We start from the raw sequence: 140636 nt of genomic DNA, 5'->3' as shown, positions 1-140636 counted from the left end.
GACCCAAACCACCTTTCAGACTCCCCACATCATTTGCCATGGCAGCTGGTCTGCTGCTTCTAATCAGACTTGTGGACATTCAACGAGCACCTACTATGTGCTAGGCACTCTTTTAAGCACCATGTCCTCATCACAGCACTTGTAGATTTCCCTACTGTCCCCACTTTACAGGCGGGGGAAATTTCACCCCCACACTCTGGCCACATTTCTAGAACACAGAACTGCTCCTCTCTTCCCTCCCCTGGCTCCACAGGGAGGGGGACAGCCTTCTTAGCAGAGCACTCAACGCCCTTTATGTTCAGAGCATTTCTAACTTCAAAACCCAGCACTCCACCCACAGACCACAAACTACTTACAGATTCCCGACCTGACATGCTATTTCTTCCCTCTGCGCTGTCTGTATTCATGCCGTTCCCACTGCCTGGAGAGCCAGGCCAGCTGGCCAGCGCACTGTGGGCCCTGAAGCCGTCCATGGCAGTGTACTGTGGACCTCGGGGCTCGCTCTCTTCTCTGACCGTCAAGCTCTGCGTCTCTCCATCAGTGGTTCCCGGAGGAGGGCTGGGTTCTCACCACACTAAAATCACTTCTCTTTAAAAAAAAAAAAAAAAAATATATATATATATATATATATATATATATATATATATATATATATATATATACACCCCACATTCAAATGTAATGGGCCAGGAGAGGCGTCTGGGTCTTTTTGTTTTTAAAGAAGCTCCCAGACGATTCTGAAATGAGGCAGATGGTGTTTATTTACCCGGGTTTACATCCCTCATTTTGCAATTAATTAATCATACCCTGCCTAGGTTTCATGTGCATGATTGCTACTTAATGCTTACCTTTATTCACTTGCATTCGTTTATATAACTAATGTTTATTAAGGGGCTATTATGTGCCAGGCATTCATCTAGGTGTTGGGGTGAACAAAGGTGGTACAGTCCCTGTTCAGAATAATGCCTCTCCCAAGATGTCCATGTCCTAATCCCCAAAATTTGTGAACATATTACTTTACATGGCAAAAGAGATTTCGTGATGTGATTAAGTCAAGAATTTTTAAAAATATATATTTTATTGATTTTCACAGAGAGGAAAGGAGAGGAATAGAGAGTTAGAAACATTAATGAGAGAGAAACATCAATCAGTTGTCTCTTGCACACCCCCCACTGGGGATGTGCCTGTAACCAAGGCACATGCCCTTGACCGGAATCGAACCCTGGACCTTTCAGTCTGCAGGCCAACGCTCTATCCACTGAGCCAAACCGGTCCCGGCAGATTATCCAGATTCTTAATCACCAGGGTCTTTATTAGGGAAAAGAGGGAAGGAGTAGAGTCAGGGAGAGAGAAGATGTGACAACAGAAGCAGAGTTCAAAGGCATGCTTTGAAAATGCAGGAAGAGGGCATTGAGTCAAGGAATGTAGTTAGCTATGGACTCTGGAGAGGGCAAGGAAGCAGATTTTCTCCTTGAGCCTTCAGGAAGGCAGTCCTGTCACCCCTTTCATATTAGCCCAGGAAGACCCATATTGGGGTCTATAGAACCAGATTATAAAGGTATGCTATTTTAAGCCATTAAATTCGTGGTAATTTGTGGGGGGAAAAGAAATGAATACAGAAATACTGGCTACTTATTCTGTGCTGGTATGTGATGGGCCACCCCAAATTGATTCTAAATGCCCTGAGGGCTCTGTGTTAGGTCGGGCTTTCCCTTTCATCTGATTCCCAGGGTGGAGGTGAAGTTTGGTAGGGATGGGGTGCGGGGAGTCTTGTGGAGATGAAAGGAAACGGGAGCTGTTAGAAGGTGATGGTGGCAGGGATTCCGTCTGAAGAAAGTCTGGGAGGGAACCGGGCAGGGCGGAAGGAATCCTATTCACGGTGTACTTTTATGTTTCTTAATTTATGTTTTCATTTTTTTAACGAGACATTCAAATCTCAAATTTTAAAGGAGAATGTGCTGCCGAAACCGGTTTGGCTCAGTGGATAGAGCATTGGCCTGCAGACTAAAAGGTCTCAGGTTTGATGCCAATCAAGGGCATGTACCTTGGTTGCGGGCACTTGCCCAGTAGGGAGTGTGCAGGAGGGGGGTGATTGATGTTTCTCTCTCATTGATGTTTCTAGCTCTCTATCCCTCTCCCTTCCTCTCTGTAAAAAATCAATAAAATAGCCGAAACCGGTTTGGCTCAGTGGTAGAGCGTCGGTCTGCGGACTGAAAGGTCCTGGGTTCGATTCCGGTCAAGGGCATGTACCTTGGTTGCGGGCACATCCCCGGAAGGGTGTGTGCAAGAGGCAGCTGGTCGATGTTTCTCATCGATGTTTCTAGCTCTCTCCCTCCCTTCCTCTATGTAAAAAAATCAATAAAATATATATATTTTTAAAAATAAAAGAGAATGTGCCTCCTATCCAGAGATTAAACGTTGAAAGCAGCCACTCACCGCAGCTGGCATCTGTAAACATGTATTGTTGACCCCACCAATGCCCAGGTACCCTGACACGGTGGGTCTGAGCACAAACCCGGGATCTGCCCTTTGAACAGGTCACCCCCTGACACCAGAAAGCCCAACCCCCTCAGGACCTCAGGTGCCAGCTCTGCTGGCCCGCGGCGCCGGCGGCCTCCGGCCAGAGAGGGCGCTGTGCGGGCGGCGGCGCGGGGCGGGGCGGGGCGGAGGCGCGGAGGGGGCGGAGCTGGGGCGGCAGCGGCTGGGGCTCCGCTCCCGACCCTGCACCTGTGACTCCCGCAGGCTGAGCTCGCCCTCGCGCGCCGCCCGCCGCCCGCCGCCCGCCGCCCGCCGCCCATGGCCCCGTCTCGCAGGCAGCTCGGCCTCCGCGCCGCCTACGCCGGCCTCAGCTCCGTGGCCGGCTTCTCCATCTTCATCGTGTGGACGGTGGTGTACAGCCAGCCGTGGACGGCGGCCATGGGGGGACTCGCAGGTACCCCGGGGCTCAGGGGGCATGGGTCCGGGTGGTGGGGCGAGGGGGGCCGTTCTGCTCCCGGGGCTCCTCGCGGGTGGCACCTCCCTGGGGAGCAAATGAGGGGTGTACCCCAAACACCCTTTAGCAGCGCAGGCCTCTCCCGGCCCGAGCGTTCTCCGAGCCCCGGCGCTACCCGGGTGCCCACGTCCTGCCCGCCGGGCGCCGCCGCTGGGCGAGCGCGCTGCCCCTCCGCCCGCCCGCCGCCCCGGACAGCCCCCGCCCTGCGCCCCGCTTCGCTCCCACCGCTTCACTGGGCGATCCCTGGGCTAAGTGTGAAGATCCCCCAAACACCTGTTCTGGGGGGTCCCCGCTCCCGAAGCGCCTCTTCCTTGGGGGCTGGGTGAGCGCAGAGAGGGGTGAGCGGAAAGGAGGCCTGGGGGTTCCCGGGGACCCCACCCAGGGCATCCCTTGGTGGAGACCTGGAAGAGCACCCTGGGGAGGTGAGGGTGCCACCCTGGTGCTGAGACCCCTCCACCCATGTCTGCTCCCCCGCCCTGGCCGCCTCTTAGTGGCCCCGGGAGGGAAACGGAGTCAAGGACTGAGCGCTGTGCACCTCTGGGTGGGAGCGCTGTGCACCTCTGGCCATGCCGTGAGCCTCTCTGTGCTGTAAAATTGGTGTGAAAATGAAACATTTTTTTTTTTCCCATGTGCCAGACACTGTTAAGCAATCTGCTTCCATTGTCTGGTTGAATCCTTACGTTAGTCCGGTGAAGTAGGGATTATTACTGTGCCTGCTTAAACTGAGGCTCAGAGTAAATACATAGCTCGCCTGGGGTTACACTGCTACATGAAATAGCACGTGTGGGAAAAGACCTTTGGGGGAGGGGGGGAATGCATGTAAGGATAGTGCTTTTACATATGATGTACTTATTCCATTACTAAAATCCTCTGCCCAAAGAGACCTTAATGGTCTAAGGCAGTGGTCGGCAAACTCATTCGTCAACAGAGTCAGATATCAACAGTACAACGATTGAGATTTATTTTGAGAGCCAATTTTTTAAAACACTTCTTCTAAGGCCACTTCTTCAAGATAGACTCGCCCAGGCCGTGGTATTTTGTGGAAGAGCCACACTCAAGGGGCCAAAGAGCCGCATGTGGCTCAAGAGCCGCAGTTTGCCGACCAAGTGCCTAAGGACAGATAACTAGATTTGCTCATTGCTCCTGAGCTTACGGAGAGCCATCCCTGGGTGGGAAAGGAGCGGGAGGTAAAAGTTCTGCCTTATAAGAGCACCTACACAGCCACGGCCTACGCAGTGCCACCCAGAGCCCGGGGGGTCAGTCACCAAGGGAGGGTGGTGGGCTGCTCTCCTGCCTGCCTGGGTGCCCCCCACCACCACCTGTGGCTTTCTGTTCTCCCTGTGGGCCGCCAGACTGCCTCTGTTCACCTCTCTGCAGACCCCTGACTCCTCCCTCCACCCGGAACCCTCACCATCTACCCTGTTTCTCCTGGTTCTCCTCTCAGCCCTCTGCTTTCCCCTCAGAAAGGTGGTTGTACTGATAAGCCCCGAGATGGTGGCGGGCTGGGGTGAGGAGGGAGGGCCACCCCTGGGATCAGAGCTGGGTGTGTTGGCGTCTGGGCTGCGGCAGTGAGCCCAGGCTGTGTGACCTTGGGCCCGTCCATGCCTCCTGGGCCTCAGTTTCCTCATCTGTAAGCAGTGGGAGGAGATGCCAGTGAAGGAGATCATCTCAGACACCCCTACCTGCTCCACCCCCTCCCCATCTTTCCTCCCAACCCCCACCCAGCTTTTCAGGCCCGAAACGTTACAATCTGGGTCCTCTCTCATTCGTCTCACAGCTGCCTGTTGGAAGGCCGTGGGAATTATGCTCCAGGGAATTTGGGGGCTTCCCTCTGACCCCAACCCTGCCCTCTCTCACTCCCTGCAGGCTTCCCTCTGAGGCAGGCCAGCTGTGGAGCTGGGCGCCAGGGCAGTGATCAGCGGGAGCGGGTCCTGGTGCCTCCCTGACAGTCTGGCCTTGGATAACCAGGAGGTGGCCATGGAAGGGCCATCGCCGCCTGGCGGTGGTGTGGTGGGGCGAAGGGGGGCTTGCCTGGCCAGGCCTGCCCACGTGCCCGCTCCACCCCGAATGGGTCCTGAGAGTCTGTAGCCAGTCAGACTTCTTCCTCTTTTGGGGGTGATGCATCAGCGAATTTACTGACTTGTAAGCACCCCACTTCTGACTTGGCATTTTCTAGCTCAGAAACTGCCGAGTCACCGGAGGGCAGCCCTAGTGTGAGATGTACTAGGGTGCCAGGCAGGGGCCAGTGGGGTGCTGGTTTCTGGGACGGGGTGAGCCTGGGGCCCCTGGGGCCAGTGGGAAGAGCGTTCAGGGGTGGAGACCGCGCTCTCCCATCCTGGGGGTGCCGGGGACGAAGCTTGGAGGAAAGGCGGCTGCAGAAGGAAGTTTTGGGTGGGAAACGGGAAACACGCGCACCCTTTCTCTCCATCCTGCAGATGAGGAAAGGGGGAAAGAATAGAAAAGTCACCCAGGAGTCCAAACGGCTCTGTGTTCTTCCCACGGGAGCTGTGAGTGAGTGAGAGGAGCCCTGGGCCTTGCTTTTCCCTGAGAGCATCAGGGCCTCTGTTCCTGGAAGCAGGTCGGGCGGAGTGAGGGGTGAGACCTGGCGTGGACATGCGTGTGGGTGGGCCCGGGGACCTGTCCGTTCTGCCTGGACTGTGCAGACCAGGCTCCCGGAGCCCACAGTGTCCCAGGGAAGGGAGCGGGGCTGAGGGACAGCTGCCTCCTGGCCTTAGGGGCCTGTGGGGGCTCCTGCGCCTTCACCTGTGGGTGGAGTGGGGGAGAGAGGTCCTTCCACAGAAAGTGGGGAGCGCTGGGGCAGGCGAGACCGAGCCTGCTTCCAGACGTGGCTTGTGTTTCTCTGGAGGTGAGCCCTGTGTGCAAGGGAAGTGAGAGGTGGGGAAGGCTGTGCCTGCTAATTAACAGACACCCAAGATAGCCATCTGCCTTTCCCTCGGGCCCAGCCCTTTGTGGCATGCGGGCATATGTGGGGGTGGGAGTTTTGGGGGCACCAGTGGACTAAGAGATGACATTCCCATAGGCCCGTATTTCAGCATTAGAAATTGCTGAGTCACAGAGGCATTGCTCTGACCTTTTTTTTTTTTGCCCCCTCCTGAGCTAGCTTCCAGAATCTTTGAGTGGCAGAGGATCTTAGGGCTCAGCCACCCCAGCCACTCCATGGCAGATTAAGGAGACAGAGGGCAACGGGGCTAGCCCAGACCGGTGCTGTTCTGACTGTTCCTCAAACACGCTCGGTGACAATGAGCCTCCTTCCTGGGCCCTTTAAGAAGCCATTGGCTCTCCACATGAGCACTCAGGATGCGCATGAGAAGGCCGGGAAAGACTCCGGGAAGGGGGGCTGGCACACAACCCAGATCGAGTAAGATGCGAGCCGAGCGGAAGCCGTGGGGTTGCTGTTCTGTCCACCTCTGGCCTGCTCCCACTTCCTGCCTCGGCCAGAGAGATGCTTGTTCGGGCTCATCCTGATCTCAGAGGTGGAAGGACCCATGTGCCCGGCCCCCCACTCCTCCTGGAAGGTTGGGGTGGGCCGGGGCAGAGCTGGGGGAGCGGGGGTGAACCAGGGTAGGAGGGGAAGCTGCAGGGTCGGCAGGGCTGCACCTCACTGGAGTGGAGCTGGAGTCTCCCAAGCTTCCGTGCTGGCGGGACCTTTGGGCGTAACCCTCCTTAGATGTGGGACGCGAAGGCTCTGAGAGATCCTGAGGGAATGGCAGGGAGTGTGGCCCCGGGCTTCCTGGCTGGCAGCCTCAGGGTTTTCGTCCCTTGCCAGGCTGCCTGAATTGTGACAACTACTGGGCTGGTGACCAGAGCATAGCTCTGTGGTGATGCTCCCCTCTGCCTTTTGTTTCCCCTCACTTAACAAACATGTTTATGAAATATTTTGGGCAACTGAAAAAGGGTAGATAGTTTAACAAACACTCCTAACACCAGCCAGCCAGCCCAAGAATTAAGATATCGTAGATTCTGTCAAAGCACTCTTCCCACCCCCACCTCCTTATCCACTTCCTTTTCTTCTCTTTCTTGCTACAGATAACCAACCCCTTCCCCCAGCCAGATGCCCCTCCTTCCTGTGCCTGTGCCCACAGGTCTCCTGACTCCCGGGACCCCCGGCCTGTGTGCCACCCCTGCCAGGCTTGCAGCTGGCTCTGCCTCTTTCCTCAGTCCTTGCAGGGACCCTGCAGGCCTGCTCGGGACCCTTGCCAATGGAATTGATATTTGTTCCATTCTGTAGCCTGAGCGGCAGGCACGGCCTGGCACAGAGGGCACTCGTTGTATTGGCTGAGCAGCAGCTGTCATTGTAGGGGACATGCCCAGCCTGGCCCAGAGGGTGGGCCCAGGAAAGGCTGAGGGCATCAGGCCTGCTCTTCGCAGCAAACATGAGGAGTGACAGGGAGGACGGCCATGAGCAAGGTCTTGGAAGCCCTGCGGGCTGGGAGGAGGACCACCAGGTGCGAGGACTGCTTCCCACACCTGTGGCCCTCAGGCCAGGCCCCCTTCCACTCCGGAATAGTGAGATCCCAGGAAAACGTTGTTTATGTGGATTATATCTCTGTGTATCCTATTAGAAATTAAAACTGGTAACATTTTTGAGCATTTAAAATATTAAAAAATAACATTGCATTAACACAAGTAATATTAGTGTGTGTGAGGAAAACAGTCATGTTTTCCAAAACAAAACAAAACAAAAAAAGTTAGGGCGAATGGTATGGTTTTATCTTTTTTTCTCTCTCGACTGTGTGACTGAATAGAAGACAGATTCCCTTATCTACTCTTGCAATCTGGCCCTGGTGGTATCACAGGCCCTCGAAGCCTCCAGAAACCCCACTCCAGAGTCACGAGACTGCAAAGACCAACATTATCTTTGTATTTCAGCATTTCCTAACCCAGAAATAGGTCTTGGCCTAGGGGTCCCAAAGGTCCCTGGAGGCCCCGGGGTCACTGGCTGGAGGCTGGGAGGAGAGGCCGATGGCGGAGCCTGTCCCACTGACCCCGTCTGTCCCGCAGGTGTGCTGGCCCTGTGGGTGCTGGTGACGCACGTCATGTACCTGCAGGATTACTGGAGGACCTGGCTCAAGGGGCTGCGTGGCTTCTTCTTGGTGGGCGTCCTCTTCTCCGCCGTCTCCGTCGCCACCTTCTGCAGCTCCCTCGTCCTGGCCATCACCCGGCACCAGAGTGAGGGCCGGTGCTGGGGGCGGAGGTTTGGGGAGGCGGCATGGGGTGCTTCCATCCAAGGGACGGCAGATCACTTAAAATCCCGTGTCTGTTTTCTCACCGTTAGAGAGGGTTGAATGAGCGAACCCATCCCCTGGGGTGGGAAGGGCTCCGTGAAGTGCGTGGGAAGTGCCGAGCTCAAAGCACACTGCTGGCTAATTGCAGTACCATGTAGTAGGATGGGAGCGCCCCCTGGTGGCTGCAACCAGCAAGAAGCCACAGGCCCTTGTTCCTGACCTTAGGGAATCTGATGTTCAGACAGGTTCAAGGGTGTGGGACGTGGCCGAGGGTGAAAGTGACAAAAGCAGATGATGCCACACACCTGTGAGCGGCCAGCCCTGACCTTCCCTCACCCCACTGCCCGCAAACCCTGGCGGCTGGTCCAGCCTCCATTGGAGGTTGGAGAGGGTGGCCCCAGCCCTGTGGGATGGGGCTGGGAAAGAGGGCAAGGCTCTCTAGCGTAAGGTGACCAGATGTCCCGCTTTGGGCGGGACAGTCCTGATTTTTGGCGAGAAAACACCGCGGGACAAATGGTTAAAAATCGGGACTGTCCCGCCGAAAGCGGGACGTCTGGTCACCTTGCTCTAGAGTCACAGCCGGGCTCCTCTCCCTTGCAGGCCTCAAAGACCCCAACAGCTACTACCTGTCCTGCGTTTGGAGCTTCATTGCCTTCAAGTGGGCCTTCCTGCTCAGCCTCTACGCCCACCGCTACCGGGCTGACTTTGCCGACATCAGCATCCTCAGCGATTTCTGAGATCTCTGCAACCCTGGGGTCCTCAGGACCTGGACTCAGCTTCTGAGACATCAGGTGGGACTGTCCCACCCCTGGGGCACCCCGGCGGAAAACACACAGCAGAAAGACGTCGGTCTCCCAAGACGCCATCCTGTCCCCGTTGGGGGAAACCTGGGGGTGGTGGGAGGGGTCCGTTCTGTTGCTTCTCATTAGCCTGGCTGGAGGGAAACTTTCCAAATAGATCTATTTTCTTAGCACGCAGGGAGGAATCCTTGTAAGGGCCAAGGCACCAGTTGAGGGGCACAGAGGCTCTGACCCTTGCCTGGGGGCAGATGATGTGGTCCCTGCTGCCCCAGGAACTTTCCCTCAGACCAGGGTCGGAACCTGGGAAGGGGAGGTCAAGTGAGGGGTCTCTAAACCCCAGCATCCCGTCCTGTTGTTCCCCCAAGGTCTCGGGCAGAGAATCCAGTGTCCCTGTTCCACCCAGAGGCGACCTCCCGAGTGTGCTGGTCAGTCATCTCCTTCACCACCCAAGCCCTCCCTCGTACACGCATCACACACCTCAGAGCAGGGCCCCTGAATGAGGCCAGACTAAGGATCTTGGGGAAGGTGCTCCTGCCCCCAGAAGGGCTTGAGTAGGGGGCAGCATGGAGCAGGCCAGAGCACCCCAGATCTGTGCCTACACACCTGCAGCCCTGCATTTCCCCTCGGCCCTCTCACACCTGCCCCTGGTTCCACCCGGCTCACCCCCTGCTATGAGATGCCCCCCTAACTCCTGCCCCTCACCTAGAGCTTGGATCTTTTTTTAAAATCTCCTTTTTGAAGAATAAAGCTGCTCTCTGCCCACACACTGGCCCAAGGGCCCCCTGACGCGGGAGGGAAGAGGCTGCTGGGATGTGTGTCTTTTTACGTTAGGTTGCCATTTTGCACGGTCTAACCCTTTCCCACCTCAGCTCTTGCCTTACCTGTGTTACTGTCACTTTAGCAGAAATACAGCGACTGTTTGTATCCGACAGCCTCTGGTTGTTTCTTGGGGGGATGTGAGGGCAGCGGGCGGGAGGGCTGGTGGCGCTGGGTCTCTAGTTACCTTGTAATGCCATTTCCTTGGCGCACCGTGTGCCCTGGCGGGCAGGGGAGGGGCTGGTGTCTCAGGGGCTGGAGACCCTTCCCCCTGACCCCCCTTGGCATGAGGGAACCCACCGGGCTGACTTCCCTCCTCTGACTCTTAGCACACCCTGGCCAGCGTGAGGATGCCCATGGACACAGCCTCAGCCAGGACGGATGGGACTTAGTGTCTGTCACCCAAGAGGCAGGACAGATGGGAAGGGGACAGAGCCACTCGCCTTCCTACTCTCCCGGGCTGTGAGGGCTTGGGGCCAGGTCTGAGGTAATGAGGCTCCACTCCCGCTGGACAAGCCCGGCCCCCTCAGAGCCACAGAGACAGGCGCTGGCAGCCCTGGCACCGTCACCTTGGCATGCGCCGAGCTTGTCCGGGCCTGTGGGCCTTGCCGGTGCTCTCTCTGAGGCTCAGTATATGCTTAAGAAGTCACGGTGCGTCAGAGCAGGAGCCATGAACAGGGCCTATTTCTGGAGCTTTTGACTGGTAAACAGAGGCCCCTGGAGGTGACATGACACACCCGACCTCCCAGCTGGGACTGGAACCAGGCACGTCTGATTCACAGCTCTTTGGGATGGCTTAGTGAGCAGGTTCTGAACAGCTATATTACCCGCCCCCCCCTCACCCCACAGTGGGCCCTCTGTCTGTGGACTCCGCCTAAAGCTGCCCCCTCCTATGACCCCAGGCGGGGCAGGCGGGGGGCAGCTAGTATGTTCAGAGTGGATTCTTTCTGCAGGGCAGCTCCACGAGGGGCAAGGCGCCGGAGGGGGGCTGGTCCCTTCTCCCCAGCGAACAGATGCACCCTGAGCTGTGTGCCCACTGCCCACCCACCCCTGTCCTGTGCACCTTTAAAGCAAATAAAACATTTATTGTTCAGATTTTTTTTCCATTTTTTTTCCCTCTTTTTTACAAAAACATGCATACATACACAGGGTATGGTGGTCCTAGGGAAGACATGTACGCACACACACACACTCGCACGCACACACACTCGCGCACACACACACCCCGTCCTTCTTGGCCCCAGAAGCCTTGACTTTGCCAGTCTGCCTCCCCTCCCCCGTGTCTTGCATCTACTCTCCCACCCTCTTCCCCCTCAGCCAAGCTAGTCCTACGTGGGGCAGGAGTCAGCTGGGGTGGGAGAGACCCCAGAACGAGGACCCTCCTGGAGGGGGCAGTGACCGAAGGATCCCTGGGGGTCACCCCGTGCTTCTGAGGGGAGATGAGGGTTTGGCACCATTGGATCAGGAAGCACAGAACTCCAAGAGCACCCATCTCCTCCACCAGGGCGCTGAGAAGGCCGGCCCCAGAGGAGCCTGCCGGTGACCGCTCCGGAGGGAGCTTTGTCTCACTGCCCGGTGGTGGCGTGGGGCACTGGGGTGGCTTCCATAGTCATTTGAGTAAACAGGCAAGAGGAAGGACTCCCCCTGCCCTCGGGGGTATGGGACCCCTTGGCTCCTCCTGTCCGTCTCCCTCCCCCCACTCCAGCCCTCAGAGCCCAGGAAGGGCTGCCCCGGCTGAGGCCAAGTTCACATTTCTGTGTGGAGCCTGGGGCTGTGTGCAAAGTCCAGGGTCTACAGCGCCAAGAATAGTGGTTATGGGTGGGCCTGACTGAGCCAGTCCTCCATGCAGTCCTGAGGGATGGGGGCCCAGCAGGGCCTGGACCCCACATGGGCAGACTCTGTGTTTCAGAGAGCTCTCCGTGGGGTTGGCCGGCTGCCCTGCCTGCCTCCTCAGGGTCCTCTTTGGTCCCTATCCTAGACCCGGGGGCCTTTTCAGTCTCCGTGGAGTGACCGCCAAGGGACTGTTCTCTGGCCACAGCTACCTGCCCAGAGGACCTCTGGAGACCCCAGGAGCAGGGGCTGTTGCCAGAGGTCAGAAGAGAACCAGGTCAGAAGGGCAGGGTGGGCCAGCGAGCCATTCCAAAGCCTCAGAGATTCATAGGTTCCTCCTCCTCCACCAGCTGCTCCGAGGGCCTGGGGGAGGAGAAGCATGGGGTTATGGGGGCCAGGGGCTGCAGAAAGGGCCTCAGCCCGGCTTCCCCAGAAGACCAAGGAGGCTGGGCTGGCATCCGGGATCCTCGGGTTGGAAGGGCTCAGGGGGTGGAGAGGCTGTCGGCCGGGGGTCGGGATTACCTCTCTTCAGCCAGGATGCCAACGGAGAGGGATGCCAGGGCAGTCACTGCCTCCACTTCCTCTGCGTCGGCTCCTGGCACCCTGGGCACCCAGGACTCCGGACAGGAGGCCAGGCGCTGCATGCAGCCCCAGTATTTACCTGCGACAAGAAGCTTCGTCAGGGAGGGTTGGGGAAAACCAGTCCTCCTGCCTGCCTCCCCACACAGCCCAGGCCTGTACTGAGACCGAAAATCTCGGGCCCGGGTCCAAGAGTAGCGGCTGTGTCCTCAATCCGGGGTCAGTTCTCTCACCTGCCTCTGCCCTCAAGGCACAACCTTCCTCGACTGGACCCCCACAGCCCTGACGTGGGGAGCAGAGCAGATTCAGCGTGGCTACGAGGGGGCCTCCTCACAGGTGCCCCAGCCATTCTCCCCGCGTTGGCGGAAAGGTCGCCTCTAGCCTGTTCCCGTAGGTGCAGGGTTCCTGAGAGCATCAGCCCCAAGCCATGGTCAGCCCAGGACACGGGAAAGGAGCAGATGGCCAGTCCAGCCATGGTCAGCCCAGGACCCCGCACAGGGAGAGCTGACTGTCACCGCGGGGTGGCCATCGGCTCGCCGCTCCCCCGCCCCGGGCTCCCCCGTGGACAGGCCCACCCTGCCTGCTGTGAGAGAGGTCGGGTCCAGTGAACACGCCCAGAGCCTGGCCCAGAGCGAGGGCTCTGGACAAAGTGCCAGCGACGTCTTTGTGTTACCTGCATGCCTTACTGAGCCCGGATGCAAGGACACATAACTTATTTCTTTTTGTCTCCCTCGCATAGATCATGGGTTTTTACACAAAATGCTCCCTAGACACTGAGCTGAAATGGAGATTATCTTAAGACCCAGCCCCCCAAACGGGCAGAGCTTCTGAGGCCCTGTGGCCGGGACTGAGGGGGACTGAGGGTTGTGGTGGGAACCAGCACTGTTAGCAACAAGCCTGAGTGTAGCTGTTCACTGGCCCTGGCCTGGGGCTGTGCCTGGAGGAGGCAGCCACTGTCGGGAGGTCCCTGCGGGGTCCAAGGGGAGGCTCTGAGGGTACCCACACGTGGGGTGCTGCCCCACCATGCGGCTAAGGTAACTTATAGGAAGCCCATTCCTGACCAGCCCCCAGGTTCCTGGCAGTGGAAGCCCTGGTGACTGAGAACAGCCCCCCTCAGTCCTCCCAAGTCTGGGGCCGGTGGGTGTCCTCTCCACACTCACTGTGCACCCGGATCACAGCTTCCAGAGATCGGATGGCGTTGAGGTTGGGTTTCTGTTTCCAGCCTTTTTCTGCGAGGGGATCGACCTACGGAAGAAAATAGTACATCAACCACCAGTCTTGGGGACTCATAGCCCAGGTCCCCCCACGCCAAGGGCCCTGGCTTTCTGGTTTCTGGGCACAGACGCATGTGCCTCTGGCTCTGCCTAGGGCAGGAGGTTCTGGCTCCGAACCTCACCTGGGGAAGAGGCACCCACCCTGCCCCCCTTATTCCAGGCCCGGCCATCCCGCCCTATCTGTGAGCCCTCACGGACGCACCCCCTCTGTCCGCTCTTCGGGGCAGTCCTGCGAGTGCCAGGCTCTGCTCCCACAGAGGCTGGATGGGGGCGAGCAGCTCACCTTATTGCCCAGGAGAGCAGCCACACAGGCCTCGGAGGCGTCACAGATGGCTGTGAGGTCGTGGCCACCCTCCAAGGCCAGCACCACTGCACCTCCGGCCAAGCTCATCAGCTGCTGCGTCATGTACCCAAAACCTAGGTATTGGAGGAAAGGGGAGGAAAGGGAGTGAGAGGGGTGGAAGAGAGGCGGACGCTTTCCACCTATTATGTCCCTGCTTGCTTCTTCCCTTACAAATAACTAGAGGCCCAGTGCACGACTTTCGTGTACTAGGGGGGAGGGGAGGGGCCCCTCAGCCTACACTGCACTGGCAGACATCCACCACCGCCTCTGTGCTCACCAGCTGTGAGCCCAGCTTCTGGCTGACCAGCGCTCCCCTATGGAGGCGCACTGACCGCCAGAGGGCAGCTCCTGCATGGAGCATCTGACCCCTGGTGGTTAGTGTGCGCCATAGCAATTGGTCGATCTGCAGTTCAGTAGATTTGCATATTAGGGCTTTATTACACAGGATGATGCAGATGCAACAATCTCTACCCTCCCAAGCGCTTTCACACGGAGTCCCCTGTAAAACCCATGAGTATGCCTCACTCGGGGCTCAGAGAAGTTAAGGTCCGTGCACAAGGGTTCACAGCTAGTAAAAGGCAGGGCTAGGACTTGATCTGGGGCATTGACGCCAGCGACATCCTTTTCACTGAGCCTCACCATCTTTTCTTCCTGTCCTGCAGGCCCCGTGGCCCAGCAGGCTAACCGGGCTCCCTTAATTCTGAGACCACTGCTCCCCTATCCTCCCTCAGGAGAAGCTGCAAGCCCAGCCTGGGATGACACACTTGGAGGGGGGGAGTCTATGGCTGAGCTTTCTGTGTCCCCAGGGTGTGACTTAGTTAAGCTTTCCGTGGTGAATGGAGCTGGCCGTGAGAAAGGGCCCTGGCTATGCTGGGCTAGGAGAACCCAGGGAATCCCAGGGCCAGCCGCCACCCCCCAGTCCTCACACTCATGGTCCCGGCCGGACACAGCCACCCTCCCCTCCCAGCCCCGCCCTCACTCCCCTGGGCTGGGCCCTCCTTACATTTTGCGGAAACATGGTAGCCACCCAGGGGGGCCGGGTGACCCTCGGCAGCATCAAACCCAGCCGACACCAAGACCAGGTCCGGAGAGAACTCGCGGGCGATGGGCATCACGACTATCCTGTGAGGGTGCGAGGAGGAGGGCTCACCACACGGCAGCCTTGCCGGGCGGAGGCCGAGGGCCCCCGTGGTGCCAGCTCTCCAGCACCATTCCTGGGGGGCAGCCTGCTATTAGGACTCCAAGATACCCCATCTCCCAGGAGGATTAATGGATCCCTCTGCCTGCCTTTTGTTTTTTTAATCCTCACCCGGGGATATTTTTTCCATTGACTCTTAGTGAGTGGGAGGCAGAGGGAGAAAGAAACATCAACACGAGAGACACATTAATTGGTTGCCTCCCATTCCCCCCCGCTTGAGCCCTGACAGGGGCCAAGGTCAAACCTGCCACTGAGTGATGTGCCCTTGACCAAGAATTGAACCTACAACCCTTTGGTCAGTGGGCCAACACTCTAACCACTGAGCCAAACCGGCCAGGGCCCCTCTGACTTCTCAGACCTTAGCTTCTGCACAGGAACGTGCCATTACCCTGACACAGCCTAAGGGCACAGCCACCAAGCATGCTTAACTGGTACAAGGCAGGAAGGAGCCAAGATGGGGTACCAGAGGGGATGAAAGAGTATGTGTGTGTGTGTGTGTGTGTGTATAGAGCGCAGTGGTCAGAGCTACAAAAAAGGTACAGGTCACTGAGCCTCAGGGACTAGAAATACTCAGTACTTAGTTGCCACCACACCTTGCCATTCACCACCCAAGAGCTGACTAGGATGCCTAGACTCTGAGATCCTGGGCTACCAGATGTACTTTCTCCTCAGCCCTGCCAACCCCACAGCTGCCTCCCTGCATCCCTGGCCCACCTCTAGGGTCCATTGTGGTGTCTTCCAAAGCCCTGGGCTACGGGCAGGGCTTCTACAGAATGCGCTCTGATGGGAAATGTCTCAGGAAAGTATTTGGAGACCTATTTCCAGATTCCCTTTTCCCAGACGGAGTGGTGGAGCCCAGGAAGAACTATATAAGGGCTCTCGCACAGGACTCAAAGCTGCTCTTCTAGTATGGCTTTTCCTAAGCAAATCCCCAATACGGACACCGCCTGCTTTCCCTCTTTCTCTGCGGTTTAAGTTTCTCACCTTCTGCACAAAGCCCACCTCCTCCAGGCAGCTTTCTTGGACTGAATGCTCTGCTCACTCCACCTGCCTGGCTCCCAGCACTCAGCTCAACACTGGCTCTTGGTAACAAATGGCTTTACAAAGTGCCCTTGGACTGTTTCATTCCATTTCCTGTCTTCGCATTGGAGCTGGAGGCTACTAGAGGCCAGTATAACTGTGCCGTTGCTTTTGTTTGCCTCGGTTCTGGGGCTGGCTTACAACGTCTGGTAACTGAATGAGGACAGGCTGACAAACCAACTGCCTGCCTCCAGCCGGGGGCTGCTGGGATGAAGGGCAGGAACGGGTGGCCCCGGTGCGCCAGGCCTCGGAGCACTCACCTGAAGGCAGCCAGGTATTCAGGATCCCCCATCGGGGGGTCCAGGCCTCCGGCCCAGGCCACGTTAACGTTGAAGCCCTCGCCGCTGCCGGCTCCCACCTGGAAATCAGGACGCAAGAGAGACGTGAGGAGAGCAGCGTCCCGGGAGAGGAATCCCAGGATGTCAGCTCTGCAAGACCAGCTCATGTAGTACCCTCTTCACTTTCAGATGGAGAAATAGGACCAGAGAGGACACAAGCTATCCAGGACCACACAGCTGGTTGGGACAGAGGCAGAGTAAGGGTCACGGGAGAGAGTCAATGGGGCTGGAAGAGGCAGACCCGACACGTGGTTACCTCCTCCACAGCCCCGCTGCCCGGGAAGAAGTTGCCGCCGTCATGGCGATGCAGGGAGATGTAGAGCACACTGGGGTCCTCGTAGAAGGTGTGCTGGGTGCCATTGCCGTGATGAATGTCCTGTGGGAGATGGGCAGTGGATTAGGGAAGGTATGAAAGCGGAGAGATGGAGAGCGGAGCAGGTCGGAAGGGTTTGGGGGTTAGTGACCGGTTTGAGGGTCAGGACCCCTAGACAGGGGGTGAGGAAACTGGAGACCCTAGAGCCAAAGTGTTGAGTAATACATCCATGGGCCCCCTCTGAGCCTCAGTCTCTCCGTGTGTGCAGAGATGTGTGTATAACACGCTGAGTGGGGGTGGCTATCATATGAGAGCCTGAGGGGAGGAAGCAGGCCTGACCATGAGAGTGTGTGGGAGTGGATTAGCGGAGGAGAGGGCAGAGTCCAGAATGATACATCAGGAAATCTCACTGCTGTGTCGTGTCCAAGGTCATGGAAAGATGCGGGTGATGAGAAACAAACTCAAGTACCCAGGGGCAGGCACGTGAGGCCCATCGCCATCCATCCCAGGGAAAGCAGTGGCTCTGCGGTCGGTAATTCACGGCCACGCATGGGTGCATGTGTGGAAAGCTCCACTGTCCTCAGCTTCTGTACAGGCATGTCCCATGCACAGGTGTCAACGAGGAGCGGGGCAGCTTATACTTAGATGCACGTACGCAACTGGTTTTGAATCTGGCTCAGGACAGACTGGGTTCGTGGCTGTATGCAAGTTACTGAACCTCACTGTGCTCACTTCCTTTTGTCTGAAAACCTGTTTACAGTCAGGAGTGACTACGTCACATGTGTAATCCATCAGTGTTTGGATGCCATCAGTGGAATGTTAACGTTACCTGCTGTCACTATGACTGTCACTGCCTATAGGGGAGATGCAGAAATCAGAGCTGCAGAAAGAAGCCAACAGAGGCCAAAAGACAGCACTCAAGTGACTCCTTCCTCCCAGTGTGGGCGTCTGTTATGGCTAAAGGCCTTCCCAGACACCGCCTTCTCCCATTTATACAAGGGGGAAACTGAGGCTCGGGAGGCCAATGCCGAGCGAGGACATGGAGCCACGTTTCCTGACGCCGGGCTCAGGACGCTCTCTAGGGGGCTCTGGGTCTGAGCGGCCAGCACATACCCAGTCCACAATGAGGATCCGGCCGGCCTTGCCCTGTTGTTGCAGCTGCCGGCACGCGATGGCCACGGAGTTGAAGAAGCAGAAGCCACTGGGAGGAGGAAAGGGCAGTCCTGACAGGCCATCCTTCCTGCGCCTCCACCTGTCCGGCCTCCCCTCTCCCCCTGCTCCCGGCCTGGTCCAGCCCCCAAAGGCTCTCCCCGCCTCAGCCTTCCCCAGACCTTACATGGCTGTGGAGCGGTCCGCATGGTGTCCTGGGGGCCGGACCACGGCAAAACCATTCTGGAAATGGAAAGAATGCTTATCAGCCGCAGGGCCAGCCCTCTGACCCCATCGCCATAAACATGCCCCAGCCCCAGTGCCTCCGGGGCCAGGATGGGTCTGAAGGGCCCCGTTCTCAGCCCCAGGCTTGGCATCCTCTGCTTCCAGGCTGGATGTGAACAGAGAACACCCCCACCCCCCACCCCGGTGTGTGTCCTGGCTGTTCGCACTTCGCAATAACAGCTGTTAGTTGGGCCAGAACTACGTGCCTGGCACTGTGCTAAGCCCTTTATAAACACTGGATTTCACCCTCATAACATCTCCATGAGATAAGCATTATTATTAGCTCCAGCTTGCAGACAGGAGAAATCTGACGTTTAGGTGGGTTAAGCAATGTGTGCAGAGTTGCCTGGTTGTAAACGGTGGAGCCAGAATTCTAAACCCAATTCTGTGCCCTTAACTGCAAAGACCCACCAACGGGCTTTGACACTGAGGACACCGTGACCACCTTGAGCTGGGCTCCTAAACCGTGTGTGTGTGTGTGTGTGTGTGTGTGTGTGTGTGTGTGTGGAGAACCTCAGGACAAGCCCCTGTAAGGTGACCAGCCCAGGTACCAACCCAGTCTATAAAACTTCAGCATTGCAGGGGTGTGTTTGTTGGGTGGCAGGGGTGGCGGGGGTTGGGGAAGAGAGAGAGAGAGAGCCCCGCCGGTGTGGCTCAGTGGTTGAGCATCAACCTATAAATCAGGAGGTCATGGAGCACATGCCTGGTTGCAGGCGCGATCCCCAGTAGGGGGCATGCCGGAGGCAGTCGATTGATGTTTCATTGGTGTTTCTATATCTCTATCCCTCTCCCGTCCTTTCTCCAAAACTCAATTAACAAAAAACTTCAACACTGCAAAGAAACAATCTGCCAATGCACGGAGGTCCAGAGATGCCTGCATCTCGCCTACAGGCACACGTTGGGTCTATGTTAAATGATCCTGTGTGATCAGGGCCTGTGTCTCCTGGAGACCAAAGGTTCAGGGTCACAGTGGTGGACTCTCCACCAAGAAACATGAACCTACGGTTCAAATCTCATTTTGGTCCCCAGAGCTCTTGATTCCCCTTCCAAAACCCCGTGGTGCTATCCGAGAGAAATGAGATGCTGGGGCTCACTCTGGGTCTGGCCCCCGTGCCGCCCCGTTCTGCTACCTCCTTCCGTGGCGTGCCCACCTTCTGCCCTGCTGTCCTACCTTCAGCTCGCGGGAAGCCACTTTGAAGGCCAGATCGGTGACGCTGCCGGCGGCCCAGCGGGCTGCGTTGGAGGAGTGCAGCTCGTTCCAGATGGTGTCAGTGTCCACCTGCGGGGGCCAGAGTCAGGGCCCGCATCATCCCAGGCTTTCCACAGGAGCCGGGGCCCATGGGTGGTGCCCACCCCGTGGCCAGGACCCCAGGGGCAGGGAGCTGGGCAGACAGTGCTGCCTCCCCAGTGCCCCACCGCCCAAAGGCAAGGCCTCCGGTACCCCCGGTCCCCGCGGGACGTCTCCTTCCCCGCTTCAGTCCACATCACCAGCCCGTATCTGGCCAGCGCTCCGCTGGCGCCATGGCGCCTGCCTCCCCGCCAGAGGAGGGGGCATGGCGTTACCTGGGCGGGACTTGGGGTTTGGGCCTGGAGGGGGTTTTGAGCCCCAGCCGGCTCTGCTCAGGCCCTGCGGGACGTCGGAGCTCGAGGGGCCGTCTGCACCTCTGTCTTCCACTCGGGGCCCCTAGCCCAGGCTGGGAGGCCCCCCAAACCCAGTCCCTGGGCCTCAAGGCTAGGGAGGGGCCGGGCGGCATGATGGGGAGATGGGGAGGGCGAGGCGGACCAAGAGAGGCGAGGAAGGCAGAGAGAGTCTCAAGAGGCTGGAGGAAGAGAAAGAGAGACAGAGAGAGGAGAGGGAGAGGAGGGAGGAGAAAACAGAAGCAAAAACAGTTGGAAAAATCAGAAAGTGGCAAGAAATGGAAGTTGTGAATAGGGCGCTGACTGGCTCCCCACAGTCCCCCCTTTAGCTACAGCTCCCCTTTCCCTCCGGAACTGGGCCTCCATCCCCATCCTGCCTCCACACCTGGCCGGGCAACCACCGCAGGGACCTTTCAGGCAAGGCGGGCACTGCTAGGGAGGCAGGAGGACCCCACGCAGGCTGAGGAGGGAGCGGGGAGCGTGGGGAGTGGGAGGGACGTGCCTGAGTCCCCAAGGACACTGGAGGCACCCACAGCCCCAGCCCAGGCAGCCCAGTCTCTGCCTGGGGGCTCCCTCGGTGAATGGCCAGTCCCGACCCCTGGGGTCATATGAAGGGAGATGAACTCGGCCCTGCTCTCTGAGCCTCCCTCGACATTTACTAAGCGCCTTCTCGGTGTGAGGCACAGGCTCCACACTTAGGAGATACTGGTGGGCTGGCTGAGGACAGATCTGCCCATTAGGCGCTGCTAGCCAGCAGAGGGGCATTATGGGACAGTTCCCTGGCCCATCGGGTCTGGCAGAACCACAAGAACAAGCAGGCAGGGCGGGGCCCGGGGGAGTGGAAAGGAGCCTGAGAGCCCGTGGCGATGCCTGCTCGAGAACCCCGGGCACACTTACCCCAACCCCGCCACAGGGCAGCATCACAAATATCCGCTGTGCCAGGAGCCCTGCGGAGAGAGGCCGGGTGTGGGAGCCGAAGCCTCGCAGCTCTGGCCTGGCCAGGACACGGAGGCCCCGGATCGAGGGCCGGGGTGGGTGCATGGGCGAGGGGATGGGCAGCAGAGGGGCCAGGGGAGGTGAGGGGATGCCACGGATGCCGGGGGACAGGCTGGCGGAGCTGGGACAGGAGAGATTTGGGATGGGTAGGCGAGAGGAGCCGGCGAAGGGACGAGGGTCCCAGATACCGCCCGGCCCTACCTGCCAGCTTCCCGTTGTCCAGTTTGAGGCGGCTGAGCGGGTTGGTGCCGTAGAGGTGCACGTGCCGCTCCGAGTGCACCGACTGCAGCTCCTCCAGGGAGGCCTTCCGGCCTCGGAGACACTGAGGGCGGACCACGGAGCTCCTGAGGCCCCCCCCTGCCAGCACCACCACCCGCCTGCTCCTTCATCTCCCGCTGGCTCTAGGCCCTCGGCCCGGTCCCTCCCATTACTCTGACCTCCCCGATCCCACAGCCCCCACCCACCTCCTCACCTCGCACTGGCCTCGGAGGCCCCGCTCCTGCAGCCGGGACCAGATGCTCTGGATGCGGCCCGCGTGCTCCGGGTGCCTGCTGTTGTCGCCACAGGAGCACTGGTGCTTCAGCATGACCGAGTCATACACCAGCCCTGCGGGGGGAGGGGGGGGGAGTGTCAGAGTCAGAGCCCCAGGGAGTCCACAGTGCCCCCACCACCACATGGAACCACGCTTGGCACCCACACCCCACACCCCATCCTATACTTTGGTCCTTCCCACGAATTCACACCACCGGCTGCTCATCCAGGCAGCCTCACCTCCTCACATGCACACCATACAGCCCCACCTTCCTGACACACGGATCCTGCTCACATGGCCACTACCTTTCCACGACATCAAGAACTCAGACCCCAACAAAGGGAGGCCCGACGCTGGGGTCTCACACTGGATGTATTGAATCAAACAGGAGGAGTCAGAGGAGAAAGAATCCCACAGGAACTCCAAAACTGGGAGCTGGGAGGCCCCGAGTGACACGGGGCCATGTGACAAGACAGGTGCCGTTTGGGGAGGGTCTTGACCAGTGGACACCTAGGAAGGCCCCGTGCGCTACCAGTGGACGGTCCCTTTCAGCAAGTCTAGGGCGTCAGGGTCTTCAGAATTCTCACACCACTGGACCCAGCGATGCCACTCCCTGAGACTGCCACTTGGAGAACAGTCCCAGGGATGAATGAAGGTTTAGGCACAAGGAAACTCAAATGAGGAGCTTGAGTAACCATCTAACTGCCCAACCAGTACGAAATCTATGTAATAAAAGCCTAAGCAACCTTGGGGTGGAAAGACCAGAACCACCAGTCGCTATGATGTGCACTGACCACCAGGAGGCAGCGGATCAATGCAGGAGCTGCCCTCTGGTGGTCAGTGCACTCCCACAGCGGGGAGTACTGCTCAGCCAGAAGCCAGGCTCATGGCTGGCCAGCATAGTAGCACTAAGGAGCAGAGAGCCCAGAGATAAGGAGCAGTGAGCGGGCGGGAGGTTAAGGAGCCAGGGGTCCCGGACTGAAAGGGCGCAGGCCAGGCTGAGGGACGCCCGTGCCCTGGGCCTCTAGTCTTTAAATAAAGTACTATGCCGGAACACTATAAAAACCTCATTTCTGAAGATGAGTTATATCACAGTGTTTGTAATATGTTAACTGAGTAAAGGGGGGTACTGTGGTACATGTTGTGTGTTTACAGATGGCCAGGACAAAGAACAGAGCCGTGGTTAAGAGTGGATACCTCTGGGTGGTGGGATACTGATTGGCGATTTTTATGCTTTTTCTGCATTTTTCAAAACTTCTACAATGCTTTTTTTTAAAAAAAAAAAAAATAAAGTATTTTTTATTGATTTCAGAGAAGAAGAGAAAGGAAGAGAGAGATAGAAACATCAATGATGAGAGAGAACCATGGATTGGCTGCCTCCTGCACGCCCCCCACTGGGGACCAAGCCTGCAACCCAAGCATGCGCCCTGATCAGGAATCAAAATGTGAAAATGTGACCTCCTGGTTCATAGGTCGATGCTCAACCACTGAGCCCCACGCTGAGCAGGCAAAGCTTCTAAAATGCTTTTGAGCTCTTTCTCCAAGCAGAGCGAAAACGTTAGATGACGTTTTTGAAAGGCCTGAGCTAGCTGTCAGGAGCTCCCGACAATGCTTAGCCCCGCCTGCCAGCCTGCTATCTGACCACAAGCGTGTCACCTTAGATTTCCCGAGCCTGGTCTTCTCGTGTGTAAAACGAGAACCGCCGCCTGTCCCCCTGCTTCACAGATGCTGTGCGGGCCTCACGAGACCCAGAGAGTGCGCTGTGGCCTCGTCCTGAGCGGTACTGCGACGCAGACACGGACCCGTGCCCAAGCCGCTGTGTGTCCCCAGCCCTTCCTTCCGCCTGCTCTAACCCAGGGCTGACCTGTGGTGAAGGGCAGGGTCCTGGCGGGGGCCTCGGAGCTGGGCAGGACGCGGGCCTGGCTGGGGGGCTCCGGCGTTGGCAGTGAGGCCGGTGCAGCCGGGGAGGACTGCGTCCTGGACAGGAGCCGGTGGCCGCCCTGGGCCGGGGAGAGCAGCACGGAGTCCCCGGTGCCGACCCGTGGCAGCCGTCCGGCCAGGCGCTGATGCTCCCACAGGAACACCTGTGGGACACGGGGGCCTCAGTCTCCCGGTTCTCAGGATCCCGGCTTCCGAAACCTCCGAACAGGCCCCTTTTCCGGCGTGATTCCAGGGGTGGTGTCTCTAGTCTTGCCTCCCAGCCAGGCTCCGGCCTTTGACTCTAAGCTCCCTACTCCCACTAGGCCCCAAAGGTCTGCACCTCAGGCTGACCAGCCCACTCCCCCGAGCTCCCTGGGCCCTCGGGACTCCAAAGCCAGAACCCAGACGAGGGATCGCAGGGACAAGGACCGTGCACCTGCCCGAGGACACCGGGACCTGCGTGAGGCACCGTTACCACAACCGATGGCCCCACTCAGAGCTGTTCCCTGCACTGATATCCCATCTCCCTGCCTCCCATCTATGCCAGGCCCCCACGCTGACTGCACCGCTGAGGGGCACTCGGGCACGGCCGTACCTGCTGGTGCTGCTGGAGAACAGGGCCTCTGGCTTCCTGCTGCCCCGAGCTCGACCCCTTGCAGGCCAGGCTGTCATCCCCCGGGGGCCCCACTCCCCCGCCGCCGTCCGCCTCCAGGTCCTCGGCCGAGGGTATCTGCCGTAGGCGGGGCTTCTCGCTCGGCTTGGCTGACCTCTGGGGAGGGAAGGCGCCCGCTGAGAAGCCATGCTGGAGGGCGGAGGGCGGGGTGGGACGTGGCGGGCGAGGTGGCCATTTACTTGGCTGGGACGCCACTGGCCCAGTGGCTCTCGGCCCTCCAGATCCCGGCCCTTCCAAATCCTCCCTTCTTCCTTCTCGCAGCCCCGTGGGCCCAGGGCAGCAACCCCTTCCACCTCCCCGTCCCAGTCCCCCTCACCTTGATCAGCTGGACGTGAGGGCTGAGCCGCTCCAGGCGGGGCTGCAGGGGGCCCAGTGACGGGGGGGCGGTGGCGCTTGGGGGCAAAGGCTCTGAGCGGGTCCGGCTCAGCGGCCAGTGGAGGCCTGACCCCGAGAGCCGCTCGGTGGTCAGTAAGGACTGGGCAAAGTGGAAGGGCAGGGGCCCAAACCCGGGCACTGGAAAGAACGTGGGGTGTGGCGTGAGGAGGGAGCCGTGGAGGAGAATGGGAGGAAGCAGGGGGGCGGGTGGGGGGCGGGACTCAGCGGGGGTGTGCACAGAAAGACAGGGCAGCGGAGGGGGGTCGGCCCTCACCGGGGTGCAGGGATCCAGCCCCTCCCCTGGGGAAGCGGCAAGGACTCACCCGTCAGCAGGGGGGTGTGAGAGACTGAGGGATCCAGGAGGAGAATGGGCTGCAGACGAGAGGGCATGGTGCCCCCAGCCTCGGAGTCCAGGCCGTGGGGCAGGAAGAGGGGAGCGTGGGGGCTGCCTAGGACTGGCCCCCGAGGGCCCAGAGTTGGATGGGTCCTGCGGTCACCGTCAGCCTGGGGGAGAGGCGGGAGGGGTCACGGGGGGGGTGGCAGGTTCCAGCAGAGAGAACGGTGAAGGCGATGGGCGAGGCAGCGGAAGGGAGTAGAGGAAGCTGGGGGACTTGGCATGTGGGAGGGCGCCACAGCCACTCACCCTGGCAGGGGCGGGCAGGCCCAGCGTGATTGCGGGCAGCAAGGACACTGTCGGCAAGGCGAACGGGGCCAGAGAGGTCTCCTGCCTCCGCAGCCACTGGCCCAAGAGCGTCTGCCATGGGGAGCAGGGGTCACTGGCCCCAGACCTCCACCCCTGGGCACGCCTTCCCCAGAACACCCGGCAGCCCGGCAGCCCCAGGGCCCCTGCTGAGAGGAAGACTGAGCCCCAGAACTGCCCCCGGGAGTCCACCCCGCAGGGCCTTACCTCCGAGCCCAGGATGGGGTTGGGGCCGTGCTCGCTGTCATTGGGAGAGCTGCACCCTGACGCAGGTGTGCTGCTGCTACTGGGGGAGGAGTCTGGGGAGCAGGAGGGGGTTCGGGGGAGAGGGAGGCACAGTCAGAGGCCCGGCAGCAGCCAGTAGCCAAGAGGGCCGCCTCTGCTTCCTGCTTCCCTCCCAGGAGGGCAGGAAGGAGGCAGGCCACCACGAGTCACCGGGGCCTTTGCACGCTCTCTGAAGGCCCCTCTTCTGGCTCATCCCTGGCCAGTGTGCAGGGCACACCGGGCACAAGCACCCGTGGTAACCCTGAGGACGGGCCCCCGTGACCCCTGCCTGCGCCCGGCCCCCGCCGGCCCTCACCTCCGAGGGTCTCGGCAGGCCGCCGCCGAAGGCTGGGAGGGGCGCTCTCCTTTCTGAGCAGCGGGTTCTTCCTCCGCTCCAGCGACTTCTTGGGCTTGTAGCGCAGCTTCAGGTTGGGCTCAGAGACTATGGGAGCACCGGCATTCCTTGGCGCCACACCCAGCCTCCTCCCCGCTGCCCATCAGCCCTCCCTCCCAGTCACCCCGCGTTCAAGGCCTTCCCCCCCTGACTCCCAGAAGGGTCCCCGCCCACCCGGCCCGTCGCACTCACCTGTCTTCCGCAGAGGGTGGTGCTCTGGGGGGTCGCTGGGCAGGCTGGGCACCGGAGGCAGGAAGCTGCTGAGCATGGAGCGGGCAGCTCCTTCCGTCTCCAAGGGCTCGAGAGTCCTGTGGGGTGAGTGCCACGGCCGCTTCAGAGGGATGGGGGTGCCCGGAGGCCTGGCAGCAGCCTCATTCCACAGAGGCCCCCTCCTCAGCATGGCCGCTGGAGGGGCCAGGGGAGGCAGCAGCCAGCAGGGTGGGCAGTGTGGGGCTGGCAGGAACAGGGGCCATCTCCAGGTGGCAGCAGCGGGCCGCCCACCCTACCAGCAGCCGGGGTCCCAGACCCATTGGGGACCGTGTCCCCGGAGAGGAACCTGCTCTAGGAACCAGGGTATTTGGGTGCTTAGGGGAGACACAAACCAGAGGAGGGACTTGTGTGAAGAAGAAAGCCAGGGCGGGTGGGTGTGTGTACAAAGATAGGAGCCTCGGGCGGGGGAGAGAGGGAGCGGGGAGGTAACTAAAGAAGAGAGGAGGGCAGGTGTCAGTTGGGAGAGGGAGCCGGGCAGGAATTACGGAGGGAGGTGAGCATAGGATCAGGTGATCAGCAGCTGGGAGAGGGTAAGTGAGCGCTCACAGGTGGACTGACAGGGAGGCCCAGGGCAGGGCAGGGCAGGGCCAGAAGAGAACAGGTGGGCGTTACCTGTAGGGAATGCTGGGGCTGCTGGGATGGACTGTCCTCTCTAAGGCTGCCTGCTGTTTCTTCAGAATCACCTCTGCCAACTTCTGCTTGACTACGCTGCTGGCCACAGCGCCTGATTGGGGGTGGGGGGGAGGCCATGAGTGGGGCTGGAGAGGGTGGACAGGTGACCTGCCTGCACATTTTCTGCCCGTTGCCTTTCCACTCCCTTAGTCTAGTACAAGGTGTCCCAGGATTCCTCAAGCAAGAGCCAAGCCCAAGGCCCCACCTCAGAGCCCCCCGCCCCCATTTCTAGCCCACCTGCTAGTGCATTCACAGACAGAGCCCAGCAAGCAGCGGGAGACCTGAGCTGGCGTCACTACCACCCCAGCCCTTCTGTGCCCAGGTGGGTGGGCCATGGACACAGGTGGAGGCTCCGTCCTTACTCCGCTTGCTCTTGTCCTTATGGAGAAGCTGCCGCAGCTCTTGCTCCTGCTGCCCCATCGGCAACTCGGGCATCGGCGTGTCCATGGAGAGCTGTGGGCAGGGCTGGCCGCCCGGGAAGGGGCAAGGCGTTAGGGGCTGAGACGGGGCGTGGGGGGAGGCTGAAGGGAGAGAGGGGGCTTGGGAGCCGAGCTCGTGTCTTTACCCTCATGGGCTCCACCGAGCGGTGCTGCTGCAGGCCCGCCAGGAAGAGGTGGTGGTGCAGGTGCTGGGGGTGCTGCAGGGCCAGCAGCGCGGGCTCCAGTGGGGGCTCCACCGGGGGCCGCTGGCCCACCCGCAGGTCCATAGGCTGGGGCTGAGGGCCTGGCGTGTCTGCGTGGGGCCTGGGGCAGCCTGAGGACACACAGAAGGGAAGCAGAGTCGGCTGAAGCATCTGTCTGCAGGGGAGGGTTACAGCCTCACGGCCTCCTTCAGGGCTCACTGGACTCAAAATAAAACATGCTTTAGGGGCCTTTTGCTCACGCCCTCCTCACCAGGGTCCTAGGAGGTAGGTAATTTCAACTCCATTTCACCCATGAGTAAGGAGGTGACCTCAACTGTCCATGGTGGGTCTGTGGCTTGCGGGGTTCGAGTGGAGCCTCTGACTCTGAGCATACTGCTTTTCCTCCAAAGGACGGGAGGCTGGGACTGCGGGGACCTACAAACAGCCGACAGCCCTTCGGTGGTGCCTTCTGGGCCTCGCTCTCTCCTTCCCTTCTGGCCCCCTGCAATGAGGGTGTGACCCACTTGCCCCCAAGGAGCTGTGCTCAGGGACAGAGATCAGACAGGTGCACAGCCCCCCTTTATTCAGCCTCCAACCCCAAAGGGCCTCAGAGGCCCTCTCAGGCATCGCCCTCCCTACTCTACCGCAGGCCATGGGATAAAGAAGCGATGCCTCGCCCGGGCCAGTTTGCTCAGTGGTTAGAGTGCTGGCCCATGGACCGAAGGAAGGGTCTCGGGTTCAATTCCAGTGAAGGGCATGTACCTTGGCTGCACATTCCCCCAGCCCCAGTAAAGGCCCATGTATGAGGCAGCCAATCACTGTGTCTCTCTCACATCGATGTTTTTCTCTCTCCTCCCCCTCTTTCTCTCTCTCTCTCTCTCTCTCTCTCTCTCCTCCCTTCCGCTCTCTCTAGAAATCAATGGAGAAAATATCTTCAGGTGAAGATTTAAAAAAAAAGAAGCAGCAGTGATGCCTCCCACCTGCAGCCAAGCCCTGGCCACCCCCCAAGGGCTGCACAGCCCGTGTGCCCGCGGAGCCTGCTCTCAGGTGCCCTCGCGCCAGCCCTGGGCCAGCAGCGGTGAGGACGCGGCTCAGGTGCCTCTTCTCGAGTGTCCTCTGCACCCACGCCAGGAGCACCTGCCAGGGCCGCAGGCGCAGGGGCTATTTATAACTAGCTGCCGGACCAGGTTCTCCACCCGCGCGGCCAGCGGAGCCGGGCTGGGCCGAGCAGCCAGAGATGCTGCCGGAGAAGCAGAGGCCGACGGGGTGGGAGCAGGTGCTGAGCGACACAGAGACTGAAACCGGCTCACCCGGTGCTGAGCGACCCATCAGGGCAGCCCCGGGCTGTCCCCGGGGCCCGAGGCGGTGGGGGCCTGAAGGCACCGTGTGGCAGAGCACCGGCCGGGGGGGTCAGGACACACGGCCTCCAGGCCCGGCTCAACCATGACTGGTCACTGCCCTAGCCTCTGTAGCACATGTGGCTGCAAAACCCTCTCATCTCATCATCACCATGGGCCCCGGGAGGTGGCTGTCACTATTCTCTGATCCCAAATAAGGAAAAGGAGGCTCAGGTAAAGGCCCCCCAGCTCCCAGCAGACCGAGGGCACGGGCTCTGGTCCTGTCGAGGCCGGTGTCCCGGCTCCGCTTCCCCAGTGACTCTCTCAGCAAGCGGCCTTCCCCGGTGAGAGTGTCTCACCGGGCACAGAGGAGCGGCCTGCAGGAGGCGGAGGCTGAGGGGCACCCGCCCTAACATCCTCTCGCCAGGAAACGGACAGAGAGGAGCAGCACAGGTGTCCAAGGCCCAGGAAGGATGGCTGTGCCCCCACACACAGCCCGTCGCGGGGGATGCACAGCTGTGATCCCCGGACCCTGTGTTCATGCATCCACCCAGGAACCAGGTCGCTCTGGCTGAGTAGGGGCCTCCAATGCCAACGCACTCCTGCCCCAGGAAGGGTCTCGGTTCCTCCTCATTCCGGCGTCCTGGCTTCCCGGGGCGCCTCGCCTAGCTGGTGGCTCCGGCCAGGCACGGACTGTGAGCGGCCCCACCCCGCACTCCCAGCACCTCCGGGGCCGGAGCAGAAGCCCTTCTGGAAATGGCTCTGCCTGAAACCCTGGCGGCGGCTGGCAGGGTGATTCAGCATGTGGAGGTCTGAGCCGCCTGGTGCTAACCCTGCTTCTCTCACCTTTCCTCCTACACCCGAACACAAGTCCTCCACCTCAGCCGCCGGCTGCCACCCTGTCACAAGCCCGTGTGCCTTTTGTCCTCAGAGTTTCGCGTACAACGTCCCCCTCCTGGTGCTGTCCTCGCTCTTTAATTCTACGTTTCCAGGTCCTACCCTTTCTTCCAGGCCCAGCTAGAAGCTTCCCTCCCCCTCGGACCTAGCCAGGTGCCACATGGATTGCAACGGCGTTCCCAGTTCTGTGCCCCAATGGGAACTGCGTGGTCTGAGTGAAGCCCCAATGGCAGGGACTGCTTTTGCTTATTGCTCCCTATCCCAGAACCTGGAACAGTGCCTCGGACGTGACAGGCACCCCATAAACACTGGCTGGATCCATGAAGACATCTCTGTATCCCCCCAAAACGCATAGGAGGGTGCCCCTGGCACAGAGACGGAGTTAGTTTTTCTTTTTCTAATTTCTGTATTTAATTTTTAGAAAATGACACATCTCTGAGGACTAAGGAGTAATAGATGGCGAGTTTAATGTTTCTTGAGTAACTGGACCCACACATTAACCAGCTGGCCCCTCCTTTGGCACTGGTCACATATTGCAGTCTGCTATTATTTTTCTCGCTTTGTGTCCTGTCTCCCCAACCTATCTGCAAGCTCTTGGACAGCCAGGGCGATGCAAAGAGGACACCTGCCCTTCATTTCTCCCTGCCGTGTGTAACTATTCGGCATCTGGTATGTACCTCGCAGGTTCTGAGTGGGTCCTGGCTGAAGTGAGGGAGCCCCAGCCGCAGCCCCAGCCCACAGGCATGTCCTAACCAGAGCAGCAGCAGGAAGTCCACTCCCTGCCTTGCTCAGTGCAGCCTAATAGGAGGCAAGGGGAATGAGAGAACCAGGAAGAGGGTCCCTCCCCTCCTACCTGAGCAGCACAAGGCATGCTCCATCCTGCAAGAGCTGCCATGCCTACCTTACAGGGCTGGCGTGAGGACAGACCGAGCCAACAACCGAGAACATGAGCCTGCCGTGAGGCAGGGGCCTGAGTATAAACATGAGCTTCCTACTTGCCTTCCTGTCTCACTGCATCCTGCCTTTCCTCTTCCTGTCGTGCTTCCTAGCACTGGGGCTGGCCTGGATCCAGAGTGGCCTCCTTATCTCCACTCCTCACCCTTTCCCCATGCAACCCCAGTTCACCCTCTCCCCCAGGACCCCAACCTCCTGACTCTGGGGCAGACCAGCCAGCTCCCCTGCCCAGCTACCCGCCCGTCTCATGTCCTTTCCACCCTCAGCTCCCACCTCCCACCTCCCACCCAGCCTCCCTCAGGACTGAAGCTTACCTGTGCCAGGGGGACTGGGGCAGTGGGCACCCGGGGTCACCTGGGTCCCATCTGTAGAGAGAAGAAAGACGAAGTGAGGGGGCTGCAGGGAGGGGGCCAGGAAGAGGAAGGGGAAATGTCCAAGCGAGGCAGGCCCCTGCCTCTCCAGGGGGCCCCACCTCCAGCTGGAGCCCTCCAAAACCCGGCACCTCCGACAGAGGCTCACCGAAAAGAGAAGACTCCATCCCATCCCTTTCCTCAAATCCCCATGCCTCCCTCTTCCTCATCCAATCCACTAAGCGACTCAGATAGCTCTCCCTGCGGGAGCTCAGGCCACAGCAGGAACCCAGGGAGGCCCCGGTTCACCCAACAATGCCCTCAGCCCTCCCAATGTGCTCAGATACAATCTCCCCTGGGCCCAGGCTCCCGTAGCCCCAAGGGAAAGAAGAGGGCTGGGAGGTGAGGTGGGGCTGGAGGTGGGACAGCAGGGCTGGTGAGACCTGCTGAAGATGCCAAGAGGGGCGTGGAGGAGGAGGAGGAGGAGGAGGAGGAGGAGACTTGGAAAAGGGACTCAGAGGCTTCCCAGCGGGAGAGGGACTAGGTCAGGGCCTAGAGGTCAAGTCAGGCCTGGTGGGCGCTGTAAAGTGATGGCTCTGGAATGCGCACGCAGCCCAGGGACCCCATAGTAGGGACCCCTCTCCTCCTCCTGCTCCAGCCTGCGCCCTTCAGCCAGTCCTCCCCCCCTCCCCCAGAAAGAACTGCTCAGCCTTTTTCTTGAATAAGTTGTAACAGAAGTGCTTCCACCTGCCCCAGCCTCCTAAGCACAGCTCAGACCCATCCCATTCATAACCCACGAAATGCACGCAGGGCCAGAGCTGGTGAGCAGCAGAGAGGCCCAGAGGAGCAGAGACTGCGGGGGGGGGGGGGGGGGGGACAAAGTGAGTCCAGAGGCCGCCCGCCCAAAGGGGACACTTTCCCTCCTGCTGTCCCAGCTCAGGGTTGAGGAGACAGGAGGCCAGGAGACTGGAAAGCTGGGAGGGGGGCGTCTGGTGGACACACGGGAGCCCTCTTTGGCACAAGGGTTATTTTCTGGAGGACAATTTTCTGCGAGAGCCGCTCTTTGGGCTGTGTCGAAGGGGCAGCCACAGTTCCTCTTCCAAAGCTGAAAAGGAGAACTCCCTGCAGCAGGCGCTGGGGGAGGGGGCGACTCCAGGCACAGAGAGACTCCCACCAGCTGGCTTCCGTCACCGGGGCCCGAGCTTTGAATGGCAATGTCTGGGAGGGAAACACCACTGTCCCTCCTCAAATTCTGCCCATCTTCCGAAGTCCAGTCCAAGCCCGTGTCCTCCTGAAGCTCACCCTGACCTCTCCTGGCTCCCCAGAGCAGCCATTCTGTGCCCACCACCCGGACACCCCACCCATTATGGTCTCTGGGTGTCGTCTGTACGCCATGCCCATCTGCACCTATCACTTTGCTGGGCACACGGCGGACACTGGTGAATGGAACAAAGTGGCCCTCTCCTGGCCCCTTGCCTGGGACAGGGCACAAGGCCTGTGAGCCCCAAGGAACAGTGGTGTGGGGGCAGCCCCTCCACCTGAGGACATGGAAACCCCTACCCCAGGACCTCCTCTTTCTTTTGCAGGACCTGGTCCCCCAAGACAGGTTTCTGAACCAGAATCCGGGGCACACGCTCAGAGGCCACGCCAGGCCCGGAGTCCCTGCCTCTGGGGCATTCTCTCCTACCTCCGGGGGTCCTGCCCGAGGCCTGCTCGGCAGCCTACACGCGCTGGAACGGAACCCGGTTCTCTGCGCTCCACTCCCCTGGGAACTACGGATTCTGGACACCCTGCCCCTTCTGGATGGGAGAGAAATTAATGGCCCTGAACTCTGCAGTGTTGGCTGCCTGGCCCCAAAGGGACGGACTGTGATGCTGATTGATGGTCTACATTCGGTTCAGAAAAAGCGTGTGCGTGTGTGCGTGTGTTGCCAACAGGGGCTGTTTCCAAAAGCAATTCCTGGAAAAAAAAAAAGTTCTGCTTCTCCCCTAACTCCCTGGCTCGGTGCTGACAGCCTCTGTGCGTTCCGAAGAGCCCAGAACAATAGAGAAAAGATCCCGGGAGCCGCTCTCCTGTGTCCCAGAGGGAGGAAAGGTATTGAAAGGGACACGGTCAGTGGTTGAACTGAAACCCGAAAGTGAACATCCTGCACCCCAGGCTTGGGGATCACGCAGGGGACCCCTCCTCTCCTAGGCCCCCCTCAGAGCACTGTTGCCACTAAAGTGGGGTCTCTCACTGTAATAAGATCAGGGGTGAGCGGACCCGAGGGACCGAGAATGCTTCACAGGGCTGGATCCTTCTCCACACATCTCCTGGCCGGGGTGGGGACCTCTCCTGGCTGCCCCCCCCCCCATTTCTACCGTCTTGGGAAGCAGCTGTCGTCAGGCTGAAAAGGCAGTTTACTCAGCACCAAGGCCCTGGGCCTACCGAGTCACCCCCCCAGACCGGAACGCCAGCTCTCACCCAGAACCAGAGAGCCCCAGAAACCCTGCTCCAGCGGCCCACCCCGGCCTCAGCTACCTCCAGAGCAGACACAAAGGCCACTCTTCTGTCCCTGGGCGCCTGCCCGCGCTGCCCTGCCCCCCTACCTTGTTGCCCTGGGCCCTCACCTGCCCCGCAGAAACCTGAGCCTGCCCGATCGCCTGCTCCCCAGCTGTGGCAGGCCCCTGTCAGGCACAGGGCTTCCCGAGGAGCCCTGCCACCCACAAGCCTCCTCCCAGCACCTCCAAAGTCTTTCTTAAGCGGTTGCACATGCCCTGTCTCCTGACCAGCTAAGGAGGCCAGGCCCCAGCAGCCAGCGGAGAGCGGGCGGCGGCAGCAGCAGCAGGCCAAGTGCCAGGTCCGGGCTGACCCCGGCCCGCCCCACGCCGCAGCCCTGACACAGGCAGGACCACGGGGGACTCCGTGTCTGGCCGGCAGAGAAGAGGAAGGCTGCGGGGTGACATGGCTGCAGGAAGATCCGCACATAAACAGACACAAGAAAGAACAGCATGGTGGCCAGAGCTCTCTGACACAGCGAGGGCTGAGCACGGAGCAGCTCTTCTCGAAGGCACTCAGGGCACAGAGTGTGAGAACGTTAGGAACTGGGGGCTTTGGAGGCCATTCAGGCTAACACAGAGGAGGGAGGGCAGAGGGACAGGGGCGAGGTCCCGGCCACCCGGCAGGTCAGTGGCACGGCCAGGCCAGATCAGACCAGCGCAGGGAAAACCCAAAATGTCAATCTCAGACACAGGTACTGAGGGCCTCCATGGGAGGGCACTCATCTGGGGGTTGAAGAGATGGAAACAGGAGTGAAATCTGGTTCTCACTTTCAAGGAGTTTAAAATAAAGCACACTTTTTTTAAAATTAAAAAAAAAAATGCTACTTACAGATACTAACACATTTTCAAGGAGCCTCAAGAAGTGTAAAACAACATTTCTCACCCACCCAACTCCCTTGAACCTCCGTAGAATGGACCCTGTTTGACAGTTTCTTGAGTCTCCCTTCCAGAAATTCTCTTACTAATTTTCTTGGCACGAAGCCGCCGATTGCTCAGATTTACCCAGAACCCAGGGAGTGGGAGCTGCCTGGAAACTCCTGCCACGTGAAGTCGTGGAAGTGAGGGTCCTCAGCGTGGAGGACATCGGCTTTGCAGTCAGATGGACCTGGCCTCACCCTCTGACTCCCTCAGGGACCGGCAGGAAGCGCCAGGGACACAGTGTAACCTGGTCAAGCCTCAGCTGCCCCTGCAGCGAGCAAGCGGATAAGCATATCTGCGTGGGAGCAGTCATCCTAGATCAGCCACGCTGTGTGCGAAGCCCCTCGCATGTGGCTGGTGCTGCCTTCATGGCTGTGCTCAGTGATACTTGCTCCTGAACTCGCCTTCAGCCTCTCTGGCACAAGCATTTTCACCCTCCTCTCCTCTACCACCGTCCCTTTTCTCCCGGACGCAGTCCCCAGCCCCTCCCAACCAGGTTCATCGCTTTCCCTGCCATCTGAACTTCTGTAAACTAACCCTTGACGGTATGCCAGGAGCTGCTCTAAGCGCCTTGCATGTGCTAATGCCTCTAACCCTCGCGACAAACCAACAAGACGGTTGCTGTTTTTATTGCCATTTCATAGATCAGCAGGCTGAGGCCCAGCAGCGTGGTCTGAAGTCACGTAACTTGGAAGTGGCTGTGCCGGGACTTGAGCCAGGCAACTGGGCTCCAGAACCCAAGTTCTCAACCAAATACACCCCACTGCTCCCCAACACTTGTTTCTCCCCACAGGCCAGCAAGGGGAGAGCAAAGGCAGGGCCTCACTGGGCACAGGGAAAGTCGCAGAGCCCCCCCCCGCCCCCCCCCGAGATCCCTACCAGCCGTGAACCCCACCCCTGCCACAGGCTGGAGGGGAGAAGCTGCCTGTTCCATCTCTGGGCCCCGTGAAGACAGTCCCGAAGAATCACTTCTGGAAAGCAGCCAACTGTTGTCCTCCCAGATCCCACGCAGTGACTTCAAACTGCGTGTGGGCACATGGGGCTGGAATTGGAGGAGCATCGGCTTCCCCTCCCCTGCTCTCGAGTGCTCTGCCATATCCCTTCCCTAGAGGCTCCGAGGTCCCTCCCGGTTCTTCACTGGCACCCCAAAGCAAGGTCCACCGTGCAGGCAGAGGGGCCAGCTGCCCGCGGGGGCGGAGGCTGGGCTCCCAGGTGACCTGCCTGGGACGCGGGGCTGCCACCACAAAGGCCTCCTGTCCGTCTAAGCAGGCGAGGGGCCTGGAGCTCTGAGGCTCAGCAGCTGTGCACCAGCAGGAGGCTGGAGGTGGGAGCCGCAGAGCTGGCCCTCCAGCCTTCGCAGCAAGCCTGCCCCCTTCCCCGCGCTGGGGCGGGTGGCAGCTATTTTTAGCTCTTGACACCTGGGTATTTTGCAGCCGCAGGATGTCCGGTTTGGAGTCTCTTTCTGGGAATCCCGCAAGCGGCTGTTGTAAACAGCCCCACGCAGCGGTGGCCAAGCCGGGAGCCTCGCCCCCCTCTTTCTGCTGTTTGAGATGAATCAAACAGGAAGCAGACGTAACCATGGCAGCGGCAGCTTGAGCTCTCCAGGGGTGGGAAAAACGCCCTCCCTGGCTCCTCACCCAGCCCCAGGTCCTCTTCCACTCCATGCCTCTCATAGATGGGGACCCCGGGACCCTAAGGCACGGAGAACTGGGCCTTCTGAGGGTGGGCAGCCATCGGTTCTCGGGACTAGCGCTCTCTGGAGAGCCTCACACTCCCTCAGCAAAGGGAAACGGGGTTTTCTCCAAGCCCTGCCGGCCTCCGGAGCCTCTGGGACCCACCACTCGGTCCTCCCAGCCTGCTCTTTGTGGAGGTGTGAGGGCAAGAGCAGAGCTACTTGCTCAGGGCCGCAGCATCCACTTCCTGTCACCCACAGCCTTCCTGCAGCAGGGGCGGCCTGCCCGGCCACGTAGGGAATTCCTGAGCAGGCAGGCTCCCCTCGTCCCAGCCCCTTGGTCCAGACTGCCCCACTGAGAAAGGCCCGGAAGCACTCAAAAATAAGTTCCCACCTACTCTTACTCCTTGCTCCAGTAGCTCCAATCCCCAAGATAGGAAGTTCACTCTGAAGTCTAACCACCATCATTCCTGTCTTAAGCAAAACATCCCCAACAGTCAAGATGGGAGCCCCACTGTAACAAGAGGAGCAGAGGTGAGGTTCTGTCAGTTTCTGTTTTTGTCTACCCCCCACTCCCACCTCCTGGTGCTCCATACACCAGCTCCTCTCTCCTAGCAGACAGTCCTAGACAATCTTTCTCAAGGGCCAGCGCTTGCCCCAACAGGGGCGCTTCTCTCTCCCTCCCTCTCTCTCTTTTGCCACACGCCTGGGACTGCTTCTCAGGGCCTCTCCGTCCCCCCTCAGAGGTCTCATAGTCATTCATTTCCATCCCTGTTGTTCCCTCAGCTCTGGGCCCTCCATGGCCAGACCCTGCCTCCCTGTGTGTGTCCCCCACTCCTGCCTGGCCACCCATCTGCCTCTCCCTGCTGCACGTGAGCCAGGAGATGGGCCTTCCTTCCTCAGCTCCTCTCACCTATGCCAACCAAGAGACTGCCAGGGAAAAGTTTAAGTTATGTTAATAATTATCGTATTATAATTAACATTAGTGATGATCAGCAACCAGGTATTAAATGCTCACTGTGTGCTGGTTACTGTACTGGGCATCTCTCTTTTACTGTCTTGTTTGGTCCTCAAAACCGTATTAAGGTAGATATTATGATCACCCTCATTTTACAAAGAAGCACACTGAGGCTCGGGGAACTTAGGGAAATCGCCGAGGTCACGCAGATGGGCCAGAAGGGCTTCTGGGACTCCAGAACCCAAGCTCATACTCACCACACTGGTGTGCACAGCCCATTCCCCCCACCTCCACGGAGGGGCCGCAGGGCACAGTGGGGCCCGGCCGCTGAGGGCCTGGGGGTGATTCCCGGTGCCAACATGTCCCCACAGTGTGCTGGTCCTCCATCCGGAAAACATCCACCACAACAAAAATGAAAACAGAGAATCATCTCTGCATGTGTCCCTCACATGTTTTTGGTCTCCAGGAGGCACTCCCCAACTCCATCTTCACTCCCTTTTTCATCCTACATTTTCCCTGCCTTTTCAGTGTCCATGTTACCACTTTGTTTCCTGTGCACTGCCTCCAGCAGGGTGTCAGTAACCAGGCAAACCCCCCTGGGCCACAGGGGAGGATTGCAAGCTGTGTGGAAGCACTCCGGAACCTGCGGGGCCTATAGAAATGCAGGTTGCATAACCACAGCAAGCCACCCTTCATAGTGAGCAAACTCCCTTGGGAAAAGATGCTGTCCCCGGCACACTCTCTCGTTCTCTCTGAGGCCACACACACTGCACCCGGGGGCTGGGAGAAGGGATGGAGCACCCACTGGTGTAGAAGGGAGCACCCACCTTCATGGCAAGCTCCTGGGGACTAAGAACATAGCCAAAGGGCTACTGACACCCTTGCACCTGGGTTAGGGGAAGGCAGAGGCCACAGTGGGGATCTGGTTTGCTCCACGGCCTGGGAGCATCATGGGTATGAATCTGTGAATGGCAACAAGCTATTGATGAATGCTGGCATTAACAGGGAAGCCACATTAATATTAATGACAGTCAGTACTCTGGAGATTGCCATCCCTCTCGGGCCTTGGTCGCTCCCTCATTTTGCCTGTTGTTTCTGGAAGACGGCCAGTATGCAGGGCAGATTCTCCAGGTGACACGACTCCCCTTTGTGGCCACGGCTGCCTTTAAGGCGTGGTGAGCCGGATTTTTCCAGATCACAAATCCAGCCAGGGTGCTTACACAGCCTTCAGGGAATGCAATAGCCAGACGCCTGGTCCTGGGTACTGATTTGGACAAACCAGATGTGAACAATATCTGGCCAACTGGGAATTTGATGAAATGAAAAGTGACCTTAGTGGAGGGTGGAGAGCGCTGCCCGGGGGCACAGCACACACAATGTAATCTCAATTAGGTGAAAGGGAGATGCATAAAGGCCTGCCAAGAAAGGGGAAGGTGTGCAGGGAGGTATCGTGGCAGCGATCTGCAACAGCTGGAATTGCTCGCGTTTTTTATTTTTTTTTTTAGTTTTTAATTTTTGTTTGTCTGTGTCGTCTGATTACCTGCAATGCACATAAACTACTTCTATAATAATAAAAACAGAATACACACACACACACACACACACACACACACACAGATTGCAGAGTCAAGACCCAACCTCTGGTTTCCAGAGACCCACACCACTGGGCTTTCCCTGACTCCATTTGAATTCTTGCACCTCCAAGTCTTTTGAGGTTCTGAGTGATCTACCACCCAGCGCCCCCTGCCTCTCCTGAATCACACAGAGGGCCCAGCACAGGGCCGGGCACACTGTCAGGGGTTACTCAATGAATGCCTGCAGGCTGAATAATGGTCCTTTGCTGAGAGAAGGGCCTTCTGCCTCTTCCAGGGCGCTGTGCTGGGAATACTCACTGCTGACATCACTGACCTTCCCAGCCCTCCTCTGCCTCATGTTCCTCTTAAGAGCCGCCAGGGAGGGGCGAACCGAAAGGTCACCCCAGCAGATGCTGGAGAGGTGCTCCACATGGGGGCCATCGGGCTGCTCCAGTCCCAGGCCCCCTCCAACGCCAGCTGGATTTGAGACCCTCGGGTCCCCGGTGTCCTGCCTCCCTGGGGAAGGCTGGGGGCAGTGACGTGAGAGAGGAGCCCACCCTGTGAGTGCTGGCTCCAGACGCCTGCTGCTCCAGGCCCTGATGGGTGGAGGAATCTGGAACAGAGAATTTGGCCTGATTTTTCCCTGTGAACTGGGGCTGGGCCCAGTTTCTGTTCTTAGTGTCTTCGGCATTCCCTAACCGTGACCTTCAAAAATATGAAAACAACACTCATAATAATGACGACTATTCTGCGTACACTGACTTCATACCGGGCACCGTGTGAGCGTGACTTACTTTAATCTTTATAGCATCTGCAGGAGGCTGGGACTATTATTATTTCCCTGTGACAGAGGGAGGAACTTGGGGCACGGAGAACCACGTACCCAAGGTTCACTTAGCTGTGAGCCCTTTCGCAGGAGAAAGGACTCGAGGGGCCTCCAGGCCTCCCCTGTGTCCTCACAGGAAGGCCCTCCCGCCAAGCTCTGCAATGGGCACAGCAGACCCGAGGTGACAGTGAGCTTCTGCCAGATGCTGTAGAATCCACCCAGTGCTTACGTAGGCATGCGAGAAAATCCCCACTTGAAGGACTAGGAAACCAAGGCTTAGGGCCCTGGGCAACCTTGCCCAAGGTCTCTCAGCCATTCGGCTGGGTTTCAAACCCAGGGCTTAGGCCTCAGAATGGCACACGACTTCCCCTCTATGCCACAGCCCCCCTGGCCCGGTTATCAGGACAGCCCCGAAGGCCAGGAAGGGAGCTGCACGTCCTCCCGAACCCGGGATGGAGCCTGCGCTCGACCCCAGCGCCAGGGTCGCGGTGCCAGCACCTCCTCGGCAGGCAGCTCCCCGGTGACTCATGCCTGGGACCCGGGGGAAACAGCCCTGCGCTGTGGGCAAACACTGCCTGCCACCGCCCCGCCTCCAGCTCCCCGCCTCCACATTTGCTAACTGAAACCCGGCTGCTGCTATTTTTAACCCTCCAGCTCCCCCTCGCCTGGGGCTCCCCGCCTTCACCCCACCCCCACCCCCCTGACCCAACTGGGTGCCACCAGCCTGTCATTCTGAGAGCAGTTCCACAACCTGAACGCCCCAGAGGGCGCAGCGGATGCCCAAGGAGGTTTGTGGGGCAAGCAAAACAAGCCGGTTTCAGCCCGGTCCCCAAATTCCCCCACCCCGGGCTCTTTCCGACCCTGTGGCTCCCAGCCTGCCCTGCTCCTCCCTGCCATCCTGGGAGCTGGGGGAGGGAGGGAGGGGGTGACTGCAGAGCCAGAGTGGGGCTCCTTGACATGGGCTCTGCAGGGAGCCGAGCGGGGACTCCAGAAAGGGAAGCGGGTACCCCTCCTTCTCTCCAAGGCTCAAGCTGGGCCCTGAAGGCCCAAGAGTCTCAGAGCACCAGGGTTTCCAATCCCTGCAGGCAACTGAAGGAAAAAAGGAAGTGGCTGGAGACTGGGCGGGGATGGTGCTGTAGCCCAGGGCCCTCCTCTTTAGAAGTCCCTCCCCACCTTGCTGTGGAGGTTGTGGAGTGGCCACGGTGGAGCCTGGCACAGGAGTCCAGGGGGGTTCTGCACTGAGCAGCCTAAAGGAGGCCCCGGGTGAAATGCCAGCCGAGGCGGGCCCCTTCTCTTAGAGGAAGGCTCCCGAGAGCGGGCCGCAGCTTTCTGCAGCCTGCCGCTCCGGGTGCCCTACTAGAAGAGGCTGAGGTGAAAGGGCCTGAAGGCTGCTGGCCGATGGGAAAGTTAACCTGCCCGAGGGGGGCACTGCCTGCAGGCGATGACATTTCAGCCAGTTTGGGGAGCAGATTCCAAGGGCCCAAGAGAGGCTCTGCAGGCCCTGCCAAAGGTCTCTTCCGAGCCCTCTCTTGGCCCTGTCCTCTACCTGCTTTGGGGTTCTGTCCTATTTTCCAGGGTCTAGGTCCTTGCTCGGCCTGGACCCCCTCCCTCCCTCCTCGGTGATTTTGGAGCCAGGTAAATAAATTCCAGTGGCCACAGCGGCAGCCAGGCTAGACCTGGAGGGGAGGGACTTGGCACAGGAGTTCCAGGGTGGGGAGATGGGGAGGAAGGAAATGAGGTGGGAGGAAGGTGAGGTAGGAGGGTCAGGAATGGGGCGGCGCTTGAGAGCTCCTGGAGAGAGGCCGCCACTACCTTCCCAGCATCCAACATGCCCACGGGGCCTGGACTCGCCTGCGAAGGAGCGGCCGCTCTCCCAAGCCACGGAGTGGCCTCAAATGTGGACCCCGTCCAGCTCTCCATCCTGCTCTTCTCCGTGGCCAACCTCTGGGGGCTGTCTGAGGAACAGAGACCCTGCTGTATCCCATGCCAGGCCAAGAGGCTGGCAATCCGGATGCCCCACCTGGACCCAGGCAGTTTCCACGCATGCTCAGAAGGCTCTGAGGGCTCACTTCCAGTCTGGGGAGGTGAGAGAAGGCGTCGATGTCACCTTCTCAGGCAGCCTCCCCTGGCCACCCTTTCTAAGGAAGTCCCACCTTGTTATTCTCTAGTACGGCACCCGGTTCATTTCCTTCTTAGAGCTTATCACAGTGTGTAACTAGATACATACACTCATTTCTCTACTTGCTTACTGGTTCTGTCTGTCTCCTCCACTAGAGTGGAAGTTCCCTGAGGTCAGATGCTCTGCTTCTGTGCTCACTGCCTCTCTGTGCCTGGCACGTGGCAAGGCTCAGTAAGCATCCGGTGAATGGATGAACAGCTGAGGGACTGGCTCAGTAAATAGGGCCTCCTGGTTGCCAACGTTACCTTTAGAATTGCTGCTCAAGAGTCTCAGGATTTCCCCGGGGAGATGGATGCAGGACGTAACCAGAGAGCAAGATCAGGAAGCCTGGGACCCCGAGGGGAAGGTCAAGGCCCAGTTAAGGTGTGCATCAGCCTCACCGAGTCCCCTCCATCACACTGAGTGTGGGCAGGGGCACACCTGCATATGCAGAGCATGCACAGCGAAGCCAGCACCAGTCTTCACAGGCTTTGAGTTCTTTCCTCTCAATAGCCCTGTGTCCCCGGACAAACTGCACACACTTTCTAAAAGTCTCAGTTTCTTCAAAAGAAAAAGTGTAAGAGGTTGGCCCCCGTGGGTGGTCCTCATGTCCTCAAACGCGGCTCTGCACCAGAATTGCTAAAATCCAGATTCCCAGGCCCTTCCCTGCAGATTCTGAATCTGTCCGGATGGGGCCTGAGGATCTTTCTCTTTAATACACTCCCAGGTGACGCCCAAATAAAAGGTCCAGAAACTGAGACTTGAGGACCACGAGTGAGATGGTGCTTTCCAGCCAACATCTGGACTTCTGTTAAAAAGCCATTTCTGCACAGGTACACAGCCCCCCCCAAAAAAAACATGACCATATTCCCCACACAGAGCCATACACTGCAAAGGTACACACTACACCGATGACACACACCTGTATTGCACGTGTACACACTCCCAAAAGGCCCAACACAAAGCCACTACGTGGATCACAAACTGTCACAGAACCACACCTGCAAACACAGCCTGGGGCACACACACAGGCCCCCACCACACACCCAGTGTGCACACACACACCCATCACACGCTGACCCACACTAAAGAGTCGCGATCCTGAATTTATTTTGCCTCCGGGAACCCGTCCTGATGAAAACACCCCTCCCGCCTCTGCCCCCTCCGCCCTTCTCCCTCGCCCCAGGCAGCACGCTGTCCACCTCCTGCTTCGAGAGGGGGGCGCTGAAGGAGGGCAGTGGAGAGACGGGATGAGTGCGGGCACAGAGCCCGCCCCAAAGTCCAGCAGCCCGTCTCTTCGCCTTTCCCTCACCCCAAAGAGATGTAAAAGGGCCTCTTCCCAGTCATCCCTCAGTGCTCTGCCCACTTGCCTAGATTCCCAGGCCCTGGTCCTAGCAGCCATAGGGTTAAGGAGGCGGCCAGATTTAGGGACTCCTCCTAATACTCAGGCCTCTAAGGAAAGGGCTGTCTGGGGGCACTTTCCTGCAGCCCAAAGGCCTGGGTCCCCCAGGGAAGGTTACCACAGAAACAGGGGGAAATATCGCAGGGAAACACAATACCCGGCAGAGTCACCTGGTGACCAGGCTTCCTGCTGTGTTGCCCACCACCCCCCTCATCTCAGCAGACTCACCGCCTCCTTCTCCAGCCTCAGCCTGGGCCTCCTCACCAGTGCACTCCATCCCGCCTTCCCTGGGTTGGGGGGGGGGGGGGGGAGGAAGGGGGGACAGCCTTTGCAACAAGTCTGCCCCGTCTATGGTTCCAAACAACAACATCAGGGATGGCCCGGAGCTGAGCCCCCCACTCCTGATCCTACCAACGCCCCCACCACAGGAAATCAAAGCTTCCTGCCCCAGAGGAAGTACCCCATCTAGTGAACAAATCCAACACACACACAAACGCAGTCCCGGAGCCTCCGGGAGGACACATGCCCTCCCCCCAGCTCCCAGGCCCATGATGGGCCCCAGTCTCAGTCTGGGCTGAAGGCAGACCAGGGCCAAGCTCTGAGGAGCAGGCATGGACAGGACCTGAGCCAGGCCAGGGAGAAGGCCAGGAGAGTGGGCACCGGCAGGGTTAGGTCTGCTTCCAGCTCCACTCAGCCCACCATTCCCTATGTGTGTGTGACCCTGGGCCTTGCATGAGCTCATCTTCTCTCAGGCCCCCGCCAATGTCTAAATTACCAGCTCGCAATGAAAAAGAGGCGGGAGTTACATAGGCTTTTTCGTCCCGGGTCCTTGGGCAAGTGTGTCCACAGCCAAGAGAGGGTCCCCACTGCCCCATCACACATGAGCTCACTCCCATGATCAGGACTAAGGAAAAGTTCCAACTCTCATTCCCAGAAGCCACCCAGGATGAAAGCTGGTGTCTGTTATCCCTGAAGGTAGTGGTGGTGGTGGCGGGGGGGGGGGGGGGGGGGGGGAGAGACACGCATAATAGCCCTCACACTGAACATTGATCCCTCTCTTTATAGTTACCCTCTCCTCCTCTGTGCTCTGGGAAGTCCAGTGTCCCCGTCAATAAAACGGGGAGAAAATTTTCACCTGAAATTTTCTCCCCGTTTTATTGACGGGGACACTGAACTTCAATATCAGAGCAGAGTGACCGTTTTAGATTCTTCGGAGGGTCCGTGCAAGACCTGCATGCCACTTCCCAGCCTCACCGTGCCAGCCTAAGGCCTGGTGGCCAAAGAGACACCCACCCCCGGGCTCACGCTAACAAACACAGAGGCCTCGGGAGAACACTTCCCCGGACCGTTCCCCAGACGTGACACCAGCGGCGGCTCTGAGCGTGGCCCTGCCAGGTCCCGGGAGCGTCAGGGGACTAAAGGCAAGGGAGGCGTCCCAGCGGTCCAGGACCTGGCTCCAGTCTTGGTTCGCTGTGCATGACACAGCGCGTCTGCTTTGTGCCTTAGTTTCCCTCAGAAGTGACTGCAGGAAAAGAGGAAAATGACTCATTAACTGAGGTGGGTAGAAGAAACAGAGAGCAGAGAAGAAGGAGGAGATGCTAAGCCATGAGGAGCTATGAGATGGCTCGCCGATGCTGAAAAGGGAGCTTGGGATGTCTCAGAGGGCTGGCGTGGAGAGAGAAAGTGTGCGTGGCAACCTGAGCCGCTTCATGGAAGGGTTCCCGTTGGGGAGAAATGGGCTGCCAAGGTGCCCCGTTAGGGGGTGGGAAACTGAGTCACAGTCTCCCTTCTTTCAGCCCAGTGCCTGGGAAGGAGTCGTAAAGAAGACTCCTGAGTCCAGTGCAAATCCCGAAGGGAGCAGGCTGAACAGTCCAGAGCTTGAGTCTTCAGCCGGGCCACTAAAATCCAATGCCCCATTCTCTCACCCTAGAATTTGGCAGGTCAAGCTGGGCCTCAAGCAGATGTTGAACTGGTGTGTGGAGAGGGATGGGCAGCAGCAATACAGCCAGTGTCCAGATGCAGGGGGAGGCCTCTGGGTATGCAGGACAGCCAACAGGGACTAGGGAATGGCCTAGACTTGGTGGGAGGAGCAGCAGTGGCTGGAGAGAGGTCAGATCCGAATGTGCAGATCCGAATGGGCAGCCAGAGGGAAGGAAAAAGGGGTTGGGGGGAGAGCTCGGTGGCCTGCAGGCCCCAGAGAGTTCTCTCTCAGCGCACAGGTCTAGAAACTCCCCCGCCATCCCCGTGTCAGAGCCCAGCCCCGCTCCCAGGTCTGCAGCCTGCTCTCACACTGCCCTGCACCAGCAGACCCCAGGCCTGGGGGTGCACACATCCTGTCCCCAACTCTCAGGACACCACCGCCTGCGGTTCTCCCTCTGTCAGCCCCTCGGCAGGCAGCGCACTGGGGCACAGGTGTCTCTTCGCCCTAATGGGTGAGCAGGGTGCGGGGCGGAGCTCGGAGAAACTTCCCAGTCCCGGACCCTCCATCCAGGGGATCCCCCTGCCCCAGCCTAGGGGTCGGAGGATCCGCGAGATGGGATGATGTCCAGCACCACCGGCCCGGCCACAACTCAGTGGGTCCTGCCCTTTGCCCTCGCGCTTCCAAACCTTCCGCCCCGGAGCACCGCCCCCTCCCGGGGCCGCGGGAGCCGTCCGTCCCTCCTTCCCCGGCGCCCCGGTCCCCCGGCCCGTCCTCCCCAGGAATGGGGGTGAAGGGACCCCGGTCTGAGCATCGGCGGGCGGCCCGGGGCCTCCCGTTCCCTCCCTCGGGCCTGTCGCTGCCCCGGGGCGGGCGGATGTGGGCGCCCAGCGGGAGGCCCGAGCCCTCCGGCCCCGGAACCAGCCCGGGCCGGGAGCCGGCCCGAGCCCCGTGGAGCCGGGCGGGGCGGGCGCGGCCGGGGGGGCGCACGCGGGGCCGGGCCGCGGGGCGTCCGGAGCCCGAACGGAGCCTGAGCCCGGGAGTCCGAGTCCCGGCGGCCGGGGCTGGGGAGCCGCGCGGGGCGGGGCGGGCGGGGCCGGGGCGGCTGCCCGGTACTCACCCGCGCGGGGACGACTGTGCATCCAGCGGCCGCGGCCCTCAGCGCGGGGGGCGCATGGCGGGGCTGGGGGCCGGGGCGCCGGCCTCACCTCCCCCCCGGCCGCCGGAGGCTGCAGAGCGACTGAGAGACGGCGAGAGGAAGGGAGGGGGCCGGGAGGGGGAGGGCCCTGGCAGCCCGGCCGGCCGGGTAGGATGACAATGGAAGGAAATGCTTTATCTGAGGCGGAGAGCGGGCCAGGGGGAGGGGAGGGAGGGAGGGAGGGAGGGGGCCGGCGCGCGCGGCCCCGGGACACACCGCCCGGCAGACGCGCCCCGCGCGGCGGCGGCGGACACCCCGGGAGGAGGGAGGAGCGCGGGGCGCCGGGCCGGCCCCTCCGCCCGGCCCGGGCCCCGGCCCCGGCCCCGGCCCGCGCACAATTCCCGGAAACCCGGCTACCTGGGCGCCCGCAGCCCGGCGCGCTCGGCACGGACTCCCATCCATGTTTACGCAGGGCCCGGGCCGTTTCCGCAGACGCCGCTCTCCGGGGCAGGACCTCCGCGCGCGCGAGCACCGACCAGCCCAGCCCACGAGCGCGCAGTCCCACTCAGGGACACGCGTGGAGTCCCGAGTCCTCGGAGATTCCCGGGACACCCCCTGCCTCCGCCCCGCACGACTTGCCTGAGGAAAGTTCCAGGATCTGATTTGAATCACTGCCCAGCCCTCCCCCTTTCCCCCCACCCCCCACCCAGCGCCTGCCGAGGGGAACCGGAGGGTCCAGCCTGTTCCTATTAAAAGAAAAGGGGGGCGGGGGCGGTGCGGGTTTTGAAAGTTTTCTTTTTTTAAAAAAGACGTTTCTCAAGGGATTTCCTTCCCTCCTCTCCTCTTCCTCGCTTCCTCCCATTCCTCACCCCCCACCACCACCACTACCACCCTCCCCCCTTCTCTTTCCCCCTCCCGGTCCCTATGAGTCAAACTTCAGCAATGTGCCCAGTGTCTCCCAGTGCATTACAGCGGATCACAGAAATGTTCCAGTCTGTGAGTCGGAATGCAGCCGCCTCCAGCCCTCCCTCAGCTAATAAACTCAGCTCCTGCCGGCTTTTTTTTTTTCCTCCGCCGCAGCAGCCCTCCCTGACCCCCTCCACCCTTTCAGCCCAAGGAGGTCAGATTCAGGGGTCAGAGGCTGAGGACCTCACCACTCTGCTTCCCAGCCTAGTCTGTCAGCCCTGTCGCCTCTGGCAGTCTGCTGGGTTAGAGACACAGGGGCTCCTGGGAAGGGGGGAGGTCCGCCAGGCTCTGGGTTCCCCCGAGGCATCACCCCTGGAAGGCAGGGCGCAACCTCCATCTGACCCCAATCTTCCCTTATTCCTAGGAACCCCAAGAGTCTCCGGATTCTACAGAAGGAGGAATTGAGGCTGAGCCAGAGGCAGAGTCGTGTCAGACAGGGAAATAAGAGTCCACAGTGGCCTAAGAGGGCCTGACCATAGACTCCCAGTTCCCACAAGCGCAGCTCCAGCCTCACCCCTTGTTGCTAACTGGGATTTTTAGCAGCCTACTTCGTCTTCAGCCCCTGTAGGTGTCCCAGCACTCAGTCAGCAGGCAGCGAGTGCACTTGTTAACGTCTCCTCACAAAGTCCTTTCCTGGCCTCCAAGCCCCCCTGCTGCTGGCACATACTACACAATCTCTCTCTCTCTCTCTCTCTCTCTCTCTCTCTCTCTCTCTCTCTCTCTCTCTCTCTCGCTGATGTTCTGCCCAGTGCCTCCTGGTACTTACTGCTCAGCAATGCTAGTTGCTATGATTACTATTATTATTTCAGCCAAAGTGGGCTGCTGGCTGCTCCCCACTATGTTCTCATTCTTTCCCACTCCCTCACCTTGGCTCTCCGTGTTCCCTCCAAAAATGAATGTCCTCACAGTCCTTTCTCCTCCTGTTAAAATCTTCCCAATCCTCAAGTCCACACCAACTTCTCCAGGAGCCATTCCCTGATCCCCACAGCCAGAGGGGTCTTTCCTTCCATTAAAGGACCCCGCCCCACGTGGCCAGTTTTTTCTCTTTACATTGACCTTTATCCTCTGAAGTCTGTCTCCTTGTCTCAACTCTCCTTCAAGAGTTGACATTCCTGAACCCAGCTATTGCCTTTATCGTGACTGCATTTCTTGTAATGTCTTGCTAAGTGGCTTACACAGAATCCAAGCTCCTCGTAGTTATTTGCTGAATTGGGGCAGACATTCATGGCCTTCAAGGACCGTACCCCAGCTGGACACCTCCAACGCACCCTTTTTTACCCGTGACTCCCCATGCTGACTCTGCAGGACACAAGTTCTCCCACCTCAGGGGTGTTCTTCCCAGCCCTTACTTCCAAACCACATCACTCTCCTTCCAGATGCCTCTTCTGTGCCCATAGCCTCCAGGAAAATTGCTTGGTTACTTCCGACACTCAGTCTTTTCCCTGTGCCTCTCTCCTTTGCCTCCCCCACCCCACCCGCAATGCCCTCTCTTAATCCCCTCAGGACTCCCGTCGTTATTTCTGGACTGAAATCAGGCCTTTGTGTACTCATTTCTACCATGTGCACCAATCATGTATTTATTTGTGAGCCTTCCTTTTCTTTTTTCCATAATCACTGAGCTCTGAGAGATTTGAGCAAAAACGATCTCTCCTGCCCTAACTTGTTTGGTTCAGTGGATAGACCATCGGCCTGCAGACTGAAGGATCCCAGGTTCGATTCCGGTCAAGGGCACATACCCGGGTTGCAGCCTCAATCCCCAGTAAGGCGTATGCAGGAGGCAGCAGATCAATGATTCTCTGTCATCGTTAATGTTTCCATCTCTCTCCCTCTCCCTCCTTCTCTGAGATCAATAAAAATACATTTTACAAAAAGGGGGTCTCTCCCTGCCTGTACCCAGCATCTTACTTTCTCCACACACTGGGACTCACTGCCCCCAAAGTATAGACAGAGAGAAAGATAGCTTGTGAGACCTGCATCTAGGAAGGTGGACTGTGCCCCTCCCTCCCTTCCCAGGCGTACTTACCATTTCACACACTCTATTTCCCATGACCAAGTCGTAATCCAGTTTCTAAGTCAGATGTCCCTTGCTGGGATATGTTTAGAGAGCCTCCAAGAACCTTAAGAGACATGAGGCAGGCTACCTCTCTCTCCTCTATGCTGGTTACCATGGGAAGTTGTTTTTTTTTGTTTTTTTTTTTAAGGCTCTTGAGCCCAGGCTTCTCACAGACTGCTCAGCTAAGCACCTAGCAGAAGAGATGAGCTCCATGGGACCGGCCTTGTCTCCCCTGAGTCTTTCTGGAATCTCTGCCCAGTACAAGCCTGAGGGGCTCCTCTTTGTGGTCTGGGCCTACTTGACTTTTTCTTCCTCTGTTTCCTCTTCTTCCCATACTTAGCTTCCCGCCCCGCCCCCCCCCCCCGACTATTTACCATGTAACACTCCTATACTACCCCATTGGCAAACATTTTTTTTTAATTTAAATATATATATTTTTTTTATTTCAGAGAGAAAGGAAGAGGGAGAGAGATATAGATATAGAAACATCAATAATGAGAGAGAGGTCTAGCCGGTTTGGTTCAGTGGATAGATGATTGGCCTGTGGACTAAAGGGTCCCGGGTTCGATTCCGGTTAAGGGCATGTACCTTGGTTGTGGGCACATCCCCAGTAGGGGATGTGCAGGAGGCAGCTGATCGATCTTGCTCTCTCATGGATATTTCTGACTCTCTATCCCTCTCCCTTCCTCTCTTTAAAAAAAATCAATAAAATATTTTTTTAAAATAATGAGAGAGAATCATAGATCAGCTGCCACCTGCACACCCTACACTAGGGATCAAGCCCAAAATACCAGCTTACAACCTGGGCATGTGCCCTGACCGGGAATTGAACCCTGACCTCTTGGTTCATAGGTTGACGCTCAACCACTGAGCCACGCTGGCTGGGAAGATCACTTATTTTTAACAATAACCCTTATTATGGTCATGATTAAAGTAAGGCTCATAAAGGGTAAAGAAACCTGACCAAAGTAACACAACTAGTAAGTGATGGGGCCATTCATTCATTCAACAAATATTACCGAGTGTCCACCTTGTGCCAACATTCAAAGCCCAGAAGGTCATCTGGTTTAAACTCAGGGCTCTAGACCACTCCTGATCCAGCCATCCAGACATAGCAGCCGAAGCCACAATCCACCCCCCAGCCCCCACTTCCCACACACTCTCCCCAAAGGCAACCAAAAAGCGCTCCATCCCCGAAGGCTGGTGAGATCTCTGAGGACTATCTCATTGGGTTGGATTGGGCCTTGCAGTCCAGGTTCTGAACTTGGGATCAAATGCCAATTCATAGGGTTTTGAAGTGGCAGATGAATTGGGGGGGGGGGGGCGGCAGGTCCCCAACTCCAAATAAAGAGTTTCATGGGACCAGATATAACAAGTGGAAGGCAGGAAGGAAGGGCGGGACGATCATTAGGATTTACTGAGGGTCTCCTTTGTCTCCTATGCTGTTCAAGGCCCTTTCACTTACATCTCATTATCATCCTTAATGTTTTAGGAAGCAAACTAAAACTCAGAAAAACAAAATGACTTCCCCTAGGCCACAGAGCCAGTAAGTGACTTAATCTTGACTATGTCTGATTCAGAGCCTGTGCAATTCCTTCTAGCAGGTCACAACCGTGGAGGACCTGCTGTCAAGTCTGGTAATACCTGGCTATTTGAGGTCCCAGCTGACCTAGGTGTGACATCCTAGATGCCAAGTTTTCTTCCTCCCTGACCCAGCCCTGCCATCTCATCTCCGGTTCCCACATTTCTCAGTTGTATTGCATAGGCGGGATTAGGGAACTCCCTAAGCATTCTGGCTAGGATTGGGGAGCGGGCTGTGTGGCTTTGGGATGCAGCTAGGCTAACCCCATCCAGGATTTCAGGATCTGAGAGAAGAAGTAATAAGCCTGCTGGGCCATAATTGGATGGATAAATGAAGAAGAGGCTGGGGCATGGCTTCAAGCCCACATGGCTCTGGTTGGGAGGCCGATGACCGTGGGGAATGAGGCAGGTGGAGAGAACTGAGCAAGGCCCTTCCCCTGGGCCCCTCCCTCCCTCCCTCGGTGTCAACAAAGGTGATGTGGTTTCCCCTGTGGTCTGTCACCCTAGACACCTGCAGTTCTGAGTACGTGTGTGTGCGTCTAACGTGCCAACCATGCTGTGAGGGGACACAAGGAGAAAGCGGTGGGACAGGATGGGGAGGGGCAGGAAGCCAAAGAATGACAGGCTCTCCTCAACCCCCAGGATGAAGAAAGAGCAACGAATTATACAAGATGGCAAAGATCACCCCTCTGATGACTCCAGGTGCTCAGGAACATCAGGAGAGAGCTCCAAGAGAGGCATTGTGGGTATCAGGGTCCCTGGCTGGGGTTGGGAGTCAAGGAACTTGAATTCTAGGCCTGGTTCGGCCATTCACTTCCTGGGTCTCACGTTTCTGAGTTTCCTGCTTTGTAAAATAACAATAATTTGGCTACCTACCTCACTGGACTGCTCTGAGATCATATGAATAATATATGCAAAAGTTTGCACCAATGTGGGTTTTAGAAGTATTGTCCTGAGAGCATAAAAAATATTGTAATTACTTACTCTAGCCCTCGGTACGGCCCACCACGTGCGCGCGCTCGCACACACACACACACAAACACACTCCACAGTGGAGATAAAGAACATTAAAGGCAAAAACAAAAACACAGCCTCTGCCCTCATATAGATCACAATGTGTCGGAGAAACAAAACAAACACATAACATACTTGAAAGCCTCTTGGGAAGCCAACTATTTAAAAAATCTCACTATCTGTGTGATCTTGGCCAAATCACAAGTCCTCTGGGCCTCAGTTTTGTCATCTGTCAAATGAGGGAGCTGGTTTGGATCATCTCTACTTATTTTTCTGAGTCTAAAGCAGTGTTCTGATTCTGTTTTTCCGAGTATAAATGGGTACACAGCAAAGAGGAGAGACTGGGGCAGAGGCTGGCTGGAATGAAGCAGGCGAGCGTCGAGCTGGGTTTTACAGGAGCCCAGAAATGTGAGTCAGTGTGGAGGCAGGGGGGTGACATTCCAGGTAGGGAGAAAGGCATGTGCCAGGGCAAGGCAAGGAAGCACAGGGGTGGCAAACAGATTAGCAGGCTCAGGAATGAGGTTGGTGAGGATTGAAGGGAGTCTGGGGAGGAAGTCAGGTCTGGAGGAGGAGAAGGGGCAGTCCCCAGGGCTGAGGCAGCTGAGACACGAAAGTGGGGGAGGAACATGGGTGGGAAGACTCTCTCTCAGCCCCAGAGGTCGGTGCCAAAGCCCATGCAGCCAAACTCCACCCAGGAGAGAGGGAAGGAAAGGTTCCCTTGCCAAGAGGCTCCACCCACCAGACCAGGCCCATTCCTCCCTTCGCCTTTATCCCAGTCTCACCCCCAGCCTAGAGGTAAGTGAGGGTCCCCTGAAGCCAGAGCCTCATTGGTGATGGAAACAAACAGCTGGGGTCACTCCCTCCGTAATAATAATGTCAGCATAGCAATAATAATAATAACAACAACAATAATAGTGATGATGATGCTGATAATGAAATAAACTACGCCTCACTTGCCCTGTGATAAACCTTCCCAACACCAAAACCTCCTGATACACGCCCGTTCCATTTGCTAGAATCTTTGCTCCTAAGAGTTGCAAGAGATTTTTAAGATTATCTAGTCTATAGGATCCCCCAACCCCGTAATACATCAAAACAACTTGGAAAAAACATGAAAACAGATTCCTGGGCCTCCTCACAGACCTGCTCAGACCCTTTGGGATGGGGGGTACCCAGGAATCTACAGCTGGGATCACTGCCATCTAAAGTAATTCTATAGCGGGGTTAGGTTTGGGACCCCCTGGCCTAACCCAAACCACTCCTGTTACAGGTGAGGAAACGGAAGACCCTCGGGGAAAGTAACTTGCTAGAGACGACCTGGTTAGTCATGAATCAGAGAGGGGAGCTGGCAGGGAACGCATGTGTCCCAGCTTCTAGGTCAGTGCTCCTTCCACAGTCCGCACCGCCCGGCCCTCAGATGCCTGTGCCAGTAGAGATTACAGTCAGGGAGGCAGCCACCAGGCCATACACTAATCATGAGCAAGAAGAAATTCGGCTGAGTTGCAGAATGTTTTTCTGCAGCCAGCTCACCATTACTCGCTCCAATGGGCCCCTGCAGGGTTGCCGGGGCCCACCCAATCCCTGGTGAGCCTGGGCCTGGGCTTTGCTCCGGGCCCCCCAACAGCACCCTCTGTAGCCCCAGTGGCTACACTGGCTGGAGGGCAGGGTCCCACCTTGTTACAAATTGTAAAGGTGCCTCTTAGGAGGCCCTGATCTGCAGCCAGGGAGCCCCCAGGGAAGACCTTGAGCAGGTCCTGGCCTAAGGGCACTCACCTCTGTTCCCCAGGAGTGGCTTTTGGGGTGGGTTCGGACAGGCCCCTGCTTGTCTAGGGAGTGGAGGCAGGAAAGGAGCAATGATCTGAGGGTGAAAGAGGGTGAAATGGGGTGAAGGTGGCCACGAAGGGACATGGGTGGGAGTGTCCTTACCAAGACTGAAGTGCTCCACCCACATGTGACCACCACTGCGCTCTTTCTCACTGAGGGTGACTTATTCATTGAGCGTCTGCTCTGTGTCAGGCTCTTGGGTACGGCGTAGAGGCAAAAGAAGCCACAGGCCCTATCATGGAGGAACGCATCATTTCCTGGAGAGTAGGAGGCTGCCGAACAGAGCCTGGATGAGAGCTGTCAGACAGGGGCTCCAACCGCCTGGGCTGCCAAGTAGATGCTGGGTTCACAGGGTCACGGCAGTTCCGTGTTGGAAAGGGCCCAATGCATGACCGGGTCCTTCAGCCCGGGGCGCTAATCCTGCTCTGACCGGCCCCTCCGTGCCGGAGGCAGCAGTTGGGAGGCTGAGAGACAAGGCTGCTCTACTCCGCAGGGACAGACCCTGAGGATTGGCTCCCCGCTTCTCCACCCTGAGCTTTAAAGAAGCCACTTAAAACCCCGTAGAAGAATGGTGAAGGGAGGCTGCGGCGTATGGTGGTTAAAAGCAAGAATGTGGAGTCCGGCTGCTTGGGCTGGTGCTGGTCGCTTACCCGCTGCGTGATCTTCAGCAGGGAATTTGACCTCTCCGAGGCTCGGTTTCCTCATCTGCAGACGGCGGCATGGAGCGCCTGCCATATTAGGGTTGTTGTGAGGACTCCTGAGATCAGGACATAAAGTGCTCCGCGCAGAGCCTGACGCACACAGGGCTCTGCTGGGGATGGAGCTCGAGGCTGACATTAGTTAATAGGAGACAGTGTCCTGTCTCGTCTGTTGTCCCTCTAAGCCGCAGTTTCCCCCCGCAAATGCAATCCCAACGATGCTGACCTAATTTACGCAAAGGAATCCAAATGGGTCTCTAACCCAAGCTGACCCCTGTGGGGCGTGCAGGGTGGCGTGGCTGGGCTCTGGGAACGGGGACACTCGCTAGACCAGCCCTCCCGAGATCCTCTGGTCTCCACTCAGTTGCGTCAGTCGAGGGGAACCTGGGCCCAGCTGCTGGGAATGCCCAAACCGGCTGTAGAAAGAGCCTCGCCTCCTCTCCCCGGTCCTGGCAACAGCACATCTGGAGTGATCTGCACATCTGGCTGCATCCCTGGAGTAATAGCCACAGCTGCTGACATTTGAGGGAGGAGAGATCTAGCTCCTCAGCCAGGGCCCGGGGGGCTATAAATAACTAGCTAAGAGGACCAGGGGGACAAGGTTGACCTTTGGTGGGGCGGGAGCGGCTGGCAACTTCCCCCACCCCCTTGGGTCCAGAGCCAGAGTTTTAGCAAAACAGGAAGAGACAGCAGCAGCAGCTGCTGGGAAAGTAGGAGTGGCTCCTCTTCCCCCACTTGCCTGGGGCCTTCGGATCCCAGCCAGGACCTGGGAGAGGTGGAGTCATCTAGGCGGGAGGGGGGTTGGGGGGGGGGGACAGACACATACAGACTGTGGTCCCAGCTCCTGGTGCCCTCCTATGGCTCTTCTGGGGCACAGGCAAGAGAGAAGGAAGAGGAGAAGGGCAGCCCAGTGGGCTGTGCCCTCCCTCCCAGCTCCCTCCTTTTCTGTTCCCCCATCAGTGGGACAACAGGAAGGGCAGACATTCAAAATTGAGCATAAAATACATCTGCTAACCCAGCCAATGTATCTACAGGGGCAAGGGCATGCCAAGCCCGCCTCCCTCTCTCACCCGCTCCCAGCCCACAGGTGGGCTGAGCCTAAGCAGGTGCGTGGGAGCGAGGGCGCTAGACAGGAGGAAGGATGCCTGCGGGCCTCTGGAGAGGGGCCCAGGGCCTGACTTCCGTGGATGATGAAGAACTTCCCCGTGAACTATGGAGGTGGGTGGCTCTGGAGTAACAGGGCATCCCAGGGACAAGCTCCGGAGAGCCGCACGCCAGCTCGGAGGGCCTTGTGAAATGCAGGGATAGAGGGGTTACCCCGGAAACATTGCCTTGTCCAGGCTGCTGGGCCCCTCAAAGTCTGTCCTGCGTATCCAGCTGGGTGGTGATATCTCCAGTGGGGTCTGCATCTAAATCTGTGGGGACCTGTCATCGCTTCTTAGCCTGGAGCCCTGAGCTTTGCCTGCAGGGGGGTCTAGACCATAGGAACAGAATGTGAGCCATGTATGCAACTTTAAATTTTCTTTACAAAAAGTAAGAGTGAAAAGGTGAAGTTCATGTTAAGAGTATATTTATTTAACCTAATATATGTAAAATATTGTCATTCAAACACATAATCAAAACAAAAAAATTGCTATGGTTTCCATCCTTTGAATCATACCAAGTCTTTGGAATCCAATTTAGATTTTATTCTTCTAGCATATTTTAATTCTAACTATCAAAATTGCAAGTGATCAAAAATAAAATAAAATAATAAAAAGCCTTAGCCAGTTTGGCTCAGTGGATAGAGCATCGTGGCCTGTGGACCAAAGGGTCCCAGGTTCGATTCTGGTCAAAGGCAGGTACCTTGATTGCAGGTTCCTCCCCAGCCTGGGCCCTCGTGAGGGTGTGTGCAGGAGGCAACCAATCAATGTGTTGCTCTCACATCGATATTTCTCTCAGTCTTCCGAGGAGAGGATTGGGCTCAGTAGGAATGGATGATGCTTTAAAATCATTCTTATAGAGAGCGCTCATACAGATGGATAGGAAACACTAAAACAATGCTAGACTAAAGTTCAAAGCACAGAAACGGCTCTTCAGGGAAAGAGGAAACACAGCGAGTAAGCAAAGGCAGGGAAATGTTCAAAGTAACGCCAATTAAAACAAGATGAAGGTAGAAGCCACTTTCAGACATCAGTGAGAGTGTGGTGAAATGCACACGTTGTTGTTGGTGGTGTAACCTCTTTTGAAATCAGTTTGGCAACGTATAGTGAGAGCTATAAAATGTTCTTACCCTTTGGCTCAGTAACTCCACCCAACGTACCTAAACTAGCTGTCGGTAGCCGAAATAGAATGGAATAAGTGCATAATGATGTCCACCACCACACGTAATGGGGAAAATCAGAAACAATTTGAACACCTACAGCTGGAAAATTGTGAGGTAAATTATATTTCCGCTTAATAGAAAATTATAAAGCTGTTAAAAAGATGCATATGAATGCAGCCTAGAATCTCAGGAGAATATAGATTTGTGTATGCCCTGTGATGGTAACTGTATTAAACACACACACACACACACACACACACACACACACACACCACATAAGCACAGAGAAAAAGATTCAGAGGAAATACATGCAATAGTAATGGTTATGTAAGGAGGCATGAGTATACACATTTTTCTAGTTATTTAATAATTGTCAACCTTGCAAAGAGCTTGGTGAGTGGGGATGAAGGTTGACCAGAATCCTAGCCTGAGCTACTTGTAGGCTCCTGACACTCTCTTGGAGGTCATGAATGTATTCACTTAGCAGGTGCAGGTGTATACTGGGCTCTGCCCATGTGCAGGGTGCTGTCATTGTGGGTGTTCGCTCAGCGCTGTCCTGATGGGAAAAGCCCAGGTTTCCGGCCTGGGTTCCCAGGGGCTCTGGCCACTGGAAGCTTCCGGCGTTGCACTGGCTCCTGTGCCCCTGCTGAGCAGGGCCTTATCCTGGTCCTGGAGGCGCAGCCCCAGAGGCCAGAGCCAAGGGAGGTCAGAGCAGGAACTGGGGGAAGGGAACAGTGTGTGTGGGCAGCAGTGGTCCAGGGTGGGTGGGGGAAGGTGGGAGGGATCGCCAAGGAGGTTAGGGGATGGGAGGGCTGCTCTACTCTGCCCTGGGGGAGGGGCTGGCGGGCTGTGGTCAGCCACCTGCCATTTCATATCGCCTGAAGGTGCCGTGAGATGTAAGTGGGCCATCACACACACACACACACACACACACACACACCGCCCAGCCACACACACAGGAACTCCACCTGGGCCCCCACCTCCGGGCACCATCCTCTGGGAAGCCTCCTGCTCCCCCCCCCCTTGGCTATCTTCCTACAGTGACACACTGGGGCCTTGAAATAACACGTCTTTATTTACGCCATCATTTCCACATCATTTGCCTATGATTCATTGGTTGTCAAGAGGCATTAAAACCTCCAGGCCCACTTCCCAGGCACCCACCAGTCCTTGTCCTACTCCCCCCCTCGCCCAGTTCTCATCCTCATCCCTGCTCCCTGAACCCAGCATCCCCCCAGTCTCACCTGCACCCCCGCCCCAGCTCCCCCCTCCCTGGCCTTTGTTGGGGAGTAGGAGGCAGGGGCTGGGGCTGTGAAGGGCCCAGATCACATCTGTCTGCTTCCCTGCCCAGACCCTGGCCTGAGGGAGTCCTCCAGCCCTAGGACCAGGATGACCTCAAGCAAGCAGGAAGCCCTGGAGAGGGAAGACCCTTCTCTTAGCCCAGAAGCAGGAAGCTCTGGAACTCCCATCCCTTTCTGCGACCCCCACCCCTCACTTCCTCAGGCTGGATTTTCCTCATACCTCAAGGCTGGTCCCTGGTCCCGCCCCCTCACTCTGTTTCCTACATGGCATAGTTTCCACCATGCGTGCACATGTGTGTGTGTGTGTGTGTTGTGGGTAAGAAGTGTTGTCTTTCACACACTCATTACCCAGTGAGGCTGTGAGGCTTTGGGGGGCCTCCCGGGGGAATCTAGGTGAGCCCGGGGAGCTGTGAGGTGGGGGAGGCGGGGGAGGAAGAGAGCCAGGGGAGCGCAGGGGGCTGCCAGAAGCGGGGTTGGGGCGAGGGGAGCTGCTGTGGTTGGGTTATCTGATGTGAGAGCCAGGTGTGCTCCGGGGGTGGGGGAAGAGCAGCCTGAGAGGCAGAAACTGCAGAGCGGCCTGGAGACACGGAAACAAGACAGGCTGAGCAGCACTGAATCAAAAAGGAGAGAGAGGGAGATGGGATCCCTCCCCGTCAGAGACTGGCTTTCCTCCTTGAGTTCTGGGGGCCACCCATGGGTGGGGGCAATGTCCTCCTGGCCACCCTGGTCCTTGGTCTGCTGCCCCAGGGACGTCTGCCTCTCCAGCTCCCAGAGAGGCAGGCCGAGGTGGGGGCGGCCAGGGCCTGTGGCGTGGGGACAGGGTCCAGCCTTATCCATGAATCAGAGCAGTTGGAGACAGTTGAGGGTCTATAATCTCGGTTGGGGGTTGACGGGTGGAGGAGGTTTTGCAGGAGGAGATAATGGGGCGAGGCAGAGCCCTGGCCTGGAACAGGGGGCCCCGGGGCCCAGGGCCAGGAGCCCCTTTACCAGTTCCCCCTACCCTCCCCCCCTCGCCACAGGGTCTCCTGCCTGGGGCGGGGGGGCGGGGGGGGTGGTGTGCTTCACTCAAGACAGAAGCTGTCCTGCTGCCCTGGCGCTGGGAGGGGCATGGTGAGCAGGCTGTGAACGTGGCTGGGGTGCCATCTCAGTCCTTCAATGACAGGGCCACCCTGTGAGTTCCAGCTCCCACCCCTTCAGCCTTGACTTGGGCTGTGAGGGGAGGGTGACCCTGTAAGGAAGAGGATGTCTGCTCAGAGGAGAGGATGCCCGGGTGCTGGTGGACATACTAGTAAAGGCTAGTAGTTCTCAAGCATTTACTACGCACCAGGCACAACTCCAGACGCTGTGTCTGAGCTCACACCTATGCGGTGGGTCCCGTTATCTTCACTTTGAGGAAGAGACAGCACGAGTACACGTGGCCGGCAGCCCCACCGAAGTTCAGACCCTGCTCCCCTCGGTGCTGCTCCTGCCGTCCTTGCCCACTACCCTGGAGGAGGCCCTGCCGGGCACCACATGGCAAGCCTTCCTTTGTGTTGCCTCCACAGAGACTCTGTGTCCTCATGCCTGGAAGAGGAAACCCAGAGGGGTCAGGCAATTTCCCCCAAGTTGTACAGCGAAGGAGAGACACTATCAGAGGCAGACGATCTACTTGTACAGTCCATGTTCTTATGCGCCACCTTGCTGCTTCCCTCCAGGCTGGGAGTGGCAGGGAGGGGACTGGGAGAGCACCTGAGCTCTCTCTGCCTTTGCAGCCTTCGCAGCCCAGCGCCTTGCTGGCTTGTGGTAGGAGGAGCTCAAAGAATGAGCTAACAACCGAGAGAAACAACAGCGAGCGAACGGACATCTCCCAAGGCCACTGATATTCTGCCCAGCGACAGGGCTCCCTCCCCTCCCATCCATTCCTCCGCCACCTCAAGGCTTTCCTGTCAACACAGCAGAAGTCGGCGAGCCCCTTGGGGTGGGGTCCCTATCAGAGCGGAAATGGGGCTGGCCTCTCTGCCACCTCCTTTATCTTGTCCCCCCATCCCCGCTTTATCACCCAGGGCTCTTCCACCGTCCCCTCCCTGCCACCCCTGTGGGGCCCCCCAGGGGAGAGAGGGGAAGACATTTAAATCTGTGGGTGGGGGTGGGACTTGGGGGTGGAGAAGACAGAGGGACCCCAGGAAGGGGTTGCCCTGGCACTCTGAAGCTGGTGCTCTCAGTCCTGCAGGCCCAGGGTGGGCTAGCCTTGGTGGCAGAGCCTCTTCTGACGGGTTGCTTGATTGGGTAGGCAAATGGAGAAACAGGAACCAGGGACAGACATGGGGCCCCTGCCCCCTCTCCCCCGAGCCCCAAGCCCTATGCCAGCTGCCACAGATGTTCACAGGCATCTATGGGATTCTTTTTTATTTTTTTATTTTATTGCTTTTTTACAGAGAGGGAGAGGGGTAGAGAGTTAGAAACATCGATGAGAGAGAAACATCGATCAGCTGCTTCCTGCACACCCCCTACAGGGGATGTGCCTGCAACCAAGGCACATGCCCCCCCACCCCCCCGAACAGAATCAAACCTTGGACCCTTTAGTCTGCAGGCCAATGCTCTATCCCCTGAGCCAAACTGGCCAGGGCTATGAGATTCTTAATTAGATGGGGTGGCACAGAGAAGGGGGTAGTGGGGAGGCCTCATGGAGCTAGATGAGGACAGCCAGGCTCAGTGACATGTGACTTCCCCATCCCCCACCACGATAGGGATGCCTATGGAGGGTTCTGCCCACTGCCCATCGCCTTTCTCCTCTCAGCAGCCAGTATCTAAGAGACCAGTATCGTGAGTCCAGCTCAGACAGAATTTGCAGAACAATTCAGCTTGGAATTTGACACCTGATCCACCCCTCCCTGCATCCCTATATCAGATACCACCGGATCTCTGATCCTTGGCTCAGATATGGTTTAATTCCATACGGATCTGTCCACACTTGGGGTGAGACTCTTGGGTCCTCAGGACGGAGGGGTTGTGGAAGCATGGACGGGTTTCCCAAATCGCAGTGGATGCCTTGGTCTTTGCAACTGTTCCCTTCTGCAACTCAGTCCCCCATCACCCCCCCCCCCCCCCCCTTCTCTGGCTCCCTCCGAGAACGCGACCAGCCGAACCACAGAGCACTGAAATCAGCCTGCAGGAGGGGCCTGGCCTGGGGCTCTGTGTGAATTAACTTCGTGCATGGTCTGTAGACCTAAGTTTTGGACGATTCAAGGCCACGAGAATGGTCAAAATACCCAATGACAAAACGAGGACTCAAAAATGTGAGCAGGCTAAGATGTGGGATACATCAGACCAGATAAATATGAAGAGGGAAAAATGTCAACTCTGCATTTTGGTTCAGAAAGCAAACTGTCCACCTACGGATAGATGCTTTAGGGAGAGGTAGTTAGCATGTGGGTTCTGAAGCCACAGGGACTTAACTTCTCAGTTTCCAAAGTTCAGAGGAAGGTGTTTAAATTTGCATAAGTCTGTTTGCATCTCATTTTCTGGTAGGGACCAGAGCAGGATTTTTTAAACTTGACATCTCTTATGTAGAGGAGACGCTCACAAAAGTGGGTAGTATTCATTCATTCAATGGCTTTGTATTCATTCATTCATTCATCCATCTTTTCGGCTAATTTATGGAATCTCTCCCCCCTTTGCTTCAGTCTGGAAGGGAGCCCCATAGGCAAAACAGAAACTTGAAACCCACTACAATGTACACTTCATTCTATAAATAGGGTAGGTGCACAATTCTACCCAGATGGGGCATGCGGGGGGTCTAGCAGGGTGACGTCCAGAGAAGAACTTATGGGAGAATGAAGCCTGAACTGGAAATCGAAGGAGCAGTAGGAGTTTGCCCAGTTGAGAAAACTGGAGGAGAGAGAGCCAGTGGAGGGCATGTCAGGAAATAACACGTAAAAATGCATAGAGTGTGGATCTCAAAGTGTAGTCTGGGGATCCCTACGGGTCCCTAAGCCCCATTTAGGGGCTCTGCAGGGTCAATACTCTTTTCACAATAATACTAAGACATCATTTGCCTTCTTACTCTTATTTCCTCACTTCGGTACAGAGGAGTTGTCCAGAGCTTCCATGCTGTGTGATATTCTAACAGATGGATTGTAGAAGCAGATATGAGAACTAGATGCCTTCTAGTAAGCCAACATTAAAGAGATTTGCGAGACTGTAAAACCATACCCTGTTGTCACTAAATTTGTTCTGCTTTGGGAAAAAGGTTGTTTTAATAAAAATTTTGTGAACTTATAATAGACTAGAGGCTCAGTGCACAAAATTTGTGCACTGGAGGGGGGGGGGTGTTCCCTCAGCCCGGCCTGCGCCCTCTCATAGCCCAGGACCCCTTTGGGGGTGTCTGACTGCCAGTTTAGGCTCGATTCCCCCCAGGGATCATGCCTAAGCTGGCAGTCAGACATCCCTCTTGCAGTCTGGGGCTCTCACAGTCTAGGACCCATCGCTCCTTACTGCCTGCCTGCAGTGAAGGCAGGAGAGGTTCCCTCCACCTCTACTGCACTCACAGGCGTGAGCCTGGCTTCTGGCTGAGTGCCTATCTCCTGGTGGTCACTGTGCGTCATAGAGAACAGTCGTTTTGCTTTTCGGTCGATTGGCATATTAGCCTTTTATTATATAGGATTCATTACTATTATTTTAAAATATGTTTTTCAATTTTCTTAATTTAAATTTCTAGCATGGTAAATATTGATGGATATACCCCACAGAAACAAAAGCTCCTTGCAGTCCTTAATTTTCTCTTGAGAACCGCTGGTTCGTGGAGGCAGGCTGCCAACACACAGGGCTGGAAACCAGCAAGTGGTTGGAGGTGGCAGGGGCTTGAGTCTCAACATCTGGACAGTTACATGTGACCCTGGAGAAGCAGACAGACTTGATCATAGAAGGCTTTATCTCACCAAAGGAGCTAGCACCAGGGAAGTGCTTGGGTAAAAATTAGAAGCAATAACAAAACAAATACATAGATTAAACCTGATTTTTGAAGCTCTTTTTGATTCCCCTTCTCTGGGCATGAGCCAGTTCTTACCAGAGAATACCAACGTTAATTATGGGTTGGTTGTGTGTGCAATGAAATTGGGTGGTGGTGGTCATTGGGGAAGCAAAGCTGGCAAAGCAAGACCATAATTGAAGCAAGCCGGGGACGGTATTAACGAGAGTTCCATGTATCTCGGTTTATGTGCCTACTTTCCCATCTCTTTCCCATACTTTTCTCTCCAAGAGGACTGTTTCAGTTGGGACCCATTTGGCTTATTAAGTCGCATACCTGCCCCCTGGTGGCCAGATGGCATAATGTTGCCTCCCAGCTGAAGTAAATATTCCTGGAGCCTGCAGGAGGAGCCCACAGCTCCAGAGGCCTAAGAGATCAGCTGGGGCCAGTCCAGAAAGCCCAGCAAGGATCAGTGGTCGAAGGATAAGAGCAGTGTCAACATCCGATGTAAATTGATTTGACCATCCCTCCACTCGGCAACGTAATGATGATGCTGGCCAGCATTTATGATTCATGGCTACGCCCAGGTAGTGTGATATATGTTTTACACAAATTATAACCCAACAACAAACTTGGAAGTAAGTACTATTATTGTTATATAGATGGAGATTCTGAGGCTCAAAAACGTTAAGTAACTTGCTCAAGGTCATATAGGTAATAAGTGGCAGAACCAGGATAGGGACCCAGCAGGTTATACTGTTAAATGCTATATTTTGTGGTTTCTGCTTGTACAGCTCGGTTATGATCTGTTTATAGGTCTGTCTTCTCCCACAGGATTATGCCTTTCTCTGGGGCAGTGACTGTCTTATTCATTGCTGTATCCCCGGCACTGAGTGCAGTGCTGTGTTTGTGCTTGGAGACAACCAGGCTGGATCTCAGAGGGAACCGGGGGCCTGCACGAAAGGTACTCAGAGGCCCGAGGCACCGGAGCTCAGCCTTTGAGGGCCGTTGGCTAAGATGTGAGTGTCAGAATCTTCCCTGGCTGTGACTCCAGAGGTGTCCTGGAAAGCCAGAGAGCAGGTCCTTTATGTGTTCTGCTTGGTCACTGGTGTGAGGAGAGATGAACATCACCAAGTGCCTGGAGTGTCAGGGACTCAGCGTCACAGAAACAGAGAAAGGGCAGGAGTGGGGAGAGAGGAGAGTGGGGGGAAAAGAGCCCATAGCTCAAACCTGGCCATGTAGAGTAGTCGCACCACCTAGTGGTAAAGCTCAAGATGATTTAGGAAAAGAACAGATAGTCTAGAGCTGGGGAGAAGCTGGCGACATCCTCCTCTAGAGGGAGCATCTGGGACTTGTGATGCCCCAGTACCTAGAGCCTTAGGAAGGGCCTGGAAGCCTTCCAGCCCCTCCCCAAGGCAGGGCAGCCCATTCTGAAAGGGCCCACCTGATTGTACAAAATGGGAAGGAACAGCCTTCAGTCCTACCTGCCCTTGGCTGAAGAGCCACCTAGTTCAAGGTCACATGAAGGTCACTCTTTGTGGGGACAGGCAACATCCAGTGACTAGCTGATGAAGGAATACAAAAACCTGGCAATCCCTAACCGGTTTGGCTCAGTGGATAGAGCATCAGCCTTTGGACTGAAGGGTCCCTGGTTTGATTCAGGTCAAAGGCATGTACCTTGGTTGGGGGCACATCCCCAGTGAGAGGTGTGCAGGAGACATCTGATCAATGTTTCTCTCTCTTCAATGTTTCTAACTCTCTCCCCCTCTCCCTTCCTCTCTGTAAAAAATCAATAAAATATGTTTTCAAACAAACAAACAAACAAACAAACAAACAAACAAACCTGGCAAGTGCCATCCTATTTCAGAGTTCCCCATGAGGGTTGGTTGAGACCTCTGTGGAGACCAACTTCTCCCTAACTGATCCTACTTCCTTCCCTGCCATCAAAGCTGGTGACCCAGAGACCTCTCCTCAGTACACTCCCTGCCCTTCAACCCACATTTCACAGTCAGCTTCCCCAGAACCCAGCTTGCAGTACCTCGTGTGTCCTATATCAGCGGTTGCCAATTGGTGGTCCGCGGACCAATGGTGGTCCATGAGGTCCGAAAGGTTGGCGACCGCTGTCATATATGACATGTCTGAATAGAGATTCAGAGCAGCTGTCTGGAGCAGAGACCCCCCCTCTTCTCCTGAATCTCCACCCTCCCCATCTGCTTCTGCTCCACACCCCACTGTGCCTCTTGGTCCATAGCGTGTAGATTCCTTCAGGAGCCTCACAGACTTCTTGCCCCCACGAGTGCTGATGTCTGAAAGGGCATTGGCTGGCATCCCCTTAGCCGCGCTGTCTTCTTTGCAGAGGGCAGGCAGAGAGACCCCGCCACTGCACAGCCTCCAAGGAGTCCCAGCAGAAGTAGAGACACTGACCCAATGGCTCCGGCCACTCCTGGCAGGCCCTGTTTGATGCCCTCCCACTACAAAAATCGGTATTTTCCGGCATACCGCTGACCTATCTCTGCCGCATGAAGCTCTGTGAAACCCACAGCTTTTCCTTTATGTCTTTCTTTCTTTTTTTTTTTTAATATATATTTTATTGATTTTGTACAGAGAGGAAGGGAGAGAGATAGAGTTAGAAACATCGATGAGAGAGAGTCATCGATCAGCTGCCTCTTGCACACCCCCTACTGGGGATATGCCCGAAACCAAGGTACATGCCCTTGACCGGAATCGAACCCGGGGCCTTTCAGTCCCCAAGCCGACGCTCTATCCATTGAGCCAAACCGGTTTCGGCCCTTTATGTCTTTCTTGAGGGCCCTGTTCACAGCATCCGGTAGCAGCATTGCTTGATGTAAAGGGAGGGTAGTCCCTATCTCCTATGCGATGTTGAACAGTTTAGTGGCTACTGCCCACCAGGTCGCCAGGGCATGCTATCCACGATTAGTACCAGGTAAAAGGTGCTGTGCGGACCCGTGCTGTCGGCAGGGTGTTCTGTGAGGACAGAACTGTTCTGTGTCTGCATGTCCTTTCCAGTGGCCCTGGAGATGGGGCTAGTGCAGTGGGAGAGTAGATGTTGGCTTTAATTTAGTTTCCATCAATTGGGAAAGTCACACGTGGCACTTTGTTGAAGAGCACACGTGTAGACTCAGAAACGGGAAGTGAAAACTTAAAATCACTCATCCCAACTTTAAGGTTTTCTGGGTGCGTTTCTCTCAGTTTGCCTGGAGTTTATTGTAACTTGGAGACTTTGTGTTCTTCTAGGTCCTCTATAAGAACCACATAGGTTCTCCCAACAGCTTCTAAGAACTTCACCTTCACACTTCACCAGCCAGAGACATGCACACTTACGCAGCTGTTTCTGAGTCCTCTCATTTTTTTTTTTCTTTTTTTTCATGGCAAGTGGCCCTCAAGCCCTAACCTCAGTTCTTATACTCCCACCCCATCCCCAGTGACACATTTGGTTTGAAATCTTTGCAGATACTTCTGGAAAATTAAAGTAAATCACACCTGCAGGTTCCCAGGCCAACGTATCCAAAGTACATATGCTGGTTGGACATGACTTCCCCACGTGCAGAGGACCGTGTTGTGTGTGTGGGTTACCAGTATTTTTGCTTGCTGTGTTAAGCGATGTTGCCCCTTATAAGTCCCACTTCCTTGGGAACCGAGCTGGGTGCATTGGCTCCTCTTGGTCCCTGCAATTCTCCGTCACTGGCACAGCAGCCATTTCAAATACAAAACACGTTTTTGTCAACAGTTGCTTGGCTTTCTTTCTTGAGGTTCTCAGGTAAGGGCCTTACTTGATGGGACCCCATTGAATGCTTCCTGAGAGTCAAACACCAGTTATCCGGCCCCTCCAATGCTCCCACCTCAAGGCCTCCTTTAGGAAAGGGGATCTCCCTCACCTGCTCTTTATTTTATTTTTTTAAAATATATTTTATTGATTTTTTTACAAAGAGGAAGGGAGAGGGATAGAAAGTCAGAAACATTAATGAGAGAGAAACATCAATCAGCCGCCTCTTGCATAACCCCTACCGGGGATGTGCCCGCAAATCAAGGTATATGCCCTTGACCGGAATTGAACCCGGGACGCTTGGGTCCGCAGGCCGAAGCTCTATCCACTGAGCCAAACCGGTTTCGGCTCACTTGCTCTTTAGTAGAGAGCTGGCAAGACTGACTTGTCAGGTAACTCCGACTCCGAAGAAGCAGCAGAATGTAGCAGCTTCATCAAAGGTTTCAGGAGCTAGCTGCCAAGGGTTCAAATCCCACCTCTCCATCAATGTGGCTTTGGGCAAGTTATCCCCTCTGTCAAATGGGGGTAATGGCAGTCCATCTCCCCTGGGGTCCTTATAAGAACAAAGCAAGTTGGTGTGCAGAAAGCATTTATTTACAGCAGCACTTGCCGCGAAGTACTAAGTGCTATGTAGTATGAGCCATTTTCATTACCACAAGCAAGCCATTCTTCATTGGGTTGTTTCTGGCAAACGTTTTTTTTTTTTTGTTTGTTTGTTTTTTGTTTTTCTCTCTGGAAATAACTCAGGAGGTTTTCTTTAAAGCCTGCTTTTGGCCCTAGCCAGTTTGGTTTAGTGGATAGGGCATCTGCCTATGGACTGAAGGGTCCCTGGTTCCATTCTGGTTAAGGGCACAAACCTCAGTTGCAGGCCCCTCCCTGTCCTGGGGCCCTGGTCAGGGCTTGTACAGGAGGCAACTAATGGATGCGTTTCTCTCGTGCCAATGTTTCTCTCTTTCTTTCCCTCTCTCTTCCATTTTCCCTAAAAATCAATGGAAAAATATCCTCGGGTGAGGATTAACTAACTAAATAAAGCCTACTTTTGCCGCTTCATTCCCAGTTTTCACCAAGTCTGTCGTACACCCCAGTGTTCTCTGTTCTCCCACTTATTCCCAACTAGGCAGCAGAAGGAGCTCTTTCCCGCAATCTTGTTTAATTGGCATTTTGGGGCACACACTTTCCAGAGTTTACAATAATATACTTCAAAAGTTTTCAATTTATGAACACCTGCCTTCACCTTCTCTCATTCTAAAGCAAAATAGATGATCATCACCTTTCCTTCCAATTCAGCCCCGGGAAACCTCACTTTTCCTTTTTTTTTTTTTCCATCCCAGCTCCCAGGCTTCCCTTTGGGAGTGGGGTGGGCTGTTGTGGGGCCCAGGACTGAGGAGCTAGTGTTCTCCATGTCCAGTTGGGCCCCTAGAGGAAGCAGAACTAGGGAGAGAGCTGGGAAGGCGGAGACATCACAAAGACAAATGCACTTTATTGATAAGGCAACAGCATCAGAAGGGATGAGGCAGAGACCTCATCTGGCCAGGGCCACCCTGGGGGTGGGGGTTCTGATTCACATTGAGACCCAGGCTCCTGAGGGGTCAGTGGGGTGACAACCCAGGGAAGGGAGGCGGGGGTTTGGGATCTAGACTTGCTCTGTCTAAAATTCAGCACTTCCCCCAAAGGATTGGGTTGGCCACTGGGAGGGGTGAGCAACGGGGTCTGAGCTCAAGCACGATGTAGTGGAAAGAGCACTGGACCTTAAGTCCGAAGTCGGGGTCCAGTCCTGGCGCTGCTTCTAACTAGCTCTATGAGTTGGGGTGCGTCACGCCCTCCTCTAAGCGGCAGTTTTCCTTAACGAGGAGGCTGAGTGATGTTAGCGATTTTCAAACTTTTTCTCCCACAGAACAGCAAAAGCTGGACCAATGTGTTTTGCAGCTAACAAATCAAATAACAAGGGTTTTCCCCAAAACTTACAAAACAACAACAATAACAACAATAATTACTGTATAGAATTTTCACAATAGAAGCTCTCGCCCCATAAATATCTCTTAATCAGTGGTGCCTACTACCCGCTATATTAGAGTGCAATACGAAATGGAGACTGATTCCAAAAACAACTCACATCTAACAGACACAAGGTCCGGCCACAGGGATGGCACTCTGCAGCGAGGACTGCGGCTGCCAGGTGCTGCCCCCTGAGGAAACACTGGGCGCCGCCGGCTCTGGCTGTGGGAAGTCGGGTCGCTCCCAGCATTCTCAGGGCTCACAGATGCAGGTGGATGGGAAGGTATCCTACTGACATGAACTCCTCCGGATTGAGACGTCGAATATGACTGTGTCCACCGAACTCAAAAGACTCTCTGAAGGACCCTCTGGGGCTCCTGCGAGAACCCTTTATGGTGATCCCACACACCTACACTGAGGAACCCCACCTCAGAGTAAATGGGCCTCGAGTTCCCACCTCTTGGGCTGGGCAGGCTACAAAGAACACAGAGTTTGAAGTTATGTACCCGACCCCCCTCCCTGCCTGCCGGGCTCCTTATGACTTTGGGGGGGGGGGAGGGGGAGAGTGGAGAGAGAATAAGAGGGGAACCAGCCCCACACAACTCCACCCCTAAATGCTCTCTGACTAGGCACAGAGGCCAACCATTCTCCTGGCACCCGCATCCTGAGGTCTCAGAGCACAGCAACTGGGCCTCCTGGGGGGATGGCTGCCTGGAGAATGACAGCTAGGTGGGCAGGGGGAGTGTGACTTAGGCTGCTGGGGTCTGGAAGGTCTTCGCCTCCAACCCACCCACCAGGTGGAAAGGATGTGGCCCCCACTGGTAACAGAGTGGGCACTGCTTCTCTTGACTATGGGGTGGTTGGGAGAGTGGGGGGATCTTTGGGTCATCCTTGGCCATCCTAGGGTGAGGTCCCACCAGCACCCGTGGCCGCAGGGGGAGGGCCCGGGAGCTCACAGTGGATCCTCTCTCTGGGGTGGGAGGTAAGGCACTGGCAGGGAGGGTGAGGACGGTGCCTGGTGCCTCCCTGCCACCTAAGGGCGACTTAGTCCTGCCACGTGGATTGTTGCAAGGAGAGCTCCTGCCTCAACTAACCTCTTAGGTCCCAGCTGAGGAGCCAGGGGACTGGTGGCAGGGACAGCTGGGGCCACCATCCACGACTCTTCTGTGAGGCAGGCAGGGTTAGCCTGTGCCCCACCAACCGGGCCCTGCTTTCTTCCCTCCTTGGCTCTCTCGGCAGGTGGGTTCTGGGCCAGTGGCCCAGCCATGGGCAGAAAGCTCCCTCACCATAGCTACCTCCAAGGAGAATGTTACCATGGTGATGGGATGAAAGTGGGCTCTGAGGGAAAGGCAAGTGCACTTTGGCCAGCAGAGATGGGTAAGGGGGTGGGGGGTGGGGGGCGGTGACCTCAGTCACCCTGTTTTTGGTCATTCTTGGCAGTAAGTATCCTAGAGAGGCCAGGGATGGGAAGACAGAGGGAGAAGGCCCCATCATGGCATGCTGCCTTGAGACAGAGCAGCACAGACTGGTGGCAGGATGAGGAGGAGATAAAGAGGGGGTTGTGGTCATGGGGGTGCAGGGAGGGAGATCCCCACTGGGCTCTGGACCCGTGGAGCTGAATCGGGGGGAGGTATGGGTATCTGTCCCTGAGGAATGGGTGTGTTTTCCCTGCCCACCTGTTTCTCCTTTCGTAACCCTGGGCACCAGCCAGCAGCCACTTCTGGAATGGTAAGGACATTCCCAGGTGAGGCCCTGCCTTCAGCCTCTGCCCTCTGCCCCGACTTGAGTCTCTCTGTCAAATAAACAGCAACTCCTCATAATTGAGGTCTTAAGGGAAGGGGGTCAGCCTGTGGCCTGTAGGTATCAAGGACCTGGTGTTAGGTTGGGCAGGGAGAAAAGGTGGGAGAGGAGGGGCCGTACTTGAGAGTGGGTGGGAAGGGCAGCCATCCCCAGGCCCGGTCACGCAGCCCTATGGGAGCAGCCCCGCCCAGCCGCCACCACAGGCTGCTATAGTCAGGAGATCTCATTGCCAAACACCTCCAGCACCAGAGGCGTGAGCTTCATGCTGCACTCGGGCTGGAAGGAGAGGCTGCGGTACTGCTTGGAGTGCTCCTCGTTGAGGCTACGCAGGTCAGCCAGCTTCTGGATCATCTTGGCATAGAGCTGGTGGCTGCCTGGGGGTGGGTGGCGGCAGCGGATGTAAGTCTGCAGGGTGTTGGACAGGCGGTCCTGGATGGCCTCGATCAGCGCAGCATCCTGCACTCCGGGACGGTCTGTAGGCACAGGGAGACAGGAGGCGGAGGTACAGGAGCTCTGAGCTGGGTCCTAACTATTCAACCTCCCCACCACCCCTTGGTCCACACAGACAGACACCCAACTTCAGCATCCTCCTAGGTCACCCCTGTGTATGACTACTGACCTGTGACATCCCAGTCCTTAAAGCCCCTCAACCACTTCCTACTGCATTTAGGATCAAGCTGCAGGTAATTTTATGGGACCCTCTGGTCCCGTCCCTCTATCTTTACAGTCTTTGGCCTTCCGATACACATTTATGCTCGCTCGACCTGGAACTCAACTCTTTATCATTGCCTGACTCTTACTGATCCTTCAAGGTAAAAGTTTAAAAGACTTTCAAGAAAGCCATTCCTGATAACTCCCTACCTCCATGCTCTAGACTACATCAGGCTCCCTCCTTTTATTATACCCATCTGTAGTATCACACACTTCTTTATTTTTTAAAATTCTCATCACATTAGAAATTAGTTGTTAAATAGTATTTGTTTCATGTCTTCTCTTACATTTCATGGGAGGTAAACCGTGTTTGCTGCTGAATCCCTATGCCCAGCAGAGTACTTAGTACCTGGTAGGTGCTCAATAAATCATAGCTGAGTGTATGTATGAATGAATGAGTGAATGCTGGCTGAAAAGGGGAAAGGAGCCCAGATTCATTCCTTGGCTCCCCAGCCTAGGAAAGCATCCCTGGGTGGAAGTCACTTACTTGTTCCCTGAGTAGAGTCCAGGCTGAGACAGGGCTGCACCGCTTTGGGCCACATCACCAAATATAGCATCCTTAGGAGCTCAGTAACCTCCTCCTCAGCCTCTCTCCCTCTCCCATCCCAAACAGGTAGAAGAGTTCATGGATCACATCACATTGCCTCCAAAATTAGTCAGGTACACTGTCTAGGTAGAACCATTCATGGGTTCCCAGGTTTTTTTTTTTGTTTGTTTGTTTGTTTGTTTTATTTTTTTATCCTGCTCCCCTCGGAGAGCTCAGTGTCAATGAAGTTCGGTGCTATTCACACAAGAGCAAACCCTGAATATTGGGACTATCCAGGATTGTCTGTGGTCTGAGAAGCCCCATCTACCTGGCTCCCAAGAATCCCACCTATGAATCACTAAAAGCCTCACTAGGTAAGGCCAAGGACAGTGGGGAGTCCCTCAATATTCAAACACCATATAAGCTTTGCAAACCCAGCAAAATGGTTGTTTCCTGGTCTGTCTGTTTAAAATTTGCTCACTCTTGCCGGGACTGGTTTGGCTCAATGATAGAGCATCGGCTTGGGGACTGAAAGGTCCCGGGTTCGATTCTGGTCAAGGGCATGTACCTTGGTTGCGGACATATCCCCAGTAGGGGGTGTGTAAGAGGCAGCTGATCGATGACTCTCTCTCATTGATGTTTCTAACTCTCTATCTCTCTCCCTTCCTCTCTGTACAAAATCAATAAAAAATAAAAAAAATAAAATTTGCTCACTCCTCTCTTAGGACTGCCATGCTGGCTCTCATCAGGGCTTCATTTTTCATATTCCCCATGTTCCAGGCCCCTGAGTTCCTCATCACTAGGCCTCCTACCTGGGGAGACAATGCAGATGGCCATGAGCAGGACATGCTCTTCCTCATGCAAGTTCAGTTTCTTTAAACCGACCTGGAACTTGATTAGCGGCTCAATCAGTTCCAGGCTGTGTCCAGCTATGAGAGAGAATGGTCAGATGCTGTGGGCCGAACTGAGGAGACACCCATTGCACCCCACCCCACCCCACCCCACCCCACCCCACCTCCAACCCTGACCAGGCCTGACCCTTGCCTTTCTCTCCTTGTTGCTGCCTGAGCAGGGCCCATGACCCCAGAATGGGTGAATCCAGAGTCAGGGAGCTAAGAGAGGGTGGAGACAGAGCCCAGACATACCTTTGGTCACATCACTGATGCGGTACTTGTAGTCCTCATTCCCACAGGTCCAGGACATGTCGTCCATGGTGAAGGACTGATTGGAGCGTAACATGATGACTTCGATGGCACTTGACTTCAGCAGCACAATCTGGTCCTCAGGAGTCAGATCTCTGCCGGGGAGGGTAGAGGTGAAGGTTAGATCTGCAAGTCATGCAAATCAGTGTAGGGTTTTGACAGGTCTATACCTGCCAGGTGACCAGTATGTGCCCTGGATTCTCCATTGAGGAGCTTAAATCCTGGTTGGAATAACAAGATAAGAAATCAGCTACTAAAAAAAAAACAAAAAAACACAAGATAAGAAATGAAGTAACTTAGCTACAAAAAAAAAAAAAAAGAGGAAAACCAGTGACTTGCCAGAATCTCCTGGTTCTAATCAGCCAGAGGTATTTTAGGAACAGGAGGATAGAGCCTGAGGAAGCTCCCAGGGTTATGACATGAATATGTGGTCTACAAATCTATGGCCAGAATCATCTTCAACAGCTCCCATGCTTTTCCCCACTCTCCTCCTGTCCTCCATTCCTTCCTGGTAGTAAAGGTCAGCCAACTTTGTCTCTAGGACATCTCTGGAACCCTTATCCTCATTCTCACTCCCAGGTGATGGTTATAGCTCCATCATTTTTTTAGTTGTATCCTACTAGAATTCTGGAGTCAAAACCCTCATGTCTCTCATTATCTTTCTCACTGCTGCTACAGGAAGTATCACACTCCTGTGCTACACTCACTGCTGCTACAGGTATCACACTCACTGCTGCTACAGGAAGTATCACACTGATTATCAAATACCCAGGATCAAGCTTGTACTCTACAAATTGTCTCCAACCTGTCTTTCCAGCCTGTTTCCCATTGCAAACCCCACCAACCCTCCATTCGAACAACTGTGGACCACTCCACATTCCGATGCTGTGTTCTCAAACCACCATAGCTCTGAGCATGTGACAGTGCAGCCAAAACTTCCCTTCTTCTTTCCCCCTATCTGATCCTCCTGATCCTACATCTGATGAGGTCTCCCTTGGACTCCCCCACCCTCTGATTCTCTTCAATATAATTGGAGACATCCCCTTACAACCCCCTGCACAGTGCTTGTACTCCTATTTTGTCCTTTTCCCTTTAGCTTTGTTTTTTATATGCCTTATCTGGACCTTAACTGTAAGCTACTTGTAGGCCAGCACCACCTCTTCATTATCCACACACTGATCACTTAGCCGTGAGCACAAGAGAAGGTCAACAAATATGTTCTAATGGATCAAAAGTCCAATGACTCTTTCCACTATTCTGCATCATGAGCTGGGCTTGTCTGAGCAATGACAATAAGAAAGCGGAGCCTGCAGATAAAATTACTTCTGGTTTTTCCTGCCCTCTCTTCCTGACTGGATATCCTGTAGATAGGCTGTCATCCTCTCTGTGGCTATACTTTGGTTTATAAAAAGATGATTAGGGTGACTAGCAAAGAGTCTACATTGAAAAATACCCACAGAGTGGTAGAGTTGGAAGACCTCTCTTAGAGGCTATGTGGTCCCGTGTCTTCTTCAGCATTCTGGACACATGGTTCCCACACAGTCTCCCCAGGATACTCGAGCCAAGGATCTCATGGCCCCTAGATTCAGCCACAAACCTGTTAGATCCTCATTAAGAGTCTTTATTCTATTGATCTATAACTCACATGGTGACATCGCTTGTACTTCTATCTTCTCAAGGAACACAGAACCAGACCTTTCCACTAGCTTTGGGCATCCCTTTAATCATTTGAAGAATGTACCCCTTGCATCTTCCATGTACCCCTTGCATCTTCTCCAGAATAGACTGCTCTAGAGGCATCTAGACATCTCACCATCCTTGTCCCTTTCTCTAGATGCTCAATCTACATTTTTTAAAAAATAGAAACATCCTCACTTGGGTTTTAATTCATTATATAATGAATACATGTCCATCATTACGTCATTAGAAAATACCAAAAAAATAAAAAAATAAAACTGCTCATAACCACAAAGAACGTTTTGGTATATTTTCTTATCTTTACCTATGCAAATATCTTAAAAAACAAAACAAAACAAAACATGCTCAAGTTCATAGTAATTCTGTGTCCCACTCCTTTTTTTCAAAATGTTTTTATTAATGTCAGAGAGTGGGCGATAGAGAGATATAAACATCAATGAGAGAGAAACATTGATCAGCTGCCTCTTGCATGCCCCCTACTGGGGACTGAGCTTGCAACTTGGGCATGTGCCCTGACTGGGAATCAAACCTGTGACCTCCTGGTGCATGGGACAGGCTCAATCAACTGAGCCATACCAGTTGGGCCTGTGTCTCACTTCTTACATCACTAAAATTTCTTTAGCCCAGTTCATAGAGGGTTGGATAATGTTATATTATATCAACATACTATAAGTTATTTAATCAGTCTCCTTTCCACTTACTTTGGGAATATTTAGTTGCTTCTAATTTTTGTTATTACAAGTAATTTTGTGAAAATTATCTTAGTACACAACCCTTTGTTCAATGGCCCACTAAAAATTTATGTTCAGAAGCAGTCAAACATCCCATTGAGAGATTGGATGGGGAGAGAGATTGGTGGGGAGACCACTGCCTATTGTGATCTGAACATGTTACTTCTATGAAAGCAAAACTCGAATGACCTTGAATTACTACCCATGGCCTGAAAATGCAGGGCATTTCGAAGTACAGCTCACAGCCAGAACTGGAACTGGTGGGGGTGAGGGTGGAGGTGGAGAAATCCTAAGAGACCTTGTTCCTGCTATGACAGACACCAGCACAGGCTCTGTCTTCCCCCTGGGCCTGTGCAGTGTTTATACCCTGATCAGTTTTTGCACTTGTGGCCGCTCCTGGGCACCTGTGAGGAGCTCTGGAAATGTGTCCCAATCTCGGCTTTCCCACCCCCCAGGCAGAACCCAGCCCCTCCCTCCTGTATTCCCACGGTCCCTCTAGCAGGCCTCTCTAGAGCTCTTATCTCTTCCCAGCAGTTGTTCACACGTCTATCTCTTCCATCAGACACTGATCCCCGAAGGACTGAGATTGTGTCCTTATCAACTTTAATCCCTCACAGTTTATGTAAGAAAGCAGCTGGCTGGATAGATGAACAAGTGAATGCAGAGGGAGGGGCATAGGAAGCACTCTGTCCCTCAGGTCTGAGACCCAGGAAGGAGCCCGGGAATGGAAATGACAGTGAGGTTGAAGGCTTTCAGCCCTTAGGGCCGGGCTCCAGCTGATTTGGCCTGGTCTCTCATGCACCTTTCTTGGCAGTGAAACTGTGGTCCTTGATTCTCAGATCCAAAACTGCTCCTGGCGCCTCTTACTCCATGCATTTTAAAAAAATTTTTTTCAACATGGAGAGAGGGATATCAGTGTGATGCAGACTGAGAGTCTGAGGGAGGGGAGGAGGGAGGAGTCAGGAGCAGGGCCCAGGCCACACCACAGCACTGTTCATAGCCAACAGTCCATGCCCACATCAGAGTCTCATCCTGTTCCCCCACCTCCACCCACTCACCCACACAGACATCTAATCCTGCCCTCCCCGCACCCTCCACCCCTGCCTACAGGCAACAAGATCAAAGCCACCAAGGATACAGCCACTGTTCTTTCACTTCTTGGAAAAACAGAACCCCTAAGTTCAGAAACCGGCAGAACAGGAGAGCTGATGGGCTGGCCCCACCTGGTCCCCCCCGAACCTGGGTGCTGGCCCTCTTCCAGGCTCCTCATCACCCCTGTATCCACATCAGAGTGCCCCCAAGAGCTCTCGCCAAGGCCTGCTCCATTTCGATTAGAACACGGTCCGATTAGTGACTTTCTCAGGTCATGCTGAGGAGAGGGAAGCCAACCCAAGCACGTCAGGGTCAAGTTAGACGGTTTTGGATCCATAACTGCACAGCTCCAGTACCTACTCATGTCACCTTGACCATGACTGCAAGGCTAGACAAAGGAACTCTGGAAATGAGACTGGAAAGGGAAGAAAAGTGAAAGACTCCAACTCAGCCTTGGGGAGAGAAATTGAAGAACTGGTAGTGTTATCTGTTTAAGGGCATATGTGCCGAGGTTAAGGGATAGGGGCCAAGGGCATGGGAGAAAAATGGGGGTTTGGGTTACGTAATGAAGGGGGCTGCCATGGGGTAATCCGGTTAAATGATTGGCTTTCTTTTCGGAACCATTTCCCTTGTGGGCCATCCCAGGCACCGCTTAGAATCACCAAACCTTAGCATCCGATGGTCTTTCAGCCTCCCACCCCCACACACCCCACTTGGCAGGGAAGGATGGAGCCTGCATAAATGAGAACTGCTCCCTTAAATTAAAATGAAAGCTGGGTGCTACCATTGTATCCATTGGCAGACACCTTGAGGTGTTTTTTCCCCTCTGGCTGTTTACATAAAACAAGACTCTGGAACACATGGAGTTTGCAAACAATAACGTGAGGAGTGGAGGAGAAAGTTGGAACTTGTACTAAGCGGAATGTGCTGTCTGTTCCAAGGAAAGGCTCTAGCGGGTAGATCCCAGGCCCAGCACAATGCTGAGCTCACAGGCGACAGAAGCTCTCTCCTGCCTGACTGCCAGAGAGCCCCTTACTTCCTTGGCTACCACCAAACGTACAATGCGGTAAGTGTCTCAATGCCACTTGATGTTTTTTCTCTTCTTTACAATTTTCCCATTAATTCCAGGGGGAGAGCATTGGAACATCCCTGGCATTTGGAGTGGTGAGAGGCATAGAATAACAACACAGAACCAGCGGTCTTGGGGCAGAAGCAAACTGGGAAGTGCTGGGTTTTAGCCTTGTGAATTACCATTATCTAGCTGACACTATGGTAACTTAGATAGTAGCTGATGACTTCCCTGTGTAGCAGAGAGATTCAAGAAACAAATGGTACCCCGTTTTAGTTTCCATTCAGAGCTGGCCCATGTGAAATTGTTTTCTGGCTCCAGCACTGAATCTGAACATCAGTATCTAGGAGCCATTCTGTACCTGCTGCTATAATTGCCATTACTTGAATGATGATATTGCATGATATTAATTTATTTCTATTTCTCAATCACATTGTATAGGTATTTTATGACAATGTTCTAAATGAACTTTTAGAAAGAATGAGGATATGAATATATGTACATATAGATATAATTACCTCTCCAACTAAAGGTGTCAACTTCTAACTACTTGAGGACTATTTGAGGTGGTAGAGAGAAAGTTACCAACAAGGGATCTCCCATTAGGATATCAACCGATTTCTCAACAGAAACACATCAGGCCAGAAGGAAATAGAATGAAATATACAAAGTGATGCAAAGTAAGGGACTGAATCTAAGAATACTATACCCAGCAAGGCTATCATTCAAAATTGAAGGTGAAATCAGGAGCTTCACTGACAAAGAAAGGCTAAGGAAGTTTATTACCACCAAACCACCAATGCAAGAAATGTTAAAGGGACTGCTATAAAAAGAAGAAATAAAAAGGAAAGAAGGAACACAGGCATAAAGAATAAAGCTGGCAACAAACAAGTACCTATCAAACTTAAAAGTAAATGGATTAAATGCTCCAATCAAAAGACATAGGATAGCTGAGTGGGTCAGAAAACATGACCCATATATTTACTGTCTCCAGGTGGAGAAAGATAAATATCACATGATCTCACTCATTTATGGAATATAGTGAACAACATAAACTGATGAACAAAAATAGAGCCAGAAACATAGAAGCATTGAACAGACTGTCCAACATAAGAGGGAAGGCAGGAGTCTAAGAGATTAACCAAAGGACTTGCATGCATGCATATGAGCATAACCAAAGGACGTCCAGGGGTCCTCAAACTTTTTAAAGTGGGGGCCAGATCACGGTCCCTCAGAGAGCTGGAGGGCCGGACTATATGAACTACTAATCCCTACTGTAACACCTTGGCTGCGCTCACTGCCCAAAAAACCTGACGGGCAGGATCAGACTCCCCTGGGGGCTGCATGTGGCCCGCGGGCCGTAGTTTGAAGACCCCTGACTGTCGTAGACAGTAGAGATTCTGACTTAGGAGGCTGCGGGAGGGCCTCACTCTCTATTTTGGGAAGCTGTGGATTTGTGATCTTCCAGCCTCCTTGCAACTCACTCCAGGATTCTGACTCTATTCCCCAGATGTCCCCAGATTTTCTTACCTGAATCCTGGGATCATCTTGGCAAAGCCAATGACCTTTTGGATGCTGTAACTGACCAGGTCAGCCAGGTGGGGCAGCATGGAGAGCTGGGACAGGTCTATGGTCACAGAAGAGTTATCTGAGTTTTCTTCCCTCAGATCCAGGTTGGAGAAGTTGGCCTGCTCCATCAGGTCTGAGGAAGGAGGAGGGAAGAAAAGGAACTCCTTAAGGATACTTGAGCCTGGCTTCCTCCTGCTGGGCCCCGGGAGGGCCTCCTGTGCCCTGGCAGCTGGGCCAGCTGGGAATCCCACAGTGACTACCTCTCCCCAGCTCACGCTCCAGCCCAGGCTTCCCTCTAGGATTCCCCTGTCTCTTCTCTCAGTAGAGCAGGGCAGTAAAAAAATAAATAAATTAATTAATTAATTAAAAAAAAAAATCAGATACTCCAAAAATGAGACTTCCTCAAGTCAAGATTTTATGTTCTGTGTGTTGTTCCTAAGGCTGCCAAGTCAAAATTAATTTGGAACCAACAAACCCGTGAAAAGCAATGTTTAACCTCACCAGTGATAAAAGTTTGTCACGTGAAACCTCTACACTTTCCACCTACAAACTAGAAACCAACATGCAGAGGTGTTGAGACCAATCGTTATAAAGATGCAGGGAACTAGGCAATTGTGTGCACCAAAGGAGGCACCGATCTTCACAAGTCACCTCCCAAGCTATTGACAATTATGCATATTCTTGAACCAGTACTCCCACTCCCAGGAATTCATCATAAGGAAGACATTCCCAATAAGTGCAAATATTTAGCAACAAGTATATGGTTATCTTAATGAAAAGTGCAAATATTTAGCAACAAGTATACCGTTATCTTAATGAAAAGCTAAATATCTGATAGTAGGGGATTTAGATGTTATTGTACATTAATACCCCAGACTGCCATGCAACCTTTAAAAATAATATTCTGGATGCATACTGATATGATACAATGTATTATTGTGAGAGAAAAAAAGCAAAGTACCAGACTATATGTATGGCACAATTCCATCTATGAATATGCATATATGTTTTTTTTAAGAAATGAGTCCTGGCCAGTGTGGCTCATTTGGTTGAGCATTGCCCAATGTGCCTAAAGATCATCTGGATTGTGGGTTCAGTACTCAGTAGGGGGCTTTCAGGAAGCAGCTGATTAATATTTCTTTCTCCCTCTCCATCCCTCTCAGTCTAATATCAATAGAAACAGCCCAGCCAACATGGTGCAGTGGTTGAGCATCCACCCATGAACCAGGAGGTCCTGGCTCGATTCCCATTCAGGGCACATGCCTGGGTTTTGGGCTCATCCCCAAGAGAGGGGGTGTGCATCTCATCACTGATGTTTCTATCTCTCTTCCTCTCCTTTCCTCTCTGAAATCAATACATACATATTAAAAAAATAAAATCAATAAAAATGTATTTAGAATACATAAATTAAAATTACAAAATGGAAGAGATACACCACAGTGCTAACAGTGATTAGATGGGTAGTAGGGTTAAAGATTATATCCATACTAATAAAAGGGTAATATGCTAATTGGACCAGGAGACCTTCCGGAAATCCTTCCAGATAAAGCCATGGTGGTGGGGCCAAGGCAAAGGAGTTTAGGAGTGATCAGATCAGGAGGGGACGGCAGTTGGGGATGATCAGGCTGGCAGGGGGGCAGTTGGGGACAATCAGGCTGGGGGGGGGGGCAGTTGGGGGCAAACAGGCCAGCAAGGGGGGGCAGTTGGGGGTGAGCAGGCCGGCAGGCAGAGTGGTGAGGGGCGATCAGGCAGGCAGGCAGGTGAGCAGTTAGGAGCCAGCGGTTCTGGATTGTGAGAGGGATGTCCGACTGCTGGTTTAGGCCTGATACCACAGGCCCAGATTGGAGAGGTTGCAGGCCGGGCTGAGGGACCCCCCCGCCCTCACACCGTGCACAAATTTCTTGTACCAGGCCACTAGTGTGTGTGTGTGTGATTTAGTTTTTATTTTCTTAACATCTACAATGAATATGTACTACTTTTATATGATAGTGAAAATGTTAACCAGCTTGAATTGTTAAATAAACATAAGCTTTACTGGTCATGCCATGGGGGGGGGTGAGCATCTCAAATCAATTGACTTATAAGAGGGTATCAAAACTCCAAAATAATAGAAAATTATTAAAAACTGAAATTATTAAAATTATAAAATTATAATTTAAATTATAAAATTATAAGTTAAAATTATAAAATTACAATTTTAAATTATAAAAATTATTAAAAACCACAAATATGACATGCAAATGGACATTCATTGATGCAAAGAAATATGCCATCAAGTGAGAGAGACGGATTCTCAGATGAGAGGCCGGGAGGGTTGGTCAGTCTATGCAGAGATTAGTGTGGTGGGTAGACACAATGTCTGGCTCCACTGCCATCTCTGTCCAGCTGGCACTGTGACCCCTGCCACCTGTCCTTGATTTGGGATCTATATCCATCAGTGAATCTGAAGGGTTCTACTTCCCCTGGGCAGGGGGAGAGGAGGCCCCAGGCAGAGGGCAGCAGGGCTGGGGTTGGCTGAGAGGTAGAGGGATGAAGAACAAGAGCAGGGGAGGGTGAGGCAGGAAGATGAAGAGGAAGGCAGGAAAAAAGCACATAAGAAGAAAAGAAAGGATGGGCTGGAGGAGACAGGTCCTCTATGGCCTTAATGGTCCCCCAGAACTCTGGGATAAATTGGCTTCAAGGGGACCCTTCCATGCCAAATTCCACCTTCCAAAAGGCTCCTGCTCTGATGATGATTACAGTTAACAATACTGTTTTGAATATTTGAAAGTTGCTAAGAGTAAATCTTAAAAAGTTTTCATCACACACAAAAAATGTTTGTAATTATGTAAGGTGATAGATGTTCATTTGTTATATATAAAATCATTATGTTGTACACCTTAGACTTATACAGTGTGATCTGTCAATCACCCTATATAATAAAAAGCTAATATGCAAATTGACCGAATGGTCATTATGATGCACACTGATCACCAGGGGGGCAGCTCCTGTGTTGAGCAACTGCCCCCTGGTGGTCACTGCGCTCCCATAGCGGGAGTGCCGCTCAGCCAGAAACCGGGCTCACGGCCGATGAGCGCAGCAGCAGTGGTGAGAGCCTCTTCCACCTCTGTGGCAGCACTAAGGATATCCAACTGCACGCTTAGGCCCGTTCCCTGCAGGGCTAAGCTGTCAGTTTCAATAAAGCTGGAAACACTAAACAAAAATCCCATAGGGCCCAAGCTCAAAATAGAGGAACCAGGTCTCCCCCAAGGAGGGAGCCAGGTGCAGAAACCTGGCTCAGAGGGAGTAGCAAGAGACTCCTGCAGGCAGACCTTGCCTGAGACCCCAGCTTGGCCTCTTCCCAGCGTGGGCCCTTGGCAAGTTCTGCCTGTTCTGAAGACTCCAGAGTGACAGGGCCATCCTCCCATTGGCAGCCTCGGTCAGGCAGGCAGGAAGCTCTGGGCTCCTCTCCCTGCTCACCAGGGAGCGAGGTGTGCAGTCCCGCTTACCTGGGGAGCAGGTGTACTGATCTGAGCAGGAGGAGGATGAGTCCCCAGAGAAGCTGGGCATGTGTCTCAAGGGTGGCCCTGACAGATTGCTGCTTCCATCCTCAGGTTCTCGAACCGGAGGCTGGAAGGGAAAGATGGAATGTCAGAAGCTCCCAGTGGAGATCACCTTCCTACTTTGGGCCTTGCTCTCCGGCAGGATGGCTTTAAGGACGTTCCGTGGGAGGGGGCGGCCTCCCTAAAGCAACCTTCATGGCCCCTCCCCGCTGGACTGGGAGGCCTCGGCCCTCTCCCCTACCCAGGATCCCCTTGCGGCTCATCCTTCAGGGCCCGCGGGCAGCCTACCCGGAACTGGCTGAAGTCGGTGTAGGTGGGGTCGTAGGTCTTGTGGTGGGCGTCCAGCAGGATGCTGATGATGCGCTGCTGCTCCTCCGACAGCTTGGGCCGCAGGCTGTCCTTCAGGGCCTCCTCCTCCTTCCTCTTCAGAATCATCTCCCGCTTCCGCTGCACCTCCTCGTCCGTCAGGATGACTGTGGGTCAGAAGGGACCATCGGGAGGGCCGGGCCTGCAGCTCCTCCAAGAAACCTGCCTCTGGTCTCTGAAGACACAGGATGGGAGAGCCGCCCCCACACCACACACTCAGAGCTCACGGAAGGGGGAAGGGGGCTCCTGCCTCAGGAGAGGCTGAACCCCCTCAGTGGGTAGAAAATTGGATTTTCTGTGTTGAACAGGCAGGTACCTGAGAGAGGAGGAAGGGAGGATCTGAGAGGTGGATGGCCTGTGCATTAGAGAGGCTGGGCTCTCACACCCATGGTGTATGCATCTGGACAAACTATGTGAACTCTCCGGGCTTGTGCTTGGCCCGGCTGGTGTGGCTCAGTAGTTGAGTGTCAACCTATGAACCAGGAGGTCATGGTTCGATTCCCAGTCAGGGCACATGTCCGGATTGTGGGCTGCATCTCCAGTAGAGGGTGTGCTGGAAGCAGCGGATCAATGACTTTCATCATTGTTTTTCTCTCTCTCTCTCCTCCTTCCTCTCTGAAATCAATAAAAATATATATTTTAAAATGACAAGCCTGGACCATGCCATCTCTTCTAAGCCCCCCCCCCCCACCTTTTTTTTGTTCCTTCCTCCATAAAATGGGGTGAGGTAAAATATATGCCTGGAAAGATGGACTGCTTTGAGAACTGAATGCAATACATTTTGAGCACAAAGCAGCTGCTCATTCAACATTAACTCCCCCCTCCTCTTCCCCTCACCATATTCCCTGATCCCGAGGGAGACATCAGGGGGAAGAGAGGGTGAAGGAGTCACGGTGGGGACAGTCAGTGTTGGAAGCTGGGAGGTGCTCAGAAGACGATCCCATGTGGCCATTCCCACGTCCACCTTTCCAGGCAGGGAATTCAGGCACCTGATCTATTCTGACCAGCAGCAAACGGCTTTTCATCTCTGGTTCCTTGCAAAACAATACCTCCCCAGCCTGTCCAGTCTTGAAGTTTCTGCCCGAGGAAATTATCAAGTCCTCTGGATAACTGAGGTCTACCCCGACAGCCACACCTCATTGTCATTGTTCTAATCCGGGAAGTTCTCTGCAGCTGCTATCCAAGAGTCTGAAGATGGGGAGACCTCACACCCCTTCATGCCAGTGCAGGGGCTCGGGGTGGTGCTGGGGCAGCTGCCTGGAGGGCGGGGCTGGGAGCAGGGATGCCTGGCACAGAAGCCAGGCAAACAGACCTCCTGGCGGGGCTTGCCGAGAGCTGACAGCAGGAGTGGGCACTGGGGCCCGCGGCCTGTAGCTACTTGCTCCGTGGTGGTGTTGCCAAGGCCTCTGCCCACAGAACTGGGGAGTTTCACAAGAGCAGGGAAAGCAACCAGAACCTCAGGGTGGGTTCCAGGCTTCAAGGAAGGCCCGTTGGCCCAGGCGATTCAGGAGTGGGGAGGATGAGAGAAGTTGGTGGGGGGTGAGGAAAAGCTTATGGTGGTAGGAGTGGGCAACCAGAGCCTCAGGCACAACAGAAAAGGGATGCCTGCAGCAGAAGATGGCGCATTCCGTCCACAGCTGAGGTAAGCCGTACCAAGAGGAGGACCGGGAGGAGGCCAGGCCCAGATTACTGACTCACTTGCCCGAACTGCTGCCAACTATCCTCCCACAGAGGGTGTCTGCTCAGACCCCAAGAGGTCAAGTGGAGTGGGAGCAGGGAGCATCCCAGTCAGGGCAGGGTGCCAGGCTCTAGCCTGGAGAACCCAAGAGTAAGTGTCTGGTCTTTCCCGCTCACCCGAGCGGTGGCCAGAAGAGTGATGAGACTGGAGCTGAGGGAGGACCCAGGGTGAGGGAGGGCCCAGGGTATCCACAGGCTTGAGCCAGTCCTTGTGGTTCTATGATGTCTCTCCTGCTCAGAAACTTCTCCTGGGTCCTTATTGCTTACCACGTGCAAACTAACGTCAAGGTTCTCCACCACTTGGCTTCTTCCTAACTTTCCAGCTTCATTCCCTGGTGCCTGTGGCTGCACTTCCGCTCTAGACGCGTTGGGTTTGCTGACCCGTGAACGTGACCTACTCTCTCTGGGCACCGTATTTCCACTCCTGCTGGACGCCTGTCCAGCTGGGTCTTGTCTCCCTAGTAGCTGTGCAAGTTCTACCTATTCTTCCCAACCCAGCGTACAGCTTCTTCACACGAAGCCTTTCTTGATTGCCCGGATATGCACTGACCTCTCCTTTTTTTTAAAAATTTCTTTTATTGATTTCAGAGAGGAAGGAAGAGGGAGAGATAGATAGAAACATCAATGATAAGAGAGAGTCGTTGACTGGCTGCCTCCTGCACGACCCCACTGGGGATGTGCCCGCAACCAAGGTACATGCCCTTGACCGGAATCGAAACTGGGACCCTTCCGTCCGCAGGCCGATGCTCTATCTACCAAGCCAAACTGGTCAGGACCTGACCTCTCCTTTTTTAAACCTGTGGTATATCTGGTTTTCCCTACATACATTGGCACCCAGTTGCCTTCCACTCTGTTATATTTATAATTAGAACAGTGTGCAATAAATGCCTGTATAGAGAGCGCCTAAGAAGTACAAGGTCTCCTTCACTGGAACTATAGGCTACTGACTAAGGCAAGGGGCCACATCTTATAATTCCCGTTTCCTCCAAGAAGGCTAGTCCAGGGGAGCTTTCTGGCCATGGTACTTGTTCAATAGTCTGACATATTGGATTCCAACACATCAAAACTGGCTGTCCCTATTATGTGCTGGTTGCCCTGGGCCCAGGGAAGGACTGTGAGTGATGCACCAGTACTGCATGTATCCTACAAAGTCAGGCATACACACGCTGAAGGCCAGTCCACCAGATGCTGAGCTGAGCATACCTTTTTACTTAAATAATTGTTACTGAAATATTTTCAGCACAGAATACCCTGTCACAGAACACCTGTAACATCATGCAATCTTTTCTTGATGATTCAGAGGCATCATTCCAAACAATTACTGGACTCTGCAGGAACAAGGTTATGACCTCAGAATTCTTCAGGGCTGTTTCCCTGCACTGCGTGACTCAGCCTGCTATGGTGTTTTTCTTGTGCTGCTTTCCATGGCTTTCGGTCTCCCTCTCTGTTAATCTATGGGTTGTCTCTTCCTCTCGCTGCCTGCCCCTGGAAGTGTGCCTTCTCCCCTGAAGAGTTACTTCAAATCTGTTGGGAGCTGGGAATTCTGGTGATCAAGTTTTTTTTGTTTGTTTGTTTTTGTTTTTGTTTTGCAATAAAATAGTGTAAATAAAAATGGATAAAATATCTAGAGGTTTCTATGTATTGTAGTGTTTCCCAAAGTGTGGTACGCATACCCTCAGGGGTACGGAAAGAGTTTGATGGGCATACACGTTGCACCGGAGTTTGGTGGGGATATGCACTGCACTGTGCTTAGCTGCGCCTAATTCTACGTTCTCATGAGTACGAGGGGAACTCAGCGTTATGGAAATTATAGAAAGGATACACATATGTCAAAAGTTTGGGAAACACTGATGTACTGGGTACAATTCTAAGTGTGGTTTTGTTTTTTTTCATATTAACTCACATGTATTTAGTCCTTGTAAAAACCACCTAAAGCAGGTGCTATTATCCCCATATTGCATTTGAGAAAACCGAGGCCGAGAGGCTATATACCTTGCTCAGAGTCACACAGCTAACAAGTGGTGGGGCTGACATTCATCTCAGGGTGGTTCTGAGGGGGAGAGGTAGTATCTAGCAACTCATACAGCCTCTGATTAGAATCGGCTAAGGGCTCAGGAGGGCCCTGGTCCTCAGCATTGAACACACAAAGTGTTCCAATCCATTTGAAGAGTATGAAAAATTAATTAAAGTAGCAAAGTTTGTAAATGATTTACTTCGAAAGGGCAAAGTTAAGAAGATTCCATGTTAATCGTATGACACTGTTCCTCTGGATCACTAGTATCAATAGGGACCATCATCCTTCGTGCAGCCCCAGAGGAAGAAATGCTGGGACCTGCTGGTTTCAAACAGGGGCCGCGGATCCGTGGGCCTCCCTCCAGGCCACATTGTCTGTGGACTGAATAAATCATAAGTCTCTTACATATGCAAATGCTATTGTGATTTATAAAATACATCTTTTGTTTAAGGGGCCACATAGGAAATTATCATTTGCTCAGTGAATTGTTACTAAAAATGCCATTACTATCATGTAGGAGGACATATATTTTGAAGTTAAAAGCCAATGACCTGCCGAGACCGGTTTGGCTCAGTGGATAGAGCATCGGTCTGCGGACTGAAAGGTCCCAGGTTCAATTCTGGTCAAGGGCATGTACCTTGGTTGCGGGCATATCCCCAGTGGGGGGTGTGCAGGAGGCAGCTGGTTGATGTTTCTCTCTCATTGACGTTTCTAACTTTCTATCCCTCTCTGTGGAAAATCAATAAAATATATTCTAAAAAAATAAATAAAAGCCAACGACCTAGAATAAGAGCAAATAGGTTCTGAAAGAGCATTTGATAGCTCTCCAAAGAATAAAGTGCATGAGGTGTGCAGTTAAGTCCTTACCTAGCATGTGGATAGAGTCTATAACTAAGCAAAATGGCAATAAACAAAAACTGTTTTACCATATCCTAAATGATGTGAATAAGTTAGTTCCTACCACATTTCATCAATGTTATAATGAAGCAACATTGAATAAAACTTATTCAAAAATCTGCTGTGCATGGATTTTGTGAAACCTGTTTGGCTTCCTAGTAGCTTTTCTCTTCTCCTACTAAGTTCCTTGTCGAATGAGAAAATAGTTTTGGGCAAGTTATTCCCATGAATAACTTGAGAATCGAATTAGGGAGGCAAGATCTGAAAGCACAAACAACTTAAAAACATTTCAAATTGTCACTGGTGGCATAACATTAGGGAAGCAGACCTAAAGGTCTTCCAAATGAATGACACAGGTAATATCAGGCTTGGGGGATCTTCTTAATCTATAGACCAGTGGGAGATGTAGTGGTACAAAGAAGCTAACATTCAGTCATTCAACACATTTATTGAGCACCTACTATGCGCCAGGTTCTGTGCTAATGCTGGGTGCGAAAGATGCACAACTGTAAACATGTTAAACAAGCTAACAGAATACGTACTTCTGTGTAGGACTGGTCTACAAAAAGCAAGAACTCAACTGTGAAATTTCTTGGGCTCCAAGGACATAAAGTCAACTAGGACTTGAAGAGAGAGAAAGGGAGACTTCAGTGGGACAAAGGTCTCTTCAGCTCATCGGTAGGGCCCGGGCAGTGTCTGGAAATGCATGATGAAGGAGCTCTGGCCCACTGGGGATACCTGGGGGCTGTGCTGGGCTGGAGCCCATAGGTCTTGTCTTTGGAAACAGACAGACCTAGGTTAGAATGCCCACACCATCATCTTATTAGCTTAGAGGCATGTTCTTTTAATTCTCCCGAATTTCCTCATCTATTAACTCCTAAAGGGTAATTACATATTTAGGAATTGAAGAATTTAACAAGAGAATGCATGTGTCTGACACATATCCAGCACTCAGTAGGTGGTCAATAAGCATTGGTTCCCAGGCTCATCCCTTTCCCCTTCCTAGCCTCCTCCAGGGGAGGGCCACCTCCATTGCAGCTAGGGAACCGGGTGTCCTATTGTTTACAAATGCTGACACTCAGCTGCCTCTAGGAGGGAGGCCTTGGAGCAACAGCCTGCCCTGGTGATAAATGAGCAGCAATCCTAGGGATATGACTGGGAACTCCAGGCCTCCCAAAGCTGGGCTGCCCCAGGCAGGGACCACACCTGTCCCTGGAAGACCTTCCCTTCCAGGAAAGTGGCCGTAGAGCTTAGTTTTTATTATTTTCTTTTCTTTCCTAATTCTTACCCGAGGATATGTTTATTAATTTTGGAGGGAGGAAGGAAGGGAGGGAGAGAGAAAAAGAAAGAGATAGAGACATCGACTGGTTACCTCCTGAACATGCCCGACTGGGAATCGAACCCACAACCTTTTGGTGTATGGAATGATGCTCCAACCAACTGAACTACCCAGCTGGGCCAAGTTTTCTATTTTAAGTGGAGCTCTGGGGCCCATCCCTAACTCAGTGCAGCTCCCGGCACTGGCATCTAGAGAGAGGTGGGCATGGGCCACACTGGGCACACAGCAGAACCAGGGACACGGGTTCCATTGGGGAGGACTGAGGCGAGGGCTGGCATGTCTGAGGCACACAGCTGATTGGGAGCAGGGTAGTATGGCCACATGGTGCTCCCGGGCAGGGGTCCCCTCACCCACTCAAGGTCTGCTCCTCACTATGGCTGCAATGCCCTCCGTGGGGCTCCAGAGGGATCGAGGAGGGGACTCCGAGTTGGAGTCGAGTCTCAACCTGATTTCTGACTCCAATCCTGATAGCTTTACCTACTGGGGCTCAGAGGATTTCTTGCTGTTAATCAGCTCCTTCCCCTGAGACACAAGAGAGGGGCCTCCTGGATACCAGTGAGGCCGGCCCTGACCGGAACTCCTGCGGCAAAGCCTTACTGAATCCCAGGGTGGTACTCTGTGCTGCCGCCGGTTGGCTGGAGCCATAGAACCGGGTCTCCCTATCCCTGGAGGCTGCGCACACACTCCGGGGGGCGGGAGGGAGGATGGAGCAGGGGCTGCGGATGCACCTGGTTGGTGTTAAGCACCGGCTCACACGGAGCAGGCCCACTGAGCCAGCGCGTGAGAAGCCCAAGAGGCACCCAGGCCTGCAGCCTGCACGCTCCAGGATAAACACGGGAGCCGGGCGGGGCAGGGGCCTGGGCACGGAACCATGAGCATGTCGGGGCCTGCAGGCTCTCGTGGGGGCGAGGAGGAACAGGGCCTGGAAACTCCTTCCAGCGCTGCCAGTGTTGTCTGGGGAGCTGGGATCGGGAGTGAGGGGCTGAGACCTGCCAGTAGGGACCCTGTTGTCAAGGCCTGAGGAGGGGCCCCAGGTGAGGGCCTCCACTCTGCCTGTTTCTCAACAACGGAGATTGGTTTTTCCCATTCCTTCAGCCCTGTACTGTGACTTCTCCTCTTGTTCCAGATACGTCTTCCTTATACCTGCTCCCCCCACCCCCCAAATAAACAGTCCCATAGCCCGGAGGGCCTCCAGGGGTGCCCGTGTCTGAGCGCCCCTGCCTCCCCAACCTCCTCAGGCCTATGGCCTAGAGGGCCTAGGCCCTGTCCCTGGGTCGAGTGCAGGTTGCAGGCAAGAGTGAGCAAGTGGCAAAGCGGGGGCTGAATGTGAGGGCACCCATGCCCAGGCCAGCTCAGTGCCCTTGCCTTGAGCCCCCGAAGGTGCTGGTTAGCCCCTCCCAGGATCTACTGAATTCAGTGTCTGCTCTGGTTACCAAGTAACTGGTACCAGAGCTCAGATGCAAAGTCCAGGGGTCAGGACATCTGAAACTGTCCTACCGATCCGCTCCTCCCGCCCCAGGGCTGGACACAATGTCCTGTAGGATTGCTCCTCTTTCTCTGTCTGGATCTAGAGGGTCATCGGAGAGTCCGGTGCTTCCCCTCACAGAAGCTTTCCCCCCACTGTCCCCTGGGCACCAGCTCTCAGATCTGCTCCCAGGGCCAGAGAGGCTGGAAGGCTGGGGGCGGAGGGGGGGGGGCGCGGACCCAGATGCCAGCCAGGCTCTGAACATTCATTCTCCTCACCCCTCTTCCCCGCCCCAAGCACAGCAGGCCCCTTTCCCAAAGGCCACAGCACCCTGGGGTCCTTGAGCCTCGTTCTTTGCCCTCGGATCCAGGGAGCTGTGAGCACAGTGATGACATCTTGGAGGAAGACTGGCCTGGGAGCTCAGGAAGGCAGTGCCCTGCCTCTCCCTCCCACCAGCCTCACCGGAGGGCTCCTCCTGGCCTCCAAGACCCATTCACACAGAGGCTCTCACCCTGGCGGTTTGGCCACCCTCCCCAGGCTGTGGCCCCAGATGCCAGGATGCCAGCAGCTCCGGGGAAAGGCGGGCACACCTCTCTGGCCAAACCAGCAGCCAGAGATCCCTTCTGGCCCCAGTCCTATCCCAACCCCCTCCCCGGCCCCTGGACACTCACACTCCTTCATCATGCCGATGTCCACGCAGCGCTTGAGCCGGCAGGCCTGGCAGTGGCGGCGGTTGTCCTTGGTGATGCGGCAGTCCCCGTTGAAGGGACAGGTGAACAGCGCCTTCCGCTTCATGCTGCGTCTGCCGAGAGAGGACACGCCCCCCACTGGGTCACCCACCTTCCAGCGCCTCAGTCCCGGCTGCTGTGACAGCAGGAACCTGCCCACAAGGCCCCGGATGTCTATTTCTCCCCGGAAGGACCGGGCCACTCTCAGTGACCTCCCCCCCACCCCACGTGGCAGCCGAGCCCTCCTCCTCCCTGTCTGCTCTGCTCCCACCACTGCTTCATCTACTTCCACAGCACTCTACCCCTCACTCTTCCTGTGAATTACACAGGAAATATACGAGTAAAGAAAATTTAAATACTGAAATCTGCAAAATAGCCCTCACTCCTTTTACAGAGCCAGTTTTGAGAGATGAGGATGCTAGTCTCGGCCTTTTCTTCCTAGAATCCAGAGATCTGGAAGGCTGGGGTAGGGCCTCCCCGATCCAGGGAGAGACGTGTGCACAGGCGCAGAGAGAAGGGACGGGAGGCCCAACCATAGCTCTAAACATCCACATAATCTGTCCAGAAAGAGAAGGGGCCAGGTCAGCGGGGGGTATGGGGGAAGCCCTGAGGTCTGGCTTTGGTTTTCTGAAAAGCGAGGAGACAAAGGTTCTGTAAGAACAGAAAACTGTCAAAGGTTCTCGGCTAGGAAGCCAACACCCACCTGGTCTCCACTGTAAACGTGTGTCTCTGTGTGCAAACTCACTTTCCTGGTTCCGCTTCCTCTCCTGCTGCCCACCATCCCACAGGGGAGGCTGCACTAAGGCCACCTTCTGAGAGGCCTCCCACACCTGTGTCTTACAGGCTCGCCCCTTCTCACCCCTACACTCCAGCCCCTGCCCCAGCAAGGAGGAGGCCCCACTTTCCCCCCGGGGCAGGTGGCGGGAGTTAGCCGGGAGAGAGGATGGCAGGATCATTTTCTCCCAGAGTAGCATCCTCTGAGGCGCTAAGCCTTAGAACTGAAGGCCCAGGCCTGCCCTTCTTTTCCCGGAGAGGAGCTGATGACATCATCTTCCCCAGAAGTCACACGCTCATGTTTCTTGGTGAAAAGTGACTCACTGTTCCCATTCACTAGAATGTACAGGGGATTCAGGAGGAACACAATCAGTTGACATGGACACATGGGGGCCAAGCCAACCTGACCCTAGAGAGAGGGGAGAAGAGACCAGAGGACCAGTCCCTAAGGCCCTCAGGGGCCCAGAGGCTGTTAGTGCACCCCCTTGTTTCATGGAGGGGACCACTGATGTAAAGAAACTCATCAGTGAGGCGATTCAGCAAGAAGTGAAGGCTCCCAAGTTGGAATCCCTAGGGATGTGGTGCTCAGCGTTTAGCTTCCTGGATGGAAGGTGCTATTTCACCCCCAGAAACTCTATGTGCTCCATGAAGCTGAGCCCACAGGCAAGGGGCTCCAAGCAGCTGACCCTTGAGCACAGTCAAGGTGAAGGACAACCCAGCAGTCCAGGAAGTAGCTGTTGTTGCTTTTGGCATCGGCCCCTGTCCTTCCTGTCACAACCCTCATTACCTGAGGACAACCAGACCGGCTATGCAGCTGGTCTGGGCTATGGGGGTGGTCTAGCCCCGAGCCCAGGCCACCCAAGGCTGTGCCCTGCCCCTGCGGTGACTACCCAGACAAACACTGTATAGCAGGCATTTACCCACCTTTACGGAAATACTTGAGCTCCCATTCCTCCCAGCAGCTTTCCAGGGGGACAGGAGAGTGTGGAAGTACCCTGGGCACTGTGAGGGCTACCCCGAATGATATGCTATCATCACTACAGGTCCCTCTTACTCCTTTTCACTTTGCAGTTCTCAAGGCTCCACTTGTTACCACAAATGCTCAAGCCCCCAGAATGCCTCTAGAGCTGACCCTCAGGTGTGTCTGGCGCAGCATGGTTGTTTGCTGGGACACAGGTCCCACGGGCTCCAAGTCCTAGCTCTTCTCCTGCCGACTAAGGACACTTCCACACTTGTGGCTGTCACCTAGCCCATGCCCACGAGGAGTCAGGGCAGCCAGCCTGGACAGGCCTGGCTCTGTGCTCTGTCCTGGAGATGCACACCCTGCCCTGCCTTCTTTCCAACGCTGATTGCCTGTGAGCTGGCTCAGTTTTGAGAAATGAGAGCCTCGTGTTTCCATGGGAGCCTGCAGCCTTTGCTGCTCTGAGCCTGGACCCTGTCATCCTCTGGACGGTTGGCAATTATACCCCAGTTCAGGAAGGGGATAGGGGCGGTGCAACAGGGCTAAATATAGACACCGTTTCTAGAAAGTCAGGGGTGAGGGAGGACATGGGCCAAATCTCATGCCAGAGAGCAGTTCATTGAGGCACGAGAGACAAGAGCTCACAAAAGCATTAAGTGCCTGGGGCAGGGGTCCTCAAACTTTTTAAAGTGGGGGCCAGATCACGGTCCCTCAGAGAGCTGGAGGGCCGGACTATATGAACTACTAATTCCTACTGTAACACTTCGGCTGCGCTCACTGCCCAAAAAACCTGGCGGGCAGGATCAGACTCCTCTGCGGGCCGCATGTGGCCCGCGGGCCGTAGTTTGAAGACCCCTGGCCTGGGGCTTGGGGACAGCAGGGTCCTTTGCCAGGAGGTGACCCTGCCAGCAGAGACACAACTTATAAAACCTGAGCCTGGGGCCAAGCACCAGCTCTGGGCTTTGTCTCTGCTGCTGCTCTGAGTGTCACAGAAATCTCAGAACCTGGTCTGGATACAGAGGCCAGGTGGCTATGGTTCCGACAGGAAGGACCAATGTGGTCGGTCTGGCAGGTGGAACCTACATGGCTGTTTGTATGTGGTGGCATCAAAGCGTTCTCAGCAGGTGATTTTAAAAAATCAACTTTAACAGAAGGTAGGTTAAGAACGTAGTAAAGAGCACAGGCCATTTTACTGGAAGGCAGTTTGGAAATATCTACACCATGTAAAAGGCACAGAGTCTTTAACACAGTAAATCTACTTCCCGGAATTCATCCTGTGGGCAATTCAGCCCATGGGCCCCATGATACGTGCAGAGGGTGGTTCCCGCGGCCCTGAGAAGCCGAGGACGGAGCCTAGATGCCCAGCAGGGAGGCCTGGTCACGGAGGCCGAGTGCAGCATACGGAAGGAGGTGGCTGTGGGCAGGACACAGGAGGAATGCTGGGACGGGAACAAGCTTGAAGAAGCGTTCCTCGCCAGCTAAAAGCAAGACACAGAACAGAGAAAAGGATATACAGGCCCCTCACCCAATTGTATATAACTAATCTGAGCTGGTAACAGTGACAGCTTCTGGGGAGGAGACAGGGGCCTGAGAACTGGGCTGAGAAGGAGACTTACTTTTTCACTAATGTCCTTTTGAACTGTTTGCATCTTAAAAAAAACCCAAAAAACAAAAAACATATGCAGGGGTTTGTTTTTTTTAATTTAATTTAATTTAATTTAATTTAATTTTATTTTATTTTTAAAAAATATTTTTTATTGATTTTGTACAGAGAGGAGGAGAGAGAGACAGAGAGCCAGAAACATCGATGAGAGAGAATCATCGATCAGCTGCCTCCTGCACACCCCCTACTGGGGATATGCCCGCAACCAAGGTACATGCCCTCGACCGGAATCGAACCCGGGACCCTTCAGTCCCCAAGCCAACGCTCTATCCATTGAGCCAAACCGGTCCCGACATGGGGTTTGTTTTTTTTAAACCAAAAAATCTACCACCCATTATAACTATGTAATAATTTAAAAAGAAGCACAGGTGATTTTTATTTAAGGGGAGAAATGGTATTTTTTCATTGTTTGGCTAAAAAAATGCACACTGACAGGGCAGCTTAGGTCTAAAAACTAACTTTATTTAAATTTTTGGATAAAGCCTCCTCCCAACTTTGAAATGTACAATGAAGAATACCTGCAATTTAGTTTATGTAGCATATGTAACTATTCAATGATTTAGAACATCATGAAAAATATGAACATTTCCTGTGGAAATGCTATAAGAACATATATTTCCGTTTATTATCCTGTTTTTAGTGGACACCAGTTGGACGCAGAGCAACGGTGTTTATAAGGTTGAATTTTTAAAGTATCTGATCGCAAGGACTGTGACGCTAAAAATGTTAACTAAGAGATCACTGAAATTTATCTCCCCTCTTGCTCAAGTTCTTTGTAGTGGGAGTTCATTAAAATTTGGTTATTAATGTTCCCCTCCCTCCCAAAAAAATCCTATCTAATAAAAGAGTAATATGCAAATTGACCATCACTCCAACACACAATATGGCTGCCCCCATGTGGACACAAGATGGGCAGTTAAGGATGACCAGGCTGGTGGAGTAGGGCAGTTGGGGGGCACCAGGCCTGCAGGGGAGGACAGTTAGGGGCAACCAGGCCTACAGGGGAGGGTAGTTGGGGATGACCAGGCTGGCAAGGGAGGGCAGTTAGGGTTTACCAGGCCAGCAGGGAAGGGCAGTTGGGGGTGACCAGGCCTGCAGGGGAGGGCAATTAGGGGCAACCAGGCCAGCAGCGAAACAGGCATCTATCGAGCTGGCAGGGGAGTGGTTATGGACAATCAGGCAGGCAGGCAAGTGAGCAGTTGGGAACCAACAGTCCTGGATTGTGAGAGGGATGTTCGACTGGGATCGGGCCTAAGCAGGCAGTTGGACATCCCTCTAGGGGTCCGAGATTAGAGAAGGTGCAGATTGAGGGACAACCGCCTCCCATGCATGAATTTCATGCATTGGGCCTCTAGTAAATAAATAAAATAAAAGAAGGAAAGCTTTGGTTAGATTGATCTGTTTGGGTTTAAATCCTGATACACAACCCTGGAGACATTTCTTAATCTCCCCAGCCCCAGTTTTCACATCTGTAAAATGAAAGCAACTATACAAAGAGGGTGTAAGGATGAAGTAAAGGATTCAGGACCAGACACCAAGTACACACTCACTCAAGGGCAGGGAGAGGCAGGGGAGGGAGAGCTGCCAGCGGCTGCAGAAGGCGGTATTGCACCATCCTCGAGAGAACCTGGGAACTGGGAGCCAACACCAGGGCTCTGCAGGCAGCGGAGGCTCAAACACGCTGCTGCTTTTCATGTTGCTGCTCCTGATGTCTTAGACCCGCAGCCCTTGTGGGAGTTACAGCGACGGTTGTCCAGTTTCCCTGAGCACCAGCCAGTTTCCACGGAGCCTCTGACTGAAGTAAAGGTCACTTAGAGCCTCCTGACCCAGCCCTTCCTTTTTCACACCTGATCGTTAACTCCCGTGCAGGCACCTTTTCTCAGAGATCCCCGCGGACACGTCACAGTCACGGGCATCCCAGGGGCCATGATAGAGGAGAGAAAAAGATCACCTGTTCTCAGAAACTAAGACACTGAAAAAGGAAATACTCATTGTTGCTCACTGAGAGCTTCTCATGCCAGTCCTTCACAAATTATCTCCAAGGCTCTCAACACCCTTCCAGAATAGGGATTATCCCCATTTTCCAGGTAATAAGACAGGGCCCAAGTGACATCACTCGCTTCATGTCACACAGCTAGTAAGTGTGATAGCTGGGATTAGAGTCAAGTTCTGTTGGATTCCAAAGCCTCTGGGCTTCTTACATAAGATGGTCCTTATCATGAATCTCCCAGAGCTCAGTCGCAGAGAGAGCAGCCATCAAAAACATGCCCCCAACAGCCCAAGAGCGTGTTTGAAGGACTCCTCTGGACTCACAGGCCGTGGGACAGAGGCATAGCCAAGCTGTGCGGCTTGGACGTGTGGGGTAACATCTGGCCGCTCTCTCTGCCGGCCCCACATTACCCTAGCGCAGAGTGGACTCATGCCAGTGCGCCCTGAGGGGAGTGCCGAGTTCCTAAAGAAACAATACACTGGCCAAACAGAAAGGTAAGGTCTTCCTCACCTCTTTCCCCCGGCCTTCCCTGACCGCTCCAGCAATCTTCCCTTTCCAAGCACTCTGGCCTTCTCTGCCCAAGCGTCCAGCATCGCTCTGAGCCCATCCACAGAGAAAGTGCCCGCCCCACCCCTGTTCTCTTCCATTCACCCTCCTGAGCGGCTGTGGCAGGAGGCCAGTGCCACGCTGACCCGGACAAAGTTCTCCCGGCTGCACCGGCTTCTTGGTGACTCATTCACCAGTGCCCATTGAAGGGCCTGTGTGGCCGCTCCTCCCCTCCTCTCTACTGATTTACCCCATTGACATGGAAGCACTTGGAGTTTTAAGTCATTGGACACCTGCCCCATGTCTCTGCTTCCCCCTTCACATCACAACTTCTACACATTTCACCTGGGAAAACTTCCTGAAAGCATGCTTCTTGTGTTCCTGCATCCTCACCAGCCTTCCCTTTGCCCTCCTGCACTCTACCAGGTCCCTACCTGACAAGGCCCCTGAGAACTTCAGGGCTAGCCATTGAGGAGGCATTTCTTCACATTGCCTTTGTTCACTTGGCCCTTTGCAACATACAGTTTCACGGTGTTCCGATTAAGGAGAGATTATCGGGAAAGATGAAGACAAGATGGAGAGGCAAACAGTGACCTGCTTCCCAGGCTTGCCTTCCAGGACATCCTCTTAAACTTCACCATAACCTTCATTCTCTCTATCAAGGGATCCGTTTGGTTTTCTTCTCTGTCCTTTACACCATTCCCTTTACATGAGAGCCTCGACAGAGCCTTTCCTGACCAGAGATTCATGCACCCCCATAGGTCATCCACTACACAATATACTTTGCAGGACACCCACATATTTCCCCTCTGGCCCTTACTGTGCTCTGGTTGTTAACAGATAGCCAAGACAGAAAAGGATGAATTATGTAAATCCAGTCCATTCTTGTTTTTCGAGATAGTTACAGTCTATAAAGTCAACTCTAACACTGAATTAGGGAATACTGAACCACTGCTTCCCGAGGAAATACAGGATTAGCCTGTGAGCCTACAATCACAATGTTTTTGTCAACTGATCAATACATAACCTTGTTTTGTGTGTGTTTTCTGTTTAAAGACACCTTATTTAATATACACTGAGTGGCCAGATTGTTATGATCTCTGAACGCATAATAATCTGGCTACTCAGTGTATATTCTATATAATAAAAGGCTAATATGCAAATTGTCCCCTAGATCAGGAGTTTGACCAGCAGGCAGGCTGGCCAACTGCCCATGTCTCCTCTCCCTGGCCAGGTTGGCTAGACCCCACCCATGCACAAATTCATGCACAGGGCCTCTAATATATATACACACACACACTGAGTGGCCAGAATATCATACGTTACAGATAGTAATAATCTGGCCACTCAGTGTATATGCTGTCGGTTTGTTAATATTGAACTGTGGGAGCAGGTGCCAGCTGTGTGAACAAAGCATATATAACATGTATTTTCGTTGTAAAGCACTTCACAGCTCTTTCGCACTTGGGAATACTTGGCAGCACTTCACAACAGGCCTGGGGGCCATCTGAAAGAGTGAAATCACCAGCACAAAGCACAAAGCACACATATGCAAGACACTTGTCATGAAGTAGAATGCAAAAAGGACACTTGTTCAGCACAAGAACTGAACAGAAGGCAGAAGAACGTGGCCCTCAGCTGGGAATGTGTGCATTGGAAGAACCAAACTTTTTACCATTCCACACATGCCCACAAATGACCACAGAATTGCTAGTATTGATTTTGAGGTTATAGTAAATTCTAACAGATGAGCAAATTTGCAAATACAGAATATTTTTTATAATGAGGATCAATTCTGAGTGTGTGTGTGTGTTTATCAAACAAAACTCAAATCAAACCCCAACAGAGATGTTGATGCTTCAGACAGCGCAGACACACTCAGTCATCAAGTCAGGGACAGTAAAGATATAAGCAGACCGAGGACAAGGTAACAAGATAACAGACCCAGAGCCATCCATGTCGCCACAGACCAACAGTGTGGTTGTGTTGCCTGTGGACACACTTTGCTACCATATCCCACCCTTAGCTTCTCTCTCCAAGATTCCTTAGAGTACATTCCTGGCTCATGGACAAAACCCCTGCCTGCAAGTCCTGGCATTATGGACAGCATGCTGCTTTTGTCTAGTTCAAATTGTTGTTCAAGAATCCCTTGTCACTTTTGTCTGTGAAATCCTAATCCCAGTGTCAGTGGTGGCTACCGTCTTTGTCCATTTTGTCATCTCCCACACTTGGCCCCTGGCATGAGAGAACCCATCCTCCCTCCACCCAGATGGTCACCCAGTCTTCTTCTTTTTTCTTTTTTTCTTTTTCAAATATACTTTATTGATTTTTTACAGAGAGGAAGGGAGAAGGATAGAGAATTAGAAACATCAATGAGAGAGAAACATCGACCAGGTGCCTCCTGCACACCTCCCATTGGGGATGTGCCCACAATCAAGGTGCATGCCCTTGACCGGAATCAAACCTGGGACCCCTCAGTCCACAGGTCGACACTCTATCCACTGAGCCAAACTGGTCAGGGTGCCTCACCCAGTCTTGTCCCAAGGATTCAGAGCCTGCAGGTGTGTCTGAGGGCAGCAAGCACAGATGCACAGAGATTCGAGCTACTCTAGTGAAGAACTGACCTCCAACATGCCATAATCCAATTAGCAGCCACCTAAAGGTCCTATCTTCCAGAGCTGAACCCAGTAGTAGGTGGCTGGGAAGAAGGAGACTTGGGGTGGCGTCCATAATTAATCAAACAGCCCCAAGAACTGTCGCAGACCTTTGGTGAGATGCGACGTAAGGCGGTGGGTCTCCATGTTAGTAGCTCCTGCCCAATGTCTGGATCATAGGTGCTCATTAAAATCTGATGAGGGAATGAATGAGTGAAAGAAAGCACAAAAGGAGGGTGGCTGGCTGGAGAAACTCTTGTTTATTTTATTAGGGAGGGGTTCTACTAAGAACGTCAGTGTTGACCCATGATGCTAAAAAATAATATACTTCTCTTGAACTTTATGTTTTTTTCAAAGCACTTTTATATATATATATATATATATATATATATATATATATATATATATATATATATATATATATATAAAATCTGGTTAATCCTCAGATTAACTGTAGATAGGAGAGGGATTAGATATTAATGTACCCTGTGGTTTGGTTGAAGTAACTGTAACATAGAAAAGTCAAGAGATTTGAGCAAGAACATACAGTTAACGAATGGCCTGGCCAGCTACACAGCTCACACATTTCTGACTGGTTTCGGGATAGGAAGCAGACCCTAATGTGCGCCCAGACTCCCCCCTGATCCCTCATTCCCAGCTCCTCATCCCCAGACCCTCGCGGGGAAGGCTCCTGGTACCCTCCGCCCGGGCTCTGGAAGGCCCACCCTGAAGGAAGTGCAAGCTTCAAGCCAGAGGAAGAGAGACGTGGCAAAAAAGTCAGAGCCAGCGATGCTGCTGGTCTGGTTCCCCAAGCTGGCGAGCAGGCTGCCGGGAAGCCAAGCGGGCATCCCGTGCCAGGCCAAACAGGCAATTAGCACCCACAGAAACCCCGCTGCCCAGCGATTACTCAAGGCAATGAAACTCCAGGCCTGCTGGTTCCCGGGACAGAGGGCAGGTGAGCCTGGGGCCCGTGTTCATAGAGAGCCCGGGAGCCCCTGAGCCAGCGGGGATCCACACAGGTCCCGAGCCCCTGATTCGCTCTGTCCTCCAAGCCGAGAGCCCTGCACGCCAGGGAGCCAGGCTGACCTCCGTGTCCTTGTTTTGGGCTCGGTTGGCTCTTTCCTCCTTTGGTGGCTGCAGCCCTGCCCTTCCCTTTGCCTACCTCCACTCAAGACTCCTGCGTAGAGCTCCTTTCCGGATACCTTCCTCAGGTTTCTCTCCCTCCAATATATGCCCAGAGCCAGTTCCTCACGGCTCCCAGTCTCACAGTTCATCACGCTCCCATCCTCCTTTCCTGGCTTTGGATGGGAACCTCCTTCATTCCCTTACCGGCACTTTCCTCATCCAGATCCCTTTGGCAATGCTGCGCTCACAGAGAAGGAGAAGAGGCAGCTGGCAGAGAAGCTGGCGCTGGCCAAACGTTACACCGCTGACACTGCCTGGGCATTCTGAGGCCGGCTTCCCAACCCGGGACAAGCAAGCCGCAGGGGAAGGAAGATGCGGGCACAGATCAGCTGTGGAGGTCCGGCCAGGGGTGCAGTTTCCCTCGTTCCAAGAAATAGTTTGATTTGGATGGGAGGGCAAGCTCTGAGGTCAAGGTCTTGGGCTTCTCCCAAGGACGTGCCTGCCTCGTGGATTAGAAAGCTGTTAATGTCAACTGGGGAGGAAGCTCACTGGGAAGGACAGACACGGGGGTCAGTGCAGAGTGCTGTGGGTCAAGGGGACCTGCACAGTGACCTCGAGAAGGCATTTCTCTGGGAGGGTCAGAGGGCACAGATGGAGTGAGGAGAAGAGTGGGAGGAGATACCCTTACCAAGACCCTGCGGCTCCCAGTGGCCGTGAGAACTGGCACGTGCCGTGGGCACGGCGAGGAAGGAGACGCGGAAAGGCAGGGGTTTTGTTCACGGGAAATCTTGCTTCGTCTCCTCCTTCCTGCCCTCAGGGAGGACTCACCGGAAGAAGCCTTTGCAGCCTTCACAGGTCATGGCGTTGAAGTGAAAGCCCGTGGCCCGGTCTCCGCACACCCCGCAGATCCGAGGCACGTTCCGGTCGAAGTCGCCGGGGTCCGGCAGGGAGGTGCTGGCCGCCATCGCCTCCATCCCTGCGGGAACAGCGGCAGGGTGTGGCCAGAGCCAGGGTCAGTGCCGGGGCCAGCGGGCATCCTTGGCACCCTCTGCCCCCATCTCCCGGGAGCTCTGTGGAGCTGGGAAGCTCCCTGAGGCCTGAGCAGGATTCCTTTGGTGCCCTCACTGCGTGACTCTCCACACCCCAGCTTACCCACCTGGTCAGGAGCAGGAGCAGAGCTCCCTCTCCCAAGCAGTAAACCTGTGGGGGGCGCTGTGGTGAAGGTGCTCACAGCCTGGGTGCAAAGGCTGCCTCTGCCACTTGCCAGCTGGGCTACCCTGAGTGAAGTGATTAGCTTCTTTGTGCGTCACTGTCCTTGTCCAAAGAATGGAGTTTTACTCCAAAGGATGAGAGGAAGGACTATATGAATGAACATATATGTGCACCACTGGCGTCAGCTCCCCTGGCATCAGCAGCAGGTCAGAGGCCTCTGTGTTGCCCAGTGCCCAGTGCCCCCTTCAGGAGAAAGGGAGAGGACTAATAGCCTTAGACCTCACATGCAGTGAGGACCTCTCATCCCCTCGGTTCCTGAAGGTGAGGGAATAAAGGACTGACACCCAAATCTGGGCCCTTGCCACTCCTGTCCCAGTTCCTCACAGCCATCCGGCCCAGGGCCCACGGGCCTCGTGCCCCTGCTGCTCTGTACCAAGGTAATCAAGCCTTTCCCCTCTTCTCTCCCTCCCCCACACTGTATAAATTTAGCACATTCTTTTCAACGTCCGTCTGAGTAATGTGAGTCATATACAAAGAACCGATTTTGTTTTCAGAGATGGCTTTTATAAAGAAAACATCATCATCTAGAGATGGATTTCAAACTTGAGAAAAGGGGGAAAGAGATAGAAGGAACAAACTATAATAGTTCAGAGAAATCCTTTTCAGGAAGCAGCTGACGTAACTCTCCAATTAGGCACCCTGGGTCCTTGGCTCCACCTGCTGCCTCTGAACACGGTCAGCCTCAGAGCTGCTTCTGGGGTACCCCAGGCCTCCCTAAAATGAGTTCAGACCCTGCTGCCTCCCATCCTTGCAAGGGTCATCACAGGTGTAAGTGGCCCCTTGGCCCCACAATAAGAGGGTCCCTCAGATCAGAAGAAAAATAAGAGAGAAAGCCAGTCACGAGGGGGTAAGCCCCCTTCTCCCTCCCACCCATGTTCTTTCACCCCGAGGTGAGAGCGGTAGATTCTGGGGGCCCTTGAAGGCTCGGAGCTTCTTTTCCATGACCAGGCACATGCTCCCTGGGCCAGGGTTTGACACATCAAAGCCCATGAGAGTTTTATATCATTTCATCTTCATATCACCCCAATGCGGGAAGTGCTATTATCACTCTTTACACATGAGGCCCAGAGAAGCCCAAACCTTGAGGTTTCTCTAGCAACTATGATTACAAAATGTTTTTAAGTTCCACAAAGAGCTTCAAGCCAAGGGAAAGAAGTGGGACGGATAAGGATACAGGATGTCAGTCCCAAAGGCACAGAGCAGCCCTGACCGCAGACAGGTGTGGTAGGCCCCCTGACTTTCTCCTTCAGCTCCGCTTTTCCTGGGAACTTTAACGTAATAATAGTGACACAGTACCTTTCCCTGCTGTGGCTAGATTGACGCTTGCTCAACTGTAATGTTTATATATACTGAGGGGGGAGGGGAGAGAGAGAGAGAGAGAGAGAGAGAGAGAGAGAGAGAGAGAGAGAGAGAGAGAGAGAGAGAGAGAGAAACACTTTAAAAAAGAACAAGGCAGCAGCAGCCCTGGCTGGTGTGGCTCACTGTGTCGAGTGTGATCCTGTGCACCAAGAAGTTGCAGGTTTTGATTCCTGGTCAGAGCACATGCTTGGGTTGCAGGCTCAGTCCCCATAGGCGGGGATGTTGTGTTCTCACATCGATGTTTTTCTGTTTCCCACTCCCTTCCTCTCTCTCTAAAAATCAATAAACAATTTTAAAAAAAGAGAATAAAGCTATGATTAACAGAAATCTTTGAGGGGGTGAAAGGGGCACGGGAAAGGGCATGTGGAGGCATTATGTAGTAGCCACAATCTATTTCTTCGAGTGGTAAGTATATGGGATCTTATTATTAAAACACTGTCTTATGTTTTATATGCTTATCTGTATATATAAAACATTTCACAAGTTTAAAACAATTTAAAAATGAAAGAAAAAGGGACTGTGGGTCTGTCAAGCGTGTCCATAGAATCCACTTCAAGTCGAGGCTGGCTCCTGGGCTACCAGGTCTCACACACACCCCTAACATTTGGGCAGGGATCCCGGAGGCCCAATCTTACTGCAGGACAACGGGAGAAACTGTCTAGGAGGCCTGTGGCTTAACCCCAGGTCGGCTGGGATGTCGCAACTCCCTGTCACCATGACGTGGCCACAGAGTCTGCATCATCCAAGAGCCCAAACATCTGGTGGAAAAGAGAAGTCAGATGTGGGGGTGGGGAAACGTCAGTCAACCCCGTGTAAGAAATGCTCGGCATCACATGGGCTCATTAGGAGATGTTACCGTACAAGAGGGCTGGGGAACGTGACATCAGCAAGACTCCTGGCAGGGGCTCTGGGTGAGGCAGGCCAGAGGGCTGGGCCCGGCAGCCAGCGGCTTCCCGAGAAAAGCACCATTTTCTTTTCGGGTGAGCTGTGAGAAAATGCAGCCCTGCATGGAGTATTTTGCTGATGCCAGGAAGCCAGAGTCAGGGACCAGAGTCCAGAGGTGGAAAAGAGGCCTAGGCAGCTATGGCTGGGGGCCTGGCAGTCTCACGAATGGCACACAGGCAGAGACTGGCGGGCAGGAGAGAGAAAGAGGAGCTGCGAGCAGGAGAGGAGACGTCACCATGCTGGGTGGTCCCCAGGGTCCCAGCCTGGGAGGCAGCCAGCCCCTCCCTCTGAGCCCCCACAACCACTCCGCCAGGTCTCTGGGCCTCAGCTGCGGGCCGCTTCGGATTCTGCTGACACAGGACCAGCCCGCATGTGCGAAGCCCAGCACTCCCCATGGCCCACCCTGCCCCGGGAAGCGGGAAGTCAGGGTGAGCACCCACCTGGAGGAGCAGGGGGCAGGTAAGGCGAGTCCAGGGCTGCCCTTCTGTGAGGTCTTGCAGACACTTCTGACCGAAAGGGCTCTGAAAGGAAAGGAGAGGGCACATTTTATTGACAGCTCAGCGCTGGCCTCGCAGCCGGGCCTCTGAGGAGCCCAACAGGCCGCTGACAGAGGCTCTTCCCAGGGACTGAGACCTGACGGAAGTTACTTGTTGAGGGCAGGCCTGCTGTGTCACAGCGGCAGGGGTGAGGGGGCAGGAGCCAGACAGCACGGCCCTCCCTGGGGCTGGCAGAAGCAAGGAGCAGCGAGGCAGTGGAAGCTGGAGGTTCCTCCCTGGCACAGAGGGTGTCCGGGGGAGGGGGGCTTCTTTATAAGGGGGCACTCCTGCTCCAGGGCTCTCACCCAGGCGTGAGGGGTGTTCGGAGAAGTGGAGCCCCGGGGTGGCCTGGAGGATACCCCATGTCAGACACAGGGGAGCTGAGGGGACCTGGGGGCCGGCCCAGGGCCTGGCCAGCGTCAATGACAGGTGTCTGGGATCTCCTGTCTGTGGAGACTGGGTGTAGGCGGCACAGTGCTGCAAGGGTTAAATCCAGCTGCGCACTCGCAAACAGGATGTTTTCTGCCACTTTTAGCTCTTCCCCAGACAGTTTCTTAACTCCCCCGGCCTCAGCGGCCTCAGCGAGGGCTGAAGGTGACGCTGCTGCCCAGTCTCTGGGTTTTAGTGGCGTGATGGGTCACCAAGGTGGGGCTGGCAGAATTTCACCCTCCCCACTTCCATCCACATCCAGCCCCGCTTATCCACCCGTAGACGCGCGCACACACACCACACACCACACACCCTCCCCTCACTGATGCCAACAGGAGGTGGCTGGGGAGATGAGAGATATGCAGGTGTCTGACCCTGCAGCCTGGTGATAGCCTTCCAGATGGGGGAGGCTCAGACCCCCAGCTTTGGTCTCCCTGCCTCCTAGTGGCCCAATGAGACAGGGAAGGGGCGTCCAACATCTGGGCCCAGGCCTAAGGCCGCCAGCCCACGGAGCCCACTTGCCACCCTCTCGGGCACTGCCAGCCCCCGTGGAACATCCGGGAAGACGCCCGTGAATCATGAACTGAGGTAACCTGGGCCAGGCTGGCCCGCTGCCCGGGACCTTGGGTGGGAGGAGGAGGCATACCTGCGGGGACAGACATGTTGTCACTTTCCCCCAAGCTAAGTTCTCCTTTGCTACTTCTGCTTGTAATGCCCAAGGCCCCAGCTGACCACGCACTTCAGGATTCTACCCTGTGGCCTTGTCCACCCTCCGATGCCCTGCTTGCTCCCACAGGCTGAGGTGAGAGCCCGGTGGGAACAGAAAGGACCCCTGCTCTCCTGCCCTCCACCTCTAAGATGCTCAAAAGTCAGACACGAGATCCAGGTAGACACCACTCCTGAGTTTAAAAAATAAAGTGTATGGAGTACCTACTATGTGCCAGCCTGCTAAGCTCACACACGTACGATCTCACATCAGCTCATAACATCCTGTGAGGTGAGCAGCAGCCCCTTCTACAGATGGCAGCACCAATGTCCAGGGAACTCTGAGTGACCTGCGGTGGGTTCCATGGCCCGGCTAGTGGGGTGCCAGGGGTCACACGAGGACGGGCTGACTGCCTCCTGCTGGCTCCTCCCAGCCCAGCGATAAGCATCAGCACAGACACTATCTCCATGCCAGGCCCTGCTCCAAGTTCTTCACATGCACTCACTCATTGAGTCCTCACAACAACCTCGAGGTGGGTACTGTTACTATTCCGATTTCAGGAGTGGGAAACTGAGGCACAGAGGACTCGACTGTCTCTGGAGCTCAGATATGAACCTAGGCATCTTTGCCTGGAGTCTCTGCCTAGTTGCCTTTCCCAAGGGAAACATCTGTCATTTCCCCAAGCCAAAGCCCTGCACACCTCTCTCTTCCGAGTCAGGGAGCAATGGAAAGAATAATCCCCAAGCCACGAGGGGAAAATGTCTTTTCCTCCCAAAATCACGGCATGGGAGGCCTGAGTCAGGACCTGCATTCTGCCCATCAACTCTCTTCTTCTTCTTTTTCTTCTTCTTCTTCTTCTTCTCCTTTTTTTTTTTTTTTTTTTCTTCAGCATATTTCCCATTGATTTTAGAGAGAGTGGAAGAGAGAGGGAAAGACAGAGAGAAATATTGATGTGAGAGAAACACATTAATTGGTTGCCTCCTGCATGTGCCCTGACCAGGGTCTGGGCCGGGGAGGAGCCTGCAACAGAGGTACATGCCCTTGACCAGAATTGAACCCGAGACCCTTTGGTCCACAGGACAACACTCTATCCACTGAGCCAAACCGGCTAATGCCAACCAGCCCCTCTTATCTGGGAAAATACCATTCCACATACCGGCCTCCCCTCCCCTACAGCTGTGCACTACTGGATGGTCCTTGTCAGAGAGATTATCTTAGGGGCGGCTCTCAGGTCCAAGTGAGTGGAATGCGAGGCAAAGACATGGTAAGGAAAAGGACAAGTGGAAAAACACCTCTTACTACCAGCCCCCTTTGTCACGTCATAACTCCCACCCCCAATTCATGTTCTGAGTACACAGAACGTCCCACTGCTTTTGCTGGGGCTCTCCCCACAGCAACCTCCTCCTGCCTCTGCTTTAGAAATACCCAAAGCCCCGGCACAGAGCCATCGCGAGGCAGAGGGGGTGGAGCTCGGCCCCGCAGAAAGCCCCTGGCTTCCATCCCTCTAGGGTCTGTGTCCCACATCAAACGCCTGCCTGAACCTGACCCCGGGCCTGACCTCGCCTTTGCAAGAAATGCAGAGATAACATGCTTCCTTCCAGTCATCTAAACCAAAACCACCGTCTCTCCAGCACGTCTGCCCATCAGCTCACACGGCAGGTGCCCCATCTTCCAGTGGCTTCTGGGAAATGGGCATCCCAGACCAAGTCTCATCAGGTCAGCCTCGTGGAGTGGTGTCTGCAGGGGGTCCTGGGCAAAGCCCAGGCAAGACAAGGATCAAAGAGCCACTGGGCTCAGGGTCACGCCACCACATTCACTGCGCTCTCCTCGGAGCCCTGAGGGTGGTGCAGCCGTGACTCTGGCAGGACAAGAGGTCTACCTCTCAGAGCTTTGCTGCTCTGAAAATGTGCCACTCCAAGGCCGGAATCCCCATCATGATGAGGTCTAAGACCATCCAGGAGTGAGATTGCCTCACCGAGCTTTCTCCCTGACCCCTAGCAACCAGATGAGTCCCAATGTACAAGCCAGTGCCAGGGAGGCCCGCTCACCCTCCGAGGCTGAGGAGCAGACAGGGCAGGAGGGATGTGGCCCCCAAGGAGCCCCGTGGAGAAGGGAAGCCCAGGAGTGGAGCCTAGCTCAGTGGGCTTGGAACTGGAGTGATCAAAACCGGGCTTTCCAATTGTTGACACGGACACAAGCTCCTCCCCCACGTCTAGAAAGAAATAGAAAGCTACATGATTTCCCAGAAGGGGAGAAAACTCTGCTGCTTCCTAAAATTGGTACAGAGTCAACCACACGTGGGCTCTCTGGAGCAGGCAGGCCCGTGTGGACGCCAGCCACAACTGAACATGTGTGTGCATGCCCTTCCCTCGCAGCTTCTCATTTAATCATCCTTTCAGCTCTGCCCACAGCGAGGTGAACACTGTTTGACCCCCCTTATTCTTTACTTGGCATCTTTTTATGCCACTGTAATATCATGGGCACGGCAATATCATGGCCAGCCAGGGTGATGCCCTTTCTTCCTTCTCCACTAGCCCACACATATACCCACACTCTTTTTCCAGAGCAGGCTCGGCATTGCCTACTTCCCAGAAGAAGCTGAGGGGGAACAGAGCAAACACGAGGGCAAAAAGAGAGGAAGCGTACTATAGAAATAGATATCTCGTCCAACCCATTTCTTACCCCCATTGTCTCTCCAGCTTCTGCATGCACATATTTTAAATATGGGTGATAATGGTTGGAAATTATTTTCTGCAGATTACAATGTCCAAAGGAAAACCAAACATATACCAGTCATCTCAGAACACCTCAAGTTGAGAAGGAAACTTCACACTACCTAGTCTAACCACCTCAATCCCCCCACAACATTCTAGCCAGTTTGCTAGCCTGCACTTGAACATTTTTCCATGTGGAGAATGATCTCCCAGGTCAACCCACTCTCTTTGGGTGGCTCTATGTTTAGAAAGTTCTCCATTATGCTGCTTAGATCACTGGTCCTAGACCAGCTCTTTGCAGCCACCCAAGAGAAACCTAGGAGGACATTCCCACAGGGTCTCTCGAGGAGGGGTCAGCAGGGCCACCACATGGTGCCACTGTGCAAATTATAAGAAGGGGCCCATTTCTCATCTGCTGAAAAATTGTCATAAAGAGGAAAATTGTTATGATGTGAGTGAGGTTGCAGGGGAGAAGCAGAGGAGGCTAGACTGGGCTACATTGAATTTGATTCGACCTCCTAAATTTGCCAGGTGTGATCCTGAGTCCCACAGGGCAGTAAGTAAGGGTGAATGCAGACAGCACCGGCCTCCGTGGCCTTCACCTGGAGAGAATAGTCTTTACCCAAGAAAAAGACGTTGTATGAACAGCTGCATGAGCTCTGCCAAGCCTTCCTGCCCCCTCCGTCTGGGGTTCCATTGTTTCCAGGGTAGCCTGGCCCCAGCACTGAGCTCTGAGACACATAGGAGGTGCACTGGACTATTTAACGGCTGACTGAATGATGGGAAATGAAGTGGCTGATGACTCAGCAGTTGCACAAAGGAGTTTAGCCCTGAAGGTGCTTCTTTTTAAAAATTTAACTTTAGAGAGAGGAAGTGGGGAGGATAGAGAAGAGAGAAACATTGATCTGACAGAGAACATCAGTTGGTTGCCTCCCACACATGCCCCAACTGGGGATTGAAACTGCAATCTCAGTAAGTAACCCGTTTGGGAATAGACAGCACCTTGGAGAACCTTCAAAAAGCCATGGGCTGCCAAAACCGGTTTGGCTCAGTGGATAGAGCGTTGGCCTGTGGACTGAAAGGTCCCGGGTTCGATTCTGGTCAAGGGCATGTATCTTGGTTGCAGGCACATTCCCGGTAGGGGGTGTGAGGGAGGCAGCTGATCGATGTTTCTAACTCTCTATCTCTTTCCCTTCCTCTCTGTAAAAATTCAATAAAATATATTTTTTTTAAAAATAAAATAAATAAAAGTCATGGGCTGAAGCCCCATGTAGCATCAAGGGTTAACAGGTCACTCCAGAGAAATGAGGCTACAAACTCCCACTCTACCAGCCTGGCCACTCCTTGGATGACTTCCTGGAGTCATTCCTTTGTTGCCTCCAGGAGCGGCTCTTGAGAGCACTGGCAGCTTCTTGGAGCGGAGCAGTGTCTCAGACAGGGTCCTAGGAGGCCCCAGGCCATGGAGCAGGAGATACCTAGCTTACTTTGATATATTTCCATTTCTTATCTACAGCAATTATTCCTGCAAGCTGATTTTTTCCAGTGGAAACTCTGCCCTCAGCCTTGTCAACAAGATTTCTGGGTTGATTACTGCTCTCCAGGTAACAGGCAGGCCATGCCCTGTCACCGCTGGAAAGTGTGGGCAGCGGCAGTGGCCAGTGAAGCATGGGGCACCAACCCATTCATAAGCTACAGCCCAATGTCTCTGAAGAAACTGAGGCCACCAGAGGGGAGCGACTTGTCCAAAGCCACACAACGAGGGAAAGTGACTCTCCACCTCCACCCTGGCCAAATCCCAAGACCTCTCATCACCAGCCTGAGCAGCTTCCAGGGGGACAGAGTGAGGTGAGAGAGAAATGGGCCATGGGAGGAGAGGGAATTTCATTCTTCAGAGGAGGGGAGTTGTGGGAGGCCATGTAGGAGGCCTCGTGTAGACTGCAGTAGGACCACTCAACACAGCCTCCACCCATACAGGCAACACAGAGAAACAAAGAGGTGAGTGGAGGTCACCCTCGCTTCTGCCTGACCAACTCCAGCTCCCTGCTCTGGCCTCCGGGGCCTAAAGAAATGGACAAATATTTTAAAGCAGGGGTGGGGAACATCCCTCCCGTAGGCTGTATAAGGCCTTCGAAATCATTTGGTCTGGCCCTGGCAAGACATTAGGAGTGACCTAATTAAATGTTTGATTAAATATGGGCTAATTTTTTAAAAATATATATTTCATTGATTTTTTACAGAGAGGAAGAGAGAGGTATAGAGAGTTAGAAACTTCGATGAGAGAGAATCATCGATCAGCTGCCTCCTGCACACCCCCCACTGGGGATGCGCCCGCAACCAAGGTACATGCTCTTGACCAGAATCGAACCTGGGACCTTTCAGTCCGCAGGCCGATGCTCCATCCACTGAGCCAAACCGGTTTCGGCTAGGCTAATTTTTAAGTTGATACTTTTTGTATGGCCTGAGAATATTATAAATATCTAAATGACCCTTGGCAGAAAAAAGGTTCCCCATCCCCATTTTAGAGGGAAGTAGGATACGCCTGACCTGCTCTCTCCTCCTTCTGGGTTGCTTTCCTCAGCTACTGGGATGAGGGTACTTCCCTGGGGTATCAGCTACAGGTGAAAGTTGACAGGGCAGGGAGGCTCTGTGTCCGGTGACTTGGAGAGACCAAGGAATAGAAACCAAGGCAGCCCAGAGGAAGAGCACCAAGAATACAGGGAGAGTGAGGCCAGTCCTCTCCCGGGGAGACCTGAACCCTTGCTGTTGCTGATGCAGCAGACGGCTAATGAAATCTCTCCCCACATAAGACCCAATGGCCTCAGAACAGCAGGAGAAAGCTGCTGCTTTTTCCCAAGAGATTCCCAGCCAGCCCAGTTGTTAGCCCTCTGGGGGCCTCTACCCAGACTAAGCATCCCCCAGCCCAAGTCCACCCTTGATCAGACAGATGGCTTGGAGGCCCGCTCCACCTACAACCTCCCTAGCCAGTCTTCTTTTCCTCGTCTTTCTTCTGGGACCGGAGTGATCTCTGAATCACTCAGACTTTTCCTGTTCTGTATGAAGGACAGTACCCAGCCCCCGGGCCCGCCAGCTCTGAGATACTCAAGATCCTTGGCATCGTATCCCTTGTTTACCTCACAACCAACATGGCCGGCTGACGCCCTTGGTTACCCAACCACCATCCAGCTCTCCTCAACCCACCCCTGAGACATGATAGCACTTCTGTCTCAGGCTATTGCGGGGACCAAGATATCCTGGGTTGCACCCAGCACAGCTCCTGGCACACTGTAGTTTTACATGTTCGCTCATTATGAGAACAATGGCTGTTATACAATGGCTGGTGCGCTGAGGGCCTGGAAAATGAGAAGACTCGCAGGGCCCAAAGAGGTGCTGAGGGGGCGGGACGCCTGCTTTCACCCCAAACGCTCCACCCCAAGCAAACTTTACCCAGAGAGCCACATTTCTGCGGAACTGGGAAGAAACTGACCACCCCGCCCATTGGCTGTGGCTTCCAAAAATCTGGCTGCTCAAGGTGGGGAGAAAAGGATCGTTCTACTGTCTTTCCAACGAGCAGGGTGGCTGAATCACACATCTGGACTTTTCCTCCACAAGGAGGGTAAGGCCAGTGGCTTCTAAGGTGTCACTGATTACTATCCTTTCTCACACTCATCGCCTTTCCCTTCCCTCTGTCGCCCAGCACTGTCTCCTACATCCTATGTCATCTAGAGCTTGTCCTACATCTGTTCTCCTCTTAGTGGGGCCCGAAGCTCAGCAATCCCATCATGTCCCCCTGTTGGTCATCAGGGCAGTGGCACCCCCTCCCCCACCATCTGTGCATGCAGCAGAAGGCAGAGCACTGGGAAAGGCTGCAGTGGGGTGCTGGGGGGGAGGGGGGGTTGGGGGAGTGGGGAAGAGGGCGTGGAACCTGAAGGTGGCAGTGAAGGCTGCAGATGCCCTGGTAGCAGGTGGCCCTGCTGTGGCCCCTAACCTAGACACTGGGCTGGCTGTGGCTCAGTGAGCCTGGACTCCTGGTTGCCTCCAGCTCTTGGAGGCTTTGGGAGGCCACTCACTTATCGTGGGATAGATTCTGAAGCCTCTGTCAGGATCGATAAAGGAACCCGGGTCCTCTGAGACGAGGAGGGCTGGGATAACTCTCTATCAGGCGGCTTCCATCCCGTAAGGGGCTGACGTACCCAAAGGCACCCTCTCTACCTTCTGGGTTGCTAGCCAGGGTAGACACTCCTCACGTATTCATGAAGCTTCTAGGGCTGAGGCCAACAGGGAGGTTCCTGTTCGCCTAGAGAGCAGAGCAGTCACCTCGGGTGACACCAGCTGCTCCTCAGGTCCTGATTAGAAGGGTTCCCCCTCGAGAGCTTTTCCAGAGCTTCTGTATGGTCGGGTTCCAGCATTCTTCTGTGTAGATTTCCTCTGGGGGAAAGCTAGGGAGGGATGGCGGGGGGTGGGGGTGGGGGGGGGTGGGGGGGGGCACAGCATTTCTTCTTGGCCTCACACTGTGGCGGGCATTGGTTCTGGCCTCCGATGCCTTATCCTTGACGGTGACCCTGCCTGGTTTTAAGTACTTGACTTCGTGGCAAGCCCTGTACTAGAAGTCACAGACATGACGGCGAGCCACACACAGACACTGCCCTCTTAACGCGCACTGTGTCCTGGGGGAGGCCAACGGGAGCTACAATTCAGTACAGTCCACGCTGTGGTACAGGTAGGCACAGGTGTGACGAAGCATGCAGGAGAGAGAGCGTCTGGCCTGTGTTGGAAGGTAGAGAAGGTTCTTTAGAGGAGGTGACTTCTCAGCCTCTCCACTGAGACGGGCAGTGGTAAGAAGGGGAACAAGGGTCCCTAGCAGATATGCATGTGCAAAGGCCAAGCAGCAAAAGGGAAAGAGTGTAGTTGAGGCAGAGAAACTAGCTCCATATGGCTGAAGGGGGGGGGGGGGGTGGTATCAGGAAGAGATGAAACAACTGGCCATTTAAATAGGAAGTATATTCTATTCTTTATTCTACTGCATACTTCTAATAAAACCACTGAAAATTGAATAGCAGGAATTTTTAATTATTGTAATAGTATTTTGAAACTGAAGACTTTCAGACTCCATTCAGATCCCCATTTCAACCCGAATCAGCCTTGATGTTGTAAAGTAAATGAAAACAGGCCCCCTCCCATCGGTTTGTTTGGAAAGGACCCCCAAGGTCAGCAAAGCAGCAGCCACCCCTGTAGCTCAGTTAAGGTCCCAGCTGGTACTCACCCAGAACCACCACCCATACCCTCCTTTTTTTGGGGGGGGGGGGGTCGGGGGGGGGGGAGTGGAATCCTTTACCCTGGACCATCAGTAACTGAGCTGGAAGGGAGAAATAGAGGAGAGAGTTCTGGAAAATTCAGTCTAGATGAATAGGGAAAACTGTTTTCTGAGAGAAAATGAAAAGAACAAAAGGTTCAATAAGGCCAGATGTTAGTTGGTGAACTCTCAGCCACACATTGCCAGTTCAATCCATATTTAATGCATCAATCTGTCCAGGGTGGCCAGATATGGTTGCTGGGCACAGGGAGACCCAAGTTACCCACAGCCAACTGATCCCAAACCCAACTCCACCCATCCCCAGGGCCCACTCCTCTCTCCTGGTCAGCAAGGTCACTTCCTCGTTTCCAGGAATCGCTCTAAGGAAGAGCATCAGCCACAAACACACGATGGCCACAAACAACGTGCAGCATGGACATGTGTGGGAAGTCCCCTGCACGTGTGGGCACATGCCAGCCCACACTCTGAGTCAGGGTGTCCACACGCACTGCTGGCTGACGTAACACAAGCCCAGCCTTCCCCTCAGAGCGACCACAGAAGGTACCCTTTTGTTGTAATGTTTCGGGTCAAAACGTCCTAATCTGTCAGGAGGATTCTTTCTCAGGGCCACCAAGTGGTAGGAAATAGCTCCCTTTGTGGTAGCCCATGCACTCCCTCCAAGCTATCACCCCCCTCCCCAGCCCTATCCATTGGCCATCTTCCTCTTCCTTGTTTTTCTTTGGTGCCCAGGGGCAAAGATGGCACCGATTTGCTACACAGAGCAGCATTCAAGGCTGCCTCAGGAGGCGCTAAACCAGGGTCTCCAGAGGAACGACCTCTTTCCTTCCTCAGCAGTCAGCTGGCTGCCCCCTCTCCCCTGGCTGCCCCCCACCCCGCCCCTGGCTGCCCACCTGGGCCTCTGTACTGGGTAACAGACAACCTACTCCCTTCACACAACTCTTTCCAGCAAAGGCGAGCATCCCCCGGGAAGGAAGGGATGTGATGCACCAGCTCATAGCCTGCGCCCAGCGAAGGAGCTGTGAGTGAAACTCCGCTCCGGCTGGCTGGGCAGGCTCCTCTCTGTCAGCTGGAGCTGCTGCCGTCAGGCAGCCTGATGGGTAGGGAGGAGGCCAGGGCTGTGGCCCATCCCCACCCAGAGGGGAAAGGTGACCGGCCCCTCCACCCACCACTTCCCCTTTGCTCCGCCACCTCTTACTTTTCCCAGAACTCCCCCCGCTGACCTGAAAAACAACTCTGCCGCCAGGTTCTTCGGGGATTGAAGTTTAACAGAGACAAAAATAATTCCCTAGTGAGCTATTTTCTGCTCAGCTTTGGGAAACAATAGCTCAGGGTGACAGGCGGTAGGGTAGGCATGGGAGAAGGCTGGCCACTGGCCATGCAGAGTCAGTTTAGGGGTTCCCCCTCACCCCCCATGTCTACCCCACACTTGCCCTGGATCGGGATTTTCAGGGAGGAGGGGACCTTAGCCAGGGGCTCAGGCCCATCTGCCCCACCTCGCTCCACCTGTGGGCCCCAGGTGAGGAGTGAGGGCGGCAGGTGGGGAAAGGCTGGTGGAAGCCACACCCATCTGCCCACCTCATGGGACTGTTGTATTAGCAGAGATGAAATACTGGAAGTGTGTTATAAAAATTGCTATAACCCATAAAAATGTTACTCAATCAGTTTACGATTATTCTCCCAGGTATTTATGAGGAGGAGGAGGACCAGATTCAGGAGTAGAGGCTGTGAGAGAACACGCTGAAGTACTCCACGGAGCATGACCCTCGGTGGCAGCGTGAGGTCCTCACTGCCAGGAGGGCCCAAAGTGCAGATCATACGTGATAAGCGCCATTCGTTGCCTACCAAGCCCTCCAGAACATTCCTGTTTTTAAAAAATACTTAGAGACCCTTTCCTTACTCTTAGTTTCTGTTTGGTTTCTCCATTAAGAATTTTCTTTTTAATAATTGCTAGAAAAATATTTATTAGAAACAACTGACTGGGAAAACAGAGTAGGGGAGGGAAGAGAGAAGGAGGGAGAGAGGATTCGTTCGTGGAATATCATCAGACTGAAAGATTTCATTCTATCTCTCAGAAAAACCCTCACTCTGCCTTAAAAGGTATCCATGGAGAGTGCTCTGTCATGCCTTTAGTGAGAAATCCTATATAAACAAGGACTTTCCCGGTCCCGTTCTATGGAACAGGCACCTGTTAAAGGGAAGAATCGGCCAGGGCACACACTGGAGGCCTGCAGGGGAGTGTCCTGTGTGCCGCCCCGCCCCCATCACCACCAGGAACTACACAATTTTTAATTAGTGTCACTGCTTGAGAAGTAGAGAAACTGCACTTTCGGGGGGAAAAACAAACAAAAAAACCAACAATGTGGATGTCAATTTTTCTAGTTTAAAAATTAGGTAATTTAGACACATTGAGCTGCAGTTCCAGGGGCAAACCAGGGCGTGTATCCCTCCAGCCTCACTCTTAGCCCCGGTCCCAGGCCCCCCCCCCCCCCCCCAGGAACCAGGCCACAGTGACACCAGTGGAGGGAGCGCTGTGATCACGGAGAACAGACCGCCTTCTGCTCCCTCCCAGGCGTGTGACCAGAACCAATGACCGGGGCTCCCCAAACTTCCGTTTCCTCACCTATAAAATGAGGAGAATAGCAATACCTACCTCACAAGTCTGAGGATTAAATGAGATAATGCAGGTTACGTGCCTGGCACAAGCCACCAGGCGATGGCTGGTTATTATGCACCCCTGGTTCGATAACTGGGGGGAACCTATGAGAGCTGCAGCCCAGCTCTTCAAAGATGTGTCAGCCACACAAAGCAGCTGCCTTTCAAATCTCCCTTCCAGCTCAGGGGACCCCGACTGCCTACAAACATATTTCCACCCAATAAACATCTCTCGTGTGTTTCTGCGATGGGTTAGGTATTGTTGGACGGTGACACCCGAGAGATGTGTTTCAGGCCTGTGCTCAGGGGCTCCCAGCAGGCGGGCCTTGCGCAGTCACAGTCCTGGCAGGTGGAGTTAAGCACACAGCTCTTCCCCCCATCCCCACCCCCGCCCTTCCCCAGCTGTCCAGGAGCTCAGCGTTCGAGAAGAAACTGGGGATGTGTCTGGCTTCCTTCCTTCCAGGCTCCGAACCTCTCCGGAGCGTCACTGAGAAGCACTCAGTGGCACATCAGCTCATTTCACCTCCAGATTCCCAAGCTGCACACTTGAGTTCTCCCACTGCCCACAGGTGAACGTAATTCCATTTCGACAGAGCTGTTCAGGTCTCAGATGGAGTTCATTATAGTGGAATTTTACCTGAGGCAACCCATCCCCCGCTTCTTAACATCATGGCACCCAAGACGTTGGTGTGCTTGCCAAATAGGCTGGACAGGAGTACCTTCCCACCCCTGGCAGAGGCCGGGCGATTCAGAGAGCCTGGAACAAAGAACTCTGCCCCGAAGGTGTTTTCCAGCATCCTCTGGGCCAGCCTGGAACTGGCCCACTCGCCTTCCACTGGCACCACCTGCTGCCTCCTTTCCAGCCTCCTTGGGGGGAGCGGGGGCAGACTGAGCTGAGCGCCTGGACACTGTGTGGAAAGGTAATGAGCAGGTGGAGAAGGGTCATGCATTCAGGACTTGGGATGACCCAAACCTAAGCTTTGGTTCTGATGTAAGAGCTCCGTGGCTTTGAGCAAGAAAGGAAGCCACTCAGTTGCTTTGAACCTCAGTTCTCTCCTTTGTAAAATGGGGAAAATATTATTATCTAACGCATAGGATTATTTAGGGGCATAAGTGAGAAATGCAGGAAAACATTGAACACAGTGTCTGGAATATAGAAAGTTCTAATAATCACTGGCAGCTATTATATGATATGTAAGCTTCAGGAGGGCCAAAGGTTGATGCAGAGAGAAACACTGGGACAGAGTTGGGGTGGGGGGTAGCGGAAGAGTTGTGGGCTGAGAGGAGGCCCGAGCAGAGGTGCTCTCCTGCCTCCAGAGCTGACAGGCACCGACTAGATGAGTAATTACAGGATTTCGGGCTGGGGTGGCCCAGGCAACTGCCCAGCCAGCCACATTCCTCTGCCCGGTGAGTGGCAGCCGCCTGCTTACGTGGCTGCCAGAACACTGGGTACATCTAGCACCTCTTAAATCCCGCACCCCCAGGAGCAGTGTTCAACCCTTGGAAGGAGAAGGGGTTCTCTGTGAGCATTCTGCTCCTTCCACATGGCACCACCTCCACTGTCTCCCTGCCAGTCCGTCAGCCACTCCCTGCTTCTCAAATTGGACAAATCAGACCATCCAAGAACAAGGCCAGACTCGGAATAGTCAGTCAGTGGAGACTATTAAATTCACTTTGCCTCACCTGGAGCCTTGAAATGTGAAGAAACCCTGGACAGACATAAATCCCACCACAGCCCCCAGCTAGCACACAAGTAGTTCTGTTACTTCCATGTCCTTTTCTCAAAACTGATGCCCAAAGAAAAGAAAACATTCGTCCCTCTAATGCACTTGACAAAAAAATGCAATCCAATGGGCATTCATTGAGCACCTCGTGTGTGCTCAGCACTGACATCAGGCTTTTGAGTAAATGGAACAGAACACCAAGTGTGGGGAGGATGCAGAGCCATGGGGTCCCTCACCCGCTGCCGGTGGAAGCACAGAGAGGAAGAGTTTCAGGGGCGCCCGGAGACCCTGCCCGGACCCTCAGACAGGCTGTGGCACTTCCGGTGCCACCTGAGCACAACGCAGCAGACTGGCATATACAGAAGCCAGAAACCAGGTCCTTAGGTCAAGGATGGTACAATTATTGTAGTTGAAAGGGACTTCAGAAACTCGCCTAGCATAATGTTTAGAAATGAAGTCTGTACCAAATATTGAAAGGATGAGAAATAAGGAGAACTTTTATTCACTACTTGTAAGGAATACGGGGGTTTTAAAGGGGTGCAACCACTGTGGAAAACAGTTTGGCGTTGTAGAGCAATTCCAAACACAGAACTTTGTCTGAACTTGCCGAAACCGGTTTGGCTCAATGGATAGAGCGTCGGCTTGGCAACTAAAGGGTCCCGGGTTCAATTCTGGTCAAGGGCATGTACCTTGGTTGCGGGCATATCCCCAGTAGGGAGTGTGCAAGAGGCAGCTGATCGATGACTCTCTCTCATTGATGTTTCTAACTCTCTATCTCTCTCCCTTCCTCTCTGCACAAAATCAATAAAATAAAAAAATAAAAAATAAATATATATATATATATATATATATATATATATATATATGTATATGTATATGTATATGTATATGTATATGTATAAAAGAAAGAACTTTGTCTGAACTAGCAGTTCCATTCCTGGGGATGTGCCCTAGAGAATGCCTACATATGCACCAGGAGACCAGCACAACACATTCCAAGCACTATTATCTCCTCACAGTGGCCCCCAACTGGGAACACCCCCAACGCCCATCAACAAGAGGGAAGACGTACAAATGTGGAATCTGCTCACAAACGAATGCTACAAGGCAGTGAAAACAGGAGCTACAGCTGGGTGTGTCGGCATGGATGCCTCTCAGGAACATGATATTGTGTAAAAAAAAAAAAAGTGCATCACAGAGAACATAAATGTATGTAAACATCAAAGACATGTAGAACTAAATATATTATTGTTTAGTAAAAAATGTATAGATGCTAACTTACAAAGAAAAGCAAGGGAACAATGAACCAAAGCTCAAATTGTGAATTATTGTGGAGTAGAGAATGAGGAAGAGGATGCAGATGGGCAGAGCAAAGGGTGCTTCTCCGGTGCTGTAACTGTTCCATTCCGAACTGAGGTGGCAGGTACAGGATATATTACATTGTTCTTTAATCTATGCGAACGTGTACTGCATACTCATGTGTGCACGATGTGTTTCACAGTTTAGAAAAATAAACAAAAAGAACTGAAGACTCTGAGAAGCCAAAGGACTTGCCCATGCTCCCATCAGCTAACAAATGACAGAAAGAGAAATCAATGTACAGAATCTGAGCTTAGCCAAGACAGCCATTCCTGGATTTAAAGAAACCTCTTGCAATTAGGAGTTTCTGGTCTAGTACATTGGAAAACAATTGCAAGAGTCTTTTCACGGTTTAATCCCCAGAATCTTGAATACTGCCTGGCACACACAAGGCCCTTGACATGCATCTCCTGAACGACTGTCTGCACATGCTTTCCAGGGGCCTGTTTCATGCCAGGCACTTGATTTACAGCATCTCCCATACTCACACAATCCGACACGTGAGTTCTCATACCCCCCCCCCCCCCCCCCGTTTACAGACAAGAAAGCTGAGATTTGAAGAGATTAAGAAACTTGCCCAAGGTCACAAGCCAGAAAGTGATAAAACCAGGGTTTGAACCCCCAATGCAAATCCCGTGTTTTGATCACCCTGCCAGGCTGCTGGCACGGCTTTTAATAGCGCTGCCTAACATGCCAGCCGTGTCTACCAAGGAACCCTGAGGACCAGCGCCGAGGTGGGTCGGCTGAGTGCTTTCTCCTCCCATCTCTGTGTCTGGGCTCTGGCACCTGGAGTGGTCTGTAAGGCCAGCCCAGCACCAGCAAGCAATATAGAGCATGGTCACGGATTAACGATGCAGCCATGAGCAGGTTACCGCGCTTCTTTAAACCACCTATTTTCACCCCCTATACGCCGGAGAGAATAGTAACTGGCTCCAAAGAGAAGCTGCGATGATGGAAGGAGACAAGCAACGGGATGGGCACCATGCCCAGCAGAGGCTATCAGATGAGGCTAGAGTCCACCTCCCCCTCCATGCGGGCTAGATTCAAGAGGCTTCTCTAAGGGTAGCCGGGAAGGGCAGAGGTAAACAAGGCAAGAATAGCTCCCAGGTGACTTTTCTCTTTTGGCGCACTCCGCTCAGAGAAGATTATCAATAAAGTGGCTTGCTTGACGTGGAACATGTTTCTTATTTGCCTTCCAGACCATTCAAGTCTTACTTGCTCCCATGCGATCACCCAGCACAGAGCCACCTCCCTCCGGTTCTTGTCAGCTGCTTTTACCCGAGTCAGGTACCCAGGACTGCACAGAGGCCCGAGGCTGCTGGCAGAGAGAGCCTCCTTCTGAGAGGCCACTGTCCCCAGAGTAACCTTTGGGCAAACCAAGCTTGCTCCCAGGTCAACTTGTTCAAACTAGTCAGTGACTCTAACCCTGCCGCTCACCAACGTTTATTGCGGGCCTATTATGTGCAAGGCATGGCCCTGAATGCCCTGTGGCTGTCCATAAATGCAGAGGTGGTAGGGTTCCATGGAGGTTAAGACAGACCCGGGTGTGAGTCCTGACACTCCCACTCACCCGCTGGGTCACCTTGGCACGCTTCTCAGTCTCACCGAGACTCAGCTTCCCGTTTGTGGAAGGGTCACAACGGTTCTGTCTCTCAGGTGGCAGCGGGCTCAGAAGGCTGCCCATGCGCTTACCTAGCACAGCACCCGGTACCACTGAGGGCTCCGTAAGTAGCTGTTCCTGGAGCTACAGCTTCAGTGCCAGCAGGTGGCACACACTGGATGTGTTACCAGCAAAGCCTTAGGTGCCCCACAGTGCCTTGAATGACACCTTGCATAACACCTCAGAGCTTCCACCTGTCATGAGAAGGCCAGCGAGAGGCAGCAGCTTCCCAGGAACCAGCTGCTGGTCCTGCCCAAACTCCACTTTCCCGCTGGTGCAGCTGCCCACACCCTGCTCAGGATCAGGACTCTCCCCTGTGCAGAATGGGGACTTTGTGTGGCATCTGGCTGTGGGAACACTGCCTGGTCTATGTCTTGGCACGGGACCTGCAGGGCAGGTTTGCAAAAGCATGACACATAATCAGAAGCCTGCTGCCTCTGCCTCTCGCTCCTGCCATTTACTGATCAGCCCCCTCCCCCCCCCCTCCTTGCCAGCCCAGGAGGTATCTCCCCTTCCCACCTCCCCATAAGTCACCTAAAAGGGTGGGACTTCCCCAAAGGTCTTCATTTGCTCTTGTCATTTGTCAGTGATGAGAATGACTTCCTTTCTGCAGAACAGTCATCAAGGAGGCTCCACCCCCCCGCGCTGACTTCCCATTCACTCAGACACTTACTCTGGGGACTGTCCAGGGAGTCCACCCCGAGCATCTGGACCACAAGGACTCCAAAGGGAGGGCAGTTTCTCTTCCACATGTCACCAGGGCAGCATGCAGTCACCGCCACCAACGCCTGTGACGTGGGTTGAGCAAGAACAGCCTGTCTCCACCCTGGACCATTTCCCCAACAGTCAGACCAGACCAGGGAGTTAAACTCCAGTGGCCCAGGACCTGACCCCGTCTCCTGCGAAGCAGCTTCTCTCTGGCTCTGGCTTCCACTTTGCTCACCATGTCCCCGGAACCTGATGACACGTGACCTGTGCCCTTTTCCCACCTGGGCAGGGTTTCACTGTGCTTCCCTTTCTAGTTGTTTGCCTGAGTTAGTGCTGGCTGTTCCCGGGGAATGGTGTGGCCCCCAGAGATCTGGGAAGCAGAAATGGGGGAAGAGGGAAGAGGAAGTTTGGGGCTGAGTCTTGGCTCTATTCTAAATCTGATTCCCCCCAGGGCAGCTAAAGGGGAATTGGCAGGCCTCCCAGTCCCTGTCTGAGGTAGGGGTGGGGCAGGAAAACCGAAGGTGAAGCTGGTCCCAAGTCAAGGGTGAAAGGAAGTCACCCGAATGAGAGGCAGGCTGGGTCTGGGAGAGGGTGGCTGGGAGCAGTGCTGGCCTCGGGGAGAAGAGTGAAACTGGCTGATAATACGTGGGGAGCAGGCTGGGGGGCAGCTACCCCCACCTTCCCCTCCCCATTAAGCACCATCTCCATGTTCTCCTCCTCATTAAACCCATTTCCACCTCCCTTTCCCTCTGTGACCTCCACTAGGTCTCGAGTGATGTTTACTAAAACAGTGGTCGGCAAACTGCGGCTCGCGAGCCACATGCGGCTCTTTGGCCCCTTGAGTGTGGCTCTCCCACAAAATACCATGGCTTGGGCGAGTCTATTTTGAACAAGTGGTGTTAAAAGAAGTTTAAGGGTTTTTTTGTTTTGTTTTGTTGGTTTTTTAAAAAATATATATATTTTATTGGTTTTTTACAGAGAGGAAGGGAGAGAGATAGAGAGCTAGAAATGTCGATGAGAAAGAAACATCAACCAGCTGCCTCTTGCACACCCCCTACTGGGGATGTGCCTGCAACCAACGTACATGCCCCTGATTGGAATAGAACCTGGGACCCTTTAGTCCTCAGACCAACGCTCTACCACTGAGCCAAACCAGTTTCGGCAGAAGAAGTTTAAGTTTAAAAAATTTGGCTCTCTTGCCGAAACCGGTTTGGCTCAGTGGATAGAGTGTCAGCCTGCCAACTGCAGGGTCCCGGGTTCGATTCCGGTCAAGGGCACATACATTGGTTGTGGGCACATCCCCAGTAGGGGGTGTGCTGGATGCAGCTGATCGATGTTTCTGGCTTTCTATCCCTCTCCCTTCCTCTCTATGAAAAAAAAAAAAAAATCAATAAAATATATTTTTAAAAAATAAAAATAAAATATAAAAAATTTGGCTCTCAAAAGAAATTTCAGTCATTGTGCTGTTGACATCTGACTCTGTTGACTAATGAGTTTGCCAACCACTGTACTGGAATGATTAAATATGCCACTTTGCATGGGACAGTTTTGGTTTATTGGACATAACTGTTAATAGCACCTCCTTTCATGCAAAAGTCTTAATAGACAATAAATTACACAGTCACTCGCTAGCCCATCCATGAGGCACTGACACGGGCGGGTCAAGGGGGAATCAGAGAAATGTCACTAGAAGTGAGGCCCTGGTGGCCCAGAGCAATAGCCAGAGCTGCCCATCCTGGACTCAGATGGTCTCTGGGAAGAGGTCTGGTCTGGTGGGTTCTGCTTCCTCTCCTCCCTCAGAGGGTCTGGCATCCTTCTGAGCAGACAAGAGGCTGTTCATCAAACCCTGGCATTTCCTTACTTCTCTCTACCTGCTTTCAACACAGACTTGCAGCAGCAACAAGTGGGGCACTGGAGTCCTATAACTCATCCCGCCCAGTAACCAACAGAATGGCACACTAGCTCAGACTTCCAGGTGCTCCTGACTCTGGCTCTCTGGCCACCAGACCCCACCTGCTGGACGTTGATGACAGCAGGCTCCCAGCAGAGGCAGATCCCAGCCAGGATGGCCGCTGCCTCCTCAGGGTGTGGGGTGAAGAACTGAATGACAGCAATGCCTTCTCCTATTGTGGATGACCATTTGGCCTGGTCCACTGAGCCCCGGCCTTTCTACAAACATGGAAAACATTGGCTTTACACACTAGCTATTCTGGGAGTGAAGGGTGGGGGACCAGGAGGGCCTTGTGCAGCTTTCTCGGGCACTCAGTCCCTAAAGGAGACCAGATCTGAGGTTGAGAAGAGGAAGCAGACAGAGAAACCTTAAGCACCAAGAACCAGTGCGCCCCAGACAAGATCAGACCTTCCACAGTATTTATATAAATAAAGTCTTGGCTGAAGAGCTGGGAGGGGTCAGGAAAGCTTTCTAACTCTCTTCCTTTTCCTTCCTCCTGTCCCACTCTCCTCTTTTCTTAATTTTTTTTCACCCCTCCTTTTTTTTATTCTCTGTCGTGGAAAGGGTCCAAGTTGTGTCTGATGAGAGATCAGCCAAACAGAAGCCATAGGACCAGCCGGAGTACAGATTGAATTCCCCAGATTTTTTTTCTCAGTTTGTTTCAGCCCCACAACTGCTTGCGGAATTTTCTCCAATGGGTTCAGAGAGGCCAGTTGAGTGAGGGGCAATGGACTCTGGGGGCCTCTATTTCTGCTCAAGGATCGAAGTGTCCAAAACAAAACCCAGGAAAAAAAAACGAAAAAAAAAACACCTGCAGTCCTACTACCTCCAGGCCTGACTGCACACCAGTCCTGACACCCTTCCAAAAGCAACCCCTCCAGCACCTAGACAAGGAAGGGACGAGGGAGCCCCCCCCCCCCCCCAATACACAACACTTTTGGTTCATCGAGTTGAAGCTCCAGTGTCCAAATAATCCATTTCTGCCTCAGCAAGTCGCCTCCACTTCCCAGCCTGGCTTAAACCCTTTGCCAACACCGTGGCCTCCCTAGCTCCAGAACCTTCCTGACTCCTTGTGCACACCCACCTCACTCGCAGAGACGGGCAGCTAATGAGCTCACGGGGCAGGCATGGAATGAGGGCCTAGGAAAGTCTGCAGGGCTGGGATGCACCTCCTGGTCTGGAAGGAGAAGAGATGTGGATTTACCACGAAGCCACCATCCCTTCCCAGGCAACCCCTTCTGGAGTTATATCCTAGCCATCCCATAGTGATCGCCGTGCCCGGTATTTCCTTCAGAAGCGGCCACCGCCCGCCACGAGGAAGGCAGCCGCCCAGCAGGGAGCAGGAGCAGAGCCGAACTCTGCCCAGGAGAGCTCCGGCAATGCTCCCAAAATGCCTGCCCTGGCCCTTCTGGCTGCAGCTGAGCCCAGACAGGAGGCTGACTCACTCACCACACAGAGTAGGAGGAGGAAGAGGAGGAGGAGGAGGAGGAGAAAGAGGAGGAGAAGATGCGGGAAGGGCCGGGGCTCAGAGAGCCAGGGCTCTCCCAGCCCAGGCAGCCTGGGTCTCAGCCTCCGTAGTCCATGGAGAGGTGGGCCATGGCCACTGCTCCCTCGAGAACACATGTGCCCTCCTAGATACTTCCCCTCAGTCCTCCTCACCCACGGCCACAACGTGCCAGCTCCTCACTCTGCAAACAGAAACTGCTCCCGGAGCCCCCTCCTCCATTAGGTGCTTGCCCCTGAGTTTGGCTGGACATTTATGGACAGCTCCTGAAAAATAAAGCCAGTGCCCTAGGGCCAACGAGGTCTAAAGTCATTAGTGGTCAAAAAGTCAAGAAAAAGAAAGAAAAGAAAAAAAAGAAAAAGAAAAGAAAAGAATACTCTACTTAAAAGATCCACCATGGCAAGTGACCATCCTTGGTTCCTACAAGATCAGAAGGCCACACACAGTCCACCCCTAAAACACATTAGCGCCATCGACTGCCAGTCTCTCCCTGTCTCATTCCTCCGCTCCATGCCAAGGCGCCCCAACAGAGGAAGGAAACAAACGCTTCTTGTTGCCCAAGTGCTGAGCACCGTGCTAGCGGACCATGTCTGCTATTAAGCTGCTTGGGCACCAAGAGGTCGCTGCTCCCTCGCCAGCCTGGCACGAGCTTCAGCTCTTCCTCAGACCACAGTGTCTGCCCCTCCGGTGACCCAGCCTCATGGCACGGCAGCCCGGATCTCAGTCGCCAAGTTTGTGCCTCGGCGACTTAGGCTCACTAGTTTTGCACCTGGACACTCAGGGGCCTGATCCTCCTGACGGCCCCATCTCGGGCCTCATCCTGACCCCGGGGCCCGGTTCCCCGCCGCTCCCGGGGGGGTCCGCACCTGGTCTGGCGGGTGGGCGCGCTGCTCCGCATTCCCGGCTGCGAGGTCTGGCGGCGCGGCTGCCTTTTGACAAGCAGAGGCAGCCCGGCACCTGGCCCCGCCCCCGCCAGGCCCCGCCCCTTAAAGACCCCGCCCACCGGTCAGGCCCCGCCCCGGCCCCGCCCATAGGTCCCGTCCCTGCTTGCCGGGAGCTCTCACTGTGTTGCTGCAACAACCATCTTGGACTTGGGATCAACCACTGCGCTCTGGTTCGGGAGACCCTGCCCGGTGCAGTCCCTCCACGACCGCCGTCCGCGGGGCAGCGCGTGCTTGGGTCCCCCGTGCGTGCGAGGTCTCCGTGTTCACGTGTGTGCAGATCAGCGCTGCTGCCTGTGATCATTGGGACGTATCCCCCCTCGCCCCGCCGCCGTGGTTCTACCCAGCCCGCTGCGGACGGGTTCCCAGGTGCGGCACCCCCACCTGGGCTGACGCGGCTGGGGCTTCGTCGTCTTGGGGCGCTGGGGGGCGCCTGCCGCTGGCAGCTGGCACCGACGGTTTTCACCGAGTTCCGGGCGCAGCTAACCGCTGTGTGACTTCTGCAGAGCTCCAGGGAGCTCAGCCCTACCCCACAGCCTAAAATAAAAGAGCAAATAGAAAATGTGGCCCAAGTGTAGTCGCATCATCGCCCCCATCCGCGACCCCGGCTGACTACATTCCTGACCAGTCTTAACCTCTTCCAAGCGAGCTCAGGGTTAGCCTGCCTGGGTCCTGCCCCCAGGACCCCCCTCCCAGCCCCCAGTACCCCTCCTTACAACTGGTGTGCAGAGAAGGGCGGAGTGAAGTACACATCCTGAAACCTGTAAATTGTAGGTGGATGCGGAAAATTCGCCATAGAAAATGTTGGCTACAAATTATTCTACTCCGCTTCGTTGGCGCACAGCTCTAGACGCTGGAGGAGATAGGAAGACGTGGTTACCTCCTTCTTAGCGTTCACTGTCCAGTGGGAGATTGTATGCATAAATAGTAATGACAGCATACTGGTCTACAACAAAGATGCCCACCGAGTCAGGGAAGGTATCGCCTTTGACAGAGGAGGAAACTATGGCTCAGATGTACGAGCTGAGCAGGTGGGAAACTGAGGCATGGAGAGGTGAAGTGATTTGCCCAGCATCACACAGATGAGGCCAGATGGCTTCTGAACCATTTCTGAGACAGCTATGCTAGACTATGTGGTAACTAGCCCTTCTCAAACTCTCAATTGAATCAAGAAAAGTGGACTAAATCTAAGGAAGAACCTTAGAGGATTGTTAAGCACTGAAACAGTCCAGTAAGGGAGTATCATGAAATGTTCTCTCTGGAAACATTTAACAAAATAGAAGAGAGTCTCATGGATTGAACGAGGGTATGGACCATCGGATCTGAGAAACAGATGAGAGAATGTGCCCCTTTGGAGGCCCCGCAGTCTGATGGATGGATGTATTCTCATCTGTAATGAAAGGAAAAGGAACCTCCTTGCCCAAAGCATTGCGGGGAAGCTAGCAGTAATTCTCATGCAAAGAAAAGTATGAGAGGAAATCTCCGACAACCAACACTTGGGGACATTCTCAAGAAGTACCATAAGCCTCTGGACAAAGGTAATGGCTCAGAAGTCACTTTGGTGGTGCTTGCCTGGCCAAACAGGTGAACATGGGAAAAATAAAACTCATCAAAAAGTGATGGAAGATGAGTACCAAGTGTTTCAATAGTAATGGACTGTTCATCTCTTTTCAGTTTTTTATTTGATGAGTCAGGTTGACAAAAAAAAAAGACTCTCTCCATTGTAAACTGATGTGCAGAGCTGTCAAAGTTCTTATAGCCGGGGAGCAATGGAGTACTTGAACCCAGGTCTTCCCTCTGCACTTCCCACTGCTCCATACTGCCTCTCTAATATATATCTATAATATATCCATGGGCTTTTTAGCTATGGAAGGAACCACGATATAGATTACCCAACCAGCCTGGAGAACTCAGAGGCTCTGGTTTTGGCAGGTTTGCAGGATCATAGATGTCATTGTGGTCCCTGCACAAGCTGTCATCAGTCCCATCACTATGTCCCTAACCAAGTTCTTTTTATCTTCCCCCAATAACCCGATTTTCCTTCTCTCGTCTGTCTCTCCAGACTCTCTACTCTTTGAGATCTCATCTGTCACATTAGGCCTCTCCTCTTCATCGTCAGGCCTCTATCATTCTCTGGTCTTTGAAGCATGTATTCTATGTATTGCATAGTTTATAACCTGATATTGAGTCATCCTGTATTTAATGAACAAAGATGGATTTTTTTTTTAACTTCAGCTTTATTCTTAGGAAGAATGCTATTTTTGTAGAAGCAGAAAAGCAAAACATATGAGATTCATTTCTCCCGGTTTTGCCATAATCACTAATTGTCTCCTGAACTTGCTTCTTCCTAGCCAGGGACTGGCTATCCATACCTTGTTCTCTTGAAGACTTTGATGACAGACAGCATTCCTATGTTCGAAGTAATAGCTTTAAACTCCTTTAGCTTAACTGCTATATGCTACATGTACCAGAACCTCTGCTGAAAACACTAATTTTCTTTCTTTCCCCCAAAGTTAACATTTTATTTATTTATTTATTTATTTATTTATTTATTTATTGTATTCTCACTTGTCCCTGGGAAGGGTAGTCCTTCTGGAATGTTCAGATTGTGTTTTTGGTCAGTTTTCCTATCTTAAAAATTATATCAGGGACCATCGCCTAGGCACCTGGTGTGTGCCTAGTAGATGCTATAGACTCAATGGTCTGTATAGAAACAAAGAGCTCTTCCAGGTGCAGCCTGCCTGGGAGAAGAGATTCCGAGGTGCCAGGCTGAGGCCACCTCGATGTACTTCCTTTCACAAAATCGGGGGGAAGGCAGAGCTGGCCTTTCGGCCTCTGCCAGGCTCCAGGTGCCTTCGGATGGCATGGCAGGCCTCCAGTCAGACCACAGGACTGCAGGCTACTCTCAGTGAATGGTATCCCGTCTCCTGCAGCCTGGCCACTGTCCTCTAAGCTGGCTGGCACCCTCTGAACCTCTTGCCAGGGTGCCAGTGCTGCAGTAGATCACCTTGCCCCTGAGAGGTTCCCAGAGAACCTATCCCCGAGGACAGAGGTGTAAAAGCTGTCCAGAAGCCGCTCTCTGGATCCAGGTAAAATGTGCCCTTTGAGCTCTCCCTGGAGCGCTCCCATCTAACTGTTTACTTTTCCTTTTTTTAGGGCCCCCTTTTCTCCTTAAAAAATTTTATGGTTATGGGCACGGTGGGAATGAATGCAAGAGTCTCAATCAGCCAACTCAAGAACATTCTGAGAGACAGAGTCATGGATTCATAGAGACAGAAACCACCAGGCCTCTCAGGCAGTTGCCTTGTTTTAGAGATTTTTAAAAATAATTAAGTCCAGAAAGGTATTTAACTTTTCTACACCATGTTAGGTCTGTTCTCTTGTGTTTATGTTCTAGAATCTAGATAGTAAAAATGGGATGATACATGGAAGGAGCTGATAACAATGAAATAAATCAACCCAAACAAAAGTGTCTTTCGAGGACACTGTTTTTCAAAATTTTAACTGCAACCCGTAGTAAGAAATAAGTTTTATCATGACCTAGTTTATCTGTGCTTACATATAAGTTTTATTAAACAAGAGACACCCTGCAATGCTTTCTATCATTTTCTCTTCCCACCCTCCTTCCCCTCCTTTTATCTTTCTGTCTTTCTTTTGGGGGACCCACCAAATTAAATTTCACAGTCCCTAACGGATTGTGACCACAGTCTGAAAAAGTCTCTCACCATGGGATGCCCTCCTTTAGCACCTGCAACATGAGATCCCCAGGAAGGCCTTGGAGAGACTAGGCCAACTTGTTCAGAACCCGAACGTGGCTCCACGGTGGCTCCGGGGCTGGAGAGGACTCTCCCTCCAAGGCTACGTGGTCAGGGTTAAGTCACTGAAGCAGAATGAACCTTTCTCCCCGTGGTTGCCTTTGAGGCCTGAACTCAGCTGCTATCTTACCATGCTCCTGCATTTTCCAGCTTAGAGGAGTCCTCTCAGCCCCAGGAAGTTTAATTGCATCCCCGAAACCCTGACTCCCCCAGAACAGGACAGCTGTGGGGGAGTCGGGTGCAAAGCCAGGAGAGGTGAGTGTCCGCAGACTCAGCCTGCCCTAGAAAGAGTAGGGCACCTCCGGTTATTCCAGCCAGATCTGTCTGGCTCCAGGGCTCCATTCCTAGTAGCCCAGCTCATGTCTCAGTCCTCTGGGCTTTTGGCACTTGTCTTTCCCACCTGCTCCCACCTCCTGGAGCCCTAGGCTGCCGCCAGCCTGCTGGCCCGCACACAGCGTCTGCTGGCATGGCGCACAGAGCCTAGGGGCCGGATGAAGGAAGGTGTAGACTCCCACCTGCACCTCGAAGCAGAAGCAGCTCCAGAGTTCTCTCAAGCTCCCAGGTATTTGCTTGGCTTCCATCCAAACCCCAGCAGACAATGATGACTCCTTAAGCCCCAACCTCACCCATAGAGACCAGTAAAATGCACTAGAGGCTCGGGGTCCTTTCCCATCCATGACTCCTGTGGCTGTCAGTTTTGCAGCCACTACAATGACTCTAGTAGGAAGTGAAGTGACCCCTACCCCCTCACCCTTGGGACATTCTGATTTTGCTCCTCTAGGGAGTGTCTTGTGGGAGAGCCCAGAGAGGGAGGTAAGAGGAGAGGCTCTGTGGCATGGGGGTAGGTGTCAGGGGAGCAGGTGAGAAGGTCACATCACTGCTGAACAGGTCGGTTGGGAAAGGCTGACTGTTTTCAAAAGAAGCGTCCCTTCCCCAGAGGAAGGTGTCCAGGGAAGGAAGGTGATGATGCAATGATCTTCTTTTCTTCTTACCAATGCGCAGAAGCCCCCCCAACACCTCATCCTGGGCATGTCAGCTTCTCTCTCCAGAAGAACAGAAAGGGCATTTCGTAAGCAGCCCAGGACTAAAAAGCAGCCCAGCTCTAGAAAGATGTCGCCATTGTTGAAACTGATGTTTCAGGTGTCCACCTCCACTTTTAACAAAGTTTACTCTGAACTACATGGCAGTGGTGTGGTGCTGCTTTGTATTACCCATATGTCCTATAACCAAGAAGTGGTCATTAAATGTTTTGTTTTGTTTTTTGTAAAACCCTTTTGACAAAAAAGTTGTCATCTCCATCTCTATATATAAAAGGCTAATATACTAAGTGTCCATCTGACTGGTCACTATCAAGTGCACTGACCACCAGGGGACATGCTCAATGCAGAAGCTGCTGGGTTGCAGTGACTTGGCAGTAGTGGTTCTCGGGTGACACACTCTGAAACCAGAGAGGAGGGAGCCCGATTCCTGATTCCTCACGGGCCATGCGATTCCACCTTCTGCTGGCCGTGCGTTATGTGGTTGGTGGGGCACTCTCAGCCCTGAATCTGGTTTACTGCACACTTGCATTTGTGTTCCACACCATGTATGACAGCAACTTTGCCGAGTGCCCTCTCACACTCCAGGACCCCTGAGACATGTTGGAGAGCAGGTTTGGGCCAGATCCTCGCAGGCCAGGCCAAGGGACTCTACCTGCCAGAGGGACCCCACTCACTCTGCAGACTCCGGGGAGGAACTGTGGGAGGTTGACTCCTGGGCATGTCCAACCTATCTCGCCCAGTCCTGCCCCACAGGCCACTTTCTAATTAATTTTTTTTCTATGTGCACAAATCTGTGCACCAGGTCACTAGTATATGAATAAGATTTTAAAATGTCTATCATTAGTTCACATTTTAAGTCACATTACAGTTAGGGTGAGATTCATCATCAACATTAGTGACTGTAAATCTGTATGTCAAATGAGGTTCTTGATACTTTTGAGATTTTTTACTGAATTCCCTGACACTACCTTCTTCATGTTCATGTAGAGGACAAAGTGATGGTGCTATATATTAAACATATTAAAGCTTACTTTTTAAAAGGTAAAATATCAAAAAGGAACCCTTTGATACTGTCCTCCTATACCCAGTGGATCATGTAGCTCATCCTCCATAGAAGACCTTTGCTCTAGAGAAGAGAGAAGTAAGATTTAAATCCAAAGGATACAGCAAGTTTAGGTGACCCATCCATGTTTATAATCAGTGAGTTTCATAGCAGAAACTAGAGGCCAAGTCTACTGCCTTGAAATCCAGGTCTCACAGTTCTCATCACCCTATGCCTCCTCTTCCCTCTGCTTCCTGGAGAAATGGAAGCACACTCGGGGTGTGTGTGTGTGTGTGTGTGTGTGTGTGTGTGTGTGTGAGAGAGAGAGAGAGAGAGAGAGAGAGAGAGAGAGAGAGAATCTATTGAGGGCTGAGAAATTAAATTCTTGGCTTATGTAATCAGGGTCTGAGGCAAGATCCAGGTAGAATTCATTGTGATCTGTGTTGTGGCTAATAGTCTGATGCCACAGGCTATTAAACCAGATTAAACCAGAGACAAAAATAACACAGACTCTAGGCAATGAATACCAACCTAGGTGGTGGCCTACTTTTGGTATTTAGGAATAAGAGAGTGCCTGTAAATTCTTAGTTCATCCACCACCAAAAACCATCCTTTAACCCTCATTCTCAAGAAGTGCTGTCACTCAGTGGGGGTTCCAGAACCTGGAAAATAGGGATGTCTAGCTTGATTGACTTTTGAGCAGCAGCTACCAAGCCCAGAAAGAACGCAATAGGAGACCAAACCATCAAGGGGTTTCCATCCTTTCTTAATAGGCCTCATCTCAGTGGAATGTTTTAACCTTCTTCCACCCACTCTTCTCTATCCAGAAAAGCCAGGTACTCCTTAAAACTTGCTTTTCTGCCTCCCTCTGCTCTCCAGTTTACCTCACATACCTCTGTACATTATTCATCACCAGACTCTTCATCTGTCGAGAGATGAGAAGTTTAAGGTCCAGAGTTGGTGGTCAATGAGTCTATGGCTTGGGTCTGCCCAGAAAGGAGAATATCCCAGTTGCCATTATTTTCCCTGCCATTTCCTCCAGTGAAACCCAAAACATGGCAGAACATAGGTCAAGAGAGAACGTTCAAGCAAGGAGTTCAACTCATTGGCTCCTCACAGGATTTGTATGGAGATTCTGAATAGGATGCCAGATTCAGAGCAATGAATTACAGCAATTGGATTTTAGATCTATGTCCTTGAAATAATTTTGGCATCCCAGTTTCCTATCCTGGAACTTATGCTGGATCTCCACAGAAATTGGAAGTAAATCCCATAGGCAGATGTCAAAACCTCCACTGTTGCTTCCTAGAGATGAATGAAGTAACTCAACAATCTCCACCATTGTTGGGAGCTGAAACTCTAGAGAAGCACATGTCTCTACATAACACTTCCCTCCCACATATTCTCCCCCTTTCCATGAGGCCTAAACTTTGGACTTACACCATACACCCTATTCGTTGTGACAACACTGATAGAGGTTGGTTTTGTGCCTACAGCTGGTTTACTTCCTTGTCACAGCTCTGAGGGAATGTGAGGAGGCACAATCCCTGCACTGTGGTTAATGTCTCCCCTCCAGTCCCTTATCTACTGCATTAAGCTGTACGTTGACATTTGATCTATAGCAATTAAAGATTTATTGCCATGTTTCTTTCTCCAAAACAGCATACACCCTTTAAGTAGAGAGCATTTGAGGACAAATGATGTTGGAATGAGAACAATTGACAAAGAATTGTATGTGTCTAGGTTGCATTACCTTTTTCTCAACCCCAGCCTTGAAAAAGATGTTTCATTCCTAACAGTACAATGTATTCCATAGCCTGAGCAACCTTCCCAACTGAAGCAACAATTTTAATAATAGCAATTTTAATTAAATGACATTTTATCTTAAATATATCACCACGCTGGCACAAAAGAAAGTAATCTAAAGAACTCAAAATAGAGTGAAAGTAGGAACACAGGTTGGTAAGCAAGGACCAAAGCTGGTCTTTGCCCTAAAAGAGTCTTTCGAACCTGGGAACCTTGAGCTTTCACTTTGATGGCTTCACAAGACATAGGGACAGGAGATAGGTGTGAGGGATTATTTTGCAAAAAGCTGGTACATTCCAAGAGGTACATTCCAGAATGCTGTGTAGGCAAATGAGAAATAAATCTTCCCATAGAAGGTGACAGCAAATAAACTGGCCTGGTTCTTGCTGGGTGGTAGGGAAAATAATAAATAATCCCCTCAGAATTCACAACACAGCCAATGCTCAGCTGGGTTTGCAGTCCAAATTTACATGTTGCATAATTCAAAACACACAAGTAGAAAATTTTAAGTAATTCAAGATGGTTCCGCTCAGGTAACTGGTTGGATCTGATGTAAATCTTCTCTGTAGGACTTATTCAACCTCAACTTAGCATGCAAAGACTTGCCTCTGTTGAAAATTCAAGGAAAATTATAACTCCTGGTTAAAATCACAGAACACACATGGAAATAAAGCACATTGAATGAGAATTGGCAGAAATAGACCCACAAAAGCTTCAGATGTTGAAATTTTTAGAGACAGAATATAACTAAGTGTAATAGGTATAAAGAAGTGTAAAAGAAGCTCATAAAGTGAGCAGAGCCCTGGCCACTCCTGTTTGGAGCAAAAGGTGGTGGGTTTGACTCCTGGTCAGGGTACATGCCCAGGTTGTGGGTTCAATCCTCTGTTGGGCCACATACATGAGGCATCTCTCCCCACCCCCCCCCACTCTCTCTTTTCTCTCTCCCCCTCTCTAAAATCAATACAGAAAAAATTTAAGAAAAAAGTGAGCAGAGAATAAAAGACTAATTAAACTAAGAAAAGAACCAAAAAGAATTTCTAGAAATAAAAAATGTGTTGAATCTTAAAACTCAGTGGATAGGTTAAGTAGCTAATGAGACTTGGCTGAGGAAAAAATTAGTAAACTGGAAGCTAGAGATGAAAAAAAAAAGAAAAAGAAAAAAAAAAGATCTATAGACCAGAAAGATAAAGACATGGGAAATGTGAAAGGTTAAGAGAAATAAAGATGAGAGAAATTTTAATTGTGCCTAATTAGAGTTCTAAAAAAAAATAAAAAAAATAGAAGAGTTAATATTCAAAGAGACAATGGCTGCAGTGTTTCCAGAACCGTGGAAAACATGAATCCTTCAGGAAGCCCAGTGAATGCCAAAGAGATAAATAAAAAGAAACTCACATCTAAGAATAGTATAGGAAACTAAACACCAAAGAGAAAAGAGAAGATTGTGAGAATTGTAAGGAAAAATATCACCTACAAAAGAATGAGGATAAGTAAATTTTATGGCCAACTTCTCAACAGTAAAAAAGGGGGCCAGAAGAATGAGGGATATAGCAATATCTTCAAGGTGATGAAAGAAAGTGACTATGGATCAGAATTCTATGTCCAGTGCAACCATCTTTCAATAATGAAGGCAAAACAAAGATATTTTCTAATAAAAATTGAGATATTTACAACCAACACATCCTCACTAAAGGAAATTCTCACATATTTATTTCAAGCAGACACTAAATGATCTTAGATTGGCCATTTGACATATACGCACAAATGGTGAATAGATGCTGGTGAATACATGAATGAATACTAACAAATAGTAACTATTTAAAAATAGTAATGATAATGTCTAATTTATGTGTGATGGGGGAAGGCTAGAATTAAAGGAATGGACAATAGCTGAAACTGGTTTGGCTCAATGGATAGAGCGTCGGCCTGCGGACTGAAAGGTCCCAGGTTCGATTCTGGTCAAGGGCATGTACCTTGGTTGCGGGTACATCCCCAGCAGGGGATGTGCAAGAGGCAGCTGATCGATGATTCTCTCTCATCGATGTTTCTAACTCTCTATCCCTCTCTCTTCCTCTCTGTAAAAAATCAATAAAAAATAGTTTAAAAAAATAAAAATAAAGGAATGGACAATAAAAACATCTAGGTTGGGCAGGGGCATTTAGGGTTAAAGTGTTCTAAGATCTTTGCATTGTTCAAGAGGAAGATACAGAAATTGATTAATTGCGGTCTTCATTAAAGTAAGAATAAATATAAAAATAGTTAAGATAACCATCAAAAGTAGAGATAGAGAGTATAATAACTTCAAGGAAGGCATATTAAAGAAACAGAATCAAAAATCAAGACAAAGCACTTATTCAGGTGGGAGCAATAAATAAAAATATGTCAATAACCACAGTAAATTACAAGTAAATAAAATTTCCAATGAAGGATGAAGATAGATTGGATGTTTAAAATTCCAGATATGCACTGTTAAGAGTCAATCAGGAAGCAAAAAAAAATAATTATTGATTTGCACGACTTAATAACAGCCTCAAAAATATAGAAAAAAACTGACAGGATGATAGATAATGGTAAATCACTATCATAGTAGGAGATCTGAACATATCTCACTCAGGAAGTGATAGACTAAGGAAACAAAAGTTCAGTGAGACTAGAGAAGACAATTATCATAACAAGCTTGATCTAATATTCATTGAAGGAGCATTGTACACAACAGTTAGAGAATCAGTATTCTTTTTAAGCACTACATGGAATGTTTATGGAAGTTGGCCACATGGTAGCCCATTAAGCTAGTCTCGACAACTTTAAAGGACTGCTTTCGAACCAATTATATTCTTTGACTATAATTCAATTAAAGTGGGAATAATACTAAAGAGAATAGGCTAGACTATGCTGTGGTTATGACATCAACACTTTAGTTGCTTGGCATTTATTTTTTACTCAAGGGGCAGACAGCCCTCCCGAGTAGCTGTCCAGAGTAGCTGCCCTCTTGTAGCTCTGTGTTCTATGCTGCTCTGCTCTGGTGGCACCTGCATCTCAGGATGTGTTTCCTCAGTCCCTGTGGAAAGAGGGAAAGCATGAAGAATTGCATGCTGCTTTCCTAAATGCTTCCAACTCACATTTCACTGATCAAAGCAAGTCACTTCGCTGTGACCAACTTCAGGGGTCGGTGAAGTGTAATCCTCCCACAGGTCCAGGAAGAGAGGACAACTGGAAATATTGGTGAACACCACAGTAATCAAAAATGAAATGTTCAGGAAAGAACCTTTACAACAAAACATACTTCTGAAGAATAAATTATAGTGGAAAAGAGAAGATGCTCATAACTTAAAAATATAATAACAACATTATGCATCCAAACTTATGGGTATAACTAAAATAGTACTTAGAAGGAAATATATAATTCTCACACTTACTTCACATTTACTATGTGTCGGGCATTGTTTTATGTGCTCTACACATTTTATTCATTTGATGTTCATAATGATCCTTGAGACAAGTGTAAATGAAGAAACTGAAGCACAGAGAAGCAAAGGAAGCCACACAGCTAGCAAGCAGCAGAGCCAGAACTGGACTCAGACAATCTGGCTTCAGAATCCATGTACTATAGTTACAAGTGCTTACATTAGAACTTTTAAGTTCAAAATTAATATGCTTAAGTACCTTGTTGAAGAAGTTGGGGGAATGGCCCAAAAAAGTATTTTAAAAAAGTAGAAATTAAACTAAAATACACACACACATACACACACACACACACACAAAACAGAAAAATCAACTAAGTCAAAAGTTGGTTCTTTGAAACAACTAGACAAACATATTGCAAGACAAAGATTAAGATTAATCAAGAAAAAATAAAGAAGGTACAAAGAAACTATATTAACAATTAAAGGGGGTTCTAATTAGAGATGTGAAAATTAAATGGTTAAAGAAATATAAACAACTTTCTACAATAATTTGAAATTTTAGAAGAAAGAGATAAGTTTATAGAAAAACACAGTTTGCCAAAACTGATTAAGAATAAATAGAGTCAGGTCTGAGAAAGAGAAATACCACATCATCTCCCTCAGTTGTGGAATAAAATGAACAACATAAATAGATCCAGAGACAGAGAAACACCGAACAGACCATCAAAGCTCAGAAGGAAGGCAGGGGAGGGTGGGGGTATGTGTATGGGGTAAGAGATCAACCAAAGGACTTGTATGCATGCATATGAGCATAACCAATGGACATAGACATGGGTGGTAGGGGCTTGTCCTGGGGGGTGGGAGTGGCCGGGGAGGGGTCTATGGGGGGGGGGAGGGAGACATATGTGATATTTTAAACAATTTTAAAAAAAGAATAAATAGAGTCAGGGCACATGCGCAGGTGGCGGGCTCCATCCCCAGTGGGGGGGGGGGGGGTGTGCAGGAGACAGCCAATCAATGATTCTCTTTCATCATTGATGTTTCTCTCTCTTCCTCTCACTTCTTCTCTGAAATGAACAAAAATATATTTAAAAAGGATAAATAAAAACCTGAATAGTCTATTTAAAAAAAAAAAAAAAGATTTGATAGTGAAATATGTTCCTATGAAGAAAGCACCAAACCAAACCGCTTAGTCATAGGCAAGTGTCACAGCCTGGGTTCCTCCAGAAAGTAGAGCCTGAGTCAGGAGGTTGCATGTATGTGGTTTATTTTAGAAAGTGAAATGTTTAATTGTGGGAATGGGGAACCAGGAGAAATGAAACAGGGAAAGAAGACTAGCCAACACAATGGTGTCACCCCTATAGGTAAATAGGGTGCAATCCTGCTAGGTCAATGCATCTTAGAATTGTTTGTCTGGGGGAGGGAAGAGGAAAGCATTTATCCACCACTTTCCATCCCCCTACTGGCCAAGGTAGTGTTAACTTTTTTGAAATTCCAGACTTGCAAACCCTCAAGTGCTATGGGTTTCTCCAGGCTCCCCTCAGCAGCAGTAGTGAAGAAAACCTAGGACGGAAAGTAATAAATGAGGCAGCTGAGGTGAGATGTTGTCAGGTTAATGGATTGCTTTCAAATTAATTGTATTCTTAGACCATTATTCAATTAAAATGGAAGTAATACCAGGAGGATAGGCTAGATCACGCTGTGATCACAACATTAATGTTTATTTTTTGCTCAGGTGCAGACTTCCCTCCAGGGTAGCTGTCCAGGGTAGCTGCCCACTATGTATAGCTCTGTGTTCCAGGCTGCTCTGGTCTGGTGGCACCTGCATCTTCGCCCCCGTGGGAAGCTGGTTCTCACTGCAGTTTCTGGAGTGAAGGTGGTGTGACGTGGGACACAAGAGGTGATGCGCTCAATAAGTCCTAGCAGACATTCAAAGACCCCATTATTTCAATCTTATACAAACACTTGCAAATAATAAAGAACATTCTTCAACTCATTTTATGAGGCTAGTATACTAAAATTAGACAAGAACATAATTTCTAAAATATATGCAAAAAAAAGTGTTCAATAAAATGCAACATGCATTCTTGGCTTTTAAAAAATATTTCCAAACTTGATATAGATGGGAACTTCCATAACCTGATAAAACATACAGAAAACAACATACTTAGCAATGATGCTTTAAAATATTTCTATTAAAATCCAGAACAAAATAAAAGTGCCTGTTATTACCAGTTCTATTCAACATTATACTGGAAGTACTGGCCAGTTAATTCAGTCAAGAAATACAAACGGAAGCTATGGGGATTAGAAAGGAAGGAGTTAAAAGTCATTATTTGTAGGTGATGTGATTATCTATGTAGAAAACCTCAAATCATTTACGAATAAACATTAGAATTAATAACACTTTAAGACAATTGCTGGATACACAATATAAAATCACTTGCTTTTCTATATGCCATCAGTTATCTGATGGAAAAGTAAAAGAGTGAAAAGAAGAAACTTGTAATAATAACAACATACAGTTCCAGGAAATAAAATCTAACAAAAGGTGTTTGAGTTCTTCAAGGAGAACTCTACACAAATGTATTAGGGAAGATCAAGTAGGTGGAGAGGTACACCATGGTCTTTGCTAAGGTGGCTCAGTTTAATAAAGGTGTAAATTATTTACAAATTGAATTATGAATTCAATGCAATTCCAATAAAAACCCAACAAAATGTTTCTTGGAAATGGATAAGCTAGTTCTAAAACTTATTTGAAAAAATCAAGTGCCAATCTGATAAAAAAAAAAAAAATAATAAGGTGGGTTACTCACTCTGCTCAATATCAAGTCACAGTATAAAACTCTAAGAATTAATATTCTGGGATATTGAAGCAGAAAAAGACAATTAGACCAATGAGTCAGAATTGAAACACAGACCCACATATAAATGAAGTCCTATTTGTAACAGACTGGGTATTGTATGTTAATGGACTGCTCGGTACAGAAGGCTAGAACAACCAGTTATCCATATGAAAAAATAAAAAGATTAAATTGAATCTCTACCTCAAACACTATACATAAACCCAGGACAAGTTGATTAAAGGTTTAAATGGGAAAATGCAAATTTAGAAAACTCTTAGAAGTTAATATGGGAGACTCCTGACAGAACAC

At 53.2% G+C, this 140636-nt stretch overlaps 3 protein-coding genes across 5 annotated transcripts; 1 reads left to right on the top strand and 2 right to left on the bottom strand.

The window, feature by feature from the left end:
• Nucleotides 1–2673: 2673 nt before the first annotated feature.
• Nucleotides 2674–9969, top strand: SLC48A1 (solute carrier family 48 member 1). Its single transcript, XM_084880396.1, has 3 exons — nt 2674–2932; nt 8015–8182; nt 8839–9969. Exons 1-3 carry the CDS (start codon nt 2797–2799, stop codon nt 8973–8975), a joined length of 441 nt encoding a protein of 146 aa, XP_084736522.1. The 5' UTR covers nt 2674–2796; the 3' UTR covers nt 8976–9969.
• Nucleotides 9970–10918: 949 nt separating this feature from the next.
• Nucleotides 10919–46539, bottom strand: HDAC7 (histone deacetylase 7). Of its 3 annotated transcripts, none has more exons than XM_084880393.1 (26): nt 46359–46539; nt 30802–30852; nt 27243–27430; nt 27040–27142; nt 26618–26729; nt 25928–26043; nt 25658–25783; nt 25285–25376; nt 25021–25131; nt 24701–24881; nt 24319–24515; nt 23925–24098; nt 23274–23493; nt 21350–21483; nt 21079–21199; nt 20779–20828; nt 19415–19522; nt 18146–18201; nt 17923–18010; nt 16753–16872; nt 16419–16516; nt 14884–15002; nt 13821–13954; nt 13424–13508; nt 12207–12345; nt 10919–12047 (listed from the first exon to the last, which is right to left on the bottom strand). In XM_084880393.1, exons 3-26 carry the CDS (start codon nt 27381–27383, stop codon nt 12002–12004), a joined length of 2871 nt encoding a protein of 956 aa, XP_084736519.1. In that variant the 5' UTR covers nt 27384–27430; nt 30802–30852; nt 46359–46539; the 3' UTR covers nt 10919–12001. The 3 variants fall into 3 exon arrangements, with proteins under 3 accessions (XP_084736519.1, XP_084736517.1, XP_084736518.1); XM_084880391.1 differs by lacking the exon at nt 46359–46539 and adding an exon at nt 45924–46144; XM_084880392.1 differs by lacking the exons at nt 25021–25131; nt 46359–46539 and adding an exon at nt 45924–46143.
• A 21333-nt stretch (nt 46540–67872) lies between these two features.
• On the bottom strand, nt 67873–126354 carry VDR (vitamin D receptor). Its single transcript, XM_084879271.1, has 10 exons — nt 126303–126354; nt 104623–104703; nt 101435–101582; nt 90837–90967; nt 82636–82820; nt 82294–82414; nt 78767–78938; nt 72590–72741; nt 72257–72373; nt 67873–70680 (listed from the first exon to the last, which is right to left on the bottom strand). Exons 3-10 carry the CDS (start codon nt 101578–101580, stop codon nt 70421–70423), a joined length of 1284 nt encoding a protein of 427 aa, XP_084735397.1. The 5' UTR covers nt 101581–101582; nt 104623–104703; nt 126303–126354; the 3' UTR covers nt 67873–70420.
• Nucleotides 126355–140636: the final 14282 nt, after the last annotated feature.

The sequence above is a fragment of the Pipistrellus hanaki genome, assembly GCF_964339955.1.
Source record: "Pipistrellus hanaki genome assembly, chromosome: 3".
NCBI classification, from domain to species: domain Eukaryota; kingdom Metazoa; phylum Chordata; class Mammalia; order Chiroptera; family Vespertilionidae; genus Pipistrellus; species Pipistrellus hanaki.
This window is presented reverse-complemented; position numbering and strand designations above follow the sequence as displayed.

What these genes read in the sequence shown, in the direction of transcription:
- SLC48A1 (XM_084880396.1), top strand. Translation starts at nt 2,797, where the DNA reads ATGGCCCCGTCTCGCAGGCAGCTCGGCCTCCGCGCCGCCTACGCCGGC. An exon ending in GGCCATGGGGGGACTCGCAG is followed by an intron (nt 2,933 to 8,014) that starts GTACCCCGGGGC and finishes TCTGTCCCGCAG; the next exon opens with GTGTGCTGGCCCTGTGGGTG. An exon ending in GGCCATCACCCGGCACCAGA is followed by an intron (nt 8,183 to 8,838) that starts GTGAGGGCCGGT and finishes TCTCCCTTGCAG; the next exon opens with GCCTCAAAGACCCCAACAGC.
- HDAC7 (XM_084880391.1), bottom strand. Translation starts at nt 45,945, where the DNA reads ATGCACAGTCGTCCCCGCGCGG. An exon ending in CTCACGTCCAGCTGATCAAG is followed by an intron (nt 24,099 to 24,318) that starts GTGAGGGGGACT and finishes TTCCCTCCCCAG; the next exon opens with AGGTCAGCCAAGCCGAGCGA. An exon ending in TTCTCCAGCAGCACCAGCAG is followed by an intron (nt 23,494 to 23,924) that starts GTACGGCCGTGC and finishes CGTGTCCCACAG; the next exon opens with GTGTTCCTGTGGGAGCATCA.
- VDR (XM_084879271.1), bottom strand. Translation starts at nt 101,580, where the DNA reads ATGGAGGCGATGGCGGCCAGCACCTCCCTGCCGGACCCCGGCGACTTC. An exon ending in AAGATGATCCCAGGATTCAG is followed by an intron (nt 72,742 to 78,766) that starts GTAAGAAAATCT and finishes CCTCCCCGGCAG; the next exon opens with AGATCTGACTCCTGAGGACC. An exon ending in CATCTGCATTGTCTCCCCAG is followed by an intron (nt 70,681 to 72,256) that starts GTAGGAGGCCTA and finishes CTGTGCCTACAG; the next exon opens with ACCGTCCCGGAGTGCAGGAT.